This window comes from Oreochromis niloticus, linkage group LG3 (genome assembly GCF_001858045.2).
Source record: "Oreochromis niloticus isolate F11D_XX linkage group LG3, O_niloticus_UMD_NMBU, whole genome shotgun sequence".
Lineage (NCBI taxonomy): Eukaryota > Metazoa > Chordata > Actinopteri > Cichliformes > Cichlidae > Oreochromis > Oreochromis niloticus.
This window is the reverse complement of record NC_031967.2, coordinates 31439332-31561227: the sequence shown is the minus strand read 5'-3', so window position 1 is coordinate 31561227 and position 121896 is coordinate 31439332. Positions and strand designations below refer to the sequence as shown.

The 121896-nt window shown below is 39.7% G+C and overlaps 3 protein-coding genes across 4 annotated transcripts; 1 reads left to right on the top strand and 2 right to left on the bottom strand.

The window, feature by feature from the left end:
* Nucleotides 1-15064: 15064 nt before the first annotated feature.
* tnfsf10l (TNF superfamily member 10, like) lies at nucleotides 15065-90340 on the bottom strand. Its single transcript, XM_003453932.5, has 7 exons — nucleotides 89767-90340; nucleotides 61047-61196; nucleotides 28052-28088; nucleotides 27841-27948; nucleotides 24362-24525; nucleotides 23582-23692; nucleotides 15065-23468 (listed from the first exon to the last, which is right to left on the bottom strand). The coding sequence occupies exons 1-7, from the start codon at nucleotides 90007-90009 to the stop codon at nucleotides 23283-23285; spliced, it is 999 nt and encodes a 332-aa protein (XP_003453980.2). The 5' UTR covers nucleotides 90010-90340; the 3' UTR covers nucleotides 15065-23282.
* Nucleotides 90341-103514: 13174 nt separating this feature from the next.
* si:dkey-171c9.3 (uncharacterized) lies at nucleotides 103515-108800 on the bottom strand. Its single transcript, XM_005458601.2, has 2 exons — nucleotides 108724-108800; nucleotides 103515-105435 (listed from the first exon to the last, which is right to left on the bottom strand). Exon 2 carries the CDS (start codon nucleotides 105427-105429, stop codon nucleotides 104566-104568), a length of 864 nt encoding a protein of 287 aa, XP_005458658.1. The 5' UTR covers nucleotides 105430-105435; nucleotides 108724-108800; the 3' UTR covers nucleotides 103515-104565.
* A 4293-nt stretch (nucleotides 108801-113093) lies between these two features.
* Nucleotides 113094-120672, top strand: ccnb3 (cyclin B3). 2 transcript variants are annotated; one of them, XM_003453924.5, is made up of 12 exons: nucleotides 113094-113257; nucleotides 113496-113638; nucleotides 113843-113926; nucleotides 115475-115587; nucleotides 115699-115870; nucleotides 115963-116061; nucleotides 116182-116274; nucleotides 116370-116507; nucleotides 117837-117992; nucleotides 118104-118253; nucleotides 119762-119892; nucleotides 119981-120672. In XM_003453924.5, exons 2-12 carry the CDS (start codon nucleotides 113555-113557, stop codon nucleotides 120048-120050), a joined length of 1290 nt encoding a protein of 429 aa, XP_003453972.1. In that variant the 5' UTR covers nucleotides 113094-113257; nucleotides 113496-113554; the 3' UTR covers nucleotides 120051-120672. The 2 variants fall into 2 exon arrangements, with proteins under 2 accessions (XP_003453972.1, XP_005458659.1); XM_005458602.4 differs by having other exon boundaries at nucleotides 113493-113638.
* Nucleotides 120673-121896: the final 1224 nt, after the last annotated feature.

The window sequence follows — 121896 nt, the reverse complement described above, 5'->3', positions numbered from 1 at the left end:
TGTAAATTCATAGCTAAAGCGACCTCCTGCCTAGCTTAGGTTGCTCTCCTGCCCTTTGAAAAAGTCAGCACATGAGTCCTACCTTTAAGAAGGTAATAATCATACAAGTTGTTTAGAGGTGCTGTCCGGAAGATGTTGCTTACTTTAGAGCAGTGGTTCTCAAACTTTTCACATTGAGTACCACCTCATAAAATATATGGCTCTTGCAGTACCACCCTTACACTGACATTAAAGTACAGTAGTATAGGCCACCACATACAGTTTACATAAGACAATTTATTTCTTATATGAATGTTATTTTAACTGTCATAAACAGGATGTGACAAGTGATAATAATAACAACTGTACTGCATTAAAACATTCACAGCAGGTGGGATATCCAATCTTTAAGTGATGAAACCTGCTTCCGGGTCCAAATTACTCTGCATTTATTAAGGCTGTTGTGTTTTGAACATGTTTTAATACTTTGTATTTGTTCTATTTAATCTCAACAAACCCCTAAAAACAGTCAATGATCACTGTCGGCCTATCTCGGTTTTTATTACCACTATTCATTTTAAAGCTCAGTTTTCAAAACCTTACAGTGTAACTACAGTCCAGCCCATGCATCAGTATATTAATGACTAACCTCACATTATGGATGGATTATCTCAGTTGTTCTCCTGACTGACGTTCGGACCGTTTACAGCATCCTGCCGCAACTGCATTTGTCCCTAACCATCAGGGACCCTCACATTAACTTTTATCGAGTGGAAAAAAGTTAGCGTTCATCCTCTAGCATCACTGTGTTTATATTATGCTAACCATAGCTGTGTAGTTAGCCACCACATTAGCACATCATTAGCTAGCCCAACTTCAGTAACCCTACAAACGCCACTGCTGTTTAGTTTTCTGTCTTCATTTTTGTTGGAAGTGATAGCAGAGCTGCACGTTTGAATTTTTTTTTTAGAGAGTCAGAGTAAATATATTAGTAGTTGTTGCACGCTTCTAGCACAGACTAGCAGCCAGCGGGTTAGCATAAAATGAAGGCCACTATATGGCTGTGAAGCAGCAGGTTGAATGTCCTTAAAGAAGCCTGGACAACTATCCCTAAAGTCTGCTTAAAAAAATTACAAGAAGGCTAAAAGTTTACAGGAGTTCAGGCTGTGTTGAAGAATAAAGGTGATCATACCAATTATTGGTAGAAATGTACAAAGAAAAATATAAACTCCATTTTTGCCTCATATACTGTATTTCCATGTATTTTTGCACATATTTCAATTAATTAATGTACCTATTTCCTATTTTCCAAACAAAATATTAAGAAATTATGGCTGGCTCAAGACTTTTCCACAGTACTATAAAGCAGAATTAATATATCTGTTTTAGCTTATGTAATTCTACCAATATTGTCAATTTCCTTCCTTTTTTAAAACTGAAAAATTAATACATATTTTATACATAGTTATAAAAAATATATGTTTATCTTTTTTCATACACTATTTATAGTTTTCATTTTTTTTCTTTTTTTTTGTATCCATTTTGTATCCTTATAGTATTATATAATTCAATTCATTTTGGCAGCTTTGGTCCTCCACAGCCAGCTGCTTGTTTAAGAGGTTTCTCTTTATAGTATTATAAGGTCTTGGTCTTACTCTATGAGGTAAGTCGAAACAAAAAAACCCGATAAAATGGATGAAAATAATGGAAGGTTCTGTTTATGCAGAGATTTCTAGATATGACTACACGGGACTGCTGTTAAAAAGCCACGTAGCCACTTTGAATCAATAACCGGTATAATACTCATCCATCAAATATCACAGAGACTTCAGGTTACTAAAACACATCTGCAGAGTGTTTTGGAAAGGCTAAATAACGTCCAGACCGGGAGCGGGCGAAGTGTGTGGGGAGCATGTAGAGTTTCTGTACAATGGCGTATGGTATGAAAATAAACTTGACTTGGGGTTACTGCAGTGTAAATCTGGCTCACATTATTGAAAGACTGGAAAAAAAACTCAAGAAAAAATATGAAAAATATGCAATGCAAGGAAAAAAAAAAGTATTGCATAGATTTTCAGTCACATTGCAAAAAGTATGATTATTACAGTATGAAAAATGTTTGTAAAGACAAATGGCTAAGGGCAGCGTGGTGCCACAGTAGCCGAGTGGATTGGTCACGGTGGCATTGTTCATTAAATGAGTGGCAGGCGTGACGGATTGTGGCACAAATAAAGCTCACTGGTTGTTTTTGGAACTGAAATCTGGGAAAACTTCAGAACAGTCTGAAAGAATTTTCAAACAGATGCTACAGCAGTGAGTAGTAAGCAGAGAGGAGTAATGAGATGCCAAATATATTTAATAAATTACAATATTTCCTGCACTAAATAAACTGAAGATGCTTATGGTGGAAAACCACAATGGGCTCATAATTTTGATCAAATCTATTCTGCAACATTTACGCTTCACATAAAAATAAAATAAAGTAAGACAAACAAATACTGAGCCAGTGAGACCTGTTTTAGTAAAATACAGCACTTCTCACATATGAGGCCTACTTAGAGTTTAGCAGGTACCCCCTTCGTACAGAAAAAGTGCAAACAGATGTATTTTAAACACGATTTCCATCCAGTTTTCATGTTAATACACGGTGCTGCTTGTTTCAACCAGGCAACATCAATGTGAAGGCATGGAAAGCTGCACTATAATTTAATACAACCATCGCCATAAAGCTAAATCAACGTCTCTCTAACGGTTAAAAAAAAAAAAAGTATAATATTTATTACGGTGTTGGTCTGGATTGTGTTACAGTGTACAGATGCTTGTATTTTTTCTGGTCACAGTATTTAAAATGTTACAGCCAACATGTCATCCTGATCCCCGGCCAAACATTCAGCTAAACCTGCAGATTTATAGGATGCAAAAGAATTAAGCTGTGCCATATTTCTGTCGTGTAACTGTTTATAAAAACAAGCACCGAAAGCACATTTTTACACATGAGGAACTCTTGGCAGGACTGGTCGGTCATCAGCATTTGGCAGCATTTGGCAGATTGATTTAAACCTCAATTGGTCCATTTGTGTCGAGCTAAAGTCATCAGTCTGCTCATTTTACAGTAATAAAGCAAGCAGTGCATGTGCTGTCTTCCTAAGACGTAATATATTAAGTTGTGCTTTGCCCAGATGTAGTAATTCTGAAATTCCCTTTCTAATCATCTTCAAAATAAAGTCTTTCCTGATGACAATTCTGTCACAGTAGATCATTGACTTGTTTCAGGTTTTTTAATGTCTGCTAGGCCTGTTTGAATGAACAGAGCAAGAAAATGTAACCAGTGGTTGAAGTGGGATTTGGCAAGTGGTTGAACCCTAACACTGGATGTAGTGGTGAGGATGGAGGGAATTAATTACTCTGAAATAATAAAAATTTGTGAGTCTATGATCAGCTGACCTGTGCTCCAGCTCTTTGGGGATTACTCTACTGAATTTGACAATATATAAGCCAATAGGCAGATGTTTCACTAGTTGTAAGGCCGATTTTCTAGCCCCTGAACACTATACTAGCAAGCATATTTGAGTAAATGCAACATTTTTGATTTAAATACACGTCCACCAGTTGTTATCAGTCTAACATATGCATGTCTGTAAACTTCACTGGGCAAAAGCTTCAGTATCTGATTTAACAAATTTAAACTGAATGATGATAGTAATATTTCAATTTCTAGTCTGGCACCTGTCACTTGCAGAGTTCTTTTGAAAAAAATCATGCAAATTCATTTAGCTACTAAATACTTATAATTACTGCGACCGTAACTTTGCATCTGCACCATGAACGCGTCACAGACACGGGCTTTAACCCCTGGACATAGCCACCATAAATTCACATTGTGAAGCCCAAGTGTCACCGTTATGGTTGTTGCCATGTTGTTTTGTTGGAGCCAGATGTTATATTTGAACAAGAGTGAAGACTCTAATAATTTGTGCACAGCAACATAATGAAATAATAGAATTTTTACTCGCTTTAGCTGAACTTCAACAAGAAACTTCTTGGAAGGTCTGCAGGACTGGTGAGTGACTCAAATTAGCAAAGGTGAGGCTTGGCAGACAGCTGCCTCTGTCAAGATACCCATCAGTAAAATCAACCATGCTTCTAACTTTAAGCCCTTCCAGCGCGAACACGGATGGATCTTAAATATTTCGCCTGCTGTACAGAAGTTATGCAGGGTGAGACTAATCACAGAGGCTTAAACGTTTTCTTCCTCCATGCTGTAAAAATGTTTTTTGATGCTGTAAACTTGGGCATTTAAACATGCCAGTCTATGGGGGCTAAATTGCTTTGGTGCCAGCCTCAAGTGAGGAATTTTAGCCATTTCCCTGTTGGTTTTGTTTTTCAGTTATTTTGAAAAGCACAGATTTCGACAACAGATGTTTTCCATTTAAATTCTTCCGTGTCACAGCAGTGGTATGTATGCTGGCTCACTGTAACGACTAACATTTAGATAACATGGAGCCATTGTTGAAGCATCAGTAACACTTGTTCTCCACTAACATGACTCAAAATTTCCCCAAAACTCCAATTATTAAGTGCAATAATCTACTACTGCTTGATACGTTGCAGAGGGAGACTTGACCTTGTATTAGAACCTTTATTTGCCAGTGTGATTAAACGAATTAAGATGGAAATAGTAACGACTTAATATCCATTTCTCTCAATATGTTTTTGCTTTGTTGTGAAAATGTTTTTCACTATTTTGAAATTTCAAGTTTTAGTTTGAAAAAGTAAGTTAAAGCTCATGCACATCAGCAGAAGTGGGCTCCGATAGCGAATAAGCCCATAAAGAGACACATGCAGTACACCACAACCTTTAAGCAAGTAAAGTTCTCATTTAAATGTTCAAATTTAAAACATTCAGCTTTAAACTGACATCACATGGACATCTGATTGGCTTGAGGACCTCTTCAGATGTAGACAGACATAGAATTCAACCCTGGCGAAAATTTGTGGACTAAACTTAAAAGCTGAACAGAACAACAAGTAATTTAAATGAACTCTACCAATTCTGCCAAGAAGCCTAGTCAAATATCCAGCCAGAATTATGCCAGAAGCTTGTTGATCGCTATCGAAGAATCTGATTAAAATGTAACTTGCTAAGGTATATTTAACCAAATGTTAGTGGTGAATATGTATGTATATATTTGACCCTGAAACCTTTGGACCCAGTTCCAAGCTGGTAAAAGAACAGTTTCAAGAAATCCTTAAAAGTCCACAATCCTGTGATATTCCTGCCAATGATGATTGGAAGTAAACCTCTGATCACAGCTGTATACTTTGTACCAAAGCTCATCATTGCATGCTGCTAAAAGCCTGCAGTCCATTCGGATACATGATTATAGTATTTTGCAGAACTTTCTGTTAAGGTGAGCAACCTTCAGTTATAAGACAACAGAAGATAGGCATTTGTATATGTCAGTTTTTTAAATGTTAGGTTAATTGGTAATTCTAAATTGCCCATAGGTGTAAATGTTAGCCCTACGACAGTCTGGCGACCTGTCCAGGGTGTACCCCACCTCTCCAGCCCCCCACAACCCTGATAAGGATAAGCAGAAGAGAATAGATAGAAACATTGGATGGAAACATTCAATTATAAATAAATGAGACTGAAAGAGTTTGCTACATCTTCAAAGAATGCACTCAAAGTTGACATGACATGAGTTTTCATGCTTTTCATAATGGTAACATCAGTCTTTTAACAAAAGGTAATACTGACACTCTGGGATTCAGAATAAAATACAGAAGAAGAATAGCTGTGGTCGAGTATGTTAAAAGTCTGGCATGAGTTTCATGAAGTTACACAAAAGGCTAGATTTTTGCACAAAATAGAAAATATTGTAGCCTGGGGACAAAAATTGGCTCTGTTGCCTTCAGTGACCTCAATTTAGCTTCCAGTGTCCAAAGAAGAAAATTACGACACACTGTTTAACACTGGAACAACATGCTGGATAAAAACCAACATGATTGCAACCACAGGTCTATTTTCTGGCTTTGTCACGGAGGTCATCGCACGATGGCGTGACCTAAGTCCCTCAGTGATCAGGAGTCTAGTACGTTATGTGTGTGGGGTTCAGAAAAACTACCTGAGAGAACAGAAACTGTTCCACCAGTGCATTTAGATTACTTCCAGAGTATGTGTTGGCCGTATAGAGGATTTTTTTTTTTCCATTTCCCACTTCTCTGGATTCAATCAAACTTTTTTTCACCTCTTTAACCTGTGTTTTTGATCAGGAATCTGCTCCCCGCGAGCTCTTAAAACAAAGAGGCGCCGGCTCGTGCCACCTCAACCCAGCTGTTCCATTTGATAAACTATGAGCAGAAGAAGCCTAGAGGCTACAAAATATCTGATCCATGCATTGCTGCAAGAAACTAATTCAGCACATAAATATCAGTAAAATAACAGACTTTTATGGTAGCACTTGCACAAGCTGCCAGCACGACCTGGGGTTAAAGGTGTAAGGCATGCTTTTGTGTTTAAAATATTATCATACAGGCTCATAAATCTGAGGTGCTCCCAGTCCTCCCCAAAAGCTTCTTAATCAGCTTCATGGAGCATAAATAGTTTGACACCTATTTTATTAATAAAAAAGTTGTTTGCCAGCTAGGTGCAGATCTGCAAGTGTTAATGCTTCCTTCTTTAATGTGTAAAAGGTCCACGCTACTGAGCCTTTAAGTGTCAAGATCTGAGTTAAGTTACAGCCAGCCACCAGTTAGCTCAACCTTTATAGACAATATAAAGGCAATACATGACTCAAACAAGATGGATCAAAATACAACTTATAAGTGGAGTAACTTATCAGGAAGTAAATGTTACAGAGGTTTTTAATGTCTCTAAGCCGGTTCCCAAGAAGTTGAATCTGTTCATCATCATCATCATCATCATGTTTCATCACTCATCCAAGTGACTTCTTCAGTCTCTTCAACTTTTTAGGATTTCCTTACCTGGATGATTGAGCACACATCAAGACACTCTAAGCTGGTTGTTTTTGGTTGAGCTCAAGCTTTCTTGTTTCAGTTGCCCTCAACTGCAATGCAAAGTTTGCACAGCCAAGATGACCCCCTCTGAATGTAGCATGGTTGTTGGTGCCAAACCTGTTGGTCTGATTATTTCACAACTGGTGATCTGCTGGGATTTTCCCACTCAGCCATCTCAAACGTTTACAGAGATTGGTGTGAAACAGAGGAAATATCCAGTGAGTGGAAGTTCTCTGGGTTGATGTTGATTGTTGATTTTAGAGGTCAGATGAGACTAGCGAGACTTCAAGCCCCCAGGGCACTTTATATTCTAAGGTAGAGACCCTGCAATAATACAGAGAAAAACCCAACAATCAAACAACCCCTATGAGCAAGCATTTGGCAACAGTGGGAAGGAAAAAATTCATTTTAACAGGAAGAAACCTCCAGTAGGACCAGGCTGAGGGATGACACACAGGCTCATCAAAATTTGGAAAATGGAAAATTGGAAAAATGTTGCCTGGTTTGATGAGCGTCGGTTCCTGTTGCAACGTTTGGATGGTAGGATTGGAATTTGGTGTAAACAACATGAACATTTGGATCCATCCTGCCTTGGATTAAAGTTTCAAGATGATACTGCTGTAACAGTGTGGGCAATATTATCCTGGTACACTTTGGGCCTGTTAGTATCAACTGAGCATCATTTAAGCCTAGCTGAGTAATGTAGATGACCACATCTATCCCTTTATGACCACAGCGTGACATCTTATGGTGGCTGCTTCCAGCAGGATAACACACCATGTCACAAAGATCTAATCATCTCAAACTGGTTTCTTAAACTGTACTCAAATGGCCTCCATAGTCACCAGATCTCAGTCCAATAGGGCACCTTTGGGATGTGGTGAAACAGGGGATTCACCTCGTGGATGTGGAGCCGACAAATCTGCAGCAACTGTGATGCTGTCATACCAACATGGAAAAAAATCTCTGAGAATGTTTCTTGCACCTTGCTGAATTGCTGAAATAAGCCATGACGAATGAAAGCACCTCTGAAGGCAAAAGGCGGTCCAACCTGATACCAATAAGGCGTAACTAATGAAGTGACCTCTGAGATTATATAGTTTGTTCTCATCGTTATAAAAATATCAAACACATAATCTGTGTGTGAAAAAGCACTTTCTCTGAGCCACACACCTTTTTATTTTCTCATTCTCTGTGGGTAGTTTCCTCCAGCTTCCTGTGACAAACCCTTTGTGTGCCAAGGAGGGCTGCTTTAAAGGCCTTATCAAAGGCCTAATAATGTTTGTTGCTCTGCTGCAGGAATAACTGCATTGTTTAGGTGCCCTGTAAGGTATTCTGATAGCACCACTCCCACTGATTCTGAAATTCCCATTTCCAATGGCCGGTAGTCGGGGCAGCGGGGTTGCAGCAGTAGTATTGTTCTTCCAAAAAAAGTGTGTGTGTGTGTCAGGTTGAACGCTTGTCTGGCCCCACTTAGTCTCTTCAGGATGTTTGGGATTTTCTGTGTGTGTCTGTGTGCATGTATAAGTTTGTGCATGTCTTTCCAGCTTTATAAAACTCATTTCCTGGCTGGCTCTTAGGAAAACAGAGTGTATGTTGGGCAATAATACAGGCGACATGGAGAGAACGGCAGCGCTGCTGATATGAAGGCTGTGCTGCAGTGTTATGATGGATGTGTGTGTGTGTGAGAGAGAAGATGGAGGGAAAGCGGGTCCAGTATGAGGAGAATGCTGATATGAAGATAACAGTAAGTAGGTGACGGCACAGTGCGTGTGTGTGTGTGCTTGTGTGTCAGGAAGGGTGGTACTCTATGGATGGGGGCAGGTTAGAAAAACCAATAGGTCTTTTGTTAACACTCCTATGCAAACACAGCAGGTCAGAGAAAAAGCCGTTTAAGTGTTTAATATGACCAATGTCTCCATTAATCAAAACGTCTGTCTGGTCTCTGGAGCTGCTTATATGCCTGTTACTGTGCTAGTAAAAGCAGTTTGTTGGTTAAAATTGGCACAAAAAGAAAGTGTTTCTACAATTTCTGCATATAATTCTTCCCGGCAAGACTTAGGTAATATTAATGCTTCAGTTATACTCAGTTGTGGACACAGACAGGTGGAGACCCCACAGACTCTAGTGGACTCATGGATATAGGAAGTATAATACCAGTCAGACAAGTAGCCAGGAACTGCTTGTTAATCAAGGATCATTAAGTCCCAAAAGGCTGATTCTGTTCATCTGGATGTAGCGTTCAAATGTTTCTCCCACTGAAAACGCTACATCCAGATGAACAGAATCAACCTTTTGGGATTTACTGATTGAACACGCAACAAGAAGGACCATTAAGGAAAAATGTGTGTTCCCATGACCAGTTTGCGAGTTGTTGTGGTACAGGACCTCTGTGTGATTGGTTTGGGTGCCAGCAGATTGCTAGTTGCCCACAGTTTGGAGGGAAGTTATAAACTGCTCATTTGAATCACTGCACCTGTTCCCCATTATCCAAATACGAAGAAATAAGAAATAATAACACTTTATTATAACACCTGGGTGAAGAACCACACACATTATTTCAATAATAATTTGTTTTTAACTCTCAGTGGAGCCTCAATGTTTGTTTGATTTGCGGAACATGAGCTGCAGCCCATCAGTGAGTACTGTAATAACCATATATTTTCACAGGGTGATTAGGAGAATTGAAAAATTATTATATATTTTATATTATTATAAAATGAAAACCATATCCACCTGCTTCAGTTCGGTTGTAGCCTCACCAGGTGAAATCCCGTGCTCAATCTTGAAACTCTACACCAGGGGTCCCCAATCTCAGTCCACAAGGGCCGGTGTCCCTGCAGGTTTTAGATGTGTCCTTGATCCATCACAGCTGATTTAAATGGATAAATTACCTCCTCAACATGTCTTGAAGTTCTCCAGAGGCCTGGTAATGAGCTAATCATGTGATTCAGGTGTGTTGACCCAGGGTGAGATCTAAAACCTGCAGGGACACCGGCCCTCGTGGACTGAGATTGGGGACCCCTGCTCTACACCATTAATGCAATAATTTATGTCTATGTTTGACTTTGAAATGCACTCTTCTGGTCAAACACGTGCTTTCCTTAGTTTCAGATTAGGTCTTTATTAGTCTTGGAGCCAGTTATCACTGATGGATCTACATGCTGTCCAAGCATGCTGAAATTACACACATTCTTAGCTCTTCTGCAGGGTAATGAAACTGAGCTTTCCTTTCATTTACCAAGATGCACACACTGTCCCTTTGTCCACGGAGTCTCAGGGGGAATTTACACCACTCGTTATGCGTCTTCATGAACCGGCCGTCTTTGTTATTTAACAAGTTTCTTTTGTCTGGTAGTGTTCTAGTGTGCCCACTAAAAACACACATAAAGCAAACCTCTCGAGTTAGGAGTGACTGATTACATGTGGGTTTCCTCAGATCCAGGAAAAGAAAAATGTCTAAAAGACGGCCTGAGTTGAATGGTTCTGGTTTATGCTAATAGTCTTTCAAACATCAGCAGGACATTAAGCAAAGCCAGAGGCGATGTAAACTGAACGTGAGGCTCAGATGTTAATGCGGTTTCCCTCAAGTGTACTGTGTCACCGTGGCTGTCCTTGCTTCACCCTGGCGGTCTACACGGGACCATCCTGGTTACTTTACTCATGTGGCATGCACAGAAGATGAGGGGTATCAACAGGAAATGGCTTCATCATCCGCCTGTCAGCAGTTTGCCTAAAATGTCCATCAGTCGTTTGAACTCGTGTATAGGCAGCAGTTGTTAAGAGCCTCCGAAGAGCTTTAAGCATCACAAAAGTGTTTGTGCTTCAGATGAAAAATGCCACTAACAAAAGAGAAAAGCCCTTCTGCTTCTCAAGTTCACAAGAACTCACTGATTACTTTATTAAGTGAAACTGGCTTGTAGTCCAAGCAAGTACCACATCTTTGGTAACTTTAAATTTATGAGGAAATTTTGAACGGAGACCTTCCTTAGTTAAGCTCCACTGCTCTGTTGATTCAGGTCACAGGGCATCATCGGCATTTCCTGCATCTAAGATGAAAGAGAAAGGAATGTTGGTGTTGTTTTTTTTTCTTCTTCAAGGTGGGGCAGTCAGAAATGAGATACTCTAAAGTCATCCCCAGAGGATAAGGTGGGCATGCACAGGAGAACTTCTCATCAATTAAGTAATTTTAATAAATAAATAAATATTCTGATTAAGAACAAGCCGTCCTTTCTGATGTGCTGACGTGGTACTTGTGGCCCATACAGTCCTAAAGCAGCACACACACTGATCTTATTTGGATTGGTGGATGTGTATTTGGTTCATTGGTTCAAAGAAACAATGCTGCTGGTCATTATCTCTCTCTGACATAACACAGAAATAAACCCAAAGAAACTCATATCGAGTTTGACTGGAAGATATCCATGCAGTTCTGGCCTGCTCCACATCTCTGCTGCTTTCTGCTGTTCTTCTTTTTTAAGCCGCTTCATTTTAAACTCTGTAAATACAAACTGAAGGGTCTGGCTCAGTGATGGATGGTTTAGAAAACAGCAATGAAAATTACTCCATAATGTCAAAGAAAAATGCATTATATAAGAAACCGAGGGTACCAAAGTTCAAACCAGCACAGGACTTAGGTATTGAAGTGGCTTATGTTATATAAGGTTAGATTATAAGGTTACAATTTTAAAAGTCTCTTTTCTCATAAAAAAAACTAAACAAACTTTCATACGTTTTGGTATCAGTCACATAGCATTTGATATATAACATGCCTAACAGTACATAAAAAAGAAAGTAAGAAATGGATAAATAAAAACAATAAAAACAGCAGTTATATTAAATATTTGTATGGAGCTTTTGGGCTTAACTTAAACTCACTACAAGTATAGTATTTGCATCTAGAGTCATAGCAAAACAAAACAAAGGGGCGCAATTTCCCAACGTTTCAGCAGTGTATTTCATTGTACAACAATGTACAAACATCTTGAGCCATCTCTTGTCCCGAATTCTTTATATCTTACTTCCAGGCAGCCAGACTTTCTTTTTTAAAAGGGGATCTTGAGCAATTGTTCTCCAGGGTTTCTGAGGGTCTTTCGAAGGTGCTTTTTTCCACTACCGTAATTTCAGACCATAAGGTGCACCGGATTATAAGGTACATTAAGTGAAACAAAACAGTCAGATAAGTCAAACTTTACTCAACTCATTCTTCTTGCTTCCTCCACTTCCGTACCATTGACTCAGTAATGCTGAATTCTCTCGCAGCTGCTCTATTCCCATGTTTTTGCAGTATATTATTGACTAACCTCGTATTTTGCATGGATTATCTCAGTTGTTCTCCTGACTAAAGTTTGGTCTGTTTACAGCATCCTGCCATGCAATTGCATTTGTCCCTAACCATCGGAAACCCTCACATGAACTTTTATCGAGTGGAAAAAGTTAGCATTCATCCTCCAGCTTCACTGTGTTTGCTATGCTAACATAGCTGTGTCGCTAGTGATCACATAGCTCATCATTATATACCAGCTAGCCCAACTTCAGTAACCCTACACAAGTCACTGCTGTTTAGTTTTCTGTCTTCATTTATGTTGGAAGTGATAGCAGAGCTGTAGGTTTGAATTTTTTCAGAAATCTCTCAGTCATCAGTAATCTCTCATGCTATATCATGTTTAGGTGGAAACTAGCGAGCTAACTTCCTGCTAACATCTAACTCCGTTAAATTTCATAAATTCTGTTTTAATGGATGCCTGGATGTTAAACTTGATTGTTACACCTGGGATTACTCCGCGAGGCTCCTGACTACAATAGCCGTAATGCTCCAACAATCCATCAAGCGTTGCGGCTTCGTAGCTTACCAAAGTCGTACTAAAACATTTTTTGACAGATTTTTGAGCTCCGTGTACGGTGTACCACATAAAATCGGTTCAAGGTCACAATCAGAATTCATACACAAGGCGCACTGTCGATTTTTGAGAAAATTAAAGTATTTTAAGTGCGCCTTATTGTCCGAAAAATACTGTAATTTTCAGTCTGGAGGAATATTTTTTCAGTTTTTTCTGGTGGTTAACACTGACCTATGAATCATTTACACATAACAGAAAACCATTTCTTGAGCGGAGAAGCATCTGGCCCTCCAGTAGACCCATCTACTGTTTGCTGAACTCTCATCAGAAATGCTCTCATTGGAAGGGTGGCTGTAAAAAAGCCGGAAGGGAAACAGGGAGAAAAGGCTGAGGTATGCCAAATTACACAAGAACTGGAATGAAAATCGGTGCAATACCATCTGGAAAACATCTGATTGGCAACACCTTCATTTTTGTAGCATGACAATGATCTCAAAAACACTGTTAATGGAGTAAAAGCATACCTGGATAGAAAAATACACAATGGAATGCTATCAGTCATGGATTGGCCTCCCAAGAGCTCAGACTTCGACATGACTTAAGGGCTGTGGGATCACCTTGACAAAGAACAGAACAAAAGGCAGCCAACATCCAAAGAGTTTTGAATGTCCTTGAAGAAGCCTGGAGTACTATTCAAAAAGACTGCTTCAAGAAATTACAGCGATTGCCTAAGAGTTCAGGCTGAGCTAAAGAATAAAGGTGGTCATACCAAATATCAACTTTCACACACATTTTCCTAGTAGAATATAAGAAATAGGGGGTCGCCCAAGACGTGCACAATAGTGTAAGATGCCATGTTAAGATACAGAAGTTTTAGTTGAAGTTTTCTTTGTAAAGTAAAACCAAAATTTCCTTTGGTCATTAATTTCACCTCTGTGGCCGTATTCCACTCGATGAAAATGGAAGTATCCTGCCAAAATCCAAATTACAGCTGCAGTTACAAAGTGCTCAGTTTGCACAGGATCAGTATTATCAAGAGACCATCGTAAGGAAATTATGGTGGGCAATTTGTGTTGGAATTTGTACTTGACAAACTGGAGACATTTTGAATTCACAGAGGGTTAAAATTACTGATAGAGTCAGCAATTATTACAAATTACTGGATATATACCCAGGTAATAAAATTCCTGTGTTGAGACGTAGAACAAAGGTGAGCCTTAGTTCTGGATTAACCTTTTAACCAGACAAATTGTCTCAAAGCACATTTGTCTTTTGTTTTTTTAAAGTTTGAGGGAGCAGGAGTAGGAAAAGGGGCAAACATAGGCTGAACACAGTGCACATGTGTTGTAATAACACTAAAATCTTGTAATTACAGTGCCAAAGAGTTTATGTCTGCAGCCGATCATAGTGGCAGGCAGGATAGCTTTGAGAAAATGGGTCCTGTTGTTTCAAAGACAATCAGATAATCAATTGTAACAGTTTTAGATCCTAAATGAACAAAATTTATTGTGAATTTTTTTTTCTTGGCACACCAGCAACCGACACCATGCATACAAGACAGGATGTGTTGATGCTTTTGTATTTTTTTACACCAAATTCTTACCCTGTTATCCAAATGTGGCACTAGGAATTGACCCCCATGAGACCAGGCAACGTTTTCTGTTGTTCAAATTTTGGTGAGCCTGTGTGAATTGAAGCATCAGTTTGCTGTTATTATTCTATCTTGCGGGAGTGGCACCTGCTGTGGTTTTCTGCTGCTGTAGCATGTCTGCTTCAAGTTTTTCGTGCATTCAGAGATGTTCTTCTGGATAACTTGGCCATAACGAATGGTTATTTGTTACCTTCCTGTCGATTTCGGCCATTCTCCCAGCCTGTTCTCACTCCTGAGCGTACATGTGTAGATTCATTCCAAACGCTTCTCATGTTTTCATTTTTTCCGATCTCGTAATGTAGAGACATGTCGGGTGCCTGGAAGCGTAATATATTGACGATTTGTCACCTAGCGTAAAATGTTAGAAAGTGAGTAAAGTGAGAAGGTGTTGATTCTCCTCACCTCTGAGATCAACAAGGCATTTTCAGACCATTCTCTGTAAATCCTAGAGATGGTTATGTGGAAACATCCCAGCAGATCAGCCCATGTGACAGCAACAACCATGCCAAGTGTCAAAGTCACCATGTCAAAGTCACTTACATCTCTATTTAAAGCAAACAACTGGGCACTGATGTTCCTGTTTGACAGTAGGCACTTTATTTGAGCACAAAATAACACAAAGGAGCATTATTTTTAAAAGGCACAAGGCAATCAGCAGAACTTTACATGTACATTCTTCAGTTGGTATCAAATGTGATTTTAAGAAAAGGAAAAGGCTATGTGTTGAACAGTATCTACATTCATAAACTGCTTTAATGGAGAACTGTTTGTTTCACTGATCCCTGTGATGAGAATCAGTTTGTAGTGTATTAACATGTCATTTTTTATAAGCTAAAAGACATATATGAGCAGAAACAATCATGAACGAAAATCTCCACCTCGTGACTGTAGTGTACCAGTGACCTCATAATCTCAGATTCAGACAGTGATAGTTTCATACGCTGCAAGCCTAAGAAATAAATTCATCAATGTAGCTGATTTGTCAGAGTGGGGACTTGGAAACAAGCTTTATCTAACACTAACAACACACTAGTAGCTGCTTCATAATGAAGTCTAAGATTTATGTTGTCTATGTGCACTTGATTCATTTCAGCTCAGTGTAAGTCTGCTGCTGTTTAGTTGCTCTCTGTTTCAATGAGTATGTCCTGTGCTACACTCTGTGTGTGAAGCAGAGTGTAGCAGAGGAGTGAAAACCATGGTAGCCGACTTGAGGAAAATACAGTACGCTACTGTCACTGTAATAAAAAGTTTCCAACTAGTGCTAATCCATCTAAATTCTTTGCTCGTGATGATAGTTTGCTACAGGAACTGTAAACTTTTTCATGCGCTCAGGGATTTTTTTTTCTCTACTCTGACTGGCAGGAACAGAATACTCTCTCTGCTATGAGACTGTCTGATTCACAAATTCAGCCCTGCATTGTCTTCACACAGTGGGGTCTAATGCTGATCTTGTTTGTGTTCACAGAAATCTTGTGAGTAAGTGATGTTTGTGATGTTGTGATGTGATGTTTGCATCAATTTAGGACATGGAGCGATTACTTTCTTGGGAAAAATTCTAAATGTGTAATTTGGTGGTAGAGTGGGTCACCGCCTCATCCAGTCTGCATGTTAATGCATCCTTGGGAACTCAAAGCACATTCACTCTTGTACTCTTAGTTAAGCTAGCACTGGAAAGGAAATGTGTTCAATTTTGGAAAGAAGAGAATTATATGTGAGGTTTTGGATGAAAGCTTAGTCAGCCAGCTGATTATGAGATTGCTTGTTTCACATCCTTGGAAAACGCAGGCATGCAGGCAAAGCATAAACAGCACTTGTTCTGCTTTTGTGCAAAACATTTAATGTTTAATTATGCAAGCGGTGCTGCTTAGTGACAACTGATACAAATCTGCATAGCGGCGCGCATCAAAGTCAGAAATAGAAGCAGCGATTTAAAAAAAGCACTCTGCTGTTTTCAGACGCTTGTTTGGCATATGTTTCGACTTATTGCGTAACAGTGATTGTCTTTTATTTGTAAGATATTCAAATATGTACACAGTTCCAGTCTTCTGCAGTGGGGGAAATTTGCCTGTCCTCACCTCCTCGAGGGCTGTTTCAGTGCTTGCAATAAAATATAAATGTTTGAGTTCTGACAAGTACGCCTGTGCAGACATAAAGAAATTTGGGGGATCTGGTTGTGTTTATCCTCTTCAGTTGCCGTGTTCAATCAATTTGCCAAATAATACAACACAGTATTTATCATTGTGTCAGTTCCCTGCAAAAACTGGCAAAAGGAACACTAATCTGGTCCTGATGAGTTGATAGAGTTAGTTGTTTCATGTCGGTGCCAACAGAGCACTGCGGCATATTTGCTGTGCATGTGGTACTCCACCAACATTTGGGGGCGTATTTCAAAATCTGCCAGTCACTTGAGCTGTTAAATAGACTTAAATTTGATTATTTCTTTAAGTGTCCTGCAACATGCAGCTATTTAATAGGCAACAGATGTTTCTTAGAGCTGGTGTTGAAACCAAATTTAATGCCTGGGTTGCACCTGGGGAACAACTTGAACCATAGAAAATTAGCTAATTGGCAGGAACTGTGGTCAAATTATAACATATAATGGTCTCACTTGTGGTTCTGTGCAAAATCATTATGGTAACATGTTAAGATATGTAAGGTAGATGGTTGCTATGAATTTAAAACGCATGCTTCAAGTTCTTCCAAAATTTGGCTCTCAATGTGTGTTTTATGAGAAAGGATGCGTTCAGCTTGTTTATTAGTGTCCAAAAGGTTTATTTTGTCGGGGAATCACGACCTCAGACCCTTAATTACAGCTACAACCTCACCGGGATCAAAACAGGAGCTTGAAGGTGGTGTTTTCCCCACCCTGTGTAAAGCCAAGACTGGAGAAGCTGTTGTGTTTGGACACCCAGTCTGTCAAACTGAAACTGGACTCGTGAAGCCCTCCCCTTGAAAATATATATCTATGTTCAGCACGCCACGCTGCTTGCAAAATATAAACACAGCATGAATCTTGGATGGGAGCTCGAAACAGAGCATAGCTGGAAAAGATCTCAACGCTGACTTACATGAGGTCTAGATTTTCGAGTGCCCCACGGTGATGGCTTAGTTTCTCTTTCCAGGTCTTGTAGAGAGCAAGAGATGGACAATTTGTCTGACTCGTGGTCTGGCAGTTTCAAGAGCAATGCTTTCAACTGTTGTCCAAAACCACTTTTGTGCATTTTTGTGCGTAACCACTCACACACACACACACATATACACACACAGAAAAACAGACAAGATCTGATTTCAAACAAAAAGCAATATTTTACCAAAACACATCAAAAACAGGCCTTGCTCAATAATAAGAACTGAACTGCAAAGGTAAACATCGCGGGGTGGTGATGCTTTATCTTTCACAATGCAACAGATTTAACTAAACACGTGTTGGATTGTCAGCAGACCACACATATATATCTTCTCTTCCTATCTCACAATACGACCCTTCTAATTACCATCTGCTTGGTGAGTAGCATTTACATATGATAAACTTTGGTTTTACTTTAAGTCGCCTCATCAATTTGAACTTTATGCTCTTGCTTTCTCCTGCACTATACTTTCAATCCTGCCAATATTCACCAAAATAGCAACCATGTTGTATTTAGTAAGGCTTAGAAGTCGTAATTGAGACCATAAACACATCAGGAATGTGTTTAGAGTGGCTGCAGATAAGTTAAAAAGTTAGACTTTTTGCTCATTGGCCTCCATACAATCTGACTTCTTTTTGCAACCGCAAGAGTCGCCCCCTGCTGGACATTAGTAAAAATGTAGGTTTAAGGCACATGAACGTTATGTCCATCTTAAGTCCAACACATAAAAGAGTGACCACAACCACAAGACCAGACAGTGGCAACACCTAGTCTTTGATTCATTTCAAGTCCTAACATTTTGTCACTGTTTTACATTACTATCGTGTTAGTTAATATTTCTGTGATAACCTTGAGTAGTTTGGGGAAAGCTTTTTTTATGGATCCAGTGATGTACTCTGAGTTTAGGACCGACTATTGTTGCTCATCTGCCTAGTAAAATCCAATGACTTGGATTTATTTCGCCCCAACCAAACACCATCTGATGTAGATGTTTTGCGTTACTTGGATGATTTGTTGTGACATTACCCCACAGTGTGCTGACAAGCTCATGGTTTTTATGTTTTTTTAAATGATAAACTAAAGCAGCATGTGTCCTTATTTATACATTATCTAACAGAAAGTGAAGTGCGGAGAGACGAACACACTCACTCTGCAGGGTACTACACATGAAAAACATTTTAGCTTCAGAAATTTAATTAACCAACCAGCAGGAGTAACGAGTGTGTACACAGAAATGTAATGAAATGATCTGTGAATCAAATCATAACAGAACTGTTCAATTACTTGCAACATATGGATCTCTGAAGTCTTTGGCTTCAGTATAATGAATACATTAGGACAATAGGACAATAATTTATGGATGGAAAAGTGACTTTACATGACATAAACTTCTCAGTTATCATCTTTTGACCCTTTAGAGGGGAACCTAAATGGTAAATATTAATATAACTGCTGAAACATTTTAAATCACTATGCACAACAAAGCTAAATGCTGAAATATGTTATTTTATAATCCTTTCTGTTAAATAACATTGTTTTTGCCTGACAATTGTAAAACCTAAGTTAGCATAACACAAAAAATAAACATGGACCACGACTTTTCCCAATGCTCACTAATTGCTCACAAATAGCCTGTCTTCTATACTGTGATTTTATTAAGCTGCTACTATTAAACATTTGAAAAGTTTCAATGCAGCTTCTTATCAGTTCTGCTGTTTCCCATACCTATGCTAATCTAAGCTAATTATCTACTAGCTATAGCTAGCTACACCCCAGTCATACAGGCCTAGAGAATGACCGCTGTGGCAGCAACAAGTAAAAATGTGAAATCCCCAGTATGTTATTGAGTGGTTCATGGAGGTTCCTGGTAGTCACTATGTGAAACTGGCTACCAAGAAGGTGTTGCACTAAAAACCTTGTTAGCAGATTGCTGCTGCTGCACGGGAGACACTGACTTGTCTGCAAACCTTCGCCAAATAGTCACCAAAAGGCAATGTAATTAAGGAAAGTACAACACAAAGACAGTTCTCCGTCAAAGTAAAAGATGCATCTTTTGAAACACATTGGTTATAGCAGCAAAGCACAACATTTACTTAGTTAACTTTCTACATTTCTGGTTTGAATCATATATTTTTAACTTTTACTAAGGCTTGGCCAGTAATTGGAACATGTTTGCAGATATTTCTGCAACTTTCCTGCAAATTATCGGCAACTTCAGTCTACTAGCAACCAAAGCAATCACACAGGTTTTTGTGCAGCACTCTCTAGCCACCGAGTTGTCAGGGTATTTCTGACTGGTCTCTAGGCCTGTCTGGCTGACAGTTTAGTTGGCAGAAAGTAAAATTTTAGCTTTACCACAAATATCTTTCCACATCAAACCCAGATAATGCCAAAATCTTGGTTAATGGCTGACCTAATTGTTGAAGTTACCATATATTATTTTAACTGGAATATAACTTGACTTCATACAGGAAGCGTTAGAGCATAAGAAGCATGTGCAGGTGTGTGCCACCCAGCAAAAATGAAGCTTCAAACAGTAATTTTAATGCAATATGAGATTTACCTTTAATTTTGTGATTTGAGCAGAAAAATAAACCAGCTCTGTTGCTGTGTTTCATAGCACGCCTGACAAAACTACATTATAACATAGCCTTCTTCAGGGTATGCATACAACGATGTCCTGTGCTGTATGGGAAGGAGGGGCTTAGTCTGGATGTTACCCTATCAAATATGTGCTTGAGTGTACAAAGTGTACAAAGCAAACTTAAGGTCACATTCGCAAATAAACACACGTGAAAGACATTTTTTTTTTACCCCATTTTCTGAATGGTCTATGTGAACCAAGCCCTTTGAACAAACATATATTCTTGTGTGCGCACCCTCGCTCTATGCCAGATCACTGACAATTACCAGATGGCACAGGGAGGCTAGACAGCCCAGATTAATCAGGGCATATGTCTTCACGCTGGATGTGACATTGGATGATGTGTGTGTCTGCATAGCGCAGGCTAGCCTGGATGTAGTGTGAGGTGATGTGTGTACTTTTTTATGCGCATACAGAGAAAAAAAGCATGTAGGGGTTGTGTCTGTGCTAGGCGGTGCATGGTTTATGTCTGCAAATATCCTCTCACTCGTTCCAAATCTTGGGTCTGTGTTCGCTTGACTTGGTGTGGGATCCTGTGTTTCAGATTTGTAGCATCTGAGTGTGTTTGAGAATACAGTTTCTGAACTGCTCATAATGTTTGCAATTGTTATGTGTATCCACCAGTGTTACTAAGTGACTGTCAGCCAATTTTAGTCAGCTGTTTGTGTTTCTGAATAAACAGTTTCAGCACCGATGCATTAAATTGGTTTCCATACCCTATTTCTTTCACTGTCGCTGAAGTCTACAATAATAACATAGCTGTGGTTGCATAATAAAAGTATTGTTTATCTTCCCTTAACCTGGGCACAGACTGCTTAACCAGCCTTTCTGCCAATCCAAATGCTTTACAGTTGTAGTCCTTCTCATAACCAGCAGGGGGCAAATCTCTTGTTGCAGAAACAGGTGTGAAGTCAGCAGGAAAATTATCCCGCTTCTCCCATGACGTCCGACCTCAGTAAACAGTCTCCCAGATGTTCCCAGATGCAAGCTGAAGATACCGACCATCACAATGCTAAACTCAAAGCTTAAGAATGTCCACAAACCAGTGGGTGACTGCTGTTCAAACTATCAAAATGTTCCTTTGGGTTTTTCTGCTAAACCCATGTTCTTGCTGAAGGTATGGATGTTTTGCATTCTGAGTGTCCAGATGGTGGTTAAAATGTTTAGCATGGAAAGCTGGGTTACCTAGCTTAAGGGCAGGATCACCAATCATTTTTCAGCAAGTAGGAGGACGATATGTTCCATTCTAGCTAGCACCGAGGAAGCTTCTATTGGCTTTACAAGGGGTCGCCACAGCGGATGCATCCACATTTTTGATTTGGCACAGATTTTTAGGCTGGATGCCCTTCCTGATGCAACCCTCCCAGGGATCTCTACCTTTTGTGTGCTAGATACTAGAATTTTCTTTTTCTTTTTTTAACTCATGCATTTTTTTGGTGTTGAGACTTGACGGGTTTTATATTTTCCCCAAATGCAGAAGCTAGAGCAACAATTACAGTGAAAGAAAGCATAGAAAAACGTGCTTGTGTGAATAGGTGTGAATGGGTGCATGAGGCAAGCGGTATAAAGCCCTTTGAGTGCTCAGAGTAGACAAGCACTATATGAGAACCAGTCCATTTACTAAATGCTGCAGTCGTTTTAGGTAAGTGCACATTTTGCCATGTTCAAGTTGAGCTACTACCCTGCAAAGATAATGCAATACACCAATAACTATGTTAACTCCATGTATCCAAAATGAGATTTTTATGTTAAGGAACCAATGATCATTGCAGTGAAAACAACAACTCCATGTAACCCACCCTAAATGTCACTTTAATCCATGCTCTCTGTGATTGTGAAACTAGACTATTTGCATGTGTTTCTGTCATCTTCTTCTCACATTGTTGCTTTGTGGTTGGTTGCATAACTGCTCCATGAACTCAAATATAATGCAGCTTCACAGGTTGGACAAGATAGATAAAATAGTTAACATGAAAAGATGAGAGAAGGAATAAAGGGAAAGAGAAAGAAGAGATATCAACCAGGCAGAGTGGTCAGGCTGCATACTACCCACAGCATCGCTCCTTTAATCTTTCAGTGCCGGGCTAATTCTTATTGGCGTTTACAAGATTTCTCCCTCCTTGTTTTCACTTCTTCTTGGCTTGCAGACTCCTCTTCACAAAGCTCTTGGCTCTTTCTACAGTTTGTCACAGAGGCAATCTTCTTCCTCCACTAAAAGTCTTTACATAAAATCCACAGTTTTAGTGTTTCGCAAGTAGGAAGTCTTTAGATTCCCCAAGTGGTTTTAAGTCCAGTCAAAGGTAAAATAAAAATGAATTACTTTTAAAATCACCACAGTCCATTGTGTAAATCTCATTCTCAGCCATACATATGTACAGAACTCCCATCGCACACTTAAAAAAAAAGTTTTTGCTTTGGTTTGATTGTTTCATTTTCTTCTGCAGCCGTTCAGTCTTTACTCGCATCTTTGATGTAGAGACTAAAGTTTTTATTCTGTGTAAATTCTTCAAATCCAAATCCAAGGGTTTAATTTTTCCCCATAAAAAGGTCAAAGACATTTTCACACATGCAGGGTTGCGTTATGTTGAGATCTAGATAACAAGGTGGACTAATTTCTGAACTTCATCTATCTGGAAGGTTGTGATTTTATTTTTTTCCTGTGGCAAATTCCCCCTTAAGAATCAACTGTAAATCAAAGTCCTCACATTTATTTATTTTTCATAATTGCACGTCTTTTATCTTGAAGTCTTGGTTTCTCTTGATCGAGAGATTGGAAAGGCAAATCCACTGCGCTCTTGCAGCATTCTTTACTCACGTAGATCTTTCAAACCCCAGTTCTTCCATCCTTCAGTGCATCTGCCCAAGCAAACACTGAAGATCCAGACCTCCATCTCCCTCTTCTGTCTATAGGACCATTTTCCCCCAATCAGTGGATATTCAAAAGGCCCCAAGCTCTCCAGCCCGTCTGTTTATCCATCCATTGTCCCATCGCTTCTTTTTTTTTCTCCAATCCTTTCCTCTCAGAGGTCCAGACGGAAGGCGCCAAAGTAGCTTGCAGATTCTTCTGCATTTACCATGGTGGGGGAAGAGACAGAGACGAAGATCTCGTCACCGGCCCTCAGTTCGAACAGTCCTCCCTGGTAAACGGAGTGTAGGGCGTACTCAGCGTCCGGAGCCCAGCATTTGGTTCCCACACCTTTCAGAAGCTGGAAAAAAAGAACAAAGAAGAGAAAATTATGCTAGTGCTAATGAAAGTGCTGAAAGGTACAAATACTTCAGCGTGATCTTTGATTGTTTTAGGAAAACAGAGATGCTGTACCTGTATGGGGCTTGGGTAGGAAGTTTTCTTGTAGACGCACTGCACCAGTTGGTGGCTGACGCTGCGCTGGTCCCCCTCATTTGCAGATGGGGATGGATAACGGAAATACACCTGGACAAAGGTGGAAATAAGTTAATGCAGTGAGCTGTTTTTTGTTCTTTTTCCTCTTTGACGTGCCCTTGTTTTTGACAGAAAAACAGGTTGAATACAAATCCAATCCAATTCAATTCAACTCAGTTTTATTTATACAGCACCAAATCACAACAACAGTCAATCATCATCATGCAATCCAATTATAATTGTTGTGAGCAACAATTAATGGTTAATAAATTGTATATAAATTGAATATACAATGGTCACAGACACCTTTATTCAGCAGCTATCACTACAAGGTTAATTAATGACAAATTTCTGTGGCTAGCAAAGTGCTTGGAGCATCTCCATCTGCGAGTTTGACTTAAATCTCAAAAAAGAGCTTTTTTCTAAACTTACCACGTGTAGTGTTTTTGTTCTAAGTGATGAAAGGTATTAATATGGGGGATTGCTGTAAAACTGAAGTTTTCATACAATGGTGTGTAATAGTCTTTTCACAATCTGGCACTTCATGAACAGAAAGAAAAGTGTGAAGCCCCTGTTCACAACTGGGCAAATAGACAAGTACATCACAGTCTTTAGATTTTAGAAATAGATGTTTCAGCTTCAATAAACGGTACACATGAGAGATGATTAAATAGTTTACTACCTCCTGATTGTTCTGACTAAACTGCATAGCTTTCTCACCTGTGAGTACAGATAGTACCTCCCATCTTGGGGCACTCGGAGCTTCCCATTAGACAGGGTCATGTTGTGCAGGTGAGCTCCTAGGCTCTGATTGGCCCATGAGCGGACCAAATGGCGGCAGGACTGATGAAGACCTGGCATGATGCTCAGGGAGGAAGAAAACCCTGTTGGCAAAGATTAAAAAAGTGTCAAGAGACAAATTCTAAACAGAAGAGGGAAGAAAAATTGTCACATGGAGATGGAAAATAAAAGGAGTGGGGAAAAACAAACCAGCTAAAGCCTAGAAATCATAGATGGGATGTAATAAAAAAAGAAAATCAATACCAGCTTATATAAACTAAGCAAAGACACATATCAGTGAGTGTTTGCCCAAAGCTCAAAAGCGGCAGCAGCTGGCAAAATGAACCTTGAATAAATACGGTTTGTGACTCCAGAGTAGTGCTCTTCTTTCTTACAGCTGCCGAAGTTGAGCAATAGTTTGCGTTTTCCCCTAAAGCCCTTAAAATATTGAGAAACATCTGAAATACTGAGTTAAAAAAGATAAAATCCTGTGATAAAAAAGCACTTTTAATTACTTTTAACATTTTGGTGACCGATGTTTACATTACACAGTTGAGCCAGTTGCACCATGTCTATTGGACAATGCAGGCGATGTGGATTTTCCTTCTGACTACTCTGTAGCAGGGCACTCTGAAGTGCACATTCAAACTTGTACAATGGCCACTTATAGCAGAAGTGGCGATTTAATCTTTGGTTAAGCCTGTTTCACCGGTAAGAGGCACCAGCTTGAAGCCAAAGTCCTGTAAGATACAGGAAATACTGAATACTGCTGACTAGAACCATGTGTAGCAGTTTTCCTCACAGCAGAAATGAAACAAGGGATTTCTTGTGCACGCTGGCTTTATTTCCTCTGCAGCGTGTACTTGTGTGACTAGTGTGCAAATCTGAAACACTGCCATCAACAATAGAAGCTTAAGTCTATAACACTACAATGTAAATGCTGTGATTTATTAGCACATAACAATCACAGATACCTTAACTGAATAAACTCTTCCATCTGATCCAACGCTGAAAATGATTTACAACCCAGTAGTGCGAAAAACTGCAGTTCCTTTAGTGGCCACTTGAGGCTCCAAAAACAAGTCAGTTTCCAAAGACTTGCATTAAAAAACATGTTTACAGCCTGATACCAAAAACAGTGTTAGCTTTTCTCTTCATAAGAACTCCATGCTGGGTGAATTTTAATTTTAGAACGCATCCACCTGGATACTGAAGGGATGGGGGTACCATAACTTTAAATGAAAAGTTTTTCCAGAAGAGCGTCACCTCTGCTAGTCAATGAAGTGGACTGCACCATTGTGTACGTGTTGTTTTAGCAAGTACTATACGACAAATAATATGACTTACTGTATGGAACAAACCATCCAAGACGCGTGTTACTGACCTGTTGTCTGTGTGACAATCGTGACAACTTGCTCTTCAAGGCGCACTGAAATTGAAAACGGTAAACGGAGATGGTGTGCCTTTAAGTACAAGTTGCATTTTTTGAAACTTGTTGGCTGCACCTCTGCGGTGCAACTTTTACTTTGAATGTAAAAGTAAATGTATTGTACAGTTTTAGAAGTTGCACTGCTGCTCCGGTAGTAGTTAGCAAGTATTCGCAGACAAACATGACAAAAAATGCAGGAAACTGAGGCAGTTTGTCACAAAACAAATCAATTGCTTGGAGGTTTTTGGTGCAGCAACGTCCGTGCAACCAATTTCCAGCCAGGAACCATCAGAAACCCCCTGAGAACTAGTCAGGTAACACACAGTTGCAACTAGCAAATGGTGATGTCCAACATGGAGACAATTCACGTGCATAACTCACAATGTCTGCAAAATTTGCGCAAGCTTGTCTCCATTAACTGATATGTAAGCATGCTGTGCTTTTATCCACAAAAGGTACCTTAGAGCTCCAAACAAACCAACATGGCAGCAGCCAAAATACTAACCCTGAAGCTTCAAAATGGACAGTCCAAACCCAGATGGCGAAGTCATGGTGACTACTTCCATTTTTTTATGCTCTCAGTTGTAATTAGTTGGGTCATAGCTTGTGTGTGCCAGCGTGAAGCAGTTTTCTTCATGTGTAGGATAACCTCTCTATCTAAGAAACACCCATCGCGGATCAAAGTTCCTCCTGTATTTCCTTATGAGAAATCCAGGCTTAATGTGTGAACCTCACCCTCTTACACACACACAGGCTTTCTAGCTCTTGCACACACACAGCACATTTCTTACCCTTTGTCAACTCAATGGAAATAACATAAGGAAGCCTTTGCCAGATTGTCAACACCCTTCAGCTTGCACGACAGATTCAGATGAAACAATACCAAAGTCATGAGAAACACATTCCAACTTTAAATTCCATGTTTTATAACATGTGCGATTCTGATCTGTGAACTATATAAATATCTACTTTACTGCCACATACAGCATACTGGTAGACCTCACAGACTCAGCTTGAAACTTCAGTGTTTCTTAGTAAATGCCTCGGGCACACAGGAAGTGGTACGAAAAAGAGCAGCAGAGTAGACTTTAATGTGCTTCTAAACAAGCTACAGCGGAAAATGGAGAAGAAAATGTGATTTGTAACTTTAACAGATGGAATAACTTAATAATCCACCCATTCATCTTTTTTAATTGGCTATACAGATTGGCTACAGCCCTTCTACTGGTCCTATCTCGGCTATCATTGGGCAAAAGGTGGGGTACAGCCTGGACAGGTTGGCCTTCCATTACAGTTCACTAATTTTGATTAAATAAATAATCAAACATACATGTTTTTGGTTTCTGGGAAACCAGAGGCCCCAGTGTACACCAAAGAACTCAATAATAATAGATTTTATTTCTTTGTGAATAATTTTAATAAACAAAGCTTCCTAACAGGACTGTAGTGTGTGTAAATCTGAAAATAGCCACTGGGTGTGCGTGACAGTCACGGACTATACCGCTACATTTCTGCGGTCTAAGGAGCTTGGAAAGAAAAGCTCTAGACTTCTTTAAGTTTCTTGAAGATTTTTTGTCTTTCATCCAAGAAACTCCTTCAGATTTTTGTCTTTAGATGTTTTTTTAAACTTCATGAGCAGCTGCTCCTAATGCTCCTCAGTGTTCCTCAGTCTAATATTGAAATCATGAAAAATGGTTTCATCAGTGCTTTTTTGACAAATTCCTCCCTGCTCAAGCTGTGACATGTCAGCACTGCTCTGCTTTCAGAATAAATCAACAAGCTGTTGGTGATGTTCAGTCCAGATGTCTGCACCATGTAGGAACCAAAACTGTTTAGCTTATCGCTGGTTTTATCCATTCAACCTATAGTTTTGTGCATGCTCGGCACATCCAAAACATACGGCTCAGCGGCAAACCTTTCATTTTCCTCTCCGACTTCCCGAAATCTTTCGCCTAGATTAATGATGACCGCTGAAACACAGATGCCTCACCTTGAGAACTGGCGTCTCTGAGGGTCAAGTGGGCAGACGGCCTCTGGGTCACGGGGCTCATAAACTTTGACCCCGAGTTGTTGAAATTGTGAGGCATGGTTCTCGCCTCTAAGGGAGAAAGGGGATCAAAGAACATTAAAAAAGTTAGTGAGAAGGTGTGTGTCTGTCTGTGTGTGTTTGTGTGTGTGTCTGTAGACAAAGAAATGCTCACCAGTGAAGATGCGCTTTGAGATGATGCTATCTGCCACCTAAAAGAAAATACAGAAAAACATACAAGTCAACAAAAATGTGAGAATAAGAAAAAAAAAAAAAGGAATTGTTCACTTTATGCTGTTAAATGTAACAACTTAGCGTGACCTAAAAAAAAGGAATGTGCAAACTCACTGCCGGATAAAAAGTAGGTTAATGTAACATGGTGAGCTAGACTAGCTTGTTTCATCTGAGTAATGCAAATAACAAAGGATTATTCACACAGGGCTGGATAGGATACAGCTGATTCATCTAATGCCATCCAGAAAATTACTGGACATGTAAAACGATATAAAATTATAATATTTGTGTAAAAATCTAACATTCAAACTTTTGTTGATAAGTAAACTAAATCAGCAAAAATAAAGCAATTTTTAAAGTGTATTTTATTTTATTTTTGTATATTTTGTATACTTTTTGATTTTTGTCCTAAATTAAATCTCTATGTACTATTTACACGTTTTAAATCCATTTATTTATTTAAATTATTATATTTCTATTTTTCTACGCTTTTTTGAAGCATAATGAAACATTAGCAATAAGTTAATAAGACATAATTATTAGCTTAATTCCCTAATGCCTGACAGGGGATCAACTTAGGTCTGATGACTGTTGTAAATACACTGGCATAAACTAAAGTCACATGGACTTTCCATAGTGTTCCAGAGAGAGGCAAAACTGCTCATTTTAAGTTACATACGCGTAGTACATATTAAATAACTCAGAAAATGTGACTGTAAATAGCTTAATTGAATTTTTTCAGGAAATCAGAGTATCTCCAGTCACAGCTCTACATTGCATAGCCACAACATCCTTAAACTCTGCACGGAATCAGTCTTTAATTAATCATTAAAGCAATTACAACACCACCACCATAATGTCCACCATTAATGGTCCCATAAATCACTCCCACGCAAATGTTATCTGTAATTGGATAAAGTACAAAACACTAAGTGTATGTAAGTCAATTTAAAGATAAATGCACTGTATTGCACTGTAAGTGTTGCCTGTCAGTCCATTTCTTTCAGCTTTGTAACTGTTAATAAAGATTGGTTTGTCCAGCTAAAGTGAGAGTCGAAGGTGTTATTTAACTCTGAGTGTAAACTGAATCATTAACCTGCAGACAGAGCCAGTTTTATGGGTGTGAAGTGGCTGCAGTGAACACAGTTGTTTTGATTGTGTCGACTGTTCTGTAATAAACAAATTGATTCTGTAGTTGAGTAATATTTGTACAGCCCTAAAGCTGAAATGTGTCATGGTTGAGCTTCGCAATGTTTACGACAGCGTCCCAGCTTTGATTCAGATAGGAAAGAAAAGTTTGCTAAGAAAGGAAACTTTAAGGCGACAAACATTATTCTACGCACAAGACAAAAGCAGAAGTATTGAAATTACAACATGAATCATTGTGAATACATGAGATAAAGATAAAGATGTAAGTATTAGTTTTTTTTAAGTTTAGCTGCCAAAGGTAAAAGATATTTCCTTTTCTCACTGAAAAATCTTCAGTTGACCCAAAATGCTGCACTGAGAGCACTAACTGGGACTAGAGAGAGAGAGCATATTTCTCCCATTTTGGCTTTGTTTTGGCTCCCTGTTTAATCCAGAATCAAGTTTAATATATAAGATCTTGAATAATCTTAAAGACCTCATAGTACTGTACCACCCTATTAGAGCACATCACTCTAAGAATGCAGGCTTACTTGTTGTTCCTAGAGTATTTAAACGTAGAGGGAGGCAGAGCCTTCAGTTTTCAGGCCCCTCATCTGTATAAACAGCTCCAAATTTAGCTTTGGTAGACACACTCTTTCAAGATTAAGTTTTCCGTATAGTTATGCTGGATCAGGTGACCCTGAACCATCCCTTAGTTACGCTCCTAAAGACTGCTGGAGGACTTCCCATGATGCCATTAGCACTTCTCCTCCATTCCTTTCTTTCTTCCTTTATACGCCACTACTGCATGTCATTAACTTTTGTCATGGATTGCCTTTTGTCCTGTTTATTGCCTATGGTCTATTACCCCTCACTCCAAAACCAGTTGCAGCAGATGGCTGCCCCTCCCTGAGCCTGGCTCTGCTTCTTCCTCCCCACCATCGTAAAGTGCTAGCTAGTGGAGCTCTCCCACTAACATTGCAGGTCTTTACGTCACAACAAAGTACCTTGAGATGAATGTTGCTGTGAACTGGTATAATTAATCTGAATTATTTTGTTGTAGCTCAGCTAACTTTGGTGCACTTCTCTCTGTTAGAATGAGGGAGAAGGACCTGATCCTGATGAATGTCGACTACAGGAGAAAGAACATGGAACATTCAGCACATTTTCATCAGCGGGGAATGTGTGGAGAGGTTTCCGACTTAGTTTAGTTTTAAAATTAGAAAATACACTACATGCTCTTTTCTTCTTTCATTTTACACTCTCCTGTCTTTGTTTGCCTTCTTCCATCATCTCAGCTCTAAAATATAAACATTCTTTTTCTTCCGTCAACAGCACACACCTCCCCGCCGTCCAGTCTCTGGTTTATTTCTCCTGCTCCTCTCTATCATTTATGTTCCCAGCGAGTAGCTTTTGTTTCATCTTCCCCAGGTGTAGACACACCCAGGACCAAAATACAAACAACTGAAAAATTCAGAGAAAAAAGAAAAGAAAAGCAAACAACCAAAAAAACAAGCCGACCCTCAGCGGCACAAAGCGTGTTCTAGTAAGGTGTTTGGGCACCTCGTGCTGCCAGAACAGCTTCGGTGTGCCTTGGCATTGATTCCTCAAGTTCTGGAACATCAATCTAACAAATGATATTCCTTTATTTGGTGTTTTGATGATGTGGTGGAGAGTGCTGTCAAAAGCACGGGCCCAAAAATCTCCCACAGGTGTTAAACCGAATTGAAAGCTGGTGACTTAAAGCCAAAGCATATGATTCTCATCAAACCACTCGGTGGCATTGTCATCCTGGAGTCTGCCATGAGGATACAAGTGTTTTAAACTGATCTTTCTCTCTAAGGGAACAAGAAAGCCAACCCCTAACAGAGCCACCAAACCCCACCGGCAGGGGTCAAGGGTTTAAGTTCTTCCTTTAATTTGTCACGCACACACACACAGATGCGTTTTGTCTCTCACACACACTCAGTAAATCTTCTTCTCCCACACACTCTCATGCTAATGCTTTCTCATCTGACTCTTGTTCCTTTTTTTTGTCTCTCCCACTTTGTAAATCAAGCTTCAGTTGCCTTTTGTGCATGAAATAGATTTCCCTTAACTTTAACTTACTTATCGTACTTTTAATTTATAATTCCTTTTACTTCTTTCCCCCCCTTTTACCTCTTCTCCCCCCCCTTTCTACTACATGTCTGCCCACTTTGTCCACCTGTTGGGCTCATGTGGTCAATCTGAAGTGCCCCAAAGCACGGCACTGAGCTCCTATTGGAATAAATCTCTGCGATTAATTTGCAGAAATACCACAATATCCTGAATATGATTAATTCCATTTTTAATGGTCACCCAGCTGCCCACGTGATGCTATTCTTGGCAGCGGGATTGTTTCTCCTGCACTGAACACTCAGCTCAACCTGCAAATTGAACATGATCGCTCTGGGATTCAGTGTGTGTGTGTGTGTGTGTGTGTGTGTGTGTGTGTGTGTGTGTGTGTGTCAGTGCGACACCACCGCCTGTGTATATCCTATGTACTCTAAGGGGGGAACACAATATAGAAAAGTGCAACACAGAGTGTCGGCTCGTCTCGCTCGGCGTAGCGTGCCTGTCTCTGCCTAACGTTCCTCGGGTCCTAAAACCAGAAAATTACCCCCACACACACTTAAAGAGAGAAAATTGCCAACAGATTTTCTGCCCTGCATGTGGCTGCAGTTGAAGAAAGAAAGGGAAAAAAAAACAGCCCAGAAAAACACAGTCTTTCAGAAGCTTTCAAGCTCGTTCAGGGCAACTCTGGAGCAACATGTTTTCATTATGTCTGCTGTCTCTAATGCTTAAACTATCACTTTGGAAACTATGGGATGGCTACAGCGTGACATCACCTACATGCACAATGCTGCACACAGGATTGGAAGGTTTCAGTGGCATCCTGAAGGATTTTGGACCAGCAGCGCTTTTAAATGTGAAACCAGTGTCACTTGGAGTTATAGTGCTTTGTTTTCTTTACTGCCATCTGGTTTGTATTTACAACCTTCTGTATGCAGTTATATATGCTCACTGGCCACTTCATTAAGGTTTCAACTGCTCACTAATGCAATCAGCCAATCACATGGCAGCAACTGCATGCATTTAGGTATATAGGCATGGTCAATATGACCTGCTGAAGTTCAAATACTAAACAGGAAGTAAAGCTGAGGTAGGAAGTAATAATAATCGCTTATTACAACCAAGGTAAGCAGAAGAGTGTCTCTAAACAGACTGCAGGTCAATCCTTGAAGCAGATGGGCTACAGCAGCAGAAGACCACATTGGGTGCCATTGCTGTCAGCTAAGAACAGAACTGAGGCTACAGTTCACACAGACTTAATCATATTGGACAATATATTGGACTATTGGGGAAACATTGTCTGGCTTAATGAGTCTCAATTTCTGCTGCCACATTTGGATAGTACAGTCAGAATTCAGTGTAAACGACATGAAAGCATGGATCTATCGCGCCTAATAAAAACAAACCGGGGTACGAGTGGTGTAACGGTGTAGGGGATATTTTTCGACTGGGTTTTTGAACATGACAGTGTCACCAAATCTCGATCCAATAAAGCACCATTGGGGTGTTGTGTGTTTTGTGTACAAGGTATGAAAACTTGCTTGAAATAAATGGCAGACCCTGATGTGAAAAGATACAGCACATTTTAGATAAAAATGATTCCTGGGGGATTTTTCCATGAAGACATAAAACACACAACTGGCCGCGGTGAAAGTAAATCATGTTCTGAGTGGGGATGATTTTTCTTCCACTGTCCAAGTCCACTGTTATGAGAGTTAAGAAACACTTGCTGAAAAATGGCCTTTGAGGGAAGGAAAATGAGTTCTGACATCTTAAACATATAACATAAAAACACATCTAAGTGTTGTTCTGCATAAGTAAACACAATATTTCCCTCAGGTGAGCCGATCACATGAATTATACCTCAGTGGAAACTTGCATGAATTGTTTCCAGTATGATGAATTGGTAACAAAGGGAACTTTTTTCTTTCTTCCTTTCTTTTTTTTGGATTTTCCAACTTTCCACTCTGGTTGCAGCTTGAAGTCATTACTCTGCCCTTTTAATGAAAGGTTAATTATGGCTAGGATCAAGAGATAATTCTAGGTAATAGGGGTTTGTTGTAGGAGTAAAACAATTTGAATTATTTAATTGCACTTTTAAAAACAAATATCTTGATTAAATTAAAAGCTGGAAGCTGCATTTGGATTACTCTGGGACACACTTTAATTGGATGAAAAACATGGAAAAGTTTTGCACAGAATGCCATCCTGGTCTAGAATCGACAGGATACGAAAACTTCAGCATGCACACCTGTTCTTTAGCTGAGTTAAGGGCTGTTGTGGCCTTAAATGCAAGCAAATAAAAATAAGCCCTTACATTCCTAATTAGGTTTGATTGTTGCTAAAGGGCACATGTTTGATCACAGTTAGTTTGAACTGATCCTGTAATGACTGACATTATAAAATATTACCAGCATGCTAACATGCTAAGTGTCACACTGACATGGCAGTCATTCCTGGTATGAAACTATGGAAACTATTGGCAGCAGACCTCCAGCGTAGGGACGTTTCCATTTCAGGCTTCACTGTTGGAACAAGAAATAAAAAGAGACTTGGACCCATCGGTATAGAAGAAGACGTATCAAGATTGCACGATTACGAGAAGTGCTAACTTTGAAAAACATATCACAAAGTAGCTGAAAGCAGATACTGATACCAAAAATCATCCCCACATTGGAGGTGTCCAGCCAGCTGATTCACCAGTGACTCGTGCCCCTGATGCCACCTTGTAGACTTTGTTGCTCAGTCAGTTTGTGGCAATAACATTTCAAATATGGCCTTCAAAGTGTGTTTTCATGTCCATGTGCACAAACAAAGAAAAATGAATGTGCATGAATTCTCATCAGTTTTGCATTGAGACTGCTGTGAGAGGGTACAGACATACCAGAGATGACAATGCTGGTGCTTTAAAGGTTGAGGTAAAATATTTTTATGGACATTTCACTAAAAAACAAAAATGTCAACCTGTTTGTGGCACTAGGGAAGCAGTAAGTGGATTGCCTGTTTGTCTTCTGAGCAATCTAGGAACCCACTTTATCTTCTCTTAGCCACCTATCAGAGGATTGCTTCAGCCAATATTTTGGATCTCCAGGAATAAGACTTCCTGTTCCATCCACTGATCATTGTTTACAAATGTAAATAAATTTACAAAAGCAACTAAACAGCAAAATGATGGTCATAGAAAATCAGACAGCTCCTAGTCATATTTACATTTCAGCAAATAGGCTCCTTCTCATGTTTTGTATCTGCATGCAACCAAAGCCTGGTCAAACATGAGTGATATTACTGGGACTACAAACTGTAACCAGAAAGCTATAAATAGTTATTCATCCATGAGATCATAATTTTAAGTGGTGGTCACTCATTTAAAAAAAGGCAGTCAGACCAAATCAACATATTTGCATCTATCTGTCATTATTTTTTGACTCATGTATGTCTGACACAGTATTGTTGGAGAGCAGAGAGTCATAAAGTCAGTACCGTAAATGAGGATACCACATTGGACTTCTTGCCTGGAAATAAATGTCTTCACTGATGCACATCAGATTCCCGTGAGTTACACTCCAACCGCTGAACCCCACTGGACTTTGCATTCCATGGAGCCCATCTAAAGTCTGAAGCCTGGAAAGAGTTACTGCGTGTCGGAGGTCGAGAAAGTTATTTGAGTCATTCGCCACTTAAATGGCTCCCCGCAAATGACTAAAGGCTGCACTGACGACCCATTGGGGCTGCTGCATTTCAGGTGAGGTTGTTTTCTGTTTTCAGGGGTTTTATTTTCTTTACTTTTGAGGTTTCACTTGGTATTTTTTTTGAGAACTGTTTGCATTGATTCATTTATGGTGTATCCTGACAGTTTTTTAAATTTAGGACTGCACTTCTAAATGTCTTTTTTTTCTCACGTCTCACTGCCTGCTCGTCTAATAAGATGGAAAAGGCATTTTTTAAAGCTGTCTTTCCTAAAACTCTCATTCATGTCCTTGGAAATCAATCACACACAATCCGTCTAAGTGCTTCCTTCACACATACGCACACACTATCCTCCACACTCACACTAATGTTTTGTTTTACAGCTTCATATGTCAAGATTAAAAATGAGAACATCAAGAAAGGCTCAAAGATAAGACGCCAATGCTGAGAAAGGAATTCTTTACCTTTTCACCCTACTGAACTTTTTTGTGCCATGCAGGAAGAAGAATGACAGGAAAGAAAGGAACAATCATCCAGAGATACTTAGTAGTAGTTATATAAAATTGTTCTAAGCAATAGTTCTCCAGCCTTACTAAAGGTCTTTCACTCATTTTCACTCCTCGTTGTGCCTGAACATCACAAGAGATTTTTTTCTTTAAGCCACTTAACATTGACCTATGAAACTCAAAGGATGAATCAATGTTGTGTCACAACAGAGAACTTAGCAAAGAACCAATTTTACATTGTATCTTTAGGCACAGCAGCTTTTCACAAAACACGTCATTTGTTCCCATTTCTATAGTTGAAGCTAATGAAAAATACCACCAACAACACAGTTTGACAAAAGTACAACAAGGTGATTTCCATATACTATTACTCGAAAAGAGGACATAACTCGCCATGGTGTCCTCAAGAAATTGGTGGAAAGTGGAGAAATGGAGGACAAAAGAATAAGTGACAGGCCTAAGACACTAGCATCTGAAAGTCATGTGCTTAAGAAACAGGAAAACCTCCAGCAAAAACCTACATCTAACCCTTCATTCGTTCACTGAAGCCTCACCAGAAATGTTCTCAGTGGAAAGGTGGGTGTCAAGAAGCCATCCCTAAAGAACGGAAGTGGAGAAAGGGCTGAGGCATGGCATATTACCAAAGAACCGGACTGATAATCAGTGGCAGCAGAGAGATCCTGATTTGAAATGTTTGGTTCACATTGTTGTCAATATGTACGGAAGATGTGAGGAGAGAGATAAAACCATGAGTGTCTACAGTCACCTCTGAAACACGATGGAGGTTCTGCCATTGTTTCGGGCTGCATTTCAGCCGTTGCTGTTGAAGTTTTTTTTTAAATTAATGGAATTATGAACATTAAAAAGTACCATCCGATTATGATCCACCATGCAATTTGCCTGATTGATGATGGATTCATTTTTCAGCATGATAATGATCCCAAACACACTACCAATGCAGTAAAAGCATACCTGGATTGAAAACATACGCAGTGGAACACCATGAGTCACCATCAGTTGATTGGCCTCCCCAGAGGCCGGACCTCAACATTACTGAAGTAGTGCGGGGTCATTTAAAAAACTATTCCTGAAAAATACTTAAAGAAGTTACAAGAAAGCTTCTTCAGACAGTTCAGACTGTGCTGAAGAATAAAAGCTGTCAGAGGAACATTAAAACAGCTTGTTTCAGATAGAAGAGAAACCAAGGGGCTGCACCAAGGCCCAGTATAAGCCGGAGCTGAAAATAAGCACAATAGCTGCTCTGCAGAGGGATCATTTGGGGTGCAAATGTTGTTTGGTCATTGCAAATTACCGTTTTTATGTCGGTGAAAATAAAAGAATGCCTATCAATGCATGAAACCCAGATGAAACACTAAATAATAGCCACAACTCTAACAATCATTCATCTGACCTTACCAAAGGGCTCATTAAAACCTCTTTCTCACCATGCAGTGAATGCTTTCAGGCTTATTTTCTGCCACAAGGAAGTAAGTTTTATGTGTTTGTGGCTTTGCCCTTAATGAGGATTTTATCAGCCACTGTGTGCTGGTGGTTTATGGTGAAAGACTACACTCCTGCCCTCATTAAGGAAACTGATTTTGTTTCCAGTAAATCACTATGGAGGCTCTGATGTGACAAGCCTCAAAGTTCAAGTTCACTGCCAAAGTGACCTTATGCGAGTGCACGTTGATTGCATCGACCTGAGGGCATTTGCTCTGGTGCGTCTGCAAATGTGTATGCATTTGTGCAAGTATGCATGAGCTTTAGGGAAGCCTGAAACAGCTCAAGTCCAAAAAACCCCCCTTCCAGCTGCAATAACAACAACAAATAAGCCCTGAACTTTCCTCTTTCACCCTGTTTGGAACAACAGACAGAGATAAAAATAACTGGATTTCTTCACGTCATGCTATGTCTGGCCAAAAGCTTAAAAAAGAAAGAAATGGAGAAATCGAGGGAAAAAATGAAAGGTTACTGTACAAGGAGAGAGACAGAGAAAGAGAGACAAGATAGCGAGTAAATCCTTAAAAATGTCTTGTTGGAAGCTCTGCTTTCTGTCAGCACTGCCGATATGGGGGGAACACTGGTCAAGAGGGAGTCCAAAAGGGTGTTCTAACTTTTAAATAATCTGCTGGAATAATTTGTCAGAATGCATATTGGCTTATGCCTCAGGATTAAAAAATCTATTTAATATGTACCTCTTAATAACCTCTTAATGTACCTCTTGTACCTCTTAATAAACTGGCAATTTTACTGGTTCAATCAAAGATCCTACATTAAAGTCTCCTTTCAATAATGGGAGTTAAAGTACGGCAGTAGCTGCATGTATTAACAGTGATAAAGAGGAAACACCCAGCCTGGACATGGCAGCAGTGAAGCCAGGAGCTGGCTTAATAACACCAGAGCCACACAGCTGGAATCGCTGAAAAGCACCCTTGCTGTTCTTTCTGGGATGAAAACTTAATCTAATGGGGAGGAGACCAAAAACTGGAGTAACTCTAATGGCCACTTGAGGCTGGCTCCATTAGTGATTCAGTCCCCATGTTAGACTTAACTTTATAACATAAATAAACAGGTTTTGTAACCTGTTTTTCTTCCCCTTATCCACACCAAAAGGCCCCAGCTGGCCAGCAGATTTAAACCCAAGACCCTTTTGCTGTGACCCCCTAATGGCAACCATTGCACCACAATTTGGGGCTCTATGGCTACATTTCCCCATTTGGGAAATCTGTAAAAGGGAATATTAACACAACTTACATGTACTAAGGCTTGAAGCTCTAAATGCTCAAGGTCGTGGCCACTTTGAGGAATGTCTTCAGTGTTTTCAGTTGTTTTAACCCCATTTTTCATTAACCAAAATTTTTCTTATGCAACAACACACATCACTTAGCAGGTGCACACAGCATGCACCTGCCAATCAAGTTAGCAAGTACTGGCCCTTCCCCAGATCCATCCTGGTGTACAAGTATGGCCACATCCAGTCTGAAAAAGACAAGATTGTAACTTCTAAAATGCACAACACAGGACGAAATAGGACAAAAATCAGACGCTGGTAGGGCGAAACACCAGTGCCAAAAATCAGAAGCTGCTGGGAAAATAGGGAAATGGACCGACAATTATGGGAAATGAGAGGAGAAGAGGAATGATGGTAAAAAAAAAAAAAGAAGACGTTGGGAAAACACAGAGGAGAGTCACAGTGGACAAGTGTGGAAAAAAAAGAACAGAAGGAGAACTGAAAGGGGGGATTGAGGGGAAAAGGAGGAGATTGAAAGAGGGACAAGTATGCACATGAAGGAGCGTTTCTTCTGCAGATAGCAGTAGCTGCAACCCAATACTTTAATATGCTGCTCGACCCCGACGGGCCTGGACTGGCAGTATGTGTGTGCGTGTGTTGTTCACTGTGTATTTCTGGAAGCTACAAACTCTTATCAGCCCTAATCTGGTCTGCGAGGCAAGTCATACCTCACTGTCTGAGTGCGTGTTGTCCAGTTCTGGTGTGCAAAGTGGAGGGCAAAAAAAAAAAAATGACATTAACCAAAGACAGAGGTGAATCACCACCATGTTTATGTACCTAAAGGCTGCCAATACTCCTTAAAGCTGTGTAAAAGATTAATATGTAACTCAAATGTTGTTTAAGGCCAGGTCGAAGGTCCACAAATTGTTTTTTTGACTTTGGTCTTCTTGGTAAAGCCATACTGTTCAAGACTAAAAAACTAGCACCAGCTCCAGAGTGACAAGAGCACAAATTACAATTTTATGGTTGAATGCTTTGAAGGTGTTTTTTTTTCACATTTGCCTTAATGTAAACCAAACACCTCAGTGTCAGGAGTCGGTCTGCTTCAACAATGTTTTGTTTTTCTTTGACAGTCTCTTTCCTTTCTTAAACCTCCCTCGAGCCAAACCACAAATTTATGCTTGACAGGGTAATCTCCATGGAAAAAAATCCGACCACGTTACGAGCCACGCACACATTTGAACGGATGAAGATATTTTTCACATTTGATGGCAGGGTTTATACTTTTGGTTTTTCATCAGTAAATAGAGTAACTGCCAGTTTACATCAGTTTTGGCCTTTGGATTCATTGCCTGACCTTTAGATGTTCTGTATCTACTGGAAAACTGGCAAATATTTTTTTATTTGTTTTTGTTTTTTTGCCTAAAAATTAAAAAATCATTTAAAAATGAATTGATCAATAGAGATGTGGATTTAGCACTACAGTCGTACAGGTGTTTCCAAATCAGCAATGTTAATACAGAGTTATAACTTGAAAGCAGCTTAAAAATCCCCACACACTTCTTCCTTTCGACAGTGGAGTCAAACATGGGCCATAACATTAGAAATGAATCAAGGCTCAGAACAATGTTATTCTAATCCACATGAGCTCCATTTATGGTTTATTTAATGTATGGACTGTTTGGTCTGGAGTGGTGTCAGGACGGGTTCTTCCAGCATCGCCACAGGAAAGTTTTCCGGCCAGTTAAACGAGTCCAAGTGCAGGAAAAAGAGAAAAAAAAAGATCGTTCACTGTATTTGTTGTAGAGAAGTCAGTGAAGCCTCAACTTGCAGACCCAACATTTTAGTGGTTCCTTTGCATAATCAGATGAGAGTAGAGGAGGCAGGAAGGTTTCCATGCGCAGTATCCCACAAAACTTTCCTCTCTATGCTTAAACTTTCTCCAGCGAATACTAGAGTAGCTCTGTATTATTCACAGTCTTTAAAAAAATCTGCTTTAGGCCTCTAGTCAGCAACCTCTATTCCCTGTAAATCCCGGTAATCCCTGACTGGTTGGCAAGTAGTTGCTTGAGGCTGCTGCTAGTTTCTGGGTAAAATCCGTCACAAAGAGAGAGCTGCACCAAAAACCTCTTTGTGACTGCAGATTGCCACCATATGAAAGACATTCACATATCTGTAAACACTTATTAACATACTACCGAGGGTATGATGCCAACCAGAAACTGAGGCTGTCTGGCTTCAAAGTAAAAGTTGCGCCTAACTGCTGAAACCTGTTTCAAGAGGTGCAACTTTTACTCTGAAGGGATACAGGAAACTGTCTCTGTGTCTTGTGAACCTAGCAACAGCAAGTAACGACTCACCAGCAAGTCAAGGAATACACATTTTTCCTGGTGAATACTGGTTACCAGGTCACTGACTGGTCTCCAGGCTTGTGTGGCTGGGGCATTAGCAATCGATTTCAGGTTGGCTGTCAGCAACCTCCAGCAACCACTCACAACTGGTCATTTTCTCATAGTGATTGGTGGTTGCCAGGCAATCTCCAACTGGTGACTGAGGTCTTAGCTCTGCTCCCTTTAACCTTTGTGTTGTCCTCGGGTCAAAAATGACTCCAGGTGTACGGCAAACAAGTGTATGGGAATCCCGAGGACATTACAAGGGTTAAGCTAGCTTTCTTCTGACTGGCTGCCTCTTCTCACAGCCAGAGCCATGTGCCTGAGATCATTACATATGGAAAACTGGTCTTATTGACCTCATAAAATCCAGTTGGAAACAGAGTGTTTACATCAGTCTGAAGCCTGAGCTTTTGGCTCACAGCCCTACCTGCACATAAGCTGGCCTCATTATTGTAATTTTGGTCACATTCAATAAGAGCAACCACCAATGTAACAGTACACAACAGCAAATAAGAGAAACCACAAGGGGTCTTCTTTAATGCATTCCTAATTAATGTTCATTGTTGGCTTTAGAATTGGATGATTGACAAGATTTTCTTGGCGCAAGGTACTCTTACTGGGAATTTTTCCAAAACCTTCCAGCCACGTGACAGCAACAAAGCACACCCCATGACAATTCAAATTTCTCTTTTGATTATTGCCGTGAGATGTGGCCGAAAGCTTTCTTAAATTTGTGTCGATTTTCTTGCATTTAAATCCCCTTTGTTTGCCTCACTGATCTTAAAACAAGAGTATGCTATAAATGCCTAAAATCTACAGTCCAAGACATACGTCAATACTCTATATGCTTTTTATATTTCTATTTAACTTAGACAGGGTAAGGCAGGTAGGGCAGTCCAAGGTCTCTGCATTCAGTTGTCTGTCTGTGATTTACTCCCAGTGCAACCAAACAGGAGTCGTTCATTAGTTTTATCTCTGAAAAGCAGCGAGGAAAGGTTTCATGACAGGTAACACACCAGCGACCAGCTCGATGCCAGGAACTGATTACTGACCTCTTTTGCGTGGTAGTTTCCTGCCAGATAAAATGCTGTGTACAGTTGAGGAAGCCATTGACTGTACACACATGAGAAGAAAAAAACGGGAGATTGGTATCACCCTTTATTGCTTTTGGAGTTTAGTTTCAGTCACATCAAGAGGACTCTGAGTTATTAGCTCTGCTGTTCTCAATAACTTTCACAGTATAGTTTCACAACCAAGAACACAAACAGGATAAAACTGTTTATACGCTAGAAATGGTGCATTATCGCTTCTTTCTTATGTGTATTTACCTTCCTATAAGTGTTTGTGTGTTTTTCTTTCTGTATTGTTCTCCCTGGCTTCGCTGCAAAAGAGCTAATCAACTGTAGAGCTGCATTCAAGGAAGCAGTTTACTCTCTTTCCTCACTTCCTGCATCTCTTTATCTTTCTGTCAGTCACCCCGTAATCTTTTTTAAAACTTGGTTATTGCCCCTAAAGAAGCAAACAACATTAACACAGGCCAGAGGCGGGGTTGTCTTACAGCCTCAGTGTTCTGTTTCTCTGACTCAGTGTTGTAGGTTTCATTTCATTGCAAATAGTAATATATAAGTATGTCATATGACAGCAGTGTCTGGGAGATCTCTGTTCTTTAATAAAGGACAAAATGAATTTTCACAGGACACACGTTTCTGAAAAAAACATTTTCTTTTTGCAATCCCAATAAATGTCCCATAACATCAAATTGAGGGAATAAAACAATAAAAAAAAAATCTCAGCAGAACTGCAGCACATACACAGCTGGAGTCATCAGTACTGCTTTGTGTCTTTTCCCAGCAAGAATTATAAATAGCATTTCAGATTATGACATGATAATTGACCTGCACGACATCCTCATATCTCCCATTTCTTGTTTCAGGAAGCACTTTGGGCTCCTCAGTTGGCACCAACCCATAAGGACAGTTGGTCATCACGGGAATGAGAGAAAGGAGACAAAAACATTTAAGAAAAACATTTTACAGGCCAACAAAACTAAAAGCAAAGTTGCTGCAGGTGACAGAGTATGGATGCCTGAATTTGCATCACAAGTTGAATATTCGCCTTCTTTAGGGACCATGTCTAGTCTGTGAGTTCACCTTTAAATATTTAGCTGATTTTCCTTCTAATTACTTCTATTTTCTTGTGCAACTCTGGACTGTTTTTAGTATGGCTGCTATTTTTAAATTGCTGTTCTGAACTTGTGGAGACATGAACTTTTGCGTCAAACCAGCCCTCTGGGCAGAAACTGTAACTGATGTACCACCCAGCAGTCGTTGGCAGTTTTTGGGTGAATAGTTCACAGTTTCTAAGGACTAAGGAGCCAATGTGCCATGTGTAAACAGGACTGTGCTTGGCTTTTTCTTTTGTTGATATTCACAGTGTTGCACATCAAGAGCCCATGGTAATATAATGTGCAGTTCTACTGCAATGTCCTGATTAGATTTTAGAGAGAAAATTCAGTGGAAAGACTCAAAATATTTTTTTCTGTTTGTCTGCAAACTCCTCTACATGACCAGCTGAGCAACCAAACTTAGGGCTCAGGCACATATTTATCCGCATGCCATTTTAAATTTCAAGGTTTTTTTGTATAAATTAGATGTTATTGTTGTGAAATTTAAGTGATATTGTAATGTTATGATACATGTGCATAAAAATGTACTTCGGGTATGATATAGTATGATGTCATTTGTTGCCTCTCAATCACCACTAAAATCCCAGATCAAGCAACACTATAGTATATAGTAAATCTCCTGCCCGTCTCTCTGTTTGTCCTTCCTTGACTCTTCCTACAGAATCAAGAGTTGAGCAGCCAAAGGTGGCGCAGGCACATATTAACCTCTGAAGGTTTATATATACTACAGTAGAGCCGGGGCATTACAGGCAAAAACTGCCTAACACTCATTCCCATATTTCACTTTATTTATGAAACATCTACCACCCTTAATTTTTCCCTTTTCTCAATGTGATTAATTACATCAGTTTGCCAACAGCACAAACAGACCAAACAATACTGTTACATGGGCACGCACCAGAATCTGTGCTTAACACCTGCCCCACTTTCCAGGGTTGACATTTTGACACAAAGGAAAAGATCTGACCTGCATCACGAGCACACGGGGGGACTGATCTAGTAATAAGGCGATGACCTTGAAGTGGAGATTGGCCAAATTTAAATCAAGTAAGACTTGTGAGTTTAATACAGCTAAGATATATATATGTAGGGTTATCAGTGAAGTATGTATGTATGAAGGGCTACCCAATAGTTACAGGGTTACTATTGGGTAGCACTTGTAATTCTGAAGGGAAGTCAGTAATGGACTGGCCTGAGATGTGACATTTGGATAAAAACATCTGACATTTTATTCAAAGTTGAAAAGTCTCAACCAGATTGTTATTGATTTCCTTCCTCGGCTGCTGCTTCACTGTTTCTATTTAGAATGTGTGTTTTAAAGTCTTGCGCTTTAATAATCAGACGAATTATAACGATTGTGTGTCTTCTTTGTTGCACCTTGACTCTGGCAAATATCCAAAATAAGAGCACACCATAAACACACTGACTCATCAGATGAATATCTCTCTCTAACTTGGCTCACCTCTCTGTGTTGTCCAATGGCCCCACCCATTTGCTACATCTGGCAGGTTAAAACGAAGCTCTCTGGTTAAGATGACAGCTTTTTTCTTTTTTCTTTTAACAACGTGAAAAAAACCCAAGCCCTTAAGCAATATATGTCATTTGAAAAAAACAAATCTGTTGGATCTTTCCAGACTTGGAAGGTGGTGAAACTCTAACTTGTTCTGTTTATCCTGCCAAAAAGGACACATTTATCAAAAGTGGCTTAAGACTTTCTGCTTACTGTGCTGTGACTTCATTGAGTAACATGTTACTATTTTATCTCCAATTTGCATCTATGCCAGTTTTTTTCCATTTTTATTTTTTATGCCGATAGCAAAAAAGGCAGAGTGTGGTCCAAGAGGTCACCACACATCTAAAGAAATGCTATAAATAAAAAAAAGATAAAAGTAAGGGCTGAAGATAATATATGATAAAATCATAGTACACAGCAGAGAAGCCACAGAGAAGCTCTTCCTGTGGCTGGGAGTGTACTACAGAGATGTTATTTCCCCTGAAGGAAACTCAATAAACAATAAACCCTCAACAAGAGCATCCTTGATAGTGAGTATGAAACCATGACTTCATCAGACTCGACTCAAATGTCACATTTTTAAGGATGCAACAAAGCGGACAGTATGTTTTAAAACAGATACTGTTTATCCCAAAAGACAAACTGTAAAAACTTTAACCAAGGCTAGAAGCCAAAGAGAGAAAACCAACCAGTTTTGATGTTCTAACAATGTTTCGTCTGTGAACGCTCCATCTACAAATATGTGTGTGTGTGTGTGTGTGTGTGTGTGTGTGTGTGTGTGTGTGTGTGTGTGTGTGTGTGTGGAGGGGCTGTTTCCCAGAGGCTTTACATCCTTATACGGGTTTATTGGAGCAACTTGCCTGTTTTACCCTCAAAGATATGTTTAAATCAGATTCTTTGAAGAAAAGCAAGATAATAAGACCACAAAAGGCGTTAGAAAATAAACACTTGTAAAAAAGGTGTTGTAAAAAAGAAGATTTTCATAAACACTTAAACTAATGAAAAGGGTCAATCAGGTCAGACTCTTAAGGACAAGCCTTAATGACATCCTCGGAAGTTTTGCTACTGTACAGATTCAACATTAACTGATATGTCAGGTATATTCCCTCTTAATTGGTGTCCATATTACAAAATAAATGTTACTTAATCGGCAAGTTACCTACTTGGGTTTATCCTCCTTTTTAACTCGAAATGGGGTCATACTGTCCAAACAGAATATTGTGGTGTACTGATTAAGACGCAAAAATATCAACTGAGAGGAGAGGAAAGTGTTCAATGAGTTTGTAAGGACAGGAAAGCGGGGGCAGAGAGAGAGGGGGGAAGAGATGCGGCAAAGGGCCGGACTAAAACCCGGGCCGGCAGCTCTCGGCCGTATGGCATGTGGTCGCTCGCTCAATGCACTCAGCGAAACCAGCGCCCAATGAGCTTGTAAATAAAATCAGCAGAAGAGTTTTCTCACTGACTTCCACCAGGCTTTCTGAAACCACAGGAATCTTCACCTGCTACCACACTAGAAAACCACTAACTAAAGCTAGCAAGCTGGGAGCATAATAGCTCACTTTAGTTGGTCAGAATTGCTCATGCAACCTCTTTCTGTTTAGTCTGTATTTTTCCATTTACTCAAGTCTGGCATTTAGTTCCCTTAAAAGTCACCGTTGACAGTTTGTTTTTTTGGCAGTATGCCAGCGAATCCACTTATTACAGTGATTTTCCTATTAAAGCTTTTCCAATCAACCTTCACTGGATATGAAATGTAATACCAAGAATTATGTGTGTTTTTGATCTCCTCACCAGGTGTGAGCTGAGTGTGTTGCAATCGGGTGACGTTTGTTTTACTCGTTCCAAGTTTCATTTTTAACCCTTTTGACTTCTGTTTGCTAATTACTGATTCTGCTTATCGGTTCTTGTGGAAAAAAATTATGCCTGCACTGGTTTTCTGCAGTCGTCCAATTGTTTCAGTATCTCTCACAATGGAGAAACAGTGGAAACGTTTGCATATACAAAAACTCTGCTGTTATGAGTTTGACATCATTGTTTTTCAAGGTGCAGCTGTCAGAAAATGATGCCAGGAACCGATAAACTCAGACATTTTGAAACATGTTATTAACTAGAAGGGGTCAGAGATCCCCGCTGCAGTTAACGATATTCTGCACTAATGAAAAATCAGATTCTCTCTCTCTCTCTCTTTTTTTTTGGAAAACCTTTGAAAAAGGCTTACACAACAACTTTAAAGGATATTCAGACTGGGTATATAAACAGGCTTCACTGAGCCTAAACCGACTCACAGCTGGGCCATGGCCTCACCAACAAACCCGCGTCTGTTGGTTTCTGGTGAAAACCCTGCAGAGATCCACAAAATATTTTGCGTTTTCATAGCGCTGGCCAGAGAGCAAAAAAGAATACAGTGTAAGCCAATACAAGAACCTGAGAGAAAGTAATACATCTGTTATGGGTTATTGGGAAGAGTGAAACATTGATTGGAGCACCTGCACATCTTGTAAGCTTTGCTTTTTGTTAGCACCAAGTGTACAAGGTCACTGTAGGCTATTTTTTTGGTTGTTTTTCAAGTTAAGGTATTGAAAGTTGATGTAAAATCTGTATGAAATCTATTATATGAATCTGAAATACTTTAGGGATGTGCTATACATAAATGATGGATGCATTGGTCATGTGAGGAAAACCGTCTGCTTTGGAGAAAAAGATAACGTGAGTCTGGAATTTAGCATTTAATGGATATTTCGAAAGCTTTTCTAATGCTCAAGAAACTCAGCAAATGTGAAAGCTACAGTGAGGTATTTAGGATGTGAAGATGGAGGTAAGGGGATTTTCAGGGGTTTGCTAGACAGGAACACGTCCCAAGGAATGAATGGAGAGAAAGAGGGAGGGTGGTCGACGCCAGACACAGAGGTCTTTTGTGTTTGTCTATCAGCTGGAAATCACTAACAACACAGCAGCCCACCACTCCACCCTGTGTGTGTGTGAGTGCATAAACAGTATGTCAGTGACTGACATTTGCTTTTCAATAGCCAACTGTAGAGCAGAATAAGATAAGGGAGTTTTGCTCAAAAGCCAACTTGTTCCTTTGGCATGAAACAAATCCTCAGACAAATCCAAGAGTCTGTCACTCCAGCTACATCATGCTGCCTTCAATCTCTTCATCACAGATGAAGGTCAAACAAGCACCTTCTAATGTTTGTTTTTTTAAAAAAAATATTTACATGTATTTTAAATGTTTCACATTTCAATGAAATATGAATTAATGAACTTACCTGTGATATTCTCCATGTTTTTCACAGTCAAAAAGTCCCAACAATGACCTCATCTTATTTCATGGAGACTCACACTCACACAGCAGTGAGCGATGTTCTTGCAAGATACTGAACACTGTGTGAGTATTTTGCAAGCCACTTTGCAACCCAGCATCAAAATCGAATCTGTTTTCATGAACAACTGCACGACTTTCCATATTTTCCAGTGGAAGGACCGAGGAGTCCCAGAGCAGGACCATGCTACCAAATGCAAATTATAGTGTTCTTTTGAATACAGAAAACTTTATTTCTTTAGATGCAATAACCTTTGCCCTAACTTATTAGAAAGTATTACTGTTGCTAGTCTGACAAGGTTGAAGCAACTTACTATGGTAGTTTCAAGTTTATTTTTTTTTGCTGAAATATAACAGTTTTGCATTATTCACCAGCCCAGGCTGTGCTGTCCTTAGTTGACCACAAGTATATCCACACATATTGACTTCATACACATCTGCAAGGAGTAGAAACACAAAGCAAGAATTTAGAGCAAACTGAAGGAAGAATTAAAATAGGTCCATTTCTGGGGTTTTCCCTGGTTGAAAAAAGGAAATAAAAATCCACAAATCATTACTGGGACTTGTTTATGAAAGACAACAATGTCCCTAAAGGACACCACATGTTTGTCTCCATGGAATAACGTGACAGTTGATCTATTTCATTTGACAGCCAAAGAAACAGTTAAGGTACTGTAAGAGCAAATGTGCTTTTGTGAGGTCTATCATGTGTTGACCTTGGAATATAGACCAGTTATGTATTGTGACACTTTTCATGAGCAACAAGGCACTACTGTTTTTTGTCGACAGTGGTACTTGGTGTTCTTTATGCCCACTGTTATAACAATGAAGCTCTTGATAAAATATAAAGTGTGATTTCTGCCTCTTTTTTCCTTAGGAACTAAAAAGGAAATACCTATTACAATGACACAAAGTATCATTTGTGCATACACTTGCTATTCTTTCCTGCTAGTGTGCTGACACAAAAAGGCTACGAAATGCATTACAAGTACCTAGGTACTTGTGACGGTCAAAAAGTTGGAACACTAACCATTATCAGCCACCATTTTACATATAAAACCGAAGGCGAAGGCCCACCAACCAGTTTTCAGCCAGAAGGGCGATACGTTACATTGTTGATGCTGTGAGTTAGCATTAGCTAGTTAGCATTGACTTCACTAAGGCTATCAAGCTAGCAGGATTTTTTGTGTGACATTATATGTATTTAACATTATTTGGTGTTTATTCATGCTGAATTTGCCAGAACCACGACAAGGTATATATTCTCAGCTAGCATGTGGCTAGCAACCAAATGCTAGCAGCCAAATTACCCATTTCAATTTGTAGTGATTAAGACAAGCTCAATAGCTCCAAGTTCCTCCATCAAAGTGAATTTTGACTTGTAATACAGTAACCGAATCCTGTTGACCAACTTCCATTTCATTATATTGTAAGAGTTTTCTGACTGATGCTAATTCTTAGAAGATAAAATAAAAGTCAGGGTTCTCCTCCAGCAAAATGCAGCCAGATCAGGTGCTTCAGCTTGAGGACAGCAAAGGGACCGGAGGACACTAGCTAATTCGTCCTTTAACTGAGTAAACACCAACGTTTTAACACTACACTGTCTTCATCAGAGGCCTAAAGTGAACGGGACCATTGACTTTAATATCGGCGAAACTTATTTTAAGGACCTTTTCATCATCAAAGCCTTGCCTTGAGAACTCACAATGGTGATGAAATGTTCATGCTTAATAAATTGTGAGTCATGGGTCCGACTCTTTGACGTCTATCAGGGCTTTGTGAATTCATAACATACTGTTTATTGTTAAGTTTGACTCCACTTACTTTCCTTTATGTGTAGAGTATTATTTGAGTGCAATAAAAGAGTTATTTCAGCAAAGATTTTAAACCGTGCACTTATAAACCACAAACATCTTTCAGACACAGGGTTCGCTCAGACTTCAAGTGTCGAAAGAAGACAAGAGCGGCAGAGAATCAAAGACACACTTTTTTCTGTTATTGGTTAATATAATTAAAAAGGTTTTGGTGTGGCATAATAAAGCTGTTGAACAAGACCACATTCTTGTCTTAATAGCAGAAGTCACAGTGAATAATTAAGCTTCAAAGAGTAATTTAACACTACATTGCATGGTACACTGCTTTTTTGAAGGTTAAACCTTTGAAGCCTGCAGCTTGTCTATCCACACCCTAAACACTGATGTCAAAGCAGCTGTTCTGCATCAGCAGCCAAAAGCCAAATATTTGCTGTGACATCACCGCTTTGAGACGGGGGCAGATTTAGAGATATAACATAACAATGCTTTCACAAAGAGAGACCAACGGAGCTTTGTTTCCTAAGGAAACTGAGCTACGATTGCAAATAATACACTGGAGCGTAACGTGTCCACAGGCACAAACTATTTCATATTTGTCATCTGAAACGGTTATGAAATTATTATTATTATTATATAACTATGGAGTAAAAAAAGAATTAAAGAGGCGAGAGATTACTTTTTATTTACTTTTTTTATTTTACTTACTGACTTTTTTATACCAAAACAGGTTCAATGTTTGTCTTAAACTGTATACGTTTCATATGGTTAGGTGTGGTTTCACTTTGATGTCATGTGTGCACACTAAACCTTATTTGAAATACCTAAAGTTGTTTACTTACACCCACCCAAAAAGAACAGTTCAAAGAAATCATTAAAAGCCACAAATTATCTCGACATTCATGTCCATGAGGCGTCTGTGGAAAATTCTCACCACAACTTCCTTTATTTCTTGTTTTCACCATCTATCCAAACTGCTTCCACCTACTTGACAGTGATGGGTTCCCAGATGGGCGTTCATCTGACCTCAGCATACTGTAAGCTCAGCAGGTAGCCTACTATTGCCAATTGGATGAATCAAATAAAGTGAATGAACAACTTCCGTTTCTTAACGCCTCACATGCGCGTATGCTGTTGATTCTTTATGAGGCATAACCATTCCATTCTCTCTCTCATCCTTTGAGAAATTCTTGTCTATTTTCTAACACATTGAACCGTTTTTCACATTAGGCTTGGCCTGCTCCTTTAACTGGGTGTTCCTGGCACCCATTTATAAGCTCTAAAAGCTGGCTGAACTTTGTGTAAGCGCTGATATCTGCAGGTGAACATGCTGGCAAAAGACAAGATTTTTGGTAACAGAAAGTGTTTGCAGTTGGAGGAGTACTGCCCAGTGCTTGGCTTATGGTTGTGTGTTGAGAGACTCCGTGTGGAGAGCAAAAATATGAAACTTTTTTTTAAAGTGCAAGAACACTGGCCATTGTTCAATTAGGGTCAGTTCTTTATTTGCTTTTTAAAATTTATGTGCAAAACCTTAAATAACGACCGGCAGAGGAAGTCTTAAACTGGGATCCCCTCACCACACTGGAATCCCCGATATATTAGCTGTTGACCTCAGACATGTAATCAGCATACTAACTGATCGGTTCCCATTTTCCTGGATTACTGTAGGTCTCAATGTCTTAAACATGAAGAAAACGCTGGAACATTAAACTGAACCTTGGTTAGAATTTATCCAGACCAAGACAACTTTTTTCATGTCAGACCACTGTTTGGCTATTTGTCCCAAACTGTGCTCCAGGGAAGGTTTCAGCATCTGTAATTTAGGTTTGGATCAAGTCTGGAGAAAATCTATGTTTCATGATACTCAAGCCTAGTTGTACTTTGTGAACTTTGGTAACCATCAGATATTTGGTAACATTTCCATCAGCGAAGCTGTTCAATGGTCACAAAGGTGGATCTGAGGAACATAAGTAAAGGAGATTTCGAATGTAGTCTTCTCTTTTTGTTAACTTTTCACACATTGCAAGGGTTCTTTACATCAGCATACAATGGCCAAGATGCAAAGCTAATAACAGAAGAATCTGAAGGTCATTAAATGTCTCTATGGGGGCCTTCCATCATCCCGGTTGTAAAGTTAGGGGTTTCAGATTTCCACTTTTTCTGAGACTCCCTCCATGTTGGCCAAAGATAAAGCAGCAGGTTTTGGTAATGAGGTTAAATGCTCCTTTATGTGGACTCTGAGATGACAGAAAGGAAATGTAAAAACGTCTTCCTTTCCATGTCAATTAAGCAGCCCTATCTCCTGATAACACCACATGAAAGCTCACGTTAAATAGAAGCTGAGGTCATATAAGGATAGCTATGATAATGTATTGCTACAGGTCAGAAAAGTCTTAGTAAATCTGTAGCTCTACAGCTGGGTGTGGATTGACTGACTCGCCCTAAATTGAAAGGTTTCCTTTGCTCTGAACAGTCAAGACGAGCTGGTTTTGACCCTTTGACCTATAGTAGAGAGAGCAACAACAATTCCCCCTCAAACAAAATTAACTTCTCCTCAGTCCCTGTATTCATCTTTCCAGTTTCATTCACTCAGTTTTCAGAAGTTAGCAAAATAAGACCAGAAGCCAGTCCGCAAGTCAATGAAGATAAAGATAGAGTAGCGCTGAGACCATGCAGAGGTCTAATACAGTTTCCTGCTGTGTTTTGAGTTCAAACCAACCCAGTCCCTGAGCGTCATCAATCACTGCAAACTCTGAGCTGTGAACTGATGCGCTGATATCGGCAAGGTTGTTTTATGCCATGAACCATCTGGTCTCTTATTTAGATACATACACAGTTAGGCACAGTGCAATAAAAGTGTTAGACAGATATACTACAGCCAACTAAATAATTTTATCTAGAGTGAAGTTTAAGTTGGTCAGAATGACTTTTTTCCTCCCCTTTCCTCGCCTCCACACAATGTGTGTGTTATTAAAACCACGCTGTGAGACGTTTTATTGATTCTGGGTCAGCTTCTCTCTCTCCTCTTTCATCTGCAGAGCCCCTACGTGTTTCCTGTTTGCATGTATTCCTCTACATCTCTCATCTCTCATCTCCCTCTCTTTTCTCTTTACTTTTTACTGCAGCTGAAGCACACATGAGGCTTCAACTGTATGAAATAGGAAAATCAATCTTCAAAAGTATTTTTTTGCAAATGTTTTTTTCCTCCTATGGCACATTGAAAAAATAAGATCAAGCAGACGCAACACATTTAAATGTGATATTAATAACAGATAGAAACATGTTTGTTGCTACACATGAAGATGTCTCATTTAGCAGTTATCATTATTTGTTTTCGTAGACTCCCCGGCAACTGCTTCAGTTTTCTCTGTTTCAACGTAATTATTAAATAAAAATAAAAAAATTTCATGCTCATGGATGAATACACATGTTTATCTGCAGTTGGAGATAGATAGACAGTTTTAAAATTAGCTTCATGTACAATAACTCACTCTTCTCCATAATGATAAGAAGTAATCAGTGTGATTTTTTAAATAATTGTGATACACGCTACTGTCAAAAGTAAATGGTACACAGACTGGTACTTATACGCTACCTGAGCACTCAAACTACTTTCTACAACATGACACATTCGCCCAAGCACTTCGTCTACGCTTAAGCACTTTTTTAACAATTTGGGGTATGCAGACTAGCATAGCCAAAGATTTAACCACCGACCTTCCAATTAGTAGATTGGAAGGTTGATCTTTATGGCTGCACCTAAAAAAACCCCAATTTGTTTTGGCACCACCAATCCTTCATACAGTATATAATACTGTATGAGTACTTGCAGCCTCAGTGTTGATATACATTATACAAAGCTATGGCGATGTCACTGTTCGCAAGCAACACAACCAGTGCGGCAACCGCAATGGACCAATGAGATTGTAATCAATGAAATGTCTTTTTGAAGAGCTGTGGTAGACAAGTGATTACAGCAACCAGTAAAGTAAATATCCTTCACATTTAATGCGTATGATGTGAGTCTTTCATGAGCTGTGCTCATATTTACTTATGTTTCTCAGATCGTTGGTAGAGTTACATTTTTTATGGTGTTGTCTGAAATTAGTTTTTTAGTTTGCTTTTTAGTTTCCATGTATTCCATGTTCATAGCTTCCACTTCCATTCCAGTTTGAAAGTGCCAAGAAGAGTGTTGACTAAGATGGATTAGGAACACCGCAGGCGGGTTTTAAGTGTCTGCAAGTTGAAATGAAAGAGGAGAGGTCTAAATGGTCATGAGATTTAAAGACAGTCAGCAGTGAAAAGTGTCTGATCTCATGGTGTGCTTTTGATTTCTTTTCTGTCCCGCCTGTTTTCTGTTCTACTTCAGCCTCTCATCTATATTTTTTCCCCTTCTCCATTTGTTTCTGCCTGGTTGGGTTTGTTGATGGCTTCTCGTTTTTCTTACCGGTTTCTATTTGTTACATCATCACCGCCATTGTTCACTCATGCAGAGTTTGTAGGAATGTGCATTTGGTCCATGCGCTCCATGGATGAGGAATCTCCACGTGGAGCCAACGCATTTTATAAGATAAACGACGAGCCAGATCTGCTTTAACGCTATGCTTTTTTTATCCTCGCCTCTTTATTAGTTTTCCATTCTTTCCTCTCAAGCTCATTCTTAATACTCTGTTCTTCTCACACTCTCTACCCATCAGTCTGTTTTTTCTTTTCTAACCAAAACGCCGCGGCCAAGCCCAAGCCTATCCAACACGCATAGTTCATCAGTGAATCCCATCCAAGCATCTGTTTTGGACTTGTTGGATTGTCGGTTTTGTGCCAAATCTAAGAGGCACGGAGCCATTGCGTGTGCTTGAGAGAGAGTTTGTCAAGAAAGAAGTGAATTCTCAAAATTATTAGTGAAAGGTTAGATAGCTTTGTTGCTTTCATGTGGATAACTAGAGATCTTTTTTTTTTTTACCTTGGACTTGTCAAATATCTCACATCTTTATCCAAGATTAACCATGTCCTCTTGCCATGTGCGTTTGTTCGTTAAATTATGCATTTTAATGGACATCACCCACTAGCGCACTTTCTCCCAAGCACAGTAATAAAAGTCAACAAAATGTCAACATGTCGCAAAAGAGCGCCGCACCAAATGGTTTCAAGTAGCTGCAGTGAGGATCCGCGATAAGCTCCTCGCTTCCAGCACCTGTTAGCTGCAAACAGCTGGTGTGCCTTACAGACACCAACAACATGCCTTATAAGTGGCTGTGGTCAGACATGACCTATTCTTGTCATATAGAACTGTGCTTGTTGTTTGGCAGTGACTTTTTGCTTTATTCCACTTACACAAAGGCCTGCTGTGGTCATCAGCTGAAAGACACATCAGGTTAAGTACACTGGGGAGCGTTTTAAGGCGAGTTTGAGAAGAATACTGACATTAATATCATATAGGTGTAACTAGGGGTGTAACACTTACTGAGACCTGAGACATCTATGTAAAGCCGACAGCTCAGTAAACTCCTGTAAACACTTTCTCTATCACTACCTTTATGATAGCCAGGGTTTGGCGTGACATAAATAATAGTAGATAGTAATAATAATAGTGGTACCCGTTTAGATTTTCTTGTCTAATTTGAATAAGAAGCATTTGAATTCAAACCTGTGAATACAGTAACAGAGTTGTGGTGTTGTAGCAGCAGCAAGTTCCTTTTCTTTGAGGAAAGTGACTTTTCTGATGCCAACAGTGAGAGAAGAAGGAATGCCCGTTAAACGTCTCAATCGTTAGGCAGTTCAGTGAAGCAGACTGTGTGAATTGCAAAGCCTTAGCAAATCACTAGTTTAGCATGGAAAACTGACTATGAGACTAAAGGAAGAGTTCTCAGCCTCTTAATGTACTGACAGTCAGGTGATAAGTGGGTATATTTTGCCCTGTGCTACACAGATCACAATGTTCCCATCAGAGCTCTTGGCTTAACCCTGTTGTCATCTTAAACTGTCTGGCATGATGGGGCGGACGCTTGAGTCACCTGTGTTGCGATTCCTGTGAAAGCCACTGATTAACTTTAGTTTGTCTCAAGGACACAGTCTGATTGTTATATGACATTCTCGCAGTTGTAAAGCTGTCATAATTGAGAATGTAGAACTGCTGTCCAACTTCTCCATTCATTTGTTAAAAAAATGGCAACAAAACTTTGGAGTTTCAACTCTGGTTCTCCGGTCACTTCACTGGAACATTTTATAAGAAAAGGGATGGCGCCTCCTTGGTCTGCCAGCTTGATTTAACCACCATCTTGGCTTTTTCGCGAAACAGTTCCACTCTTTAAAAAGTCAATCTAGTGACGCGCGCTGAAGAAGAACAGAACGTGTTGAGTTTCAAAACCAGCTCGAAGGAATCAGTAAAAGTGGACAGGCTTCTAATGGCTTACAAATGAATCGAAGGGAAATTCCCGGGGGGTTTCAATTAGCACGATAATACGTGTGTCTGCATGTGTGAGCATTTGCAGGGAAGTAATGAGATGTAAACACGTTTAAGTGTTTGTCACCAGCGATTTCCAGCCTGCATTTTCTCTGTTATCCACTTACGCATTGGAGAAAAACTAGACATTCCTGTTCCCGTCCACTGAGGACCACAGGGGCATGGAGCAGCACTCTCTGATTGTTTCATACAAGTAGAGCAGAGAGAGAGGAGGGGGTGAAGAGGTTAAAAAAAACGTTAGAATGTAAGCCAGACACAAAAAGAGATTTAAAAAAAGGAAAAGAGAGTTTATGAGTGGGGGCAACAGGAACTAAGGGGGCTGAAGATATACTGCTGTAAGCGTCCAGACATTCAGACTGAGGGGAAAAGTCCTGTTGGCAATGTCTGCAAGAGGATGACTTATATCAGTGGAGTGGGTTAGTGGGTTTATGAATGACTGTGTGTGTGTGGGTGTGAGAGCGATGGTGGGATTCTCGAAGGGCTCCCTGGAGTCACTGGTATGTTGAAGCTGATTCAACATATGCACTGAGACGAGTGTGACGTTAATGTGTGTCAGCTGCAATTTGTTTACCTACAGCAGGGATGCTGTGTGGGTAATTGTATTGTGGTTTTACATTGGTGGTCTACATTGCTTAAGCGGTGGCCAAGTTTGGACCTCTGAGCCCCAAGGAAACCACATGCCAGTCGACCACGTCGTTAAAACTACTGGACAGATACTGTGCAGACCCCCCCTTGTGTCAAAAAAACAGATCATATTCATCGGGGTATAGAGATATGACTTTCGGGTGTGTCCTGGGACATCCAATGCCAGGAGGTTAACAGCAGCTACTTTGGGACCTGTGGTTTGAGGGTTTGGATCTTTGGCTTGTTTTGGCACAACCTAGGATGGGATCTGGGTAGTTTGTAGCATCAGTGCATCAGATCGCGGCAGGATGCAATGTACTGTGGCTTGAGACCAGTGCCATTGGGGAGTTCACTTGAAATGTCACAGTGTACTAGGTCTCCACCAATATTTAGGTGGGTGGTGTATGTCAAAGTAACATCTACATAGCTGTCGTTATGCTAAGCTGTCAGTTTCCCATCTGGTCAATGCTTTACATTTCACCCTTCAGTAGTTTTAATGCTTTAGTGTATAAAAAAAAGCATGATTCATAACACGTGTGTGGTTTTTTTTTTTACAAAATAGCACATGTGAGTGCAGCAGTATTTTCTGGTATGTCACGTTAGTCTGTCGTTAGGTCGTTGTTAGGCAAAACGATGACATCATATCATATTAAGCATAATTCAATATTTTGTAAATATAATTCATATGTTGTGAAAATAAATGACAAGTTACTGCCATGAAACGAAATGATACTAAGCTTTTCTAACGTCTTGTAGGTGCATAAGCAAAAAAATTGTTAACTTTAGCCTGTTGGTTGCTAGGAAACATGATGACGTCTTAAAATCTGATATAGATAAGAACCCTTAGGGGCCTAAAATGATCTTGTGTGCCAACTTTGGTTGCTCAACTCTTGATCATGTAGGAGAAGCTTGCAGGCAAACAAACTGAGATTTTTTTCATCGTTAACATATAAAACTACATTTGTATAATCACCTTTAATAAGTCAATGTCAAGGAAGACCACATTTTAAAATCCGAATATGATTCAAAGAGATGGAGACTTCCCACAAAGTTTTATCAGTTCTACCCATATGGAAAAGATATATATTAATCTTATAAAGTTTGTATCTGTCTTGTGTGAAAAGTGTACAAGAGTGAAAACAGATATAAGATCCCTTGAAAAATTATATAAATGAAACTTGTATGTTTTGGATACTTACTAAAACAATATATGAAAGTAATGAGAAAGTGGCCACTTTCATGAGTAAATCATATAAGCCGTATATGATTCACTATATGAAGTAGGCCACATCTTATGCAAGTCTTTTATAAGATAAGATAAGATAAGATGACCTTTATTAGTCCCACACGTGGGAAATTTGTTTTGTCACAGCAGGAAGTGGACAGTGCAAAAGTTATGAAGCAAAAATTAGAATAAAATAAAATAAGAATAAATACAGTACACAACTGTACAGAATAGAATAAAATAAAATACTATATACAGTAGAATAAAATAGAATAAAATATACAATAAGATAAAAATAGAATACAAATGCTATATACAACTGAGTAAAAATACAACGATGCCAGAAAAGATTATTGCACATTAGTGTTATAAGTTTTTTTTCTATTTCTTTTCCATATGGGTATAAACAAACCCTCTAGTGCCTGAGCTGTGGGTCCAGGAAAAAAAACAAAAACCAAACAAAATGCACCTTTCTTTAATCTCCAAACAAAAGAACATCATTTTACAACTTCTAAATGATGATCAGAGAATGCAAGCTTTGCACAAAATCCACAAATTTTTCAGTAACAGAAGAATTTGTAACAACCCTGCATGAAGAATCTTGCCTGCAAGTCACTGCCCACATTCGTTTGACTGGCCCAAGTGCTTTAAGAGAGCAGTTTTACAGATTACGATGATAAAGGCCAAACAGGTTTAAACCAAACATTTGGCAGGCAAACACATGCACAATAAAAAAAAACATTTGCAAATCAAGCTTTTCAAATCAAGCTTGTGTTGACAAGTACAGAGTTGCGTAAGATAGAGCTTACGTATGGTAGCGTCTAGCAAAACAGTGGTGTTAGATTAGAAATGGATTAAGGCTCCAGTGGCACACCTGATGCAGTCAATTATTGACTGGTGTTGTGATGACTGCATGACTCTATAAACACCTCACAGTCTGTTGGGTCAAAGGTTCATCTTTACTAATACTATCAATAACCTTGCCACAGAATCAAAGAAAATAAGCCAAAATATAAAAAACATGCAGAGATGCTGACTGTTGAGTACAAACTTAAAAAAATGAGGTGATTTACTTACAGCGCTCTCATTTCCAGAACTAATAGTGATTCCCTTTCACTTAATCCATCATAGACATCTGGGTTTCCAAGACATTTATATGACTGATACTGTATTCCTTATTTATTTTTTTTGTTGAAAGGGTACACTTGACCACAAAGCCAAGACCATGAAGTAAAATTGAAAGAATGGCAAAACATCCTGCCATTTTCAGTAATAAAGAGTACAATGAACAACCAACGAATTCCAATTAAACCACAAAAAAAGTTTAGAGTTGGAAAGCTTTCATAAGAGCCACACATACGATTGGTTTATTTAAATAATCTGTTCTGGATACAGCTATTAGGCCCCTGAAACTTGTCACTCAGTAAAAGCCATTTAGCCATTTACTACACGTACTGTATATTAGTGGACTGCTGTCAGATGCTGCTGCGGGACATTGTATATATTTCAGACAAAACCTTGGATGGTATCTTTACAAACTGTCCGTCCCTTTTAATTCAACTCACATGTCCTATACACATATATAGTTATCTGATGATTGAGTGATTCTCCCTTGGAGCTGAAGTTTTTTTTTTTCCATTATAATGACAAATACACCCAATTACTTCCAGCCAGAGTTCCAGTTCTGCATCAGTCGCTGCAGATGTTTCTAAATTCACTGTAACTGTGCAGATTCCTTCACGCTGAAACCAGGCTCCATCTGGTCTTTAACCCAGGGTCAGCAGAGTTGTCTGGGCCGACATCATTAGGGGCAACATTAAAGACTTTTAGTTGAGGGCTTTAAAAATTCAAATCTGGATTTCATCAGTTAACTTAATGGGATATAAAGATAATAATTCAGAAAAGTACCAGATGAGTATTAGCTGGTAAAGATGCATTTAATGTACCATCCAGTCTGCAAAAAGTATATTTGCAATATTTTTTCTTTGAATGAGCAAATGAAACAAAATTCTAACTTTTGTTCATTGTTGGGTTTTTTTATGCAAAGTACCAGACATACACAATAGCCATTGACTAAATTGGCATTCTTGAAATCAATTTTATAACATGTTAAGTGTATCTCAAATCTTCTACTTCTGTACTTACCCTTCTTAAGCACATAAGTGCGTATTCAAAAAGATATCTAGTTTTATATTAAGCACATTAAGAGTTTGTGGATAATAAGCTCATGATCCTTATAAAGTCTGGAGTGTGCACGTCATATTGGTGATGTCTTCATGATGATGTTTGCCAGTTAGCAAAGTCAATGCTAGCTGGCTAGCATTCAAGAGCAGATTTTTTTAATATGAATTTTTAACATATTGTGGCATTATTTGGGTTCATGCAGTTTTCATTGCAGTCTTTACCGTCTGTACTCTCAACCAGCATAACAGCTGCCGACAACAGAAAGGTTTCTTTATTGATGCTGGTCTTCTTTATTGTTCCAGTCACTGGTCACACCAGTGACTGGAACTTTATTTGAAGTGGATCTAACATTGTCAGACTTGGGCAATTAGCAAATGAACTCTCATTCGATATTAGAATTTAATCAAACTCTTTATAAAAGAAAAACTCAGATGATGTACATACAAAGGCACAAATCTTACGTGGTCAGATATGGTTTGAAAGAGCAATTTGTGATAGTTTCCAGTAGTTTTTTTATATTTAGGTGTTTGAAGTGACAAACAGATTTCCAGTTTCTTTCTGAATTCTTAGGAATTTGGAATTTCCTATTGGAAGTTTATTGGGTTGCAGAGGGTTAATGTAAAAGAACTAGGGTTGTGTTTGTTCAGGTGTTTGACAAATTGCAATTGTTAGATACACGCAGTAGTTAGGTTGAGTCACTGTCAAACATTGCGCTTATCATTCAATCTTTCTTGATTTAAGACAACACTACTCTGCCAAAATACATACTAAGTATACATAACTAAGTATTGCACACAGTGCACGTTTTGGATGTGTATTAATGGAAGAATGCAAACCGAGGCAGTTTTATGTCAGTGTGTGTGAAGCTATTATTTCGAGATAATATCGGCACTGGAAAAATAACAGACCTACAATGTTGAAGACTGTATTAAAACTAAAAACAATGCCCTAATACGAGAGGCAATTAAATCTTTTAAATCAATTTATTAAACATAATGTTTTGCTTAATAATATTTTTATTCATTTGGTTGATGTGTGGTAAATGTAATGTTCCTTTTCTTTCCATCTCTTACCTTGGAGATGTAAGCTTTGATGCCTTCGGCCAGTTTGATGCAGGGTTCGCCGAAGAGCTGGGCCAGCTGATCTGGGATGTCCTGGTCCTTATCCAGAGCATTTAGTAAACTCAGGCATTTTAACTCCTCTGTCACTCCCTGGCTACGCACCTATAGGACAAACATGGGACAAAAAAAAGAGAAAATTAAACGATTGTTAAATGACAGTAATTCTTGATGCAAATTGATCCTCATGAGATGCGGAACCCAAAGATCCAGCGTATCATATAATATTTATCAGCAGCTAGAAGACAATCGTTATCACAACTGCTTCCGCAATTGTTATCGCAAAATCAAGTGTTATGAATCATTTCTTATCGCTTACATGGGTCCATAAACATCCTTAAATTCATTTATTTTTTCCTTTTACTCTCGATATTCATGCATGTCAGTTAGTCATACTCTGGTGTATCATCACTCTGTCAGCATTTTCAGAGCGTCAGCTCATGTGCAGTCAGCACGTGTTTCTAATTTCTGCTTTTTTTTCTGCAATGTTATCTCGAGGCACCAAATCTTTTTAACCTTTCTGGGGGTTTTCTAGGAAGGAAATAACCAATAAAAGCAGGTTTAAGTACACAAAAGTCAATCAGAAGCAATAGCAACTAGGATAAAATGATAATTTGAGGATTTTGTTTGGGGGAAAAATGGCATTCGTCTCAGATTGACTCGTAGGCTGAGACCAAACGTAACGAGGATATTTTGGCACAGGTGCATCACTGAAATGCAGGTCCTTATGCAACAACACTTAGTAAAGGGTTTTTCCTAGTGTGAACATTACTTAGCACGTGTGCACACACACGCATATGCAGTCTAATAAGAGACAATTGAATCAACAATTCCTCAGTGGGCAGAGGGGAAATTGTTTGTTTTGATACGCCTCCTGTTTGGCAGCGACTTCCATCCCAAATAAGAAATGTTTTCATGTAATTTTAGACAGCATGGGTCAAATACAACATCTTTGGGAACCGGATTGTCCATGGTGTTCTAGCTATGGAGTTATGCACACAGATGTGTAAGTGTGTGTGTCCGTGTGTGGATATCCTTCAGGGAGGTTGTCGGCATCACGATCTGAAAGCTCTGTTAATGACTCTGTAACAAGCACTGATGAGGAGAGAGAGATTACAGTCCTGCCCTCCTTCAACCCTCCTCTGTATTTTTATTAATTTCTTTCCGCTTGACCTCCATTTTCTAATGAAACCCTTTTTTCTTCCTCTGTGTTCTTTTCCATCCCGTGCCTCTTCTTTTCCCAGACCAGCTCATGCTGATGCAAACGTCTGTCTCCCTCTCTTTGGGACTGTGTGCGCAATTTAATTCAAACCAAGTGAGAAGGACAGAACCCTTACGGGAAAGACCACCGGGGCCACATCTCAACATTGCTGCCCAGCCCTGAAAAAAGATGACTCACGTCTCTAATTACTTCACTTCTATTCAAGGACAAATCCCAGTGAGTCTAATTAGACACACATGTCAGCGGTTCCAGTCGGTACACATTCCAGTTACAAGTCTGTGTCTAGTTTGAGGTCAACTTTGAGAGGCTCTTATTATCCATTACAGTCAAATTTACAAAATGTGCAAAGCTGACAAAGAGGTTTTCCTGACCCATCTGACCTTTGCACGACCCCAAAACCTGCGTTTCATATAAAACGGTGTCAGTAGAAACACAAGACGCTGAAGCATGAACCCGACACAGTCAGCTTTCTGGGAGAAGGACAAGAAGACAAAATATCTAATGGAAAGTTGAGTCTTCACTTGATACATTACTGTTAGGGAGACCATTTGCAATGTGACTGTTTCTCGTGTAAAAAAACAAGTCGACATCTGAAGTTATCACACAGATCTACAAGGTTCTTACTCAAGTTGTAGCTCTACAGAACAAACTCTTTCAAAGTAGCCAATTTTTGTGTAAATTAGCATTTTCAGATTATCTGTACAGATTTTTATTTATATACTACAATACTATAGGAAACTGAGCAGCCTGAAGTAGGTGCTTGTGGCTCACAGGAATTAATTTTATATGCTGGCCCTGTTATTTGAGAGTTGTACTAGTATATATATGTAGCAGAAAATAAAAAATAAGGAAAAGCATAATAAGTCTTCTTAAAATAGCTACCAAAAAACCTGCAGAGGGTAAAAATTTGCAAATCCTTTAACTTAATGGCATTTAATGTTATTCTCTGCATGTGATGAGGTTAAACTTAATCGCGCAGAAAATGACATACTGCTGAGTTAATTAGAGTACAAGCTCATTTTAAGCATTTTGTGAAACTTTAAGGGTCATTTGTGACTGTTGGCAGAGCAAAACAGACAAAACTGTGTTCTCTTTCTTCACTCATGAAGACTTGGCTCAAAAATGTCTTTCTTTGAGAAGTGACTTAAACTCACTCATCTATCTACTTTCTATTGTTTTTCACCATTGCGATGAGAGAAAAGGAAGCACAGTAGGTCATTTTAGATCATCCGAATACAAGCAGGATACATCCCAACAAAAACTGCTGACAGTGGAGTATGGGCAGAGACACCCCGTGCATTGCGAGGAGTGATGACAGCAGAAGTGATAGGGAGTTTCACACATGCATGAGTGGATCTGAGCTCGTTCGGCACAAGAGACAGAATGAAAGTGAGTTGAGTTTCTTTCTGGTGCCTCTGCCAAAACACACTCCCTGCTTTGGTGGATCTGGTTGAAGGATTTAATTGCTATTAAGGAGTTCCTTTGTATATAAAAATAAAAGATTTTACAGACCATGCTTTTGCTAGTGTGTTTGCATGCAAGCATGTGTGTCCATTAAGTTTTGACAGGGCCGATAGGGAGTGTTTGATCTATTATGGGAAACAGCCTTGTCCATGTTAGTGAAGAGATAAAGCCCATGCACATCACTGCACAGAGCTAAAAACAAGATTAGAAGTAATCTTTCTGCTCCATTAGTGGATGGAAACGAGGCCAGAGGCCAATCTGAGCTTCCACAGAAACATTATCACCAAGTTAATGCACTTATTTGTTTCTGAATTTGAACTAATAGTAAATTAAGTGTGAAAAAACATCCTACATCCTCTCACTGGAGAAATGATGACGTCATCACTAATTAGGACTAAACCTTTGAATACTTAAAGAGACACAAATTGTAATTTGCAGTAAATTAACTGAATGTGAAATAACCTAAAGGTATTTAAATTGCACTTATAACTTACCATCAATTTACCACTGTGAATATATTTATGTACCTCCAGTTATGCTTTTCTTAATTTGTGATCATTTTCTACTGATTCTATGCCAAGAAGATGGATCGATGGATGGTTTTCAGTAGACTAGCCCTTTATTGTCATTGTACATATGGTAATGAAATTGTAGGACAATATGAACCACCCACTGAAGGTTTGGCTACCTCAGCTGGAATTCTGTTATGTATGATTAGTGAGCTAAAATGTGTTTGACAACTATGCCTTAGGTAATCTAATAAATACCTCTCCACAGACAAATCTCTGCAGTCAGAAAAAAAAGAAAATTGTTAACAAAATTTTAGCCACTCAGATCTAAGGGACCTTACAGGAGTCATGGAAATGCAAGCTATGATACTTTGTTTAGGGTACTTTAATCTCCCCAGTGTACAGGAAAAACCAACCTGTCCGACCTGACTGATACCTACAGGTTCAGTGGGTGATGTGGACAAACGTTCATGGCAGCAGTGTGGAATAAAACCTTTCCAGTGTTGGCTAATGTTGGCTGTCTCTACAAAATTGTTAAGACACATTCGTGAAGACCAACCTGACCAATAGTGGATTGACCAGCTAGCAAACCAACATTGCTGATTCTTGCCCAATCTGACTAAAAGATCTTTGTTCGAACAAACAACCCAATGGCTTCCAGTCTCAACTGGGAGATGGGTTGGAGGAACAAATTTTGTCACACTTATTTAGAGTGTTCGTGCTGTAGCTCACATGGTTACAATGCAAAAGCTGGCTGGTGCCTGGCTTCAGCTGGGAGCCAGCACCACCACAGAGCCAAGCACAACCTTTCTTACTGTCCATGTTTGGTTCCCCTGGAGGATCTTTCCATAAATACTTAATCTAATTTTCTGATCTTACCAGTCCGTGTAAACCAAATTCTTCCGATCTGTTGGTGGGCAGTTTGTCTTTCATTTACTCATTTTGAGGCCATAATATTGAAATGAGCTCTTCATTTAAGCGATTAGATCGGTCATTTCCAGAACTCAAAATGCTTTTGATTTAGTAAAGCTGTTGGAAAAGCAAAGGAAATGTGAGTGTTTTTTTTTCCTGTAGGCCAGTGTGGACATGCAGGCCTCTAGAGATGGAGGAATCAGCCCCTACATCATTACCATGTCCTGAGAACATCCATCTGGAACTGCTCCACAGGTTTTTAAGCATGAGCATTATGAAGAGGTCCCTCCCCCCATCCATCCTGACTTCTCCACTGACAGCAGTTTGTCAGCCAGTTCCTGAATCCTCTTTGCCAAAACCCCTAAATTGCAAAACTGCCTTTATTAGCTATCATTTCAGGAATAAATTGCACCCCCGTGATTCGACAAGAACAAATCAATAAGCTGGTGAAAGGCCATCCACAGCACTTGAATTACTTCTTTACAATTTGCAGAAATGTCTTCTGACAAAGACTTAATTGCTTTTAATTCTTAAACAATGGTCTAAAGAGGATTTCTAATCTTATTAATAGCGTGTAATCTGCTTTGCAGTTCTGCTGTTGTTATTTTATGAAAGTACACTTTAATTTTCTCTGAAGGCATATGATATATTTTACACAAACAGTCTTAAATTCTGGTCCTGCTGCACTTATCCCCTGAGCAAAGTATTTTCTCAGTGTATTGACATCAATCATTTATCCTTCCCTTGGCTCCTAAGCAATGAGTCCATCGGGCCCCCTCCGCAGCCCAATCCAAACCAACAAAAGCTAAAAACATTTGCAGCATGCAAAAATCTTTTGTAACTCTCAACTGTGTTGTTAAACTTGGTCAGATATATCTGTATAATGTTGGCTAGGATGTCAAAAGAAAAGAAAAATAGATATGAGAGTCCGTAGATGTTGTTTTCCTTGGAAAAACCCCTGACAGTTGTTGCATCGCAACATATCCATTTTTTCTCAGCAAAACATTTGAAAACTGCGATGAAGATGAATTTTAATATATTTGGATCATAAAAAATATCTTTTTTTATCCAGGCTACATGGTGATGTAATGCACCCTCAGGCAGCCTTGCTAAGATGACTAAGAGATGAAACATCTGGCTAAACTCTTTGGCAGAAGTTTGTAGAAAAACAGAAAAATGGGTTGATTATCATTGTTTTCCCAAAACGTACTTGCAGTGCTTTGGACCCTGCGCTTCTATTGTGATTACAGTTTGGCAGCTAAAGTTAGAAAACAATTAATGTGACGACTATAACAAACCAATTTAACTGTTGTTATCAGAAACAACATGAACTGTGGTTTCCAGTGTCAAAGTCACACAATTAGCACATCAAAACCATATCAAAACTGACTTTGAAGATTTAAATGGAGCAATTAAAAAAATAATTTTCCTGTGCTCAAATGGTCAGATGGAGTCTTTTTTTTCTGAGTGTGTGCGTGTGTGTGTGTGTGTGTGTGTGTGTGTGTGTGTGTGTGTGGTAACTGCTGCTTGTTTTTGTGGTAAAATGGCAAGGCTGGTGATTTTTTTTTGAATTGTTAATTAGTTTAGTTGAGGACATTGGGCAAAAAATAATCTCCCATCAACTGAGTTAAATTTACTGGAATTTTCAGTACTCTGCAAAACTCCTGAGCCACCCAGCATTTCTTTATATTTCGCTTCCACAGTTTTAAAGAGAGCAATAATTCTCCAGCTTTGGTCATTTTGAGGTCTTGAATCAACCATTTTCAGGCATTTTAATTTAGTACAACCATGAGTGTATGTGTAAAACATGGTGGTGGCCGTGTCATGGTTTGAGGCTACATGTGGTGTTGGAGATCTTGTCTAAATTTATGGGATTGTGAATGCCAACAAGTACCATCAGATTTTAATCAACCTTGAAATACCATCTGGAAAGCATCTGATTGGCAGCAGCCTAATTTTTCAGCATGACAGTGATCCCAAACACACTCCTAAACAAACACATGTGGATAGAAAAACACACAATGAAACACTATCAGTCATGGATTGGCCTCCCCAGAGCCCAGACCTCAACATTATTAAACCAGTGTGGGATCATCTAAAGGCAGACAACATCCAAAGAAGAACTCTGTTAAAAAGCCTGGAGAACTCTTCCTGAAGATTACTTCAAGGAATTACAGGATATGTTGAATAAGAGAGTTCAGGCTGTGTTAAATAATAAAGGTAGTCATACCAAATACTGACTTTAAAGGTTGTTGGAATTATACAAGCTCTGTTTGTGTTCTATATACTGTATTTCCATGTATGTTTGCACACTTTTCAATAAATCACTGCATGTATTTCCCATTTTCCAACCAAAATATAAAGAAATGAGGGGTGGCTCAAGACTTTGGGACAGTTCTATGTATGTATGATCAGTTTAGAATTACGAGTCAAGCTAAGATTAATTTTCCTTGTGAGACTTTTTGCTCTGCTAACTATTGCACCACCACACCGCAGGTTAGAAAATGCTCGTTCTGGTCCTGTTGACAAATTTTTGAAATGCACAACTTGTCGTACACAGACACCACTTCAGGACCCTTTGACATTGCATGTAAAACCCTCCATTCTGTCCCTCAGGCCTGTGGTTGTAGTATAGAGAATATATTGGAGTATATTTTAAACCTCAGTAGATGCCCTGGGATGAGTGCAAAATCCAAAATTAAAATTAGATGGCATAATGACCATTGCTCACGTCTGATATCTAAGTGTGGTAACTCAGTTGAAATGTTTACTGTACTGACACTTGACATGGTGCAACTACACATTTCCCTTTAAAATGTAATAAAGCACAAGTTATGCAACGACTCTGTAGCTTGACTACTATCTCTGCACACCGACATCCAAATCATATTTTTTTCTTGACAGTTTTGTGGTACAGCGGCAGACTGCTTAAAAACAAACAGGCAGAAAAAAAAGAAAATATTTCTCAGCCTGTCAAAAAGTTATTTTACTGCTGAACCTGAACTTGAATAATTGATGGCGAACTATTGTTCTCCAGACACAAGAGCTAAACTGGGATACACTCCCCATTGGTCTGCCTTTGGAACTGATCCTCGCTGCAACGAGTGGAAAATCACACACACAAACACATGCATTTATGAGTGATCCATGCGCTTTTTAACCGTGCTTAGCCAAAAGACATGTGGTCTCTCATGGCTGTCCATACTCAATTAGATGCCTGGGCTTCAGAGAGAGGCTGACAGAGCTCCTGTGATCCTGATGCCGGCTCTCTCAGGAAGTAGCAAACAATGCTTCACTGTTTCCTCCCCTGTGTGAGAGTTTTTGTGTGTGTGCGTGTACATCTGTGTGTGCGTATGTGTGTGGCCTGCCCTTGGTGTGTATGTGCAGTTGAGTGATTGTGTGTCTATGTGCATGCCCGTTTGTGTGTATGCTTGGCCCTCGGTGGGACACCAAAGCCTGAAAAGAATATCTCAGAGGGCCACTTGGAAACCAAGCTACAATTTTGTGTTTCACTGTGCATGTGTGTGTGTCTGGGAGTTCTTTGGCAGTCCACAACTCTCATTTTAGGGGATTAGGAAGAGGAGAAGGCAACCACGTAACTCAAATCCAGCAGGCTAGAGGTCTCGATCCAAGAGTGTGTGTGTCTGTGTGTGTGCGCGCTGCAAGATGAACGGCTAACGTAGAGGAAGACAGAAAGCAGGGTGAAATAACCACTGAGGCCTCACTCACAGTGGCACTGCGCATAAATCACTTCATCCAAAAACAGCGGCAGGGAGAAATAAAACATACTGAGTGTGCAACACGGTGGAACGAGCTTCATCATGTTGAGTTACACCCCAGCCCGTGGCTGTGGGAGGGAAGAGTCTAGTTTGTAGTGATACATGGTATCACTACAAATTATCATCAAATCGATCCATGTCTTTAGGCAGAAGGAGAATCAGTAACAACAGTACACAAGAAGGTGGTAACTTGGAAAAAAATGTCTTTCATTGGTTCATTAAACTGTATGTCATATTTGGAGCCATTCATGAATGCCTCTAAAGGAAATGTTCTGAAGCAGAAGTGAACCAAGGCTCCTGCAGTAACCTTCGGGGTATGGTTGCTTGCCTAAACAGGTGAGGTACAGAAGCAGAGCCCATCCTGCTCATCCAGTATTAGCGATCTGCTGATGTATCGATATAGATACATAAAAATATTAAAAACTAAAGAAAATATAAAACATGTCCTTTAGCCATGTTATGGGTGCTGATGTTACACAGTTTGTCCACTGTTGGCAACACGTGTTACAACATGTAATAAGACCATGCTTTGAAAAAAATAAACTTGCTTTAATCTTACAAGTCATGGCCATTATAAATGCCAATACTGATATATTGGCGAATAGCTAATATCAGCTGATATATTGGTTCCATCAATCATTTTATTGCCACTCACAAAAATTTCTAAGCAATTATTTTAAATTAGATAAAAGCAAATATATATATATTTTTTTAATAATATAAGATCCCAGAGGGAAAGTTTTGAGTGAAACTGTGCATTCGGTTATTATTTAACTGATGCACATTCGAAATGTTTGAACAGTGCATTTATCAACTTTAAAAATGTGGGATTTTTAGTAATTATATACAGTATGTGGGTGTTTCATTCTTGATACTTCCAAATCTCTTTATGGTCACCTCACAGTGCAGCCTGTATCCTGTTTTGGCAGTATTAAGATACACTATGATTTCATCTTGCTGAGTAGCTAACTATACAAAAAGCAGTTTCCACAGCTAGGATGAACACCAAGATAAAAATGGCCGGAGCTTATCACAGCTGTGAAATCTGTTTCTACCTCATCCAAACTGTTTCTAGCAACTGCAACCACAGCTGTTTGGTAAACTGGAAGTAATGGATTTATCACTTTCCACTGATTGGTTTATGCAAAGGAAAATGAAAAAAGCCGCCTCCTTAAATAGAAACAGCTAAACAAGAACACCATACCACACTGGACGAATAAAGTAAAATGAAACAGCAGGTCAGTCAAGCACACGAAAATCAAAAACATGAGAAACTAAGGGACATCTGTAAATGCTGCGACAAACAGGCAACGTGTTTCAGCTTTAGCAAGTTTTCATACTGCAGAGCTGTGATTAGCACATATGTTTCTGGAGGTTCTGACACCTTCAGAAAAGTACACGTTTAACTACTTTAGATAAAGTCTATACAGTCATAAACACTGGAGCATTGTAGGAGTTGTGGTGATTTATTACTTCGGCACTTAAGCAACACCCAGCTCACTCTAAAGATGAGCCTTTGGCAAGAGAGTCTGACTCTTCATCCACTACTCACTTTCCTTTGTTAAGTAAAAAGCCCAGAGCAATCGTTAAAAGCTGCAGTGAATGTAGTCATGTGTTTGCATCGGTGTACAAGCTTCTGGTTATTTGTGCATGGGTGGGAATGAGCGGTTTTATATTTAACACATAGGTTTGAGACGGTTTTCAGTCTAAAGGCACGCGTGTCTGCAGGTTTATGCGCACACTGTGTGCAAGCTTCACTATCTGCTGTATCTGGCAGGCGGCCAGGGTGGTGCCGACACTGATTTATTCGACAGCGTTGTCCGATTCTTTGCCGTTACACGTTTAATGACCGGCCATTTTTTCAGTAATCCATCACCTTAAAGACCAGGCACTTTTTGCTAAGGACCTCTTGATTGCCAATAAGGAACAAATGCTATTTACAAGGGAAAATAAAAATATAGGCCACTTTGATTGTGAATAGTGAAGTAAACTGCGAGTTTCTACCTCACCCCAACGTGCGGGCCAAGTTTTTGTCTGGAGAGAAAAGGCCGACACTCCCCCACATGAGGCCTGCCAGAGCGCAGCACAAAATACAAAACAGCTTCCAGGGGAGTATTTTGAAAACTCGAGCCAAAGACACAATCATTAGAGCACTGGGGAGCAGAAACCACCATTTTTAACATGGGTTCATGCAACCACATGAGTCCCAGCCGGGCCTCACATGCCAACATCAGTTTGCTTCAGGAGAGTAACCAACCCGGGAAAGTCTTGGAGAAACGCCGACATTTTTAAAGAAGATAAATTGAAAAAGTGTGCATCAACATGACTATTGGTGGCATAAGATTTATTTCCAACCAATCCAAATTACAACAACATCTTAAAGAAAGAAACCCAACGACACAGCAATCCACTATGAGTAACGCTTTGGCAACGATTGGTGGAGTAAACAGGAAAAACTCTGGCAGAACTAACTTCAGGGAAGGCAGCATCTTCTTTCGTCCTTCAGGTCCCAGTGTGACTAAAAGAACTTGATTCACTGTTTATCAGAAAACATGAGAAAGTCCCATTTCTGGCATGGAAGTGATTAAAAACCACGAAAACCAATCCTCGACTTGTAAACTCGACATCCTCTTCCCATCTCGGTGACTCGCTTGTTTTGCAGTGACATGCCAGTCATTATTTGGGAGTCAGTGTTTGGTCTTTGCAAATTTCCCCCAGACAGCAGCAGCAGGTGCCTTAAAATGTAAAGATGAGCTGGCTCTGTCAAGGTCGAGACCATATTTTTCAAAACAATTTTTTTGATGACATGAATAAACAGAAGAAGAGCTCAAATAACAAGACCGCCACCCATGCCCTGTGATAAGGAAATATTGCCATTTCACACCGCATTTTCGGCGCCATTTAGCTGACCCCGTCGCCCTAGTGCAGCACTGAAAGTGAGCCGCAAATACTATGTAAAGGGCATTGTTGGTTTAACGGATCACACGGCTTTGCCTAAATTTCTTCTGCATTAAATTTCAATCACGCTGTTGACATAATCGTCCCCAATTTAGAACAACCATTGCTTCACCGTGACGTCTCTCTGACTCTGATCTTTCTGAAGTTCGATTTCTGCTTGTTTGCCTTTAATGAGTGTGTATTTAGCCGCTAGCTCCCACACAAAAAGCTCCACTGATTGCAGCCAAAAGGGCAATTTTATAAATTAATCAGTGAGGTCCTGAAAAATCTTGATTTTTAATCATAATCAAAGAACAAGTCAGTCTCTGTGAGATTAATAGTGAGCCTTAAAAGACAAATTAAGAGTACACAGATGCATGTGACATGAGTATAACAGAGCCCTGGATGGTTTTAGATGCAGACACTGCATATGAAAATGATTAAGAAGCACAGATTGATTTGTCTTTTGTCTAAAAAAATGTCACAAAAAGCTATGAAAAGTTATTAAATCTTGTGGCAGAGTTTCTATGTGAATTGAAGTAGCATGATCGCTGTTGGGTATTGGGTAAAAATGCCAAAAAACAAATTCATAAAGAAACTTCGGACAGCGTCACTCAGGTTACGTCAGTGTCCAAAGTTGTTCTTAAATCTGCATCAGATGTGTTCTCACTACTGGAAACACTTGTTTGTCTGCTCTGTCACTGAATTCACACAGTGACCTTTGCTTTTCTTACATGGGACTTAACATGGATTTTGTGCTAGGAAGCTGGTTGGTTAAAGACTGTGTTATGTCCAGTTAAACTGGAAATCTCACATACATCAAGTAATGTCAAGAATGTTTCAGGGCTACATTGCATGTGTGAAACTGCTTCAGAAGATGTTACTACAGGTGGTGCAGTGCTTAGCAATGCACAGCGCAGTCATTGCCCCACAGCAAGACAGTTCTGGGTTCACGGTTGGCTGTGTTTTGCCAGTGCACCCTGTAGCCCCCTACGTGCAGTTTCTCCAGGTCCCCTTTGAATTTGACCATGAGAAGCATGTGGTTTTCTCTCTGTCTATACGTACCCCGCTGGCGGCCAGGACAGACTCCAGCTGCCCACAGTTTCTCCAGAATAAAAGCAGGTATAGCACAGATGGATATCTCACTACATTCAAACAATGAGTGTTTTATTGCAGTTTCCTGGTGAGAAAAGATACTCAGCCCCAGCCAGATCCACTCAGGAACTAGACCATTTCCTCCAAATCAAGACAAATTGAAGGTAACCATGCGCGAACATGATTTTAACAAAAGACAGCACACACGTTCAGAGAAACTTCACCTAATCTGATTTGATAAATATTCAAGAGATGAATTACACCAATAAAAGCCCATAAATACACAATCGAACAAGCCCGTCTCCCACTGTTAAGTCAAAGGTTTCTCTCTGAGCTTTAAATCACAAAGAGTCTGGATTTTATACATGTTTGGAAGATGTCAATAAGGAGCTATAGCTGCCTTTTTCTTAATTCTATCCAGAAGACAGGCTGCGTCTGCTTGCAGGCATTAATGACATCAGTAGCAGGCAGATACTTCCTTCTGCTCTTATTTGTTTCCCGTATGTGTGTTTGGATGACTTATCTGTTCTCTTCATCTAGCAAGTATGTTTGTTTGAGGCCTTTGACATATTTATTGATCATTAGTTTACCTGCCGGCTACAATGCAAATGTATGCATGCATCTCTGTGCATTCGGGGGTATGCATTCATGCACGCCTCTCCCTGCCAATATGCGTGACAGTGTACGCAACCCCCGTTGAGAACGCAGAACACCACTCCCAGCTTTAGCGTGTGGAACTATGACCTTTCTTTGTCAGCTTTGCTGTTTTGGAGTACCTCCAGTTTAAATAAAGTTTAAAGACATACAAAAGCAGGGCGGACCTGCATGCTGATCTTCTGGCTGTGTCCCCCGTTTCTTTTTTAACTTCCTTGTTAGTAAAACAATTGAGAATATTGCTGTTTAGCTAAAAAAAAAAAAAAATGCGCTGTTAAGATTAGTTGTGATAAAGACAAGGGCCTATTGTAATGCAAGGCTATGGTTATGCGAGCTGTGTTATCTAAGTTGGTTTTGCTGCTTGATTTGGTTACAAGGGTTAAGTTTCTGTTTCCTCATCATCTTTCCGAGAAGAAAGAAAGGGAAAAAGACATTATGAGAGATCAGGACTTTCTGGTTCAGGCCTCGGTCACCTGTGCACAAATGACAACAGAAACACTTACAGTAAATGTGAAAGCAAAAAAAATAAAAGATTTATTCTGATCAGCAGGGAGATTCTTGTAAATGATTTGCTGCATTCCATCACAAGCTAGTAAATGGTATGGTCTAATACATATAAAGGACATGTTAGCTCCTGTTAAACCTGATACTTCACAGTTTAAGTCATGTTAGTGAATTACAGAAATACAGAATTACTTTTAAAATCCCTTTAATAGTCCATAAAGCACTTAATGCTCCGGCCCCTGGGCATATGTCCATCTAATTTAAAATCCAATCTGCTCTCTCAGGTCATCAGATGGATTATTTTTTTTCTGTGGAACAACTTTCCTGCTGACTATAATCTAGTGTTTCAAAAGCAACATTAAAAATCTCTGTTTCTGCTTAACTGTTGGTTCGAAGGTTTGAAGATTTTTTTGTTTGTTGGTTGGTTTTTGTTGTCTTTTAACATAATGAGTTTTGTGTTAGAAGATGTACTATAAAAAGATGATTTTCATTCTATTTTCTAAACAATTCATGTATATTGATCTGTTTAGACTCATGATCACCTTCACACAGTCTGTGTAGATATTTGAACACACAAGCCCCGATGTGGGAAGAACTACCAGCTGACATGTGTGTACTGGTTGTGGGGACAACCAGTTTCAATCAGACAAACAGCTGGATATCATTAGCAGCCCACATGTATACTTTTACCTGAAGTAACCCTAAACTGTTTAGCTGTAGTTCTTCCAAAGAACCACTTAACATTTCTGTTGTATGCAGTAAAGCCCAAATTAAAGATTAGATGTTATACTACTGTACCGTCCCATCATGAATCATACTTGGGAAAAATCAAAGTGAACAGAATGGTAAAACTGTGCTCATTATGACCAATTAAAAGCAGCTGTTAGACCAAACAATACACAGCAAGTGTGGGGAAAATGTCACTATGGGAACCAGAGTGGGTCAGAATGCTGCTGTGGGGTCCTGTAGATGCTTCTGGGTGGGCAAGTCCACCATGTGTGGGCAAGGGTGTTATGTTAAATGTGTTTTTGTGTAGAGGTGCTGAGCAAGTAAGATTCAAGAGGAGTCTATGCAAGTGTTGCTATAATCATACAAATTGTAGCTGATGTGTTTTCTCTACTGATGTCCAGGCGGCCCCACAAGAAGGAAAAAGCATGGAAAGTCTGACTTATCTTAGGGTTTGGTGTTAGAAGTGCATTTTCTTTTCATATAGCCCTAATTCTCAATAATGATTAAATAATAGTAGAGAGAAAAAGTGGCACTAAATTTGTTTCCATGACTATTTTAATTAAAATTATTTAGGATTAGACGACTTTTACCAACCCTCCCAAAAACATGTTTAGCCCTTGAAGAACAAATGAGGAACAAATTAGCAACAGCAAGTCTTTCACAGAAAAACAATTGAAATTCTGATATTAAGGAATCATTAATCAGTGATTAGCAAAGTGTACAGATCTAATCTATCACATAAGTAGAAGTAAAATCATTTAAGGCTTTAAATGCAAACAGTATCACTTTATACTGGATTCTGTTGTCCACAGAGAGAAAGTAGGGCTACTAACAGGGAAGTAATGTGACCGCTCTTTCAGAGCAAATTGTATTACAAACTTTAGTAAATTCATCTACACTTTTTTACTTAAGTGTTGCTGATTGATCCTAATCTAAACCTTTAGTTTCACTAAAAAGGTAACTATTCTTGAAATATACAATAACCCCAAGAAGCTCTTCTTGCTTTTTTTTTAGTTTGTGTTTGTGTTCGCAGTTATTCTTTAGTTACTTAGTACTTAATGAATACTTCCTGATCAGTAAGCAAGTTTTTGTGTCCCTTCTTGTAATGACTTTAAAAACATCTCAACTGAATTCCTGGTGGTAAAAATGCATTGCCACCATTTCTGTGTTTTTGTTTTCATGCATAGATGAGTGCCTGCCTACGAAGCTACTGTTCAGACATGAGTAGCTGTTAGTGTTACCAGCCGCCACAATAAACACGCAGTTGACCTCACAGACCGCTCTGGCTACACTGTCATATACAAAACTCTGCTACTTGGATGGTGCAGTTTGTTTGTGTGTCCTTATAATACTTATGTTGTGGAGACATAAACGTGTTTGCGATACCGCACTGTGGGGACAGAAAGCAAATTGGCACACCTAAAACATTTCTTTCCAGTAACATCTTACACTTAGCAGCATATTAAAGAACTATAAAAGACTCTTTCAGAAGTGGTTGTTCATTAACAACTTGGCAACTTACATAAATTTGTTTGTAAAGCAATCTCAGAGAATAAGAATATTTGCAAAGTTATTTAAACCTTGACAGAAGAATTCCCAAAGTAAATTCTCCCCTGCAGAGAACAGTTTAAACATTTGCTAGATGTACCACTATAGCACTGGATAACTGAGTAAATCTTGTCTGCTTTATTTCCCTACTTGCTAGGTCAAAGGCTATCAGGAGCTGTCGCTACAACCACGACTGGCCTTAGGCTGCAGATCCTTGAAATATACTCAGATTTCTTGCTCGAGAGCTTTCGTGATTTCTCTAAAAGTGCAGTACATTTGCAGTTTGCTTCCAAGAGCACAGCTCCGACACATTCTCTTCAGAATTTCTTTTCAACGTGTTGTTCATTTTAGCCGTGAATTCAATCGGCCTGGCTTTATTAGATAAAACCAGACCACTTGAGATCTTTTGCATGACTTGCAATTCAAAGCTGCACCAGCGTGGCACTACTTAAAACCTATTCCCCGGCTGCTATTTGTCAATGCGCTCCAATTCCTCCATTCAATTAAAGCCAATCGTTGTGTATTTGTGCAGTGGGTTGAGAAACATCTTGAACGCCTCATGAGAAGATTAAAGCTGCCAACTCGAAAATTTGCCAACTCCCAAAACCTGTTCGACATGTGAACTGATGGGATTCTTTGCTACTATTATGCTGCTTCCTGGAATCTAAACCAAGACGTTACTCCAGCTCTTGCTGACAACTAAAAACCTTCCTTTACGTGAGAAGATGAGGGTTGGGAGTTAAGCTTATAAGTGAGGACTAGACTGTTAAAGATATAGGTAATCTTCTTATGATTAATCTCTATCCCAATGGTAGATTTCAGGTTTTATTTGCATTCTCTCTGTGGTCCCAGTACATATCTGTTAGTAGTGACCAGTTATGCATTGGTTGCATGCAGGTAACAGTCCCTATGGAGAAATGCATCAACTTTCATAAACAGTGACCACAACACAAAACAGGAAGTTTTGGTCGAGATATTTTCTGGTGAAACTGGAAGTACCAAAAGGTTCCTCGAGGCCAATGGGTGTCCAAGATTGCCATACAGTGAACCCTAATACCTTTGATAAACTTTCTCTGCTATCACCACCCTGAGGTGAATTTAAGTCAAACACTTGAACAGAAATAGGATGTAGTACAATGCACTTTGGTATCATCCTTAATTTCCCCTTAGGTTGAATAGTAACACTTACGAACACCCTTACTAGACTATGCAGCTCTACCAGCTCAATATTTGAGTAAGTCTGTTATGTCAACTACTGCTTTCATCCTGATAACCTTTAAGAAAAACTAGGGGAAACTACAAATCTTGACTTCTTGGAGAAGCAAAAACAGCCCCTTTGTGTTGGCTACAAGGGTCTTCAGTATAGAAATAGGCTGTTTAAATCCTTTAAATCATTATCAAGTTACAATCTAGAGGTTTCTTGGCGTTCCCTCCTGTTCACAATATTTTGGAAGACCCAGTCCTACATTGGCCTTGTTTTCATAATATTCAGGCAAGATCTCCCCTACAAGAAGCCAAGACATCCATGTAGCTATTTTTGGAAACAAGTCTTTTTTGTCCAAACAAGTGCAGCATGTTAATGTTTCTTTCCGCCTCTGGAAAGTCTGGGAAATTTGATTAAGGCACTGAAAATAAGGTCAATGAAACCTTAAATGAAAGCACTGAATCACAATCTTTTTACATGCATGCCAGAGGAAAGGCTAGGAATGTTTTAGTTCTTGTATTCTGATGACCCTGCTTCACATCTTGATGTAGATCTGATTTGTTCATCCAAAGTCCCATTTCATTGAGAGCTAAAAGGTCAGTGTTAAAGGTGCTTTAATTTAGCAATCGAACCAAGATCTGTTTTCTAAAATTTCCTTCCTTCCAGCTTTTAACAGACAAAAACATCTACCCACACTGACAACATTAGTTACAAGTCAAGGCCCGAAGGGAAAGCGGCTGCCTGACAGGTTCATGATTTCACTTCTTTTCCCAGAGTTTTTTATATTCGGGGTTTTTTTTCGTCCAGCAGCTGCAGACAAAGCCAAATCAGCGCTCAGAGGTTGATTCATTAATTCATGGATGGCCTGTCCAAGAATTTTAGAGTTTTCTAATGAAGTAGTGTTATTTTGTGAAACACGAAGCTGGGAAAAAATATGTTTTGGTTTATAGCTCAGTGAGGCGCTAAGGAAGTGGGACAGCGGCGATAATATTTTTGTGGTTTCTTGATCTGAAAAAGCAATGATGATAGGTTACGATGGGCTCTGATCACAAGCCAAAACCACAGTATTCCTTACAGTCAGTGACAGACTGGGGGAAAACAAAAGGATGGACAACACTGTGGTTTAGGGAGGTAACTGTTTTTAGAAGTGGGACCTGAGCGGCTGGAAAAATTTGGAAATGATTGGAGGACACAGTGCAGAAAGGAGTTCAGTGGTTGTTTAATTGGTAAAGGAATGAGAGCTGACAGATGATCAGGCTGGTCTTATTACTCAGCTCAGAAACAAAATGTTGATATGAGAGGGAGAATAAGTGTGTATATGTGTGTTTGACAGAGAGAGGAAGGAAAAGACTGGATTTAGAAAGACTTTAGGCAATGACTAAAAGGGGTCTCCTCTTTATGCCAGGAGAGACATATCTGCCGATTCCCAAGGACGGATAGCACTTCAAGTGCAGCATCATCCTGGATTTAAGATAATGTAAAAGCAGCTAAAACTTCCCATCCAATGAACCAAGGGCTAATCAGCTAACACACAGTCTGGGAACCCATCGACTATCATTACATGGCCTAGCCTCTGGGGATGATGTCCAGTATTTCAAGGGTACCAGTTAGGCTAGCGGATATCCAGTCCAAGACTTCCTGCACCATGATGAAAATGAAAAAAGTGAATAAAAAAGACTGCTTTCCTCCATAAAGCCTGCTCAAACTTACAGTAAATCGACAACAAATGAAAACCAGAAAGCTCCTGGTACTTAAAATCTGTCCCTTTTGAACACGACATGCAAAGAAACAACACATGTCAATATGAAAGCTGATTTCACTTCAAGTGACTTCAGATGTTGCTTTGCCTTTTTCAATTTATCATCACTCAAGGGAAAGACGAGCAAAAAGGCCGTTTTAGGTGAGCGCCTCATTCTTGGGAAAGTTTGTTGTTTTTGCTTGATTTTTTTTTTTTTTTTATTTGCTGATCAGTCACTTAATGATTTTTCCCCACAGAACTGAAACCCTGGTGTTTCTGATATGACACATTTTATAGCACAACTTGCACAATTAAAATTTGCAGGGTTTTCAAAAACAAAGGTGCATTGTTCTGCCGTGGTCTTTTTATTGTCCATGTGCTGTTCCTATTATTACGTTTCCTCTTTTAAAAAGAACGTAGTGATATTAAGTTGCCCTTTCTCTGTATTTCTGTTTTGCCACTTTGAAGACTGGTTTCTTGTGTTTTTACTTCCATTCTTTGTTCTTTTCCATCTTTCATTATTGTCCAGTTAAGCTGACCTGCTTCTTATTTACAGGTCCTTTTGTGTCTGTATTTTTTTGTATATACAATACACCCACATGTGACAGTGACTTCATTTTTACATCTTTCAACCCTTTTCCAATACCAAAATTATTCATCCTATACCACCACTCCAATACCATATGCTGTGGTTTAGTCTCTTTTGATGACACATGTATAGAAAATAATGGAAATGTTTTAGTTGCCATGTGATGGAAGCCATATGGATCTTTACAGTGAAGACTGGAAACAAGAGGAGAGCCGCTTTTTGTAGAAGGCAAATGCAATTTGTTTACATCACAATAATATTCACGTGTTTCTTGGCAACTCCAAGACTCGTAAAAGACTCTGTAGAGGTATTTATGTTCATCACCTGGCTAATTTTGTACAGGCACTGTTTTGGTGGCTATTATAGCTTATTAGCTCGAGGAGGGTCTCTGTTAATGTACAACATTTGTATAATTTAATACGCTTCCACTAAAAGAAAATGGTCTTTAATCTAAAGCCAAAAACATGGTTTCTCTTAGAGGACTTCTAATAAAAGAATTGTAGGGGTTTGTTGTTGCTGTTGTTGTTTTTGGGGGGTTGGTATAAGCACTGCCTGTTATCAAGCATCAATAATTAATACAAAAACTGATGTGAATATATTAATTTAGTAAACCGAAAGCTAACGCTGCAGTTGAGCTGAGATTCTTAAAAACCGAAACCTTACGATTGCTGCCAGGTTTATAAACATGAGCAGCAGGGATGACAGTTATGAGATAGCTCTGTTAGGAGCATCAATGCCCTCAAATCTCATGAGCAACATTTATCAGCACTTTATAGCCATGTTGACCGAGCAAACAATGTGATAACACACAGTGCTGCACCAGCTGTTGGCACACACACACACACACACACACACACACACACACACACACACACACACACAGCTGTAGCCACAGCCTAATGAGCATTCCAGTGTGGGAACACAAATATCCTCTTTTTAAGTGTCAAGCTGTCAACCCAAGGTCGTGTGTGTCTGAGTGTGGTGGGTCTCTATATCTGTACTCAATCAGATAGCATAATGTATAGCAGCAGACTCCTGTCCTGCTCCCTGTGAACTTACTAATAATCTCTGCAACACATCACTGCTCTATTAATCATTCGCCTCTTTTAGCACAACTCCTTCCTCGTTTTAGTTACCTTAATTTAGAGACACCTTTTTTACCACATTTTGTGGTGAACAAACATGGCATTTTTCCCCTGTGCTTTAGAAGTTTTACAATTTAAGATCAGAGTGATTTTAAATTTACGGAGCATGGCCACATGTAGTGAAACCAGACTTATCAGTGAGAAGCAGGAAAGACTGAAGTATAAATGAAAACCACAAACTTGTTAAACGAACCCAAAAACACAGTTTTGTGCTGCCTCATGGCAATAATTAGCAGGTTGACACATTAAAGTGTTTGTCAGAAAGAAAGAAGAAAAAGAGCAATGTTTTTCCCCCCTGATTGCTTGATTTAACTGTAATGACACTGGAAATTGTGCTGGTTCTACTTTTCACAGTTGAATGATAAAATATTTCAAAATTATATATGGCGGTACGGTGATTACAAAAAAAAAGTCTTGTCACAGTATAACTAATCTTCAGCTTTGAATCTTTTTGAATGAATCTTTGGATTCGTTGTCATTTCTGTATAACGTGAGCTCCAGCAGACGGTAAGCTTAGCTTAGCCTAGCTTAGCAGAATAACCATGAACTGGAAATAAGCTACTCTAAAACCAGAAAACCAAATCCACTTTGGAGTCGGGAGACAGACACTATCTCTACTTTTAAGATTAGGCTTACACCTTTCCTTTTGCTAGCATATAGTTAGGCTGGTAGTACCACTGAATCTTATCTACTTGATTAGTCTACTGCTGTGTTGTGGACTCCATGATGCATTGAGTATTTCTTTTTCACCTTGCTCACTCACACTTGTTAATAGACCTCTCTGCATTGAATCACACTTGTTATTAATCTCTGTCTGTCTGTCTCTGTCTCTCCTTTTCTCACCCCAGCCAGTCGCAGCAGATGGCCCCGCCCCTCCCTGAGCCTGGTTCTGCCGGAGGTTTCTTCCTGTTAAAAGGGAGTTTTTCCTTCCCACTGTTGCCAAAGTGCTTGCTCATAGGGGGGCATATGATTGTTGGGTTTTTCTCTGTATGCATTATTGTAGGGTCTACCTTACAATAGAAAACACCATGAGGCGACTGTTGTTGTGATTTGGCGCTGTATAAATAAAACTGAATTGAAAACATTTCAAATTGAATTGAGTTAAAACCTCAAGCACACAGGCCTAAAGACTAGTTGGCAACCATCTGGCAACTACTGTTCACGAGGGAAAAATGTTTGCTGCATAGTTTCTAGTGTGAAATTGGGCACAAAATGGTAGACCTTAAATACGACTCTTTTGGTCACTAGCAGGTTGCCAGTAGTTTGCATGGCATTGCAGACCTTTCTGTAAACACTCACCAACTACTCCACGCAAAACTGGGAATGTTCACCTTCAAAGTAAGAGTTGTGCCTCACTGTTGAAACCAACACATTTCAAAAGGTGCAACTTTGACTTTGGAGGTGAACGTTCTCCGGTTCTATATCGGTTTTAATACTGTGTTTGCATTTCAACCTGTGCGACTGTAGCAGTCTGTTGGAACACAAATTTTTCTCCACTGGCTGGAGGTTCCCAGGGGGGTCACCAGCTGCACTTTAGGCCTGTGTGACTGATGCTTAACTCACTCAAAAAGTAAAAAAAAAAATTTAAAAAAATGCTTTTTTACACAATAACTGGAATTTAAAAATCTAACTTGCTATTTGAAGTTGCAGGAATTTCAAATTGCAAAAAAAAAGGGAAAATGATTTTTGTACATTATGCTATGCTAAACTTTGGCCTCCATGTTTATCTTGAAAACTTAAACCCACAGTTTGGCAGTATCACATTCATACTTTCTGTCTTCTTGGACAAACACTCTGCCTTTAATATTAAATATGAGATGCCTTAAATGACAATATTCTCACTGGACAACAGCAAAAATAACCCTGGAGTATTTTTGGTAAAATTCATAGCTTAACTTGTGTTTATAACGTGGATGTCAAGGAAGTGTGCCTATCTTTCTTGTTTCTGTGTATATACTGCTTCACGGTAGGTTAACGGCTTTAAATATTCAAATCAAATCCTCCTCTGTCACTACTCTTACTCTTTCAACTCTCGGGTCCAATTTCTCTCCTTGCCTACCTCTATCTTCATGAAATCCTTGCTTTCTTTTTCATCCTGCTCCAACTGACCTGGCCATGAAAACACTGAGTGCACATCCAGACCCACGCACAGACGCCACACTGTGTTCCATGGACATGTCTCCACAAGACTCCCAATGTGTGTGTGTGATATAGAAAGCAGAGGAATCACCTTTCTTCTCTGAAAGCCTCTCTCTTATGGGTTAAAAAGACCAAAATATTTTATGATCATGGTATCTTATTAAGCCCAACCAATTATGACAGAAAAAAGCCAGAATTGTTTATTTGCTCCAGCCAACACGTCTGATTTATATTTGTCAAGAGGTTATTTAACAGACGTCACTGTGACCTTGTCATTTTAATTTAAGTCACGTAGACGTGAGGTTAAAAGCAACGCCAGCTATATTCGTCTTCCACCTTCTTGAAGTAATCATGTACATGCAAGCCTCTTCTTTCCTCATTCTGTAGCTCGTTTTATGTTTTACACCATTGTAAACACCTTACGTAACTTTGGAGATGTGCCCAGGCCCTGTTTAGATGCACGCGCGCACACACACACACACCAGCTGCCAAAGAATCACTTAACTTGCAATTCTCATAAAAGGCAAAAAGAAAACCTCTACTTGTGTCACTCTTGAAAAATCCATCCCACCCTTGAGTCCTGAAACTGACTGTAACTCGATTCCCCGATGTGGACCTGAAGCATAGCACACGGAGACTACGGGGGGGGCAGGAGGTGAAAAGAGAGCGAGGGAGATTTGTGTATTCTGGCAGTGGAGCCTGGTGTACGGTGGTTAGTTACTAGTAGCTTTGAATTAAATCTAAATATTTGCAGTGACAGATTTCATTTTTCTCAAAACTGTTTGCTAATCATGAACATGCGAGTGTGTGCAAAAGAGAAGTTAAAGCTTGAATGTCAGTCTCTCTCGCTGTCTGTCACACACACACACACACTATTGCCCACCCATTGACACCAAACCCCCTGTTATGCACACGTGCTGCACCCCCTCCGCACATGCATGTATTTCCATTCTCGTTAAGGAAACCACTGGTTCTTTAATGGTAACTTTAACCTTGGCCTTCACCAATAAAACCTAATCCAGTGTGAAAGGCTGGGGTAAATATACGGCTGATTTATGTACCAGTGAAACAACTGGCTCATTTTATTCAATCCTGTGATCCGAGTTTGCGTCAGAAAGGCCTTGGCAAGAACGTCCGAGCCCACACAGGGAGGCAACGAGACTTTTGCTTGTCTAGTGAAGTGCTTTTTGAAACAAGTTGCCAAACAAACCCTGTGGATCGGTTGCACTTGAAGAGCCACAGGCATCTTTGATGGGCTGTTATTCGTGAATTAAATGGCCTACCCCTGCGCACAGATCAGCAGCCCAGCAGTGTGAGCTGTAGACAGCAATCAAACACAGCAGAGCCCATATTAAATCAGCTCTAGGAAGGGACATTAAGTTCTTGCTACCAGATTCCCAGTTTAATTTTGGTGCGAGTGAATGTTAAACTAGTCAGTTTGTCCAGTCTGCTCTTCTACTTTCACTCTGTTAAAAAGAAAAATATCAACTGAAAGTTTGATTTTTTTTTACTAGTTTTACGGCTGTCAAATTAAAACATTTTTCTTTGAGACAGGCTGGGAGAAATGTAAAATGTAATTTAAAAGATGGGCACAGCTACTTTGACATTACTGATTGGTTTGTTCGGTTTTGAAGTCTTAATTTTGGGATCAGTTTTTTTTTTTCAAACACAGCAGTGGCTTACAAAATGTTATAAAAAGTAAACAGAAATAAAAATCCCAAATCACTGTTTAAAACTAAAAATGATTTATTAGACAAATAAGAAACCTAATTCACAGTTTTATTCCTAATTTTGAGTCGGCACACTGGCAGAATAAGCAGAAATTAATTAAGTATAGGATTCAACCACTAAAGTTATTTTTTCTATTCAGAATTGTAAGTAAATAGCTGGAATTTGGAATCTTAATACTAAAACTTAAAACTTAATACTATTATTTTTTCTTGCTTTTTTGTAAAACAGTAAATTTGAAAATTTGAGGAAAACAAAAATAAATATATTTTTGCATTACAAATATGAATTTTGATTCCAAAGTTTGTGAATGCTGATGAATTAAACAAAAAAAAGACTTTTAGTAATTAGCAACAGTGTTAATTTCGCTCTTGCACTGGGTGGTGGTCTAATAAATTTGTGGAGCACTACAGTTTCTGATTAACTTCCTGTAAAAAAGTCCATCACCTGCAGTTTTGTTACGTTTCCCCATGCTGAATATCTCAAACAAGTCGATCTAAGAACAAAAATGAACAGATTGCTTTGAAATGTAGCCGTTCCCTCAAAAACATCTGAGCGGGTGTTTGTTTGCATTGTGACTTCAAGATGTCAAACAGCTCAGCTCAGAAGCCAGCTTCTTGGCTTGGCTTCTGCTTTGACCTTTAACCTATAAAGTAACCTAATACTAATCTCTAATCAAAAATGTAAAGTAATTCTACACCTGAAACCAAAACTGTGAAGGGTACGCTGTAAGCCGTGTATTTTTCAGTATTTTGAAGATTTTTTTTCCTGAGCTTGGAAGCGATCTGTTCATAACACAGATAAAATCATGAGAACACATACATAAAAAGACACACTTAAATCGCACAAATACAGATTACAAAAAGTGCTGATCTTTGGGGGTGAACAGGCCACACACACACACCCTAACAAGCGTCCACAATAAGTAAAAACGACATCTGTGTAAATCTGGCCACACACACACACACATACACAGACACACACACACACACCGGCTCTATTGTTGCATGTAAGGGTGAGTCAGACCCTATCAGTGAACCCAAACAATAATAAAGTGAAGTTTAAGGAATGGAATGCCAGTCAGTCAAACACAAAAGGACAGATAACGCCAAAAAGCCCCAAATTTCACACAAATTTACAGAAATGGCATGAGAACCCAAAGTCTTGCAGGATACGGATCTGGAGGCTTGTGTGCGATAAAAGAAGTTTCCTTACAAAAATACGAGACTTGTAATTCACTGCATCGTAGCAAACGCAGCTTAATCTAATCTCTACCTCTTTCTTGGAAGTGAAGATTTTAAAAGAAAAAAAGACGTCCAACATATCTGATAAATTACTTGTATAAAAAAGTAATTTCCTCATTTTAAGAAGAACCCACTAGTAGTTTTTGTGAAATTCTTTAGAACCAAGTCTTCAGTACGTCATCATGATCAGTAACTTTTATCTCTTGACTGGATGAAACATGATGATTTTGCTGTTAAAAAATGCATTTAAAGACTTTTGCAGACCAGGTGAAACTCAGTAAACCACCCATCAATCCATCCATTTTCTCCCATTTCTCCCACTCATCCCACTGGCGTCTATCCCAGCTGTCATAGGGTGAGAGCTGTGGTACACCGTGGACAGGCTGCCAGTCTATCATATGGCTATCATGGAGAAACTGGTAAACATTCACACCTATGGGCAATTCCACATTATCAGGTTATCTAACAAGCATGTCCTTTGGACTCCAGACGCAGGTACAATTCCACTGAGGAAGGGCCCAGCGGGCTGGTGGAGTCAAACCTAGGACTAGAGTCTGACCGATATAGGAATTTTAAAAGTGATACTGATACCGATATTTGGTGAGTTTAAAAATCTGATATATTGGCTGATATTTTTTTCTTTCCGATACATGAAACAAACAGATTTACATAAAATTTCATACATACATTTCAAACATATTGTAAACAATGAAGTTACAAAGGGCCCTCTGGTGGACATACTATGCGACAACAACAGCCATAACATGGTTGAAGGGTGTCTCTTCTATTTCTTTATTACCGTTTTAAATATTCATTTATTAACAGTTATAAATGCAGATACAGCTATGTCTGCCGGACTCTTACCAGGACCTTCTTGCTCTGAGGTGACAGTACTAACCACAACACCACCAAATACAAACAAAGGCTTAAAAGCCAGTTTCTCAAATAATATGCATATTTTTTCTTCATTAACAAACTAAAGGTTGTTAAAAAGTTGCATGAACTGAGAAAATTCTGATAAAAGACATTTGGTCTTATTTATTTATTTATTTAATCAGCATTTGGTAATCAAAGAAATGTTCATTAGAACTAAATATCTAAAATGTTTTAAGTCTTTAAGCTCTTAATACACCACCTCTGGACATTTAGCAAGCGCAAAACTAATCTGGTGCAGCCACTGTCATTGTCCACGGTCACTGGTAAATGGTGACTGATTGATATTACTCATCGAGACCGATACTGGCCAATACTGAGGTTCGGCACAGAAGAGTACTGTGGCACTCTAACCAATCACTGAACAGGCTTTAATTTAGTGTTAATGTCTTTCCATGTTAACTCTTTAGGATGTGACTCTGCCAAAAGAGTTTTTCCTTCTAATTATCCTGCTTATTTCAAAGTAACGCTCCCAACATTCAGAGAACATGTATATTTATGCCTGATGCGATTCACTGTTTTTCTGAGCATGCTTGATCCAGCAGCAAAGGACACAAAACGAAGAGCGGGCGCGCGACACACCCATGAGCTCAGAAGCTTCGGTGTTTACATGTGTCTGTTTGCTTGTATGTGAATGCCACTGCTGTGAGGCAGCGCCGGAGAATTCCTCTTTGTACGATGGTTATTGTTGCAAACATCTTTTGTCTTAAAACAACCAGCACAGGCATGGGGTGTAACTCTATTGCAATTCAAAGAAGGGCCTGTTTCCAGAATAGCTGGCCTTCGCATGAGAACCGGGGGATTCCCCACATGCAATTCATTTAGTCTCTGTCCAGTATCATCTCTAAACTATTCCTTGTGCGATTTCCTTCTCTGACATGTCAAACAAAAAAAGTTTTTTAAAAAAACCCCAGAAAGACTGAAATCAAGTGAACTGCTTATAAAATAACCTTTTAACCCCATACCAAGATTCTCTATCTTGACATTAAAAGTCAGTAAATCCTGTTTATGGTAAGTTGCTCAATTTCTGATACAGGATTGTTACTTTTATGCCAAGTGAGTCTAAGTTTGATAAGCACAGATGAGGTCACAGCATTAAAACCACCTGTCTAATAGTGTATAGGTCATGTTGCTAATGTTAAGACAATGTTATGTGTTTCAGGCTGGACTCTCTGATTTGATGGGGATTTCAAAAATAACCGCAAACAATAAAATACATGGTTTTATAATGGTTTTATGTTTTCACATGATGTCATCTTTGGACCACAGATTGGACCATTTCAGTCCTGCCAAACTTCTCTGACTCTCTTTGTCACTTTGAATGCAAACCTGTTATATCATGAATGAAACAAGTGGCCATGAAGCATATCCAATGCAAAATGTCATTTTTCTTCTTCCATGCGTCACACGCTTACAGGTGTTGATCTCATATACACATGGACAGCGCACCACTGAAGCAGATTTCATGCACCATCAGGATCATACATCAGTTTCTTTCATTCCTGCGGAACAATATATGTGCACCTCCCACTGCAGTGTGTCAGAAATCACAGGCAACGCTTCTCAGCACATTTCCTTAATGCCAAAAATAAACTTCTGCTGTATAACTAGCAGTTCTGACTGATAAGCCTATCTCTCCTGTATTTCATGTCCCCTCCTACACTCCGCTGCACCATCAGCAATGACTCCAATTGTCATCGTGTACTTTCCCCTGCTGGGACTCGATGAGCAGCAGCTCACTGACGCCACTTGTGTTCTTCCAAGGAGCACATGTGCAACAGAACAAGTCGCTGCAGTAGCGTTTTATTGATTACTAGACGAGTAAATAAAACCGAACCCAGTGGAAGAGGAGCCCACATCCACACATCCATCGGCGACGTGCATATTTCTGCACACATCTGTAGCTCACTTAAAAGCATTCTTGCCCTACAGCTTCTCTCCACTTGCTGCCCTAACCAAATGGCTCCAATGTGTGTGCGTGTGTGTGTGTGTGTTTTGTTGTTTTGTTTTTTACACACGCAGGTAAGCTCGTGGATTTCCGTCTACCTTGACTGCTTGTAAATTCCGCGTTCCGTTGTTTAACAAGTCCGATCAGGCAAATCTGCCTTCGGAGCGTCCGGCAACTCAAACTCCCGGGCCGAACTTTACTCATAAACCCCATTCCAGAAACAAATGAAGAAAAAACTGTGTAAACCCGCTTAACTCTATAATAAATAAATAAATAAACCAGCAGCAATGCTCCTATAACATTTCTTAATGACCTGCAGCAGCTCTGCTGTTGAATGCCTTGTTTCCCTCGACTTTTGTGTGACTGTTATTATTATTTACTTATTCATTTTGCAGTACTCCAAATACTGTGCACAGATTTTGTGTGTGGGTATGTTTTTTCAGCCTTGCAACAATATTCAGAGTGTGTATGTGACGCTGAGCTGTGAATTTGAACGCACACTGGATCTGTTTCTTGGAAGTTCCGAGCCCAGCGAGGACCTCTCTCGAGAAGCTCTCTGGTAAATCGGGCCAACACAGGAACCACATGTGGCTCCAAATACAAACAAACAAAAGAGGGGAAAAAAGGTTAAAGTGAGTGGAAACCAGCTCTCACCTGTGATATCGACATATTCAGGTAGACAAAGAGTCCCGTGGTCGAAGCAATCTGCAACACCACCACCACTATCACCACCATAGCCACCCACATCTTGGACGGCGTCTCCCGGCGCGCTGCCGCGTTCGGCCCGCCTGCCGGGACCATCATGTAGGTGGTTGATTCGCTGCTCACCGATCTGAAATAATCCTGTTGCTGTGCGCTCGGAGTGGCCATGGCATTCCCGACGCATGAGTGAACCATTAAAACCAAGGGAGCAGCGAAACGACAATAGCCTCCACAGACCTGAGCGACTGACCGAAAATTAGAGCAAAATTAGATTTCCATGAGACGGCAGCTGCCAGCGCAGCTTCTCACTCGGAGCTCAGCTCAGCGGGAGAGGGAAGGGGAGGACAAGAGAGGAGAGGAGCGCGGGCAAGAGAGGAGAAAGACCTGAAAGTTAAAGTTCGGATGTGTCCATGTCCGCTGAGCGCTCAGCTGCCGTTTAAAGCGGGGCTGGAGCCGCAAAAGGAGGCAGAGAGCACAGCAGAGAGGGGCTGGTTTAACCTCTTCATCACCCTGGAGCTGTGGAGGAATTCGCTCTCTCTCTCACACACACACACTCTCTCTCTCTCTCCCGTGCACTGTTCTTTCAGTTTCAGCGCGGACTCTGCTGCCAAACGTTTCAAAAACACAAACTAAAACAGAGAGATTAACTTCAACTTCAAGGGTTCATTATTTCCTTAAATTTACTGTTTGTTACTGATTTTTTTTTAAATCTACATTTCAACTTTCACACACACACACACACACACACACACACACACACACACACACACACACAATGTTTTTAATGATCTGTGGTGTCCATATGTCACTTGTACTGTGTGCAGGTCTAGGCTCTTGGGGGAGTCCCATGATGGTTCATTGAGAGTTTCTTCTTCAGTCACCTTTTTTTTTCACTCACTATGTGTTTATACACCTCTGCATTTAATCATTAGTTATTATTCATCTCTGGCTCTCTTCCACAGCATGTTTTTGTCCTGTCTTACTCCCTTAATCCCAACAAGTCGTGGCAGATGGACGCTCCCCCCTGAGTATGGTACTGCTGGAGGTTTCTTCCTGTTAAAAGGGAGTTTTTCCTTCACCGTTGCCAAAGCGTTTGCTCATAGGGGGGCAAATGATTGTAGGGGTTTTCTCTGTTATTTTTATATTATTGTAGGGTCTTTATGTTACAATGTAAAATCCCTTAAGGCAACTGTTGTTGTGATTTCGGGGCTGTAAAATAAAACTGGATTAAATTAAATACTGTATATAATGATGTATCAGAAGAATACAAGATGTTTACACTCATGTCTTTCAGTATACAAGGTGACAGATGATAGATGACTCAACCTGTAGCTGGTACATGTAAGTAACTTCCTGTTTCACCTAAAGGACCAGGACACCTACCAATACAATGCTGAAGCCCATAAATCAATCAATAAATAAATAAATAAATAAAAAGTTTTTGGACTTATCAACAAACGAGTCAGCTGGGTTAGTCACCTGCACTCAAACTGTATTGCGTGCATTGCACACAGACAGCTGCTTAATGGTGTTGGCTACAGCTGAATCCACATCCACACAACTGAAACAACATGACAACATACTAACACATGAGGTAATAATAATAACAATAATTATTATTATTATTATTATTAGCATTGTCATCCTACAATCAATAAATAAATCAGACATGAAGACTTTTGGTTTCACACTCTCCCACATTTAATTGGTGTAGTAGTAACTGGATTAAGACAACATAGTTTGTTTAATTCTTTATTTTATTATATTCCACTGTATTGTAAATGATAGTTGACATTATATTGTTATGTAGTTTAAGTTGCGTGTCTTATTATTTCTCTGAGTTAGCTGCCTGCTGGTCTGGTTGTTCCTGGTTTGATGAGGAGGCGGTAGGCGAAACTGCTTAAAGTGCAGATGTGAATTTGCAAAGTGGATTTAAACCACCTGTCACAGATTGAGGTGTGTTGCACTGGGTTTGGTTATTGTTCCTCCACTATGCATTTTTAATATCCTTTATACTGGTGGAAGAGTGAGTTTGAGTAATGCTGATTTTAGTTGACTTTTGGTGTGATGCGATTTATTTCTTTAAATAGCTTAAAATTATATAAAAAATTGTATTTTTAATATAATTTCAAGTAACATAAAACCCACTTTTTGGCCAGTTCATTTTTACCTTTGTATGCTTTGACTGTGTGTAAAGTACAACTAAAACAGCACATTTCAACTGATCAAAAGTGGATCACAGTTGGTGTGCTGTGAGGAAAGGTGCGCCCTGGTCTTTTGTTATGAAGATCCTGTGATTAAAAAAACATTTTGTCAAATACAAATCTACTTATGGCAGCAGGGGGGAGATTGGTGATCGGAACACATCGTTTTGCCGTGTGGAGCAAACCACAAAAACCACCGGACTGGTGACTCATCTCCGAAAGATTTTTTAAAAAAGCAGACTGTCAATAGGAGCTCCTGCAAAAGTCTACCTGCCTTTTGGCTTGGATTGTTTTGTGTTAATGCCAACACCGTGTCAAACGCTTAAGAGGTACTTAGGCAACAAACATCTCTTCTGAAAGTAAGTAGGACTACTTCTATAGAGTGAGTATAGAGGGAGTATTCTATAAAAAGGCAGTGAATAGAGAGGCTGAGTGCCATAGTCTACTAAAAAATCACAACAAAAGACGTGTTGAGATTACTGTGGAAGTTTTTTTCCATAACTGTAAAAATAAAAAATAAATATTATATCTATATATATTTTATTTTCTTGCAGTTATGGAAACAAGCCTCCATGTATACTCCACATATTTACCAATCCGTTTTGATTTAATAACTCAAACATATGAGAAAATAACTTGAAATTTCAAAAATAACTTTAACTATAAGTAAAGTAACATAAGCAAGATTCCATAGCTTATAAACAGAGCACAAAACACAGAAAACTCAACATGCAGACTAGATGAGCTGGAGATCAAACTATTGACCTTCCAATAAATAGATGACCTGCTGTACGTCCTGAGTCACAACCTATCAGAGAACTACCAGCTGTAGCCTGCTGTGTCAGCATCCATCTGTCATTAAAAACTGTCACACTTCCATTCGTGCAAGACATTTAATTACGTTCAAATCAGTTTTAATTATTTAGTGCAATCACAACAATAGTCACCTTAAGCGTCTTATATTGTAGGGTTTTTACCTTACAATATACAATACAATACAAAGAAAAGCCCAACAATCAAAACACTATGTGTCATGAGCCTGAGTCTGGGAACCCAGAGCTCATGTGTTTTTTGGACTTGTTTATATTTTTGATGGCAGGTGTGTGCGTATTGTGCTGATGTCCCTGTTTCCCTGCTGCAGGTGTGTGTTGTGTGTGTGTGTGTGTGTGTGTGTGTGTGTGCTGGTGTATCCGGTAGGCCGGTTTCCAGGCACCAACAGGTCTGGTGAGCGTGCCCTTCCAGGTGGCTGACCACACCCAAGGATGATGACACACAATTTCAGCTCATCAGCCACATCTTCTCATCAGCGGGGTAGCTTCTTAGCAGTATGGCTGAGGTCCTCGACACTGGATTGTTGCGTGAGACTTCCCGTCAGTTTCCCAGCAAGTCAGTCTGAGTGTAAGATTGTCACTGTGAGAGTGTTCTTACATCTGCCTCTGTGATTTGTCCCAGTAGGACTGCGAAAATGAGAGGGCAGGGAGCACCGGGTGCACGGACACTAGGGAGAAGACGCGGCACGGGAGTCCGGGAAGCACAGGGATTTATTGTTGTTGTGTATAATTTACTGCACTGTAAATAAACTCACAGCTTTCCTCACACGAAGTCCAGCGTTTGGGTCCTACTTCCCCAACCCACGGTCTGCCATCGCAGTCCGTGACACTATGAGCAAGGACTTGGCAACAGTGGGAAGGAAAAACTCCCTTTTAACAGGAAGAAACCTCCAGAAGAACAAGGATTGGGAGGGGCATCCATCTGTCTCAACCGGCTGAGTGTGAGGAAGACTTGACAAAGATGCTGTGGAAGAGAGCCAGACATTAATAAATACTAGCAGTTAAATGCAGAGTAGCATAAAAATGCAGTGACATTCAACACAGGCTAAAACTAATATTTGTTCCAGGCTGTAAACATGTTTTCTTACCTCTCCCGTAAAGTTCTTCACTTGGAAGAACATGGAAGTCTCGAGTCAGCCTCTTGTGGCCGTTGGATGAACTTTCTTGTTGCCTTAAATACGCAGTCTTTTCTAATGATCTCATGAAGGTTTTCTGCTTGTTAAGATCTGGAAAGACTAATCAGATAGCTGTTTACAAAAACCTTTCAATAATCACACACACATAGCTGAATCTTGTGGTTCCAACTTCTCAAACCTGAATATTTGCCCATTTCTTAGTCTTCACTAATAAATATATAAAACAAACTTTTTCTGATCACCAGCAGAGGAACTGATAATGAAAACAAGCCTCTGTTGCTGAAACAGGCTGATGAGATAATGTTTTTCCTTTTCTGTCTTGTAATCTTTGTATTCTCTGAGCGGCTGTCTGAGCCACATTTGTATGCATGTCTGTGGTCTGTTCTAAAGCTTTACCCTGTCTGAGAGCAAATATTTACCCAACGCCCCCCAGTTTATCTGTGCAGCCACAATTAAATATTTGAACATCAGTTTCCAAAAACATCACAAAGCAGCGTTTGGGTGTTTTCAGAGATGTGACCTTTGGGGATGATTTTATTGGGGTCTGCAGTCAAAATGTTGCATAAAGACTCCATCCTGCCTTAAATCACCATTGTCTTGGTTGTCTTTCTTATTGTCTTTGGAAATAAAATCATGATTTAGCGCATATCTAAAGCTTTAGAGGACAGTCAGTCAGAAACAGTGTTTGCAGTTCAGCTGTAAACAACGCCCTTTGCTTTGTTTCCTTCCCACTGCCACAAACAGCTGCGTGTGTCTGTTCAGCATCAGAGCTGTTTATCAATGATGGGAGGCAATGAGTCAACAAAGGAGGCAACCTTGGGTTGCTGCCAGTTGGAGAGCAACACTTCTGCTCATAAAACTTTAGTCTGAAGAAAAGCTGAAACATTTTCAAGACTGGCCTCCGAGGATGTTTAAGCCAGAGAAACCAGAGTCTAATGAGGCACTTCCCCGTGTGTTTCCTTTTCCTTTCAGTTTTGTTGCATTGAAGAATTGGTGATACTTTTATGTGTGAAACTCTGTAGAGGTACAATCTGAAAGCATTTACTGCTTTCAATGCCACTTCTTCCTGGAAAAGCCTTTTGAAGACTGAAAATTGTTGTGGTGTGATACAGAAGTGCCAGAGGTTTTAGAACCAGATGTAAAAGCTATTCATTCCAACTGGGACATCGTGCTAGGACTTGACAAGCGAAAATCTCAGTGTCCAAGAAGACTGTGATGTACTCTGCAGGTGAGACCTAATCAAATTTGGAATGAAAGAAATGAAAACACAGATGGTGAAAGAAGAGCCAAATTCTTTCCATGTCCACAAAAATGGTTGTTATGATGGAGGGGACACTGTTTTGGGTTTAAGAGTTAACCCCTGGTGGGCTGATTCTGCCACCACTGTGGGAGGTGTCTTTGACTGGATGATGTTTCAGCACTGCAAGGTCACGGGTTTGACCCCTCATGTTAGCAAAGCGGATAATACACAGCACCTGCACTGATACACATGCAAGTCTCGGACAAGTTGTAAGTGTTGAGATGTGCAAGTGATCCAGCCTGGAAACAATGTGGCTGGCATGCAGTAAAATCAGTGTTGAATGGATATTTTCAAATCACTCAAAGTCAGAGTTAAATTTTGCCATAAAAGTCAAGAAAAACTGTCCATAACTGTCAGTTAGGGCACGTTGGTTGGGGCAATAAAGTGGTAATGTCCCATATTGTTCTCTAATGTCTGCTTAATGTTTAAACTTATGTAATACTAACATAAAAAAAAACGAATACTGGGACTTTGTCACCGTTACAAAACAATATATAATCTTTTTACCTTCTAAAAATATCTTCATTAAAATTTGACAACAACTCTGACATAATGTCATGATGCATTAAGGTGGACTTAACTGTTTCCACAGAAAGGCAATCTGGACCTTCTTGTCTCAACTCACTTTCGTATTCATTTCTAATAGTGACCCTTGGGAGCATTTAATGCAGCCTGCAAGCATGACAAGGAAAGAATGGACTGCTGCACATTTTCTTCCACAGTTCATGTGATTCTATGATGTATATTCAAAGAACAAGAAAGCATTTCTCTTTACTTTCAGGTTATTCTTTCTAAGTGATCACAAAAGAATAAAGCTTGATCAAAACTTTGAGAATGTCTGCTCCTTCAGATGAAAATTAAAATTTGACCATTATTTAATGTTTCATATTTAGAAAACTCCTTAGCTCTGATTTGTTCACAATTGTCATTCATGTAAGCCTGTTAGATTACACTTAGCAGTAACCTCAAAACACTTCTAAACGCAACTTCATACAACCAGAGTCTGTGAGGAATCCGGATGAGTCCAGATTGCCGCCCCTCCCTGAGCCCGATCCTACTGGAGGTTTCGTCCTGTTAAAGGGGAGTTTTTCCTTCCCACTGTCGCCAAAGTGTTTGCTCATATGATTATTATAATACAAGTTTTTCTTTGTATTGTTGTAGGGTCTTTACCTTACAATATAAAACGCCTTGAGGCAACTGTTGTTGTGTTTTGGTGCTATATTAATCAAATAAAATTGGATTGAATTAAATTGAGTTACCACTGTCATCCCACAACAAGTAAGTTGGGCTCTTTATGTGTGAGGTTTGCATGCTATCCCTGTGCCTTCGTGGGTTTATGCAGTTCAAACACTCGCATGTTACATTAACAGGATTCATAATTGGCAATAGGTGTAAATGTCTGATCGTCTGTGGTAGCCACATGACTGACTCATGACCTGTTCAAGACCTCTTGACCTATGGAAGCTGGGATGGACTCCAACCCGCTGTTGGATAAGTCAGCAAGAAAATGGATATATGTTTATTCAGTTTGGAAAAAAGAGGAACAAAGTGCCAACTTTCCAAACAGCTGGAATATTTTTACAACCAGATGGTCAGAGGAAAAGAAAAAGAAAAGTATTTAAGGATCAGTGGATACCATGCTAAATTGTCGGTTGTTGTTTTTTAAATATGGCAGTACATTTTTCTGATGAAAAGCTGTTTAACTTATCGAGCCTATTCAGTGCTATTTTTTTAAACCACTCTTTTTGGTAATGAGACAGGAAAAAAATGTTGCATAGTTTTATAAAATGTTGAGTCTTTTGTTGTCAAAGCTGCTCATTTTCAAAGTCTAACAATGTTACTATTAGAAACCTGCGAATAAATATATAGAATAATCTAATGTGTGTCAAAGCTCAAAGGGGAAAAATAAGGTTAAAAAAAAAGATTCAGCCTGCATTCTCGTCACAGCATGTGTCCAACTTACACCTCACTCTGATTTATGAACGCTGAGCCAGTTTTACCCTCGTTAAATAGAATAATCTGTACACTGTGCAGGCTTTTGCATGCAATTTTGACAGCAAAGAGAAATAGGCTTCATACCTGCTTCAATTGTATTTTGAGATTTTAGTTTTTCAGAAACAACGAGCTTTAAACTTCTTTTTAAAAAAAATCCATTTAATCTAAACTGACATTATGTGAAATGATAGAATAACCTAAACCCACTTGGAAAAGATACTGAAAACAAATGTCATGAATTTCATACAGTGTTTTGATCAGGATTTAATCAGAAGACATGGTGTTCTTATTAAACAAAAAGTACCATCCACATGCCTACGCTGTGCAGTCCTGGCGTTGGGATGAAATGCAGTCAAACAAGATCAAGTGGAGGACTGGTGAAAAAGGTCTTTGAGTAGTCAGGTACTTTAAGGAGCAAAGAGAGGAAACACAGCTGCCAAAACTTTGGTGATGCAAGAAACACTTAAAACCCTGTGATGGATTTTCATGAAAGTGACTGTGCTGCCATTGAAATATACACTCAAGTACTCAATAAATCTAAAGTGTTAAAAAAAATTCTGATGTATATGTATTAAGGATATTTGTTTTCCTACCTACACCCTTTCGACGCCCACCATGCCACAGTATTTGTATCCAGTAAGCATTTAATTTTTGTCTTAAAGGCTTGGATAGAAATGCTTGTGCTGCTGGAGGCCACATACAGCTCCAACACCATTGTTGAATTTGCTGATGACATCGTCGGTTGCATTTCAGATGGAGACAAGTCTGGTTACAGAGCAGAGGTGAGAGCCCTGACAACATGGTGTCGGGACAACAGCCTGCTGCTCAACATCAGCAAGGCCAATGAGCTCATTGTGGATTACAGCAAACTGCAGGGTGGAGGGCACACCCTCATTCACATCGACGGGACAAGGTTGGAGAGAATCAGATGCTTCAGGTTCCTGGCATCAACATCAGTGAGGATCTGAGCTGGTCACATCATATGGATTTGATCACAAAAGCAGCGAAACAGCTCTGCTTCCTGCGATGGCTGAAGAGGTTTGGCACGGACTCTAGAATACGCACCAACTTCTATCGATGCACCACCAAGAGATTTCTGTCTGGTTATATCACCACCTGGTACGGCACTTGTAATGCTCTGGACCGCAAAGCTTTATGGAGGGTGGTCAGATCCACATACAGATAAGGAGTTTTCCTTTTCTACGTGCAATATTGAGGAACCTCTGAGACCAAGAATTTTAAGGTGTTCGGCTGATTAAATCATATTTGCCACATAGAAAGCCATGTGTGTGCACTCAAGGCATCAAATGCTCATTTATTGCTTTAAATTTAATTCTTGACAGTTACAAATAAATGCTATCTAATTATACTTGGCCTTAATGATCACAAACTATCTGGAACAAGCAGCTGAATTATTACTTGCACATATACAGACCTCATTATTTGAAACTTCTCTGTTGTGTGGTTTGAATTTGAGAAGTCTTTCTTAATTTATGAATACATTAAGTATTTGGTGTTAAATCTTACAAAGTCATTGGTGATTTTTTTTTTTTCATAAGAAATGTGATAAACAGTGTAAACCCCAAGTTTTTCTCAATTTTCCCCAAAATGCTTATCTTGGTGCTCTCTTATTTTTTATTTAATTCAGGGTTCATATGCTCAATGGCTTTACCTTCCACACACTGAGACAAAGAGACTCCTGCGGCAATTTATTTACTGCTAGGGTACATAGACCCCCCCCCTGCTATGCCTCCTTTGTGTATCATTACACTTCTTCCCTTTTCCATCTCTCTCCTCTCCACCCCCCTTGCCTTTCTGGCAGCCGACCACCTGACAACACAACAAGCATTTCTCCAGATGTGTGTGTTTCCTCTGACACCACAGCTGTCCACCCAGCCCTGCAGCATATCTATGCGCCTGTGTGTCAGTGTGTATATTTCTGAGTGTGTCAGTCAGTTAGCGTCCCGTGGTAGGAAAACACAATGGTGATCAGCAGTGGGAGTTAAAAGTTCAGAGTAAGCATTCCATGACATATTATGTATCAGAGCTGAGGGACTATCCCATACTACTGCAGCCAAGCCAGCGTGTGTGTATTGTGTGTTTGTAGCTTAAGTCAGCATGTATGATTTGCACCTTTTACGTCCAACATCTTCAGTTTCAGTTTTTTAAAGGCCAAAGGTTTTTGTTTTGATGACCGAATACCTCTCTAATGTCTGATTAAAGGAGCCTGATAATGTCCATTTCTGTAACTGTTCAACATCACAGAAAGATTAGCCAGCTGCGTGGAGGTGAGAGGAGTTTGATGTTGATGTGTTTGAACACTATATCACCAAGGCAACAAGGTCAAGAGACTTTAGTAGTAGCTGTGTCAGGCATATAAAATTGACATTAAGGCAACAAAAATATGCTAAAAAGGTTTAATCTACCTTATTCATCTCAGAAGGACTTTAGCTCTCTGTAGAGAGGGGACACAGCAATAAAATTCCTCACAATTTTCATTGGCCTGGGCAGACAGAACCCTCACATTGCAAACCAGGAAAGGTTACCTCAGCTTGCCCACTTCCAACCTTCATAACAAAACATGGACAAACCCATGACACTGATGGATGCTACAGATTTTAAAAGCTTGTAATTAAGCAGAGGAAAAACCTGCTTCCAGAAACTGTAGCTAACTGTGGCCACAATATTGCAGTAGTTTAAATGCATGCAAACAAGGTTTATGAGAGAGTGCTGTTTGACATGCAGGGAAAGAGATTTGGTAGGTTTTAATCGATGTCTATTTTTAAATGGGCAAGTAGAAACCCCTTAACCCATCAGCAGTACAGGTATCTGCTCCTTTGTGCAAGGAGGAACAGGATGAGCACTTCCAGAGTCCTGCAAAAGGACCTCCAGTAGGTCACCGGTGAGAATGTCTCTTACCAAAACAGAGACAGATTTCACGAGGGTGTCTGAGGGCCTGACATCCTCTGTGCTCAGTGCACAGAGGAAGACAAATTTTTGGACCCATTGTCAGACCCATCGGCTTAACTTTGTGCTGAACATTGGGGGGTCAAGATCTCTGTCTACATAAATAAATAAATCTGGGTAAATTCCCAGATGATTAAACATGCAACTATTTTGCTGGTAAAAACTGAAATGAGTAAAGAAAATCAACAGCCTATTTATGCAAGATATTCATAATTTTATTGGGGGGATTATATTGGTTGGGTCTGATTATTGGGGGGGAAATTACGCCCCTGGTCAGACCCTACACTGCTTGGTCCCGGATTCCTCCAGATACTAACAATGTAGAATTACAGACTGCCATATTACCAGAAATGCAACTTACAACAGATAATTATTTTTTTATGTATAATAATGATGCATTCATTCCTTAGTATAAATGAACAACAGTCTTTTCAGAACTTTTATTCATGATATGAGACTGAAACAATAAGGTACACCAGTGGTTCAGTTGTGCTCTGGAAGTTGCTTTGCCTTCATTTGGCCACCAGATGTTGTTCTTCGCCTCAAAGCTTTGGATCTTTTTTTTTTTTTTTGCCACAAACAGAAGTAAAGCTTCAAACTTTTGAGGCTTTAGGTGCCCATCACTGGTTAAAAAATACCCGTTCACAAAAAAAAAGGTTTTCTACTGTTATTTTTTCTGGACAAAAGGCCCCAAATGCAGGACTCACAAAACAGACTTGAAGAACAAAAAAACAAAAAAACAAAAAAAGGATTTTAAGTTCAGTACAGGGGACCAAGAAAGTCACATTCCAAAACAGGAAATAAATTCCTGATTCCAAAAGTCTTTACAAACACATATAGCACACAAAGCATAACAACGTGTGTTTTCACACTTGCCAAAACATCACACTGAGACCCCTTGGAGGAGGTGGTCTCGATACGGGTCCGAACAAACTCCAGAGCAGTTTGTTTAAGGTGTGAACTTGATGCGACCCCAATCCAAACTAGCTACTGTATGTTACAAGCCTAGAATGCTTTGTATTCTGGAAGCTATTAAAGTTGTGTAAAATTCTGTAAAGGCTAGCAGCTAGCCATAAAATAAAGGTAAATTCTCTGTGTTTTCCAATAGCCTAGAACACAACACCTTCTTCCTCTATTTACTTTTGTTGCTCCCGCCCCAGACACATCTGGCCAATTAGCAGGCTGAACATTCTCACATGGTTTGTAGTGCTGCATTTTAGTTTGCTTGGAGTTCACTTGCACTTTTCTCTGCGTGAAAACACTCAACCTGACAAAAGGAAACTGAGGCGGAGAGTAGAGACACCAGGGAAACTCGACACGGCTGCACTAAATAGAGTGACGAGACAAGGGAAAGTAAAACTAAAATAAAGATCTGTGAGACAAAGGATTATCAAAATAAAACAGCAAGTAACATAACAAGGAAACAACACAGAGATGATAACTTAAAAGAAGATACTCTGGAGGATAAATGAATAAATACATTAATAAATACTGAAGTTAAAACATAGTAATTCTTCTAAGTAGACTCTGAATACTAGACTAATTGTAGAAAGAAAGGACACCTCCAGACTCACAAACAGCTTCTTCCTGTAGGCCATTCAGACTGTTAACAAACACTAACCCCCACACCCTACGCCTGCCCACCCACCTCACTAATCTGAGCCATAGTCTGAGTAACCCTCATCACTCAGGCCACTCACACACGGACTCCACTATGACCAAGGCTTTTCTTTTCTTTGTATATATTTCTCTTGTTTTGTATCTACCCCTCTTGATCATATACATTTGTCCTTTTTGCTGTTTATTCTTGGTGTCCACTATTTATATCTTATTCCAGCACAGTTGGTGTGGAGCACTCACAACTTCATTGTACATGTACAATGACAATGTGTTCCATTCTCTCCATAACTAAAACTCCATTATTACCAGAAGACGAACAAAAGAACCCAACAAAACACAAGGATCATGACATCTGTAGAATAATGTATAAGTTGGGAGTGAGACCTGTCTTAGTATTGAGACAACCCAGCACAGATGGAAAAAGGACACCTCGTGCGTGTCTGAGAGAGGGCATTGTATTTGAAAATAAGAGCAGACTATGACTTGCCAGGAATGAGAACGTGCTGGTTTTCAAATATTTCCATCGTCACAGAAGCGACTGACTGCCTTGTTACTAGTGCTGCCTGAAAATTATAAAAGCGTGAAGTCTTAAGCCTGCTGTATGTTAGTAATTTGTGCTCGAACTCTTTGTTAATATGTTTATATCTCATCCAGATAAGTCTGTAAGTATTAACATACAAACCTAATTGTTTTTTTTTGTGGAAAGAGAGAAATATGCTTCATATCATCTGCACATGTTTGGGTTGTTTATTATATGGTGGGGGTTTTTTGTGTGTGTTTTGTGTTTGTGCAAAATAAAAGGGAGGGCGGGAGGGGGTCTGTGTCTGTTTGTGTGTCCCACTTACCTAGTTTCTTGAACCAAAAAAGTGTGTGAACTCAAACAGCGGTGACTAAGAGGAACAATAAAACTCTTTATTCAAAACAGCACTTTAAAAGTTCAGCAAAGATTTTCTTGCAATAAATTTGGCGATCTCCAACTGTGTTTAAGTAGTTACTGATTTAGAAAAGAAAACAGAGTTTTTATTTGATTCCAGGATCGCATCAGTGTTTGGTTAAGACCTGTGGCGCCCACTTTTTTTTCTTTTTGTTCTTCCAAGATCTGACTTCAACGACTAAGCGAGTATGAAAACGAGCTTTCTCTGAGCCAGAACACAAATTTGTCCAAAATGCCAGTATCGTTGCTCAGTGTACGGGCCGAATGAGTCATGCTGGATACATAAAGATTTTGAGGGTGATTACAAAGAAAGCTAACCAAACAATTTGCCAGTGTTATGTCTGATTATAATCCAGTGTGATACAAGTTCATCTACAAAACATCTGCTGTCCAGTTTCATCTTCTCTTGCAGCTATAGCAGTCTGCAAGTCGTTGTACTCTGCATTATATTTAGCAGGGCTTTCCCTTTTGGCAGGACCTGACCATAGAAGCAAAATCAAACAAAACAAAACAATTTTACTGACAGGTGACCACCATTTAAAAGTAAATGATTTCCTAAATGGAAAACAGAATTAATTCCAGTTGTTGTCATGTCCCAAGTAGGTCAGCACTGCTGAGCTCATGCTGTAATGTCTTTACTGTGCTGCCATCCAAAGGACAAATGTGGTTATTGCTACTGGAGCCAAGTATTTTTTTGTAAGAAAGAAATAAAAGTCAGATCCAGTGTACTTTAATCCATCATGAAATGTAACAGTTACTTATCATCCAGCAGTTTTCAAGATACAGAAACCTTAACCTCAACGACAAGTTCATTTCTAAACAAGAAACACAAACGAATACACAATTGAACTCATAATAATATGTTATCATCAATAAATAGCATTAATATAATATTAAAATTAAATGCAAATTAATCATATTAGCTGCTGTAACAAATGAAATTCCCAAATCTTGGAGTAAGATAATGTGTGTTGCCTACTTTAGAGGAAATAACAGTAACAGACCCCACAGACTGTATATAAATGATAGAATTAGGTTCTAAGTCTACAGAGTGACCAACAGAGAAGTACTGGCTTGGTAATGGGTAGGACTATGGAGGATTGTAGTCAAAAGCTGCACAGAAAGGATATATAATATATATAATATAATATATATAATATATAAAGACCAACTCTAAAAATAGTCCACAATCCACAGTGTTTTAGTGGCTTAGAGAACTCAAAGTGGCAGGCATATTCTCTCCCTGTGCTGCAGAACAGAATGTTTTGTCATGTCATCATGTAGCGAAGGAGGATATAGAGTAGGACCAAAGTATATGCTCGATCAATAAAGGATTCGGATTTCTGATGCCCAACAGGGGGCGATTACTCTGGTTTCTAAAAAGCCTTCTGCTATTATAGAAGTACTTCCATACTCTCTGATGCCACTGAATACCTGGTAACTTTTTGAGGCTCAGTTGCTAGTTTCAGGTCATAGTGTACAGAATATGAAATTCCTTTGTAAATTTGTTGTCATTATTTGAGTCAGAAAGGTGGATAAACCAGGAAATGCTAATTGGTTAATGACTTGTTACTCATAAGCTGTTAACCAATAAGTTGTTCACTTTTCGTGTCTGACTTAAAAACACTAAGATAGCTACAAAAGACAATTAAACCGATTGTGTTATGGTGGCTATGTCCACCTTTTACATATATAGTCAATGGACTAAGCTTGTGCATATATATAGGCTGTTCATCATACCTGACTCCATGAATCACTTTAAATCCTAGATAAGCACTTTAGCTTCATCAATGGAGGAGGTGATAATGGCTTCAGCTAGCTGTTGGGCCAGTAGGTTAAGATCACTGTCATGTGACATCTGTTCTCTTTTTTGGGCAGCCAGAACCCACTTAGTGATATCACATGACAGAGCCTGTGCAAAAGCCTCTATAGTTGGTTCATGCAGAGGTGCTACTTCGAAACTGCCTCTCCCCAAATCATCTGTAGACAGCGACTGCATGAGATGCTCCATCAGTTCCACATGAGGGTCGCTGATCAAAGCGTCTCCGTTGTCCTCCTTGTCCTTTGGCGTTGGCGGAGGAGGCGAGGGTAGGAAAACCTTTGCCAGGCCTCCTTTTAGCTTACGGGCGAAGCTGCTTCTGCTCCTCTCCAGCTCTGGGAGAAGAGGCGTGGTCGGTGGGGCGTCGGGGTAGTCGAGGGATCCCACAGCGGGAAGCCCTGACTGGGATAGAGGTGGATGGCAAGGCTGGGTAGAAGTCTGGTGTTCTTGGTCTCTTCTAGATTTATCCTCAAAAGACTGGCGTTCTCCCTTGTTGTTCTCCATCTCTATTTCAGCACCCTCCATGTGGTCCTTTAAGTTTCTTCCTCTACACACTTCACTCAGAGCGATCTCAATCACTGCGGATGCTAGCGACTCAGCTAGCATTTCGTGCTCTTGGTTATAAATGGACTCCTCAGGTTCTACTGTTTCTTTTTGGCTAAAAACTGATCGAAGTATGTGTTCTGACATGTTTTGGGCAAACTCCTCGAGAGCCTCGGTGTTTAGGGGGCTTGTTTTGAGGCCTTCGGGAATACCAGGGTCTTGTGGAAGGGGCTCTGGCATCCTCGAATCTGTGCTTTCTGTCTGCATTGGATCCTGTGTGGATAAAAACAATAATCTCTGTGAAAATCCAGGAGATATTGATTTTCCTGCAGCTTCTTTTCAGCTACAGAAGGTAATGGAAAGCAAAGAAAAACAACCTCTGGTTTGGACTGCTGGCATGTTTGGAAAATTAGTTTATTTTTGCACTTTTATTTGAACATTGCTTGCCAGCGTGCTCAGTGTAAGCTAAGTACGATGTCAATATTTCCCTTGGTGTATGCTTTCCCCTTTCATCCCCCAAAGAAACATTTTTTTATCCCTCGCCTGTTTCAGATTAGACAAGAAATAAAATGAGATTACAAGAATGCTACAAGTACTAGAAAAATCAAACAAGAAAGTCTAGCAAGGAAAGCATAGAGAAAGAATAACGGGACAGAAATAATAGAGGAAGTCCCCTTGCAGAATGAGATGGAAAGTAAGATTGAGGCCTCAACCACAGCCTGTCACCATATGAGCTGTCAGCCAGCCAGGATGTGACAACCAGGAAGTTCGGTTTGCTATTAGATTAGCACGAAACACTCTGCTGGTCTCAAGTAGCACCAACTCGCCTGACAGCTGATGCACAATTTGCACAGAAATGGAGAAAAGTTTGTTACCCAGAGAGCAAATGATAATAGCTTTTGACAGGCACAATAGTTTTCTAGAAGGTCTTTCTTCCACAGGGTTTGTTTTCAAGTCCAGCTTCATTCTGAGGCTCTGAGTGTGCAGTATTGATATTAAATAGCATAAAATTTCCTACAGCTGCCACTGCTCTAAAGAGTCAGATTGAATAAATTTCAGGCAGCCTGTTTTGTTCTACGATTCCTCTCATGTTAAATTAATTGTTTGATATTGTAAAAGACACTAAGCCTTTCTTTCTTTCCTCTTTTTGAGAGTTCAATGAGAAGATAATTACCAACAAGATCCAACAACATCCAAACACTGTGGTGGTAATAAAAATCTGCCTGGCACCATCTCTAAAGCTTACTCATTACCTTTATGTGTTATTTGTTTAAATCACTCAAAATATGAAAATCAAGAACAACATGTTTTATTTTTTATGGGGTTTATAGTCCGGACTGTTTTTCTTTCTTATTTGTCTGGCTGTGAGCGGATGAACTATTGATCTTCTGCTGTAATTCTTGGCAAAATGTGGCCTTTTACATAAACATTACTCATGACATTTGAGAGCACTAACAGGCTTGTGTAATGGGATTTACCCTTATTGTTAAAGTTATATTTTATTTTAACCATACCTTACTATTAGTATGCTTCTTGACTCAGAAACTACAAACACAGTGTGATACATTGTGAGATGTGTGTCACCAGTGTGTCAGTCAGAGTAGTAGGCCTATGACCATATGGTGTGAAATTCTGGTTAACTTAATAGGTGTTAAGCTGCATCCACATAGAGAGAAACCACAGCAACGTGGTGACCAGACACCAGAGAAAGTCAATGAATTTCAGTACTTATGGGTGAAAAAAACTACTGACAATGTGAAGTAGGCGGGTCGTGAGATACACTTTTTTTTAACTCTTGGACGAGCGATTGAAGCAATTACCAACAGGACCATAGGACATTGGTGACTGGCCTATGATTGGGCAGTAAATACACTGAACTGAAGTGAAGCTTGAAATGACCACTAGCAACAAACTGTCAGCTTCAAAGGGATGTGAGATGTGCAAGTTGCTCCCTGTGTGGATGCAGCTTTATTAGTATTAGTGTAGCTTTGGCTGACTAATTAATTACTTCCATCAAATTGTTTCATCTAAAATACTGGGGGGATAACACCTTTTAACTAGTTCTTACTGAGTACTAGTTAGGTAGTGTTTCAAAGTATGTTTAGGCTGGCATAGAAAGATGAAAAGACACACTCTTATTTAAAATGCATCTTATTTTAATACTTGCTAGTTGCCCTGCGACAGACTGGCGACCTGTCCAGGGTGTACCCCGCCTCTCGCCCTATGACAGCTGGGATAGGCTCCAGCTGTCTTGCTGTTGTTTTAATTTGCTTTCTAAATGAGGAACTACAAAACAGATTAGGTGAGATGGAAGACGAAAATAAAGAGAGGTGACCAACGATATAGTTACTCCTCTCAACACGGCTTTACTTTGCTAGTACATAAGTGCATTAATGACATAAAACTGCATTTTCTAAACTAATAAAAATACGAATTTTGAACCAATCCTCGGTTCTAGTTGAATTGTAATTATGAGACAGAAATGTGGAACTAAAATTAGAACCATGAACAACTTCCGTAACTTTGGTTTCATCACAGTTCCTGTGTTATTACTAGCTTACGGTCTCTGAATCTGGCTGTGAATGTCAGAATTGGCGTTATTGGCCTTTTAGGCTGGTTGGTTCAGTTGCAGCTTTTAGAGGATCGTTTACTTCTTGAATGTAAATATAAATTCAAAACCATAATTTTCGCCTTCCCATTGTTTTCTTCATATAGCCACAATGTAAGATGAATTTTCACGTTACTGGCATACATGTTGCAGGTTTAATATGGTGTGTCAGACCATTATTCTGTCATTACTCATTAATTTGACCACCATCCTCTGTTCAAAATGGACAGAGCCCAAAGATGAGGTTGAGACTGGGAATGAAGTGCAGATGTGGAGCAAATTGCAGCTAAAACAAAAAATGTTTTTCTCTTGGCAATATGACTTGGACATCCACATGGAGACAGGAACATTTAGGCCTGTGATCAGAGGATGTTCCCTTGGTTCTTTCTGTGTTTCACAATCCTGTGAGTCACTAATTTGATCACACTAACACACCTCGCCTACTCTCTCTAGCACCCACACTAACAGCACAAAGGCAGGTCAGAGATGCAAATTACTGGTTAAAAAAAAGAGCCGATGCCTACAATGACCTTTTGTTTAACCTTTATTTCTTCCTCTTCCAGTTTCAGTGTTACAATCCAAAGTTTTTTCTTTTGCTTTCGATCTTGTCTCAACCTATCTTGAATTAGGTTGAGTCTCTGAAAGCTCAAGAACATCAGTACAGATAAGGATTTACAAATTTACTCATGAAACATTAGACTTCTGCCCAAACAGAACCAGAATCAACTCACTGTGTACAATTTATGACTTACGGCAGCTCAAAATGGCCAGCTTCTGATTTATGAAGGTACATGGCAAGACTCAGGAGAAATCTTGAAGGCCATTTGGATACGATTAAAAGTAAAAGTTACATGCCTCAAAAGTTACGTACTACAGAACTGTATAAAAATAGAAATAAAGAAGATGCAGGAAATATCAGGCAACCTAAACTGCCTACATTTAGAGAAACTTACCAGCTAGGAGAAGAGTGACAGTTGACGCTTTAATGTAGCCAGTGCAAATGAGTTTACAAGGAAGTGGTTTGACAGAGAAGTTCAGAAGTTTTACTCACTTCCTGTGTGTGTGTGTGTGTGTGTGTGTGTGTGTGTGTGTGTGTGTGTGTGTGTGTGTGCGTGTGTGTGTGTGTTCCTGTCTAGCTATCTTTGTGAGGACCGAAATCTGCATTCTACTATACTTGTGAGAACCAACAGTCACTTGTGAGGACACACAAACCGGTCCTCACAAATTTGAAGGCATTTAAAGGCATTTTTGAGGCTCAAAATGTGGTTTTAGTGTCAGGGTTACAATTAGGTTATGAGGTTAGAATTAGGGTTAGGCATTCATTTTTAATGGTTAGGGTTAGGGTGAGGGGCTAGGGAAAGCATTATGTCAATGAAGGTCCTCACTAAGATAGCTGAACGGGCTTGCGTGTGTGTGTGTGTGCGTGCGTGTGTGTGTGTGTGTGTGTGTGTGTGTGTGTGTGTGATAAATATGACTCACTGGAAACAACAAAAAATGACACATTCATGGGTATTAGATGAAGCTACTTGGGTCTGATACACAACGATTCTGTCAGCTTAATCCTCTTCCTTTGTTCATGAGTTAAAACAGAAGAGGATCAGATGAAGGGCCGAGGAGGAGAGGTTATGAAGGAGGTAAAGCATTCCAGATGCTCGCCATTTACTCTTTTAAAAATACAGTACTCTTATTTACAGTTTGGTGCACCGCAACGGTCAAACAATTTTATGTATGAAAGGAAAACTCACCATGTTGTGCTCATTTACAGGCTTGTATTTATTTTGTTCTTTGTCTAGAAGGTTTACACACTCGCATGTTCAGAAAACACATTAGATTGCTGCAATACCTTTTTTTTTAATCCTGTGTTTAAAATGCTTACAAATTTGCTTAAACCTTTGTTTAAAAAATAAATAAAAACCTTTATTAATAATTATAGATGGGCCTGAAACGTGTAGCCAAAACAAAAGTGCCTGCATTCTTTTCAATGGCCTCAAAGAGGCAACGGCTGTGGTTACAAAAGCACTTTTGGTCTTATAGACGTAAGTGGACTAGTTCTTAAACACTGAAAGCAGTTTTTACTACAAGTGTTATTCACCCAATCACACAATACTTTTAAAAAAAAAATCTATGTCTGAGTGCTTTCTAACATGGACACACTGCAATGGATGCATCAGGGGCAACTTGGGGTTCAGCATCTTGCCCAAGGATGCTTTAGCATGTGCACTAAATGAGTCAGAAACTGATCCACTGACCTTCTGATTGATAGGCTAGCTTCTCGACCGCCTGACTTACATCTACCCTGAAAAAAGAAGATAAGAAAAAGTCTGGGCAAACAGCAGGTAAAAGGCACAGATGATTTTACTGGTGATGGAAAAATTCAGAGCCTTTATGTGACGCTAATCTGTAACAAGTAAAAATCCAGACATCCAGACACTTTAGCCTTAAAAATATCACTTTGATTAAATAGCTTGCGCATACTGGTGGATTACCTATTAGAGAAACATATAAATGCTGTTAATTTTTAATGCATGAACATTACATTGGGGCGTGGTCTAATAAATGTGTTATTTATATGATAAATATTAGTTGGAGAGGTGAGGAAACCATCCATTTTATAATGAGCAATAAGCACTGCAATATTTTCCATTGATAGAAAATCATAAAAAGAGAGTCCAAGTGCCTGAATTTGTGCCTCCGACCACTGGAACTGAGCCCACAGTCTGATCACTTTTAAATAATATTATGTGATATACTACCTCCATGACCCTGAAGTTAACACTGAAACTCCACCCTTTTCTTTGCAGCTCTAACCAAATCCTCAGAATTATAAAAACTACTCCTCCAAGCTCCGATTGAAGCAATCTGGAAGACTTTTTGTCTTGGAAGGAGGACAGCATGGAGAGGAGATGAAATAAAAACGGTGTTGTGAGATGATATCTCTCTGTAGACTTCATTCGATACCAAATTCCACGTTTGAACTGCAGGTCTTGTAGCTGCTTTAGTGTGTCCTGTTCAAATAAACTGAAAGCATGGGGGGAAATGTTTAAACGGGTGAAGCCGAGGGACTTGTTTGGCCTTTTTTAAAATTTTATTGAATCTGCTCTCTTGCGTGCTTGGCTTTGGCGATGAAATGAAAACCGAGGAATGTTTGTTCAGTTTGGTGGTGATGATGGCGTCCGGAGATATGTAATGATGTGATCAGAGGGTGGATTTGAGGATGACGTGGCTGTGGTCCCCTGGTTAAAAATCAGTTTATTTTGTTCTCTTAACAAGACTCAGATACACTTTATGGCCTCAATTCCCATTATTCAGAAAAGAATCATAGATGACACCCTCCCAACTCCTGGCGTGTGGGTGGATGTTAGCTGCCAGCTTCTCCCACTGTCCATCCTGAACCCATTTAATCCACAGTCCTCAGACTCTATTACCCATGCTGTTACTGCAGTAACGCTGTGTTGTGAGCCCCAGAAGGCCTTCTGTGCTCTTTCCCCTCCAATCCAGGAAATATTTTTCTCTGCATCAGTGAGGTCATTGCTCAACACGATGATTTAAATAAATTTAAAGGGTCGTTTCGATCTTGTGTGGCTGCTCATTTTGAAATCATACAAATGCCAGAGGTGTCTGACACACAGAAAATTTGAAAACCTGAAAAATATAAGAGGGGAAAAACCATTTTTAAGACTGCTCTGTAGCTATGAGCTGCCAAAACCTCTTAGTGTTACACAACCAGTTTTAGTTAGATACAGAAATGCCACAATTTTGCACAAAGTTCATGTTTGTCTGTGAGCGTCTTTTAGACCACAGCAACAGATTCCTAAAGAGCACCGGGCCAGACTATGTGGAAGACAAACAATGTCAGTGACTCTATAATGCAGGCAGTTCAAAGCTTCTCTCTCACAGGATGCAAATTCAGACAGCTGTCGAGTTTTAAACTGAAACTAGTTTTGTACTAAAACTAAACCGATCTTCTTCTTCTTCTTCTTCTTTTTTCAGCAGCTTTCTTTAGGGGTCACCACAACAGATCATCTGTATTCATCTCACCCTATAAATAGTATGCTCCTCTGTCACACCAGTCCTCTGCGTTTCCTCCTTCTATACATCCATTAATCTCCTCTGTGGTCTTCCTCTTTTTTCAGCTCCTTCGACATCTTCAGAATCCTTTGGCCAGTATATCCACTGCCCCACCCACCGATCCACCCTCTGCACATGTCCAAACCATCTCTGCCTAGCCTCTCTGACTTTGTCTCAGAGCTGTCACTCTGACATAGTTATTTCAAATCTTGTCCATTCTGGTAACTCCCAGTTCAAATCTTAACATATTTAGCACTGACACCTCCAGCTTGCCCACCGATACATCATTCATAGGCAATAAAGATTCATAGGTTTCTACTTATTTAATAACACTTCTACTTTTCTTTCATGACTTAGTCTATTTGTAAGTTTAGATTTCATGTTTGCCTTCCAAAACATCAAAATTTGAACACTTAAAGTTGAAATATAAATGTGCTCAGCATCCTTTGCTGAGCTACATGACAGAAATGCATAACACTGACCTTAATCTGTTATGGTAAATGGACTGGTTCTTATATAGGCTATCCTACTTTCAAAGCACTTTATTCAACATGCCTCATTTACCCATTTACACCCATTCATACAAATTCTTCTTCTGCTTAAGTGCTTTCTCTCTAATAGTTACACATTCATATTCCATTCATATTCCAATAAAGGGATCAAAGAGCAACATTGGGTTCAGTATACTTCCTGATTCACAGCTACCTCAGCAGTATTATAGTAGAAACATGTTTTCAATTAAAACAAATACTGAATATTAAATGGTATGCATGTATATATGTCTGTTGAATATATGCACTAGCGTACAAATTCAAGATCAAATTCAACGTAATATAGACCATGGTCAGGAAAAGCGTGCTTCAACCATATGTCAATAAAATACAAGCCTCGACGCTTAAAACTCCTATTGGTTGCTTGGTGGTTTGAAAATAGCGAAAGCTCCTCCTTTGGGGTTTGCTTGATATTGTCAAAAAGATTTGGTGGGCGCTGAAGTTGTAGCTGTTTAAACTCACGGCAAACCTTTAAATTTTGCTTCTTTAATTAAATAGGAAAATAGCAATTTTAAAAATGAACCTTAGTTAAATTATAAAATAGAGCCTGTTCTTTTCAAATAATCAATGATCTTTTTAACTCTTCTATTTTGAAATTGTATCCGTCCACCCACCGGGCGTAGCCGTTAACATAAACCAGCGCTCCTTGGCAACCGCATCCTTAGCGACGTCCTGATTGGACCGCCAGACTCAAATTTTATCCAATGAGAGCGAAGCGCAGCAGATTTGATCCTCGGCTAAACCACTTTTGTTTGAGCTCTCGTCTTAGTGACAGCACGGTTGATTCGGACTATTTACCCAAACTATATGCATTTTTCCTTCTCTAAAACAAGTCACCGGACTAAAGAAGAAAGTTTTATACCATAAGGTAGGATAAACAAATTTATCTGCGCCATTTTGGAGTTCTATTTTTTAGAATTTTAGTACACAACCGATTCACCTGAGAAACTCCGCCCTCTTAGCGTAAAGCTTTAATACCAGGGTTTCTGCATGTGATGTTTAGCCATATACGTTATCCCAAAACTATTTTAAATCTGTTTGTTTTTCTTTTACTGTTTCCTTTTAATCATCCCGCCACTTTTGCGTGCTTTTCTTTGCTGTAGCAGAACACGGAGCAGCGGCTGCAGAGCTTTGTTTTTAGGAAGATACCGTCAGGGAGTGAGCCATGCCTTTTCCAAGGGGAAGGAAACCCACAGCGACCGCTGGCAGCAAAATACCCAAACTGAATGCAACAGCGTCCGAGAACCAGGTAAAATGCACGTGCATTTATGTGTCTTCTGGTGGCTTGCACTGACGTAAACACAGCAGGTAGTGCAGCACCTGAAGGCTGCATGGGAAGGATGGAGATGATGATGATGATGCTTGCTTTGCAATGCAACGCTACAAGGCTTGTTTGGCACATGCATGTTGCAAAATTTTATAGATGTGGTGTGTTTTCTGTTTGTGCATACAGGAGGAAGCCACACAGGCTAAGAGGTCCTCCTCCCCTCCTCGTGGAGCTCCCAAGAAGAGGACTGCTTTCATCGATATCACCAATGTAAGTACTTTTTTTTTTTGTTTTTTTTAAAAAAAAGGTTGTGACTGGGGCTTTAACAGCAGGATCAGAGCTTCAATAAGCACACAAAGAGACACATTTATCACAAAGACGGTTCATCGAGAGTCGGGACTGAACTGGCTGACAGTTAATGTTACCTTTCGTAGGATTTCATAGGCTCCTAGTTTGGGTGCTTTTTTTTTTCTATGTGAAAGGTTAAAGTTGTCAACATTTAACCATTTGATTGTGTTGACATATAAGAAAGTTATAAATCCTGCTTCAGTGGGACTTTTTTGGGTTTTTTGCCTAGTTCAGTTTTCACGCTAACGTCAAATATAAAATGATCCTTGACTTCTTTTTCTCTTGACACAAATGTGTGGTATGGCACAACCACTGTGATCAGCCTGTTTCATCTTTGGCTGGCACTGCATATAAAACACCATGACAACCATATGGTAACTAACATGTAATGCACCATCGCGAGCCTAAATGCCAGCTATGACGTCGACCTCTTAACATTTAAATCAGACTTTATTCTGCTTTTGATGTAAGGCTGACATTACTGCTGCCATCAAAACTTACAGCTGCATCAGGTCTGTACCAGGTACAGTCGTCAGATACGGATTCCATCAAAGTGTGCCCTGAGCACAGTTAGCAGACAGTAGGAGATGGAGGTGCTCTCACTAATCCAAATACTCCATTTCCAGCCTACTTCAGTATTTGCTTGCTGTATTCTACAGACAGCTACTAGCTCTGCTCTCATGTATGAGGACTTTTTGAATGTCTTTTTCTCCACTTATTTAAATCAGGGTCTTTGGGGGGCCTGTAGCCTATCCCAGCTATCACAGGGCAGATTGATTCAGTCCCAATTAAAAGTTTATGACCGCTTTAAAAATGGCCAAAAAAAAAAATCATATTTTGCATGGTTGGATCTTATTAAGGTTCCAAGTAGAGCTTCAACATGCAACAAGAAGAAATAGGAGTGAGAAAAAAACTTTTTTGGGGGGGCATGCAATTTATTGAAAACAACGCGTAAACTGAAACAGGCGTGGTGTCTTAATAATTTTTTTTTCTTATAAAAAAGAAATGGCACACTCTTTAATGAGAAAGTGTGTGTCATTTAAAAAGTATTTTTTAATATAGCTGGGCAATTTGAAGTTTCAGACAAAATCCACTTTAAACATTTTCACCGATCCCACCTCCGTCAGCGTGGTGTTTGAAGCCTGTGTGACCCTATAATCCTACATTTTAGTGCGTCAGTGTGTGATGGATCTGCACTGTGGTGTGAATGTGTCCTCGGCTGCCTGGCGGGGGTGTGAAACAAACATTTTGCTTGTTTTTTTCACCTCACAATCACCTGAACGCTTGCTGTCAAACCAGCAGCATGACAGAGAGCGATGGTGTGGAATTTTTGTCTGGGCGTGAGTCACGTTTGCCCTTTTGACCATTTTGAAATTGTTTCATACACAAAAGGACAAATTGTAAGAATCTGAAGTAAAATGTATCACAAACTGGATCCATGTTTAAAACTAATTCTTGTCATGTTCCCAGGCTCATAAGGTACAGATCAGCTTTCCTGGGAAGAAGAAGGAACCAGGGAAGAAGACTGTAAAGAAAACCAGCTCCACCTCAGTGTCTGCAAGCAACCTAGCTAACCTGAAAAAGTAGGTCCATTTAACCGTTTTAATAACCCTCAGGTTAAATTTCTTGTTCCCCTTTCGTGCCCTGCTCCAGCCGATGGCAGACGTCTTTAATTCCCTCCTCTCCCCGTGCAGGTCGTCGTCTGTGAGCTCAGAGGGAACGATATCCGAGCGAGAGAGGACCGATACGGAGGAGGAGGAGAAGGAAGAGGACAAGTCGGCCGATGTGGCAGCTCCTGTAGAGGAGCTGGCTGCTGCTACGTCCCCTGCTGCCCGTGAAGTGCCGGCACACCTTCGGAGACAAGAAGTAAGGGAAATTATAGATTTATAGAAAGCTAGAGACGCTGTGAAAAGCTTTGACTGAATTGTGTTTCCTTTTCTTTTCACCCATCCATGCAGATCCCAAAGGAGTTTGACATTGACTCTGAGAATTCTGAGGACTGCTACATGTGTCCAGAGTATGCAAAGGACATTTTTGACTACCTTAAAAACAGAGAGGTGAGACAAATTGTAAAGCCTTTATCGCACTGGGCTTTTTTTCTTTGCTTTTTTTTCTGAGTTAAAGAAATCTGAATACGTTGTTTACCTTTCCTTTCTCTTTAATTTTATCATCCGCAGGAGAAGTTTGTCCTCTGTAACTACATGCCCACGCAGCCCAGCCTCAACTCAGAGATGAGGGCCATCCTGATTGACTGGCTGGTCGAAGTACAGGTGAGGCGTTAATTAAACGTCGCATTCCTGCTGTGTTAGAAACACTTGCTCTGTTTGCTTGCTCTGAGTGACACTTTGTTTCTTCCTTTATCTAGGAGAATTTCGAGCTGTACCATGAGACCCTCTACCTGGCGGTAAAGATGACGGACCACTACTTGGCTAAAACCCCGGTCCACAGGGAGATGCTGCAGCTCGTTGGCTCTACCGCCATGCTCATAGCCTCCAAATTTGAGGTGAGAACCCAACTGTGGCACATGGGAGTCTGAAATTTCTCATAGGATGGCTCAAAAGCTATGGTAAGTAATGGTAGAGAAAGGTATTAAACTAGTATACAAGTCTATTAATGGGAACAGAGCGTAATCATTTGGTTGTTAGGTGAATGTTTCCAAAAAAGTTTTTTTTAAAAAAAAATTTTATGGTGAAAAAGTAAAAAAAAAAAACAAGGCTGTGAGGATAAAAAGCACACATGAAAGGAGATATTCAGCTCTTAAGTGCTCCTGGGAGGCAAGTCACGTGGTCTCAATCCCAGGCTGATTAACTCCACCTATCGGGGCTCCTCGAAGTAACAGAGACACACACTCAGTGCACTCTTCTTTACAGCGTGGCTGCAGGTTTTCTAATTCCACTCTGATCCTCGGTTCTCAGCAGATCGTCTTGAACATATTTACATGCCATCAACCATTCCCAAAGATGAGTGCTTTAAAAAAGCAAAACAAACAAACAAACAAAATCCAACATAAAATGCCATCTAATCAAAAAAATATGAGAAAGAGAAAATTTTATCACAAAAAAAATGATGCAAGCTTCAATACAAGGGCAGTAAGTTTAGGTCATAGTTTGTGAGATAACTCATTATTAACCACCTACTATTACCACTTTAAGTTGCCTTTTTATATAAGCAAATACATCTGCAAAACTATGTAACTGTACACAGTTTTTAATTAACTTGAAACTGCGGCCCCTCTGCAGTATCTTTGCAGCCCACCAGGGGCCCCCCAAGCCCACACTTTGGTAATTACTGGATTTAGATATTTGCATTAACAAACAGTTGAACAGGTGTATCTAATGAAGTGGCCAGAGTGTACATGTAGTAGACCCAGCCAGAGAAGGAAGGTTGTCAGAGGACATACTGAATTTAAGGAAAAACATAAACTTTGGACGTTCTGTGCTTTGAAGCTCTGTACGTCTTTAGAAATGGGTGAAAAGTGTTATTTATTCTGTCGTAACCGCGGCCAGAGTAAAAGTTCAGCCTCCTCTGATGTCGGGCACAGTTGGCATGAGCTTTTCCAGCTTTAGATCAAGCTATGTTAAAGTTCTCTCAGCACAGCCTAGGGCTTTTATTTTGAAGTGCACGGAGAGAAAATTGAAGGGGAGCATCTATCAAGAGGCTCAGAACATGAAACAGAAATGAGATCAAACGGACTGCGAGACCTGACCTTGTCCATACACGGTGAAATGACCGCAGGACTCGAAAATGCATTAAAGGGGACAGGCGAATTGCACTCAAACCAGGTTTCAACCTCACGCCTAACGCTTATTCATGTTTTTTAACCATCCCGCAGGAGCACAGCCCACCTTGCGTTGACGACTTCTTGTACATTTGCGACGACGCGTACAAAAAGGAGGAGCTCATCTCCATGGAGGCCAGCATCCTGCAGACGCTGTCTTTTGACATCAGCATCCCCATCCCGTATCGGTTCCTCAGACGCTATGCCAAGGTGTGCATGACCAGGAGAGGCTACTCCACCGCTGACTGCAGCTCTCTGTTTTTGTATGACTCGACTTGTGTTCACATCTCACGAGAATGTTTGTTGTGGCTGTGTCTGCAGTGTGTGAGCGCCAGCATGGACACGCTGACTCTGGCTCGCTACTACTGCGAGATGAGTCTCATGGAGATGGACCTGGTTCCAGAGAGAGGCTCGTTGGTGGCTTCGGCCTGCCTGCTGATGGCGCTGGTCACCAAAGACCTGGGAGGATGGGTAGGTTACCTCCACGCTGTTCCTTATCTTGCTTGCATTAGATTAATGTACCAGTCTAAAATACTTCCCTAAAATCAGACCCTGATCTTTAGTGTTTTCGCTCTCTTAAGTTGATATTTGGCAAGTTGGGTATTGAGCCTCGGTAAAAACTCAAAAAGAAAGAAAACCCAAGTTCTCAAGTTTTAAATAGTAGTCCAAAATCCATAGTTTTCACACGATGTCAGAGCTACTGGGATATTCCTGTTAAAAGGGAGTTTTTCCTTCCTGCTATCACCAAAACACTTGCTCATAAGGGGTCATTTTGGGGGGGTTTCTGTTTTACTGTAGGGTCTTTATCCTGTAATGTCAAGCGGTTTGAGGAAACATTTGTTGTGATTTCGCACTAGACAAAATGGAATTTTAATAGTTTTTTTTTAAGCTAGCTATGTAGCACTTGCCTTTGCCTTAACGATGAACAATTTCTTGTTCTTCACCTCTCACGGGCCGGCATTATTAACCCATCCAGATCGAATGTAGCTGTCTGTACTTTCATCCTGGCAGCAGGGTAAGGTGAGGGAATCTCTAGAAGATGCATGTAGACGTCACTCAACCACTTTCAGGGATTTAAATATAAAAATGGATCACAAGTCCCCAAAACCCATAGTTTCTCTTCATATATTTGTTTGCCTCCACGGATGGATGATCCAAGTAGTCTTGGCTCGAGACGGGTGGGGAAAATAAGCTGAATGCTTTTGTCCTGCTTTACTACAGACTGTCCACTATTGCCCGTCATTATGGAGGGAAGTTTTGCCCATCAGGGTAGTGAGTCGGTCACATGACTGGAAAATATGCATAAAATCTGACATCTGAGCATGTGTTTTGTCAGCATGTTTGTGGTCACCCAGGTAAAGGTAACATTAGGCATTTGAAATAAAGACAACTGGACTACTTTTTGTTTGTCAAAGTTTTGAGGAATAAAAACCGCAAACAACTTGCATTATTATAGCTGACTATGAAGCAGGGGAAGGGTTTGGTTGTTGGCAACTTTTAGCTTTTTTCTCAGAGAATGATTTATACAAAGCACTCTCTTATACAACAAACACCATCTAATGACGTTACTTGTTCTAATGTTTGCAGCACTAAAGAAGCTTCTCTTCCTCGTGTGCTTTCCGTCCTTTCCATTAAATGTAGACTTTGTTAAATCTGATGCCGTGTCGGTTTGTGCGACACTACCAACCTCTCATTTGCAGCTCTGTCTCCTGAACAGTCCTCCCAATTTAAATATAAATTGTTTTTTCTATGTAAAATTGAGCCCTCATTGCTTCCCTGTTGCTGTTGGGGGCGGTGGGTAATTTCATTACGTGCCTGCGCCGACTTCCAGAATCATCTCGTGTAAGCTTTTGGCAATTTAGAAGTAATATTATCTTTGTGTAATGTTGTATTGGATTTTAATAACTTTGAAGGGGTTCAACATGGCTGGCTTTTCTTTTTCTGTTTTTTAAATGAGTGCTGCTCTTTTTGCCCTGCAGTCTCCCATCCTGCAGTTTCACTCGGGCTATCAGGCGTCAGATTTGGCGCCCGTTGTCAGGAGAATCTACTCGATGCTCTCAGCACCTCCCGATGATAAACTGAGAGCCATCAAGAACAAATACTCACATAAGTAAGTCTCCATAAAAGATTAAAGGCATTAGAATAATTCGAAAATGTCGTTTTTGGGTAACAATCGGTTCTTTTTAATATGTTTTCAGGGTGTTTTTTGAAGTTGCGTCTCTGCCATTGGTCAGTATCGACATTTTGGAGAAAGCCTTGAGCTCTTAGTGACGTGTCCGGTCCAGAAGGGAGGAAAATGAAGCCTAAGATGAGTGAAAATATTTTTCAAATTTCCCTCAAGAGGAAACATGTATATAAAATGTGAATATGTTTAATATTTATGTGTTGTGTAGTCTGTCCTTTATACCATAATATTATAATAATTATAATAAGACTTTAATTCCCTTTTAATGTGGGCATTTGTTTTCAAGACATTAATTACCTTTGAGAAAACTCTAGCAGGTCTTTTATACATTTTTAAAGATTAGGGGAAAAAAACATCCTGATTATTAATATGTAAGTGTGTGTGTGTGTGTGTGTGTGTGTGTGTGTGTGTGTGTGTGTGTGTGGCACTGGATTTAAAGTGTGTTTGTAAATCTTACTTTCCAAGACGTATTATGCACAGGCCCACAAGTTCTGTATGTTACCATGTTCTTCAAGTTAAAGTATGCGTGTGTTTGTGTTCATACATTGTACAGTGTTCATCATGTTACTATTGCTATGCAAATTATTTGTATAAAAGACGACCAGACAATGCCATACTACTTTTAAGTGGCTGTCATATGTACTGTTAAAATAAAGAAGTGTTTCTGTTTTGCTTTTAAGTTTAATAAAAACGCTTTTTACTATATGCAGCTTGTTTCTTCCTTAAAGGAAGTGTGACTGTGGGAAACAAAAACTCCCATTTTGACAGGAAGAAACCTCTGGCAGAGCCAGGCTCAGGGAGGGGCGGGTACCTGCCACTACCAGTTGGGGGTGGTGGGAGAAATACGTGATTTAGTCTTCTGTGGGAAGTGAATGTCGTAACTTAGAACGTAAAGGGAAAACGCTTTAACTTAACACCATAACTTTCTACATTATTCAGTCATTGCAGGTTGCGTCGATCCAAAGTGTAGTTACATGTGCAAATTTGATATGAGGTCCTCATCAAGTACAAATATTTGCTTTGTTTACAAAGAACATAAAATTACATTTCTACTGATGCTCGTCCGGGACACAAATGCTTGAGGCACTACTGAAAAGCATGAAAAGCAGCAATAGGAAGTCAATCAACCAGTCTACTTTGAGGATAGCAAGGGAAGTGACTACCAATGAGAGTGTTACTGAGGCATAAAGAGACTGGAATGTGTGATAGTCGCAATGCACGATGAGCAAACTGTTTTCTCTACGGATGCCTTAAAGACAGGATCTAATATCCCCGTGTTGGTGTTGTTCCTGGATCATGAAAGTTAGTGTTGGTCCAAGTTCAGCAGCTCAAGTGAGCAATCACGTTCTGATGTCATAGTTTTGTGATGTGGAAGCACAATCACATACACCAAACCCTAACCCAAAGTCCCAATCCTAACCACCCCTGTGTTTGGAATTTTTTTTTTCCTGACTGGACATCGGCGGGCTTGTTTTCCACATCAAAAAAACTATGACATCACAATAATGTGATTGGTCACGTGCAATATTAAACCTGGGCTGACATTAATTATGAGGATCCAGGAAGAAGACCAAGTCTTCTGAAAGTCTTTATGGATCATTTAAAGTAAATCATCGCAGCCATACTCCACATGAGTGCATCTATCTAGAAAAAAAGTATTTTTAAGTCTCGATAAATTATTCGGCTCATAAACTTCATGTGGAGGTAGAGTTGAGTGTAGATCTGCTCTGATGTGTAATGCTCACAAAATGAGACATGCTCTTGAAATTGGGCTTATTTTTAAAAGAAAATTAGATTGATATAAAATGTCATTGCTTCAGCCCACTTGAGATCAAACAGTTTCAAATTCTTGCTGTAAGAGTGTCAATGTGCAGGATGTGATTTTGTGTTACTGCCACTAGAGGCCAGTAGTGCTCCATGAGGGGCCCC

Bases quoted from the DNA above. Each gene is read 5' to 3' on its own strand.
- tnfsf10l (XM_003453932.5), bottom strand. From the start codon at position 90,009: ATGGTTCACTCATGCGTCGGGAATGCCATGGCCACTCCGAGCGCACAG. The intron at 27,949-28,051 runs GTGAGCATTTCT...TTTCTCCCTTAG, and splicing joins CTCAAAGCGCATCTTCACTG to AGGCGAGAACCATGCCTCAC. The intron at 23,469-23,581 runs GTACAGCATCTC...CTTTTTTTCCAG, and splicing joins CCTACCCAAGCCCCATACAG to CTTCTGAAAGGTGTGGGAAC.
- si:dkey-171c9.3 (XM_005458601.2), bottom strand. From the start codon at position 105,429: ATGCAGACAGAAAGCACAGATTCGAGGATGCCAGAGCCCCTTCCACAA.
- ccnb3 (XM_003453924.5), top strand. From the start codon at position 113,555: ATGCCTTTTCCAAGGGGAAGGAAACCCACAGCGACCGCTGGCAGCAAA. The intron at 113,639-113,842 runs GTAAAATGCACG...TTGTGCATACAG, and splicing joins CAACAGCGTCCGAGAACCAG to GAGGAAGCCACACAGGCTAA. The intron at 116,508-117,836 runs GTGAGAACCCAA...ACCATCCCGCAG, and splicing joins TCATAGCCTCCAAATTTGAG to GAGCACAGCCCACCTTGCGT.